General features: G+C 36.6%; 1 protein-coding gene and 1 long non-coding RNA gene across 4 annotated transcripts; one reads left to right on the forward strand and one right to left on the reverse strand.

Moving 5' to 3' along the window:
- Positions 1 to 4,184: 4,184 nt before the first annotated feature.
- On the reverse strand, positions 4,185 to 50,677 carry SMC2 (structural maintenance of chromosomes 2). Of its 3 annotated transcripts, none has more exons than XM_001110295.5 (25): positions 50,240 to 50,677; positions 49,204 to 49,432; positions 48,458 to 48,607; positions 46,226 to 46,348; positions 45,101 to 45,139; positions 44,586 to 44,696; positions 44,355 to 44,399; positions 42,554 to 42,787; positions 42,182 to 42,331; positions 32,503 to 32,736; positions 29,912 to 30,071; positions 29,308 to 29,425; positions 28,568 to 28,706; positions 27,093 to 27,212; positions 25,041 to 25,245; positions 23,272 to 23,407; positions 20,247 to 20,371; positions 18,475 to 18,668; positions 16,847 to 16,990; positions 16,181 to 16,375; positions 13,791 to 13,991; positions 11,521 to 11,637; positions 9,259 to 9,419; positions 5,743 to 5,890; positions 4,185 to 5,045 (listed from the first exon to the last, which is right to left on the reverse strand). In XM_001110295.5, the coding sequence occupies exons 2-25, from the start codon at positions 49,369 to 49,371 to the stop codon at positions 4,869 to 4,871; spliced, it is 3,594 nt and encodes a 1,197-aa protein (XP_001110295.2). In that variant the 5' UTR covers positions 49,372 to 49,432; positions 50,240 to 50,677; the 3' UTR covers positions 4,185 to 4,868. The 3 variants fall into 3 exon arrangements, with proteins under 3 accessions (XP_001110295.2, XP_014972648.2, XP_014972647.2); XM_015117162.3 differs by having other exon boundaries at positions 50,268 to 50,645; XM_015117161.3 differs by having other exon boundaries at positions 50,231 to 50,417.
- Positions 50,678 to 52,252: 1,575 nt separating this feature from the next.
- LOC144334857 (uncharacterized) lies at positions 52,253 to 64,536 on the forward strand. Its single transcript, XR_013405111.1, has 3 exons — positions 52,253 to 52,637; positions 57,512 to 57,627; positions 58,123 to 64,536. It is a non-coding gene; the product is annotated as an uncharacterized LOC144334857 (long non-coding RNA).
- Positions 64,537 to 144,179: the final 79,643 nt, after the last annotated feature.

Raw genomic sequence — 144,179 nt, forward strand, 5'->3', positions numbered from 1 at the left:
CTGCAGGCCCCATTGTCCTTGTTACTTCTCCCAGACCTTTTGGCCTCAGCGGTCTAGCCCAGGAAGGGAGGTCAGGTCCTAAACAAACTTGACATATCTGATAACATCGCCCATCACAATGAAAGGATCAGATGTCTGTGACCTGTACACAAATGTTTATAGTATTCATATGAGCAAAAAAACTAGTCAACATAGATATAAACATACACACAGAGGAATATTATTTAGCGTTAAAAAGGACATGTTATTTGTGACATGTATTAACATAGAAGGCATAATGCTAAGTGAAATCAAAGAGGCACAAAAAGACAAATACTCTAATGATCTCACTCATATGTAAAACCTGAAAAAGTCAAACTCATAGAACCAAGGAGTAGAATGTGGTTGCCAAGGGCTGGGGAGCAGGGGAAGTGGGGAGATGTTTATCAAAGAATACAAAGTAATAGTTATGCTTGATGAATAAGTTCTGGAGATCTGCTGTACAGCATGGCAACTACAGCTAATACTTTGTTATATATTTAAAATTTGCCAGAAGAATAGATCTTAAATGTCCTCACCATACACACAAAAAAGGTAATTATGTGAGATATGTTAATTAGCTTGATTGTGGTAATCAATAACATATATGAATATCAAAACATCACACTGTATACTATAAACATTACCATATCCTGTGGTACTATCCTTGAAATGCCTCAGATATTTCAGCCTCAGTCATCCAGTCCAGGAAGGGAAGTCACTTCTTGAATGATGACACGTCTGACATTGCCCAGCTAAATGGAAGGATCAGATGTCCCTGGCACTATTAGAGGGACTTTAGCACCCTGGTATTTCTTGGTCCTGTTTCCCACCCCTGAGGGATCTCACAGGGAGTGCACCTGAGGGAAACATTGACTCCAGATTAGAGTTAGGGGGGCCTTTTGGGGTACTGTGGCAGCCAGAACTGCATACCACTCACAGGATGTACACTGTAAAAAAAGAAAATGGCTGGGAACACTGGAATTTGGATTTCACAGGCAGAGGCCATTATCTGGTCCACCTGTACCTCCTCCAGGCTTGGTGTTTCTCAACACGCTGCAATCATGTGGTTCCTTTGCCCTGGAGTGCAGTGTTCAGTGTCCCCATACTGCCCTATTCAGATGGGCTGCTATCACCCCACTAGTAGGTTATCCTGATGTCCTTCCTTCACTCGTTGTGAGCTGGCTTTCCATTGTTCAACAGCTCTATTGGACTGAGGATGACAGGGTGCATGGAAAGCCCATTGTATTCCATAAGTGTGCCTGCTGTCATGTTCCTTGGACAGTAGAAGAGGTTCCTTGTTGGAGCAAAGTTTTACAGGGTATCCAAAAACGTAATTTAAGTTCCCCTAAAAGGTGGCTATGGTATTCCCAGCATCCACAGGTGACATGTATTTGTCCTTTCCAGTTAGCAACCTTTTGCCATACTCCTTGTAACCACACAGATCTTTTTCCACTTGGTTGTCATTCACCTGACCAGTTAGCAAGGCTGTTCTTTTTGACAACCAGTGAGAAGTGGGGAGAAGTGGGTTAGTCCAAGGTCACCTGGAGAATGGTCTTGCAGGTGGCGGTTCAAATCACAATTCATTTATTAGGGTAAACTGCAAACTTCTTGTCTGTTTCACAGATTATCTTTGATGAAATTCTAGCCAGGCTCCTCTGAGCCCTTTCTACTTCTAAATAAACCTTTGCCTGTAAAGATCTGAAAAACACATTAGCAGTTTTCTAACAGCTCAAAGCCACATCCATAGGTTGGCTATCCTCCTCCTGAAAGTGCTTACCTGAGAAAACTCAAGGTTGCTAAGAGTTTACTGTTTCTTCCAACCAACACTTTAAGGTAGAGTCCCAGTCTCTGTGGGAGGGTAAGAGCCTACCTTGGCATTACAGCCAGTTAACAAATCCAAATGGGTTTTACATTAACCAACTCTTCCTGTTTATATCCCTGATTCTACTAAGCCCCCACTTATCCTCCTCTCTATTCCCTCATTCTCTAAGACACCCAGTCACCTCAATACAAATTCAAGTTCACTAGTTCATACTGGATTCTTCTTATTGCAATGTTACTGATTTCAATCTATCCTTACTGTTTTAACTAGTATCTGGCTTTGATATGTTCTGTATCTGCAGAGTTCAGGGGTTAATTACTTTGGCTAACTTCATCTACTAAGTCTGGGACCTCTTTCTCCAGGTCCTCGTTTATCCCTTCTGAGATTTCTCCTTCACTTTCTGGAAGCTGTGGTTAGCCCAGATCCCATCTCTTAGTTCTCCAGACCAGAAAGACCCCAGGCTTTCCACTGCAGCCTTAGCTGTCCTACAGCTGCATCGTGACTATAGCTGGTACTTAGGTCAAAAACATTAACCTTAGCTTGTGCCTATCTCTTCCTCCATATCTTATCTCCCATCCAAAATCTTTCTAGTTTTTCTTCAGTTTCCTGAACTCTCAGGTAGTTGTTTCTAGTATTTTGCCCAGGATCTATATTTATTATCTGAGGGAATGTTGGCCTTTAGATTACGCCACCATACTGGAAGAGAAAATTTCATGTCTTTGCTTTGCATTTGCCATGAGCTTACATGAAATGCCAAAACTGCCACCATCACAATGAATCTTCTCTTCACATGGTTGAGGTTCTTCTTTAAGATAACATTCACATTGTACATACTGCTCATACAGGTACTTTTCTTAAATTTATTCTGTACAATAAATACAAATGTTCAAGCTGTCAGTGACATAGTATATCTTAGGTTCTGGAGACTGACAAGATTTGTACATGGGCCCTGAAACTCCTAATTGTATTATCACCCTGAGCAAGTTTCCTAACTTTTCTGCTCAACTCAATTCCTCAGTTACACCATGCTGACAACAGTATTTACCTCACCAGGTTCCTTTGAGGATTAAATATGACAATATATACAGTGTGAAAAATGTAAAGAAAGAGCTTGGTAAATATCAGTTAACTCATATTACTGCAGATGTGTGAAACAAATGTCCCTAATCCCCTTAATGACTTCCCTCTAATGAAAAAAAATTACAAAAATTTAATACATGTTTGAGGATTGTCAAAGATCAAGATTATACAAGACAAAAATCAAGAAAGCATACAAGCAGAAAATTTTTAGCAGAGAAAAGGAAATGAGTACATAAGCCAAGATAGTCAACCTCCCAAATTATTTTTTAAACACTGGCTAAAACAGCAATGAAGTTCAACCTCCCAAATTATTTTTTAAACACTGGCTAAAACAGCAATGAAGTACCACTTAATAACTATTAAATCAGAAATATTAACAGCAAGTACTGACTAATTTATATACTATGGTATACTTTAATGTTGACTGTGTGAATTGGTAACTGTTTTGGCACAGTTTGTGATACATCTGAAAGGAAAACAAAAAAACTATTTGACATTAGACTTTTTGTAACTCAACATTTACAGCATTATTTCCTCTCCCCTCCACAGTGGACAGAACTAATTCCAGATTCAATCCTTTCCAATGTGTCCCATAATATCAATTACTGCATGTTTTCCGACATCTCATATGTATGTAGAATGAAGGGTGAGAAATGTCAAGCCCAGGGCCAGGAAGTTCAGCCATATATCAGGGAAAATATGATAATAATACTAAGGAAATAAGACTAAAAAAATCAAGAAGAGATGTGGGGCCAAAATAACACATGGAAGATCAGATTACATCACGTCAGAGCTTTTATGATTCAGTTTGGAGTCACTGTTCTACTGACGATGTACCTAAAGATACTAAAAACTGTAGATAGTATTCTCATGGTGTTTGCTAGTGTCATCTTTCAAGTTCTAAAGGAATTTCATCCCTTTGAACTGGAAAGCAGAAGACACAAATAATTATCCAACTTTTGAGTTATTTTGGTGGAACAGATGGATCGATTTATATTTATATATATATCAGATATAAATATATTTTATATATCAGATATATATATCAGATGTAAATATATTTTATATATATCTCAAATAGATATATCAAATATATGTATCAGACTCAGGGAAAAATAAATTTGGTTTAGTCTACAGGCTCCTACATTCTTGTTTACCAATAGGCTGTTGATGACTGGATTATGAAAAGGCTGACAAAAATCTTGGAAAATATTAACAGACTTCAGATAAACTTGCAGCAGATAGTACCACGCAACACACCTCCTCCTAAACTTTTATTTAAAAATACTTATAAAGCTTAAAAAAACAAAAACATTAAAGTCATAGAGACCAATTATTAAGCATATAGGAACATGATATTCATGTATCATTAAAATAAGAAATCTTTCAAGATCTGTTTTCTATCTCAGTCTAAATCAGGGGTGTGGAGTTGTGTCGTTAAAAAACTAGCCTCAAACGGCTCTGTGCATGCATAATAGCTTTATATGTGTTCCCATTGTTGGTCCAGTTACCTGACTGATAATTCTTCCTTACCTGAATGACTTTATTAGAATAGAAAACACATTAATATTGCCTTAGGAATTAAATCAATTAAACACTGATGATCAGCTACATTTATCATGTAATTTAATCTGCTTTTTTGTATATTAGCTTTTACATATGGAATTGGGTATCTCAGGATTCCTAATATATAAAAGACCTGCATAAGAAAAAAACATTTGATGATATGCATAAAATCACAATCACAATAATTGGACCATAATTAGACTGGTTAAGAGATGAGGAATATATGCTCATTTGTAAGTGATAAGTGATTATATAAAGAGAAAACATGGGTTAAGTAACATAGTAACATTAATTTTTTATATCAACAAATTACTTATCCCAAGTCCTTAAAAGTTTATATTTAAAAAAACAGGTCAAGATGAAGAAATAAACTTGTAGTTTAAACTTCCACATGTGCTCCTTTGGGTGGTTTTGCCTTGGATTTTGCTTCCTTTGAAATCTTTCCATTTTGACATTGAGTAAATCTGGCTACTGTAGAAACACCATCCACAAACTTGGTTTTGAAAAGAACGTTTGCATTGTTGAACATACCTTCTTTTAGTGACACCACGATGAACTTAAGGAAAAAAGAAAAAAGTATAAAAAAACTTTTTGTGATACACTTGAAGTTTACTCCTTTATACTGGGGATAAGAATTGTTTGTAGATAATTTTGATTTTATATCTTTAGTTATATGAGGCACCTAAGTAAATACTAGCTGTCCAAATTGTTTTAGAAGTCGCTTAACTATGAGTGGAGTCCCCAGAGTTGTACAATGCATAATTTATGCAAGCATATTTGGCAGCCCCAGGTCCTACAGCAACACTGTAATAAAAACAAACTGTTCTTAGCTTCAGGGGCTTTGTTCAACTTTTTAGCCATGAGAAATTAAATTCCCCCATCAAGTGTCACATGATTTTCTGATACCTGAGTAATATCCCTGAGACAGTTTTGATTGTACATCTTGTACATCTTTATGGCAGCTAACTAGAGAAAACAACTGTATTAACCCTAAGTTAATTCTGTATTATGACTACATTGGAATCTCCCTCATGCTACAACCAACATTTTTAATGCCTAGGTCTTTCTTTAAAAGGAGAGTGAACCTTTTTTCCTTCTATACCTATTTAAACATAAGTTTATTTAAATAAATATACAATACTTTAGTATTTATCAACCCTAAATATCTTACTAACATTGGCTACTACTAAAGAATGGTTTTGGAAAAATAGTCTAATTAAACTATTACTGAGACTTTTTTTTCTGGTTCTTACCTGAGAATGTGTGAAATGAGTACGTAGCATCTGTCCAATGTTTTGGGTATGAGAAAGATCCAAAGCTGCATCTACCTCATCAAGGATATAAATTGGAGCAGGTTTGAAGAGGAGCATCGACAGTATTAATGACAAGGCCACTAAAGACCTAAGAAAAGGTCAGTAGAAGAAAAACCATAACAATTTGATTTTACCACTTATCAAAACACTGAAGCAAATATGTGATCCTATTATTGTGAATAGAGCAGATTTATCTGAAAGGCAGTCATATAAAAAAAGAATCTTGAGTTTCAAACTTTAACACTTTTGTTGTATTAAAATATTTCTTTTTATTTTAGCTTTCCATTTTTCCTCTTTTCAGAAGCATGCTATTTTCAGACAATTTTAATATTGCCATATTACGTTTGGCACCTACTCTTAAGATCATGTTAGTTTTAAAAGTTTTTTTTTTTCCTTCCCCAGTTGGCTCGTAAGAGTAAGGGCTATGGTCATTATTTAAGACAATAGCTATTGTCTTGGTAACAGTAACTGGGTGAGATGTCATTTTTCAAACTTTCATAATGTACACACTTACATAAGTATGCATATACACACACAAACAGACACACAATCTCTATATATTTTTGGTACCATTTGTGAATAAGTTGTATGGATGATGGCCCATTACTCTAAGTACATCACTGTCAAAAGTTCAAACAATTTTATGTAAAATTCATAGTTACACCTAATTTCAGGTTCCACAGCACTATTTTCAGTTCTCTTCTCGCTTACTGCAGCTCATTCTAATCCAGTATGAAGAATCATATAATTATTATATTTTTTCCTTAAAAATAATTCATAAAAAGTCTTATTTTAATATAAAATATTTATAATTTCTTAACATTAGACTAAACATTAGAGTAGCATTTGTAATATACTTATTCTGTAACTTCAAGTACATGTTGGCATACAGTACTAGGATAGCCAACTTAATGCTTGCTGCATTCTTTTTTGAGAGTCTTGCTCTGTTATCCAGGATGAAGTGCAGTGGCACGATCTCGGTTCACTGCAAACTCTGCCTCCCAGGTTCAAGCAATTCTACTAGTGTCCCTAGTAGCTGAGATTACAGGTGCATGCCACCACACCCAGATAATTTTTGTAGTTTTAGTAGAGACAGGATTTCACCATGCTGGCCAGGCTGGTCTCGAACTCCTGACCTCAAGTGATCCACCCGCCTTGGCCTCCCAAAGTGCTGGGATTATAGGCATGAGCCACCGTGCCCGGCCCAAGGCCTGCTGCATTCTAATAAGGCTATTTATTAGGAAATACATAAGTAAGTAGGGAAAAATGTGTGCACAAGTGGAGAAAAATTGCTAGCAAAAAAAAAAAAAAAAGAATAAAACAGTATCATCAAAATGAAATCACAGTGAGACTGTTAATCACCTCTATAAAAGGGAGCTAAAGTCATTCAGCCAACCTAAAATTATGTTTGTCTTTCTCTGTGATGAGTGCCTCAAGTATTGAGTTTTAAACTTAATCTTTAACCCTTCAGCATAGCAGAATTTTTTTTTTAACTGCCACGCTGGATAGTGGTATATCTAAAAATAACTTTATAGCATTTTAATTACAGAAATAATTTATAGGTCCCAGTAAGAAGAGAAGCACACATTTTCTATTTTCCTCAAAACATTTTCTAGGGCTTTGGCAAATATAGCTAAAGATACTGGGAACTAAACTGTGGAATTCAATTTTTATGAACAGGCAGAGCAGGTGCTGTATTTTTGATTCTTATTTACAAATTTTATAAAAAATATAAATAAAATATATTTCTACTCATAAAAATGATACAAGGGGTCATAAGGAACATTAACAGGTGTCTATATTTTCTATGTACATAAAAAAAGGGTTACATGATGGTATTACAGGACACAGAAGAACAATTCAAGGCCTATGGATTATATAACGTCGGAGAAAAAAAAATTACTAAATTAATCACTAATTTCAATTATGTGAATATTCATTCACAACCTTCTTTTAGGAGGTTTTAATTAATTGGCTATCTGCAGGTAAGACGTGAGGACATATGACCTTTTAGATTTCTATCACTATGCTGACTTTCTGAATCACTGTGTAAGGTTGGAAGAAACTTTCCTGAACTTCAAATCCATGTTATTTTCCAACACTCTTCCTTCCTTTATGTAGATCCAAGGTTCCATCTGGTATCATTTTCCTTTTGCCTGAGAACTTCCTTTAACCTGTAGTATGGTTCAGATGTTTCTGTCTGAAAAGTATTCATATTGCCTTCAATTTGAAGAATATTTCTGTTAGATAAACAATTCTAGTTGACATGTTTTACTTTGAGCACTTTGTGGATGTTCCAGACTTCTGGCTTACATATGTAGCATTTAAAAAAAAATCTAAAGACACTTTTATTTTTGTTCACTAGCATATAATATGTCTCTTTTCCTCTAGCTGATTTTAGGATTTTTCTCCTAATCACTGGTTTTCAGCAGTTTTATATATCTCTTGCTTTGTTATTTTATATGTGTTTCTGTTTATCCTGCATGAGCTTGACAGAACTCAAATCTGTGGGTTTACAGAATTCATCAAATCTGGAAACTATAGGGCCATAATTTCTTCAGGTATTTTTCCATCCTCCCTATTCCCTCTCCTTTTGGATCTCCAATTACTTGCACATTAGACAGCTTCCCTTAGGACATTGAAGCCGGTTTTTTTCCCCCTCCAGTTTTTTCTTTCTCAGTGTAGCCTGAATAGATTCTGTTCTATTGCTATGTCTTCAAATTTACTCATCTTTCTTTTACAGTATCTTATCTGCTGTTAACCTCATGCAGAAAACTTTTTTTAATCTCTTGAAGATCCACTTAATTCTTTTTAGTAGCTATTTCTCTCATTATGTTCATAAAATGATTAATGTAACTCTAACTTGTTTCCTACTTTCATCAACTGTCATTTCAGAGTCTGTGGTTATGTTGTTTAGTATCTCAATTTTTTTTAACCTTCTTTAAAGAACACTGGCCTTTGTTCTGATAAACAAGTAACAGTTTGATCCCTTCAAGAAATCTGTTCAGTTTCTTAGGATATGTCTCCATTAGGCTTCACTTCAGGGACAGTAGAGACCTAATACCAAGGTGTAGCACTCTAGGGCTTTACAAAATTCTGTGTTTTTTAACTTAGTGAGACTACTGACCTCTGTTTGGGCACCTGAAGTCCAAAAACTGCCACTAGAGAGAAAGCCAGGGTGAACACAGGGCTCAGCATTTCTGTTTCATCTTGTCCTGGACTATTCATTTTTTAATATTTGAAAATACATTTTTTAAAAATATATTTTGTCAACTTTGCTGCCTATTTTAATCAAATGTTTTAACCAAAATGTTTAGTCTTATATATTAGGCTCCTTAAACTCTACATGCAAAGGTAGTTAAGCAAATTAAAACACAAATACAATTGTTAAGGTAATGAGATGATGAATTAAAGTAAGAGGAATGAAAATTAAAATACAGCAAAGTGATTCCTCACCTCTGACCACCACTGAGTTCAGTTAGGTTTTCTTTCCAAGTATTTCCTAAGGCAACCTTGAACTCCAGACCATCCAAAACAGTTTGACCCTCTGGTGGTGCAAGCATAGCATTAGCACCAGGCAAAAGAGTAGAAAAAATAGAGCCAAAGTCCGTGTTCACCTGGATTTAAAAAATAAAAGAGTTAAAACATCAGGATGCTTTCCGAGAAGAATCAATTGTTGATATATGTATATGCAACACAGCAGGTCTACTTTGTCTATTACTGTAACTCGGAGACTGACAAACTATGGTCCATGTGAAAAATCTGGAGATGCTCATTCATTTACAAAGTGTCTATCAATCATTGCTAGTGATACAACAAAATCAGGTAGTTGCAACAGAGACTGGATGGGCTCCCAAGCAAAAAATATTTATTATCTGGCCTTTTACAAAAATGAATTACTGAATCCTGCTCTAATTTCCAGGGGAACTAGAAGGCACACCTCTAACTCTACTCTCCAAAGTTTTGACACTTTTGTAGAACACATTGCAGGAATCCTCAGGATACACACATTTGTATCACATGAGGAAAAAAAAAACACAAAATAGAAGCAAACACAAAAACAAAACTCTTTTTGGAATAAAATGTTCTCTTATAAAACTTTTCTTTTTCCTGTTGACTGATACAATAAGATGGGTCTAAAGCCCTAAGCAGATCAGTGTGAGGCCCAGGAGAAAAAGGGGCATGAAATCAAAGGACCAGATCTGTTAAAGGGTTCTTTTCTATATGCCTCATCTCCTAGCCGAAGAGGATAAGCTGTTGAGAGCCAGAAAATAGGATTAGATCCCAAGAAAAAAGAAGGCTGTTTGGTCTGCTCCTGTCTTGCCACAGAAGGAGACAGAGATTTAGGGCCAAAATCCTAGTTTGTAATAGGGTAATTTTTGTTCATACGCACTTGATTGATGATTTGGGAATCTGGCCATCTGTCTTAAAAGACATGACTAATATTCTTAGTTCAGGAGTCAAACTTGAAAGTCTAACACACACACACATACACAAGGACTTGACAGCCAAGTTCTCTAGAGAAATCTCCAAATTCAAATGCAGATATACAATATTAAAATGTAAATATACTTTTTAATGAACATAGTAACAAGAAAATCTCATAGACACAAGCAGTGCTCCTAAATATAGATTTACTAAGTAACACACATTTTAAGAACAAGTACACAGCTGCTGAATAATAGTCTACAGAATGGAAGCAGGTTCTAAACCAAGTGGGGGAGAGGCAGCTCAGGACCAAGAGAGAGGAATGCTACTACACCTGAACATAACCAGGGCTGAAGCCAGAAGGAAGAATATAATGCTGATAACAGTACCTATTTCATTAGGTTATTGTGAAGATTAGATAAGAAAATTAATTTGAGAATAGTGACTGGCATATAATAAGTGACTGAATAAATGCTACTGGCTTTGGAAGAACCTTGGAAATTAGGGAAGAGCAGGATATGTTTAGACAATAGATTCTGATTTGTACTAAGTCTAGGAACCCTGGTGGGAAAAAAGAAAACAAAAACTTCTCAGATCCAGTGTTAAGTCGACATGCTGTACAACAATAATAGGGTCAGTCTTTTGCTTCCCTTTTTAAGAGAAAAATTGTACAGGGAATAGAGCACTGAAAATAAGTCTTAGAAAAGAAAAAAACAAGGTGACTAAAAGGGATAACTGTGGTGCATTACTGAAGATAGAATTCCTACAGAATTACAAAGAGAAAATAGTGTCCCATTAAAACCCAGAAGGCACAGGTTTGCTAAACTACCAAACAGCACAGTAACTCTATGTTTGGAATCTTTGAAGTAAGAGTCTTCTGCGACAGTAAAAATGGAAAAACTTCCACATGAGAGGCTAAGGGATTATCCTACAGCAGACAGATACATGAAGTCAGGGAAGTAGAAGTAACAGTAAAGAAGCCTGACATCTGCCAAAGCTGTCATAAAACAAAATGGAATTGGGATTTTGTTGAGTAAGCGTCCTATAAAAGAAGCTTGTTTACTGTCCAATTCTTAAGGAGGACAAGAATGCCAGGATCTGGTAATAGTCAAGTCTGAAAAGAAAAAATGCATTTAAAAGTCTGAGGTTTTAATTGAAGTGTGAATATGTGCCCCAATCAAACACAGATCAGCCATTTCAAATTTCTCAGAGTATAAATCCACTGATAATATTTTTTTCATCCTCGCCACCTCATATAAAACAAAACATAATATTCTGGGGTTAAAATACCTTTTGCCATGCAATATTTAGGGCTTGGTTTTTCTTCTGGTCTAGGTCTTCTATAGTTGTAAGAATTTTGGATTTGTCATTTTCTACAATTCTCTTCTTCTTCATCAAGTCATTATACTGTGAGATAAAAAACATGGTTAACTGGGAAAATATAAAATCTCTTCTATATTCCGGAATTCAGTCAGAAATAAACAGGTTTCATTATTTTGATATATAACGCATACATTCCTATTTACCAAAAAGATACAATGCACTAAGAATTATATATACTCTTATAAGTATATACTATACTATACATATACTATATGATGTGTGTGTGTATATATACTCTTAACAAAACTAGGAATAAAATCATCCATATGTATATAACAAAATTAAATTGCTAGAAGAATTTATAAGACAAGTCCTTAAAATATTTTGACTCCACTAATATTCCCTTATCTCCTTAGCAGCCAAGGCAAAAAAAAAAAAGTGTTATATATAAACTTAAATAAAAGTAGCCCTGAAAGCTCTCCTCCTAAGGTCAGCCTTAGCAGAGACATGAATAAAATTTTGATCCTTCACGATGATGTATAGGTCCCACATAAATTGGACCTTATTATTTAATTTTTTAAAATTTTACTTTAAGTTCTGGGATACATGTGCAGAATGTACAGTTTTGTTACATAGGTATACATGTGCCATGGTGGTTTGCTGCACCCATCAACCAGATTTTAAGCCTGTATGCATCAGGATAAAGGGAATTGGACCTTATTTATCCCTTGACTTTATGGCATTAAACTCCTCCCCAGGTTCTGGCCATATGGTCTTTTACAGCTCCTTTGAACATAATAAACTCACTATTGTCTTATGGCCCCTGCACTGTTCTCCCTTCCTGGAATATTCTTTTTTCTGACGTAACGGTTGCCTGAAATTTCAGCTTAAATATCATCACTTTAAGAGTAGCATTCCTTTGAGCAAGGCTGTAGAGGGATAATCATACCATCAACAGCAGTGGGACTTCCTAAAACTCTTCCTAACTCATTTCTCCTCAAAGCCCTGCATTTCACATTCACCTTTAACAACTCTAGCCAGTCCTTATGTCTTCCCAGCTGTCCCTCTTTACAGTCACGCTCCCCAAACCTCCTATGTTTTTATCTTATTTTTTCATGAAAATCCATATAATTGCTTATGTAGATGGATACAAAACACAAGGAGAAAAAAAAGGCCATCTGCTGATCAACAATACAGGCTTCTCCTCTGGTAACAGGATGGGAGTTGATAAATTCTTTTGAAAAAAATATTAGACTCAGGTCTCCTCTAACAGAAGTAAACGAGTACAAGTGAACAAGTTTCATCATGTTATGCCGATCAAATTCAGACCAAAGTTTTCCTTCTATAAATATGCCACATATATGCAAAGCTTTAATGTAGAAATGAAAACCAGCAGGAGCATTTTGTAGAGAGATCACAACACCTGCATGATTCATCTGTTTGGTATCTAACATAATCTAGACTCTCGGTGCATATTCATGCCAATAACAGTTAAAAAAAAAGTTACGGTAAAATTTCTTAAGTAATTGTGCTATTATCAGTGTTGCAGATTTCTCATGAATTTTACTCTATGATTTGCAAATTCAAACAGAATTTTGCAGAATTAAGAAGGAAGGTATGGGGCATTAATATAAAATTTAAGATAGCCATTTCTTATGGCTATCTTAAGAGTAGGGAATGCTTCCCCCACTGGGTTTTTCTAGTGATAGGTCCTCCCAAGTTCATCACTAAATGACAGTAAACTCCCTTCCCAGACTCAAAGTTTTGTCAGGTTAGGGGAGATGGGTAACATTATTGAGTAATTAAGAGCATTAAAACTGAGAAGAGGTTGCAGGATTTACAGATTAGTGAAACAGTATTTATGTATGTAATGGCTTTAGTCATTACTTATATAATAGTTTCAGTATACAGTAGAGTCAAGAGAACGACAGCGCAGCATACCCTATTCAAGGCTTTTCAATGCAACTGAAAGAAATGACAGAAATGTGAGGAATTATGTTTGACAAAGAACAAAAGCCAGTGGAAAGTCATTCCAGGTGTAACAGAATGTAAAAACCACTAATGACGCACAAGAGTAATAAGAAAAAAACGACGAAAAGATAAAAAGGAAAGCAGAAAGAAAAGCATCAAAGACATCTGCAAAAGGTTAACTCTAATAACTCCATCAGGGGTCATATAGAGCTATCAATGCTGGTCATGTTCTAATGTGGCCAGATATTCATAGGAAATTGACTTACCCGCTCTTCAGCTTCTGTCAATACATTCATAGCTCTCATATTGACATTTCTTCCTAGTTTCTCCTTCATTTCTTGCAACTTCTGAAGTCTCTGACCAGCTTCTTTAGGGTTGTTAGTTTTGAAATCATAGGCACTATTGGGTTTGCCAAAGAGGTGTCTCTCTGCATTAATCCAGTCATAATCTTTCAACATTTTGGATACCTAGCCACATATAAAAATAGATGGAGATCTACAAATGTTTACAAACCAATATGTATAAGCCAGTTTCTTAAATATTTAATACTTTTTAATCAGATACTGAAGAAAAAACCTTCAATGACTGATTTTTTTGTTTGTTTGTTTGAGATGGAGTTTCGCTCTTGTTGCCCAGACTGGAATGCAATGGGCAATCTCAGCTCACCACAACTTCGCAACCTCTGCCTCCCAAGTTCAAGTGATTCTCCTGCCTCAGCCTTCTGAGTGGCTGAGATTACAGGTATGCGCCACCATGCCCAGCTAATTTTGTATTTTTAGTAGAGATGGGGTTTCTCCATTTTGGTCAGGCTGGTCTTGAACTCCCGACCTCAGGTGATCCACCCACCTCGGCCTCCCAAAGTGCTGGGATTACAGGCATGAGCCACCATGTTTTTAAAATGAGTTTTTAAAAATGAGTTTCATTACTGACAAGAATAAAGATGAATATTGTTATGTGGAGTGCAGACTACAAAAACAAGACAGTGCATAGCAAAAGATCTTCCTATTACTTTGGCATTAGAAGAGCCAACTCAGAGAAATTTTTACAAAGTGTACGCAAAGCACCTCCATTAGAATGAAATGGAAGTCAGATAGAACTCCTTTAGAATTTACCAAATTCTATCTATTGCTTCAAAAAACAACTTGTAGTAAGTTAAAATTCCTTTAATACTTAAGTCATAGATTTGGTAAAATCATGGAAGCCTAATGCTGACTGAGACCTAATGATTTTTCTCTCAGAACTATATTCTAAGAAACTGCCCTAAACATTGACTCTATCCCTGCTCCCACCCCTCTGAAAAAGGCACAATATAATACTTCATGTAATACAACTGATTATACAGTTCAAATTACAGTGCTTAAAGAAGATTTTCTTCTACTAGAATTGATTCATTCTCACTGGCAGAATCCAATCCTTGTTAATTTGTTGACTTGTATTAATTCCATGGATATGGTCTCAAATGTAGGCCCCGTAGTAGAATTATCATTTCAAGTCTATCTTCCTCTTGACCTGTAAACTCTTTGAAAGCATTCTATATCATTCATTCTGTATATGTGTTGCTCATCCTTATATTGTCAGTGCCTGGCACAGGATCTGATACTAGTAGGTATGTATAAATCTTTGATAAACTATGTTTTTCAAAGAAGCATTGACTTCTTAGCAGACCCACTTGCAAGTCCCTCCTTTTACTCTTTCAATTGTAAATAAAATCTCCTAGCAATCACCAGTACTAGCATTTTCAGTTACCAAAATACTATTAGCAGTAACATTGCCATTGGTAATATTTCAGTCAGTTCACTATCACTAAGCTAATGGGAAATCAATAGTAATAAAGTGGGAGATTATAATGTAGCCATAAAAAATGTTTTTTAAATCAAGTTCCACAGTTCTTTCAGAAGAGGGGAAGATTGTTTTGTATGTTCTTGATCTTTCTGAAGTTAAAGTTCATGTATTTTTAGGATGCTTAAAAAAAAATATCCTGGACATTAAAAAGGTGCCAAATTGTTACACACTCATAAGAAAACATGCTGGATGAATTATTAACACCATGTGAATGCAGCTTCTCAACCAAGCAATGAATTTCTGCAAAAGCATGTGTTCTCTTTAAACCACTGAAGTTAAAGGCGCTGTGACACATGAAAGAAGGAAACTGTGGGGTAACCTCAAAAACATAGCTGCTTGGCAAAACATCAGATTTTTATAAAGTGGCAAATACAGCAGTGACACTCATAAAGACATGTGGAAGCCAATTCAGTCCTTTTTTTAGGTTAGCTCTATATATAGTTCTGTGAGTTCTTTAAATTCAATTTGAAATAAGGTACAGAATACACATCATTATTACTAGCACAGCAGTAATTAGTTCTATCAACATTTGGAGGTAAAAAGTTATTTCCATGGGAGACCACTAAACATTTGGTAACTACATCTTGTAGATGGGAACAAATATCTAAAATTAAATCTAAAAATAAAACATTTGTGCAATTTGTTGAAAATTAGCATTGTTGAAAAGCAGTTAATAGCTGCAAGCTCAAATTTATGTCAGGCTGTAATTTTGCCATTTATATTTACAGATTTCTCCATCAAGCAGTTTTCTAAAATTTTTCAAGAGCACAGTAATAAAAATTTGATTAAGTATAAAAAATGAACACAAACATACCTTTGCAGCACCATCTTCAGCCTCCCGTTTATGTTTGCTGATGTTGTGGTCTAATTCCTTAATTTTAAGCTGAGAATCATTGTTTTGCTCCTTGTGTTTTGCCACTTCTGCATATTTAGCTTTAATTACAGTGTCTTGGGCTGTTATTACCTCTTTTTGCTTGGTCACTTCTTCTTGAGCTTTATTTACTGACTCCTAAAACAAAAAATAAAAGAAAATATGTGGTGAGGTAACATGTAAATAATTTTAATTTACTAAACAATTATCTGACAGATCCCTGGGCAAGATGTCAGTGTGATTACAGGCAGAGAGAAGATCACCTAACCCTCTATTTTATATCACCATTAAAAGGACTAATGAATTTATACACAGAAGAAAACTTGGATTACCCCTGGAAAAAGGGTTGGGGTACAATGCTCATGCTGCAAATGAAAGCGTTTCTGCTGGATGTAATGTAGATGGAATCAACTGGGTGAGGAAGAAGAGAGACTGCTAGAAGCTGACTGAACTATGAGATCCCCAAACTGGCAATTCTGGATGAGTAAAAGCTATCTGTGCCTCATTCTGAGTGAAAAGACTGAGAACACCAAAGTCAAACATCTTAAGCTAATGTTTCATAAAAAGATTATCATTTTCAGCTTCTCCAATTTGATAAATAAATCCTACCTTATTTTTAGCCACCTCAGCTGCCATTACTTCAATCTGACTTTCATAGGATTTGATAGCTTCATTTACAGCTTCAAGCTGTTGTTTGTAAGATGTATGCTCTCTCTTGAGCTCTTCCAGTTCCAGAGTGATAGCTTCAACTTCCTGTAAAAAACACAGTATTCGGGTATTCACATAGGTGATTACTCAAAAACAAGTATGTACAGGAAAATTAAATAAACAATAATCTCATGCAAGTAAGACCCACAGCTACCAAAAGTACAGGTTAAGCTGCTTCCCCAGAAAAAGGAAGTTTATTTTCCCATATTAAAAAAAAAGTGTAATTTGTATAGGCTGAAAGAACTCTGCATAAATTATATCCTTTATCATTTATTCCTACAGGGAAAACAATATTCTACATAACAGATGAATTAGTGGAAGTAAAGTTTAAAAACAAAACTGTTCAATGTGTAAAAAGTTTCTCAATATTATTCTTTCCCACTGTAGCTACACTTCATTTCATTAGAAGAGCAGTCCTCAACCTTTTTGGCACCAAGGACCAGATTTGTGGAAGATGATTTTTCCATGTGGTAGGGGCAGGGAGAGAGCATGGTTTCGGGATAAAACCACCCCATCTCAGATCATCAGGCATTAGATTCTCATAAGGAATATGAAACCTAGATCCCTTGAATGCACAGTTCACAAACGGGTCTGCAATCCTATGAAAATGTAATACCACTGCTGATCTGACAGGAGGTGGAGCTCAGGCAGTAATCCTCATTTGCCTGCCATACACCTCCTGTGTTACTGGTCTGTGGTCTGGGGGTTGGGGACCCCTGCATTAGAAAATACTTTGCACAGCTATTTAATAAGAGTCTTAGAGTGGGCTAAAAAAAAATGTGAGGGAAATATATTTAGGTGCAATCACATAAAAGTGATTAAAAACCTAGGTTCAAATTCTAGCTTGATATTAGCTAAAAGATATAATAAACTATTATCAGTTTACAACTGAATGACACCTTGTAAATATAACATGCTTTGTCTTCCATCATGTTCTCACAGTGCACATTCATTTAGGTGCTTACCAAATAAAAATGTCAACTTGCTGAATCTCTGATAAGACATCCACAGTATCAAATAATCCACTCCTGAAGAAAGGCCATCCGCTCTTGAAGGAAGCATTTGCCAATGGTCAACTTCGGCCTTTCCTTAAAATTAGCATCCCCTACTCACAACTATGAAATACTAGACTGCACTGTTTTCAGAGAAAAATACAGATTAAATATCCCTTATCCAAAATGTGTAGGACCAGAAGTGTTTCAGACTTCAGATTTTTTTTTTTTTTAGATTTTGGAATATTTGCATTATACTGACTGAGTATCCCAAATCAAATCTGCTCCAATGAACATTTCCTTTGAGCCTCAGATCAACACTCAAAAAGTTTCTAACTCTGCTGTATTTCGGATTTGAGATGCTCATCCTGTATATTCCTTTGAGTTGTGAGAAGCATAATTTGCTTCCAAAGAACACTGCTCCCTTTTAGATTCTGAGATCAATTCTGATGACTAAGGTCAACCAATGATGCTCTACCACCTTCAGCTCTATGTTGACTTTAAAAGGTTGGTTCAGTTTCAAAAAGAAGTTATTACCTGTTGTTTTTCTTTCATCTTCTTGCTAGATGCATCTGACTTTGTTTTGGCACAATCCAGTTTTTTCTGAGCATCCTTCAGTTCTCGCTCTCTCTCAGCTTCTGCATTTTTCATTTTATTTTCCAATACTTCATATTTTTCTTCGGCTTTTCTTTGGATTTCTTCAGTGTTTTTCAAAATCTCCTCACTTTCCTCTGCATCACAAAGTAGGCAAATGTTGCTAAATTAACAGTTACAGGTAAAGGTTTACAAATTCAACTTTTAATGGAAGAAATGGTTTGGAAAATTACCGGCTAAAATTTAAGAAAATTAACTATCCCAATGATATTCTAGAAATGGTATAATGAAACACAGATCCTACCTAAAAGTCATATTTGAATTATCTAAAAATTTGTAATGAAATCATTTCTTCTGCTATGAAATTGAACTTCACCTACAACTATTCTTTTACAAAGGTATTGAAGCAATCTATTAAAAAAAAAAAAAACAAAACACAGATCATATTTTTTATGCAACTGTATGCTTCCTAAAACCAGAACACTGTAACTATGGTATTTTTCCTGTAGTTGCTAGAAAGCGTATAATTTCATAAACAAGCTTACTTTATGTTCTTTGCCTATTTTATACATATTCAGGGAACTTCTCATTAAAGTTGACAAACAAATTGACAGTAGGATACAGCAAAGGAAAAACATCCCCAAATTTGTGAAAGAAAAAAATAAGGCCAGGTGTGGTAGTTCAGGCCTGTGTAATCCCAGCACTTTGGGAGGCCAAGGAGGGCGGATCATGAGGTCAAGAGATCAAGACCATCCTGACCAACATGGTGAAACCTTCTCTCTACTAAAAATACAAAAATTAACTGGGTGTGGTGCTGCACGCCTGTAGTCCCTGCAACTCAGGAGGCTGAGGAAGGTGCTTGAACCCGGGAGGCGGAGGTTGCAGTGAGCTGAGATTGCGCCACTGCACTCCAGTCTGGGGACACAGAGAGACTCCATCTCAAAAAAAAAAAAAAAAAAAATAAATGAATAAATAAGAGAGCAATACTGAATGAACACGTGTTGCTGTAACAACCGAAGCATACTGTTAGTGTTGGGACCCAGGTGCAAATAACCTTGGAAGTCGTTACCGCACAATTTCTTATGCTACTTTTCATTGTGGAAAATACTATTAAAATATTAGTGGAGATAAAAACTTTTGTATAACAAAAATATTATGAACACAAAATTAAAAGACCAGTACATAGCCAAAAAAGACAGTAAAAGGATATTTGCAATGCACATAACCTATAAGAAATTAGGACTCTTAAGAATGAGAACAGTGGGGAAAAAACCATGAGCAACCCATGGGCAAAAGAAATAAATAGAAAATTTACAGAAGTATAAACCCAAAGGTACAATGAACATACAAAAAAGATCCCAAATTCCAACAGAAATTAGGGAAATGCAAAATAAATGCCAATGCATGCTATCTTTTCACAACCAACAGATTTGGAAAATTTTAAAAGTCTGGAGAAAAAAAAGAACTTGGAGAAATGAAAACTTTCATATGCCACTGGTGGAAATGAACATTGGTAGAAATGAACAGACCTTTGACAATATATAATAAAAATGAAAATAACCATACCCTAAGACCTAGAAATCCCATACTTGGATTTTCCCTAAATAAACTTTATCATATGTATCTTAAACATAGCACAGGTAGAGAAGATACCTAAGGTAAGGTAACAGATATGAATAAAACCAGAGATTAAGCATGGGCTGTTTTCATCTTACCAATGGTTTTTTTAAGGGCATCTAATTCTTCTTGTTGCTTGTGATATGAGCTTTGCTGGAGCTTGGTTTGTAATAAATCTGCCTCTTCAGTTTTCATCTCCCACTGCTGTTTTAGTTGGCGATACCTTACAAAAACAGAAACACGTAAGAAATGACTGTAATTTCTCTGGTATTTGAGAAATACATTCAAACTTCAGATTCTTACCTAAAATAAACTCATATACATTATAAACCATATAAGATGCTACTGGTTACAGGAATAATTTTGATGACTTTCAAGTTTCTGAGGTACCAATTAATTCAAATTTAGATATGGTCATTGAAGGTAAATAACTCTAAATGACTAAAATCCACAATAACTATTTACACTAGAAATATTTAACAGCTAGGTTTCCTTAAAAATAATCCCTCTTGCTAACTAAAAAGAAAAAAAAAAAAAAAACTACTCACCACAAAAAATGATTAATTATAACAATTACATAAAATTTCAAAAATTTAATTATTAACCTCATTTTCAAATGTTAATAATAATGTTCCCTACTTTTAGTGTAAGAAAAATAGTTTTGAACTTAGTTGTTTTAAAACGCACCTTCTTGAAAACTTTGTAATTCAATCCCAATTCTGGCTGCTTACTCATTTCTTTCAAAGGTATTTAGCTAATTCAGTTGCAGTGAAATTTCAAGTTAATATAAATTCACAAAGTACCTTGTCACTAGAAATTCATGAGGTTTGAGGAAAAAAAAAAAAAACTTATAAAATATAAATACTACCTTGAGTATTCCTGCCTGAAGCTATACTTGACAGTACTTAATAATTTTAACTTCAAGTTAATTTAAAAACGTGGAGTATAGAAATATTTGTTTAAAAGATGTTACTTTCCTGATATGGTGTGAAACAATGGCTTTAGCTGATCCTTCCACCATTCTCATTTTTTTCAAAATCTATTTTCCTTCCTTGACCTCAGTGACACAATTAGGAAAGAATTCAATTCTGCAGAACAAATGATCCAATACTACTGAACAAAATTAACAGTTCTAAGCCAAATGTAACTAACTACAAACTCATCACCTTGTTAGTGCTTCCACATATCACAGAAAAGTTTTGTTTTACTCTTCTCACAGAAAATAATTCATTTACTCTCTGGTTAATTTATATTCATGAAGGTAAAATGCAGGCCTTTACATGTATGTGATGTTTGAAAGTAAACAGGATAGAACACTTGAGGCCAGGAGTTCAAGACCAACCTGACCAACATGGTGAAACTCCGTCTCTACTAAAAATACAAAAATTAGCCGGTGTGGTGGCACGCGCCTGTAATCGCAGCTACTTGGGAGGCTGAGGCAGAGGTTGCAGTGAGTCGAGATCGGGCCATTGCACTCCAGCCTGGGTGACAGAGTGAGACTCCATCTCAAAAAAAAAAAGAAAAAGAAAACAGAAAAACTTTGATTCAATTTGTATCTCTGAATGGTCATCCTGACTATGAAAATCTTGTCCATATTTAGCATCCTCAAAAGTCTTGGTGCCATTCTAAGCTTTCATAACTACAGAATTTGAATGCTAAAAACGTACCCCAAAATAATCATTTCAACATTTATTTAGATTTTTTAAATTGTATTCATATTGCGAATTCTGAATAAAATCTTTTTAAATCAGTCCCTATTTGTCATCTTCAGAAATACTGGAAAAAATTACAATTAAACTTTAAAAAAAAATTTTTTTTTTGAGACAGGGTCTCACTCTGTCCCCAAGGATAGAGTGCAGTGGCACAATCTCAGCTCACAGCAACCTTGAACTGCAGGGCTCCAGCAATCCACCTACCTCAGCCTCCTGAGTAGCTGAGACCACAGGCACATGCCACCACGCCTGGCTAACTTTTTTGTATTTTTAATAGAGACAGGGTTTCTCCATGTTGCTCAAGCTGGTCTTGAACTCCTGAGCTCAAGCGATCCACCTGCTTCAGCCTCCCAAAGTGCTGGGATTACAGGTGTGCACCACTAGGCCTGGCCAAACTTTCAAACGATGCACTTTGTTAAGTTTGTAGCTCTTTTAACTCATGAAGCTTTCAATTCAAGTGGGGACTTATTCTCCCAGATAACCACAGAGCCAGTTCACTCACTCTTGTTCACTCACTCACTCGTGTGTTTACTCAACAATCATGTCCTCAGTGAGGCTTTTCTTGGTCACCCAATATAAAATTTTAACATGTCTTTGCCCTAGACAGTTCCTATCTCCTTTCCTGATTTACTTTTTTCTTCTTAGAACTAGTAACATGTTTTACCAATTTATCTTTCTTTATTGTCTGCTTCTCCAACAAGAAAAACTAGATGAAGGCAGGGATACTTATCTGATCCCCAGCCGCTAGAAGAATATGTGGCACACAGGGAGCACTCAGTAAATGTTTACTGAGTGACACAAAAAGGTTACATTAGCATGATCCCAATATTGAAAAAATTAAAATACACATATAACTCTATTATACTAAATAGAAACGATGTTGGAAAGTATTTATGTATCTTATCCGTACCTATACAGAAGAAATACTGTAAGGAAACACAGTACTGATATTCGACATGAACTTGTTTACCTGCTCATAGGCAACCCAGCAGATCCTTGATATAGGAAGGACAGTCACAATGCTATTAAATTTACTGTGGGCACCTGATCAATGCTATACTCTATCATTTTAACGTCAAATCAGGAAATCAAGTAACCTCTGGTATCAGACACCAGAGTATCTAAGGGTTTCCCCACCAACCCTAGCCAAGTGCTAGTGTATTTCTCAGCAGCGAGAATGGAATATTTGAATGATTGTTTTGCTTAAATAGATTTTGCTAATTTCTTAACAAAGACATCTCTTTTATGAGAAAAAAATGGATAAATGGTTATCAACTCACAATTTAAATATTTTAAATAAACCAAAAATATAAGAAAAGTCAGAAGCTGTATTTCTGCAAATAAAAGTAAATTTTCTATCATTTTCTACTATGCAAATCTTTAATTTAGAAAATGTATATACAGTTCTTACTTTTCAGCAGTGTTTTTAAGACCTGCTAATTCCTCCTCTAGAGCCCGCAGCTCATTCTCTTTGATTCTCAGTTCATCCTGAACATCTTTGAGTTCTTGAAACTTGGTTAAAATAGAAGCTGCCTGGGATCGAGCACCTGATAGAGGCAAATTCAAACAGATCTTCCACATTGAGTTACCAGGTATACACTACACAATAAAAAGTCTTCTAAGACAATTGCACTCAAATCGATATTCAATAGTAAATATTTTAGTGAGCTTATGAAGCCATGGAATTCATTCCATCACCTGAACCTTAGAACACAGAGAACTCATAACAGATCCAAGAGGTTGTAGTAGGTATTATTTATTCAAAATAACCACTGCCTTGTCTACTGGGCCCATCTTCCGGCCTCTGACATTGGACTTGCCTACGTGATTTGCTCTGGCCAATGAAATGGAGAAATGTGTCCCTTCTGAAAGTACACTTTAGGAGGCAGTACCTAATTTACCATTTGCTTTCCGTTTGCCATGAGTCTCTGTTCAAGACAGAGACTGCTTCTCCTTCACAATGAGTCCCAGAATGAGAACAGCACTGAGCAGAAAGGCAACTGATCTGCAGCAGATATAGCATTCACATGAAATAAACTGGTTGTAAGCTAAGACTGGGGGGCTGACCTAAGTTCTGACACAGGGCAGCAAGTAGAATAAACCGATTTCACATTATAGAACTATAATTATCTGGCAGTGACAGGCTGAGGTATTATGTTGACAAAGAAACTCTGCAGATTTGATGGAAGAATGCTAAGGTCAATTAAAAATGCTGTTTAAACACTTGGTAATTAAGATATGGGGTTATTTCCTATCCTGTAAGTAAAAACTTCAAAAGCATCGGAATCAATAAAATCTAAAAAGTTTCTTCCCTTGTAGACATGTAAAAACACATAGTCTCTTTTTATCTTCCATTTGCAGATACTACTCATTTGACTGTGTACTGGAGAACCTAATACCTGGTCATGGAAATCATTGAACTGGCTATTATTTTCATGGCTTAGAAAGACATTAAGTCACTTGATACCTCAAATGGCTTTATGCCGTTTACTGGGTTAAAAACACAAACCCTGAAATCAGACTGCTGGGATTCAAATTCTGAGCTCTGCCACCCTGTAGTGAGTTATTTAACCACTCTGTATCTTCATTTCTGCAACTGTATATTAGAGATGATACTACCATGCCTACCTCATCATTGTTATTAAGAATTAATTCTTATTTAAAGCCCATAGAATATGGTTTTATAGAATGATAGACATGTTCTATATCTGCATTGTCTAATTATCCATTAATCATTTGTGGTTATGGGCTCTTGAAATGTGACTAATGCAACCAAGGAAATTACTTTTATTTAACTTAATTAAATGTAAAGAGTCACATATGGCTAGTGGCTACTGTATTGGACAGCATAGTTGCAGAACATTGGTATATAGTAAACATATTCAGTGTTTGTTATTCTATTGTCTTGACAAAGATCTGCAAACTCAGTGTGGCAAATACTACACCAAGAAGAACACGATCACTGTCTAAGAATTCCTTTAAGACATTAAGGTACCATTTCAAGAGCAGGTTTAATTTTTGTTTTACTTTTGACAGGAGGTAGGCGGCACTGGCAAACACACAAATGAGAAGTTAACATGTTTCCTGAAGAAGTGGGTAGTTGGGCTAAAAATGTACTTAAAAAAGGCCTCTTCCTATTTACCACAAAGAATTGTGAGGACAAAAGGATATAAAACTTACCTCCACTCAATGTCCCATGCGGATCAAACACATCGCCTCCGAGAGTTACAGTTCTAGTCATTATCCTCTTATCAAAGGCCACTTTTTTGGCATTATCCATATTGTCACAAACAAATGTTGTTCCAAAGACAAACTCCATTGCTTTCTGAAGTTCTGGTTTATATTCAACCAGGGAAAGAGCCACACGAACGCTGTCAGGGCCAACCTGTGGGACAACAATAGATACACCACAGTACATACTAGTTCTTTTCCTTTCAGGTATTATTTTATAAACTAGTAAGAACTGCTGTAATGGAAACTTAAGTAATACTTACCTAGCATTAAAATTCTTTCTGAACTTTCTAAAAAGCTATGTAAAACCCAAAGTTTCAGGAAAAAAAATTGCAGGTTTAAATACTGAAAGATCTATTGCTAAGTAAAATATTTATTAATAGCTAGTACTGGGCATTATGAAAGTTTCTATCAATAAGGAGCCATCACCATGTTTCTAAGCGTCCATTATCAAAGTTGACTGGACACAACTTTCTTAATGATGGTACAGATTGAGGATCCTTTATCCTAAATGCTTAGAACAGAAGTGTTTCAGTTTTCAGATTTTGGTATATTTGTACTACAGTGGTTGAACTTTCTAAATCCAAAATGCTCCAATGAGCATTTTTTGGGTGTCAGAGTTTTGATTTTTGGAAAATTTCAGTTTTTGGACTTGGAGTGCTTAACCTGTAATTCCCAGATCAACACAACTATAAGAAAATTTTGTTTCAATAATCAGGAATTTGGCTTCACAACAAATATTTTTTTCATACAAATGAAACATGCTAGAGCAGTCATCTGCAGTTACAGAAATAAAAACACAAGTAATAACTGAGAGAGTAAAAGTAATTTTAAAAATCCCTCAGTCCTCTATTTTGATCACAATGCTTCTTCTCAGCCTTTGTTTATAGACGCTACCTCTGCCATCATTTTAAGAAAAAATAAGCATCTCTTTTAGAGCTTAGTATCAGCAGTGGCAATCACAACGAAGGAAGCTCTATGTAACACATGTTCAGTATTGTTCTTTGATGTGGCAGCTACCATCAAATAGGTCTGGCTAAGGGATCTGAGGCAAAGTATTTTTGCTGTTACTTGAAATCCCAATTTCCTTCTAATGCTGGGACTTGATGTATGGCTGAATTAACTTCCTGAGCCTTCTGGACTTAATGGTGATTCTTCAAGTAAAGAAAGTACCAACCAAAAACACCACCTTTTAGTTACTCAGCACTCATCCTCCCTCTCCTGATAGTATACATATCAACACAACTATATTTTGAAATCATTTTCATTGAAATCTTCTGAATTTAACTAAGGATACAACATCCAATTAGTTACAAGTATATTTGTAAGTTTCATAGAAATGTCTTTTCAACTCATGTACTTGGAATGTCTGCTCAATAAAAAAACATTACAGCTGAATGTTATGACTGACTTCATGTTTTCACAGTATTACACAACTACAATAACTTTTAAATGTATTTCCTTGTACTGATCTATTTTCTTACTAGCAAGCATGTCACTTTAGATCAACGTCAGCAGTTGAATGGGATCCTGGTCACCTGCTATGTACCTGCACAGGCTGAATAACAATCTAGAAGAACTCTAATAAAGAAGCATCACTGCAATACTAATGAAGGCCTCCCATAATGGATGTCACCGTGGGCAGTTTAAGTATGCCTGACATAGAAACAAAAACAAAAACTTGAAGAATTTGGGGTATTTATCTAGAAGCTCAGGAATCAGGAGTGTAATTTTCACCATCACCTGATAGTCATGCGACTTAAGGTTAAAAAGGACATTCTAATACCACAAAGTGAAGTATATGAAAGGGAGTTCAAGTCTTTCAACATTTCTATTCTCTTGTCATCTAATTGCACAAGCCAACCCAATTTTCTTGTATTTTAATTTTGTGGTTCTGTATATGATTATATCCCTCAAAATTAATATCTTCTAACTTAAAAAAAACACACACACCCACACAGATGAAGATTAAACATATAAATAAGACAAAATGAGACTTACAAGATTCTGAGCCACTCTCAGAGTTTCTGGTGCAATACATCTGGCTGAAATTTTATTGAGTGGAATTATGGTGTATCGACGTTTCAGTTCCCCCCTTTCGAGTAGCTTTTTACCAGTAACCTACAACACACATTAGAATTTAAAAAACGCACGTTAAAGACAGAAAATTGAGAGAATGCAAGTTTAGTAGTCTATAACAAATGTTTAGTGCCATTTATCCCAAACAATCAAGCTATAATTATATATGCAATGGAACATCATTTGACCTTGAAAAAGGAGATGCTGACATTTGTGACAACATGAATAAACCCAGAAGACATAATGCTAAGTGACATAATCAGACAAAGAAAAAAAAAATACTGTATGACCTCACTTGTACATGGAATCTTTAAAAAAAAAGTTGAACAAATAAAAAGAGTAGGATAGTGTTTATCAGGGATGAGGAGGGAAAGAAAATGGGTGGAAGTAGGTCACAGGTCAAAGGGCACATATTTGCAGTTGGGTAGGATAAATAAATCTACCTATTCAGAGATGTAATGTATAGCATGAGGACTATAATTAATAATGGTGTATATTGAAAATTTGCTAAGAGTAAATTTTAGGTGCTATCACACACAAAAAAGGTAACTATGAAAGATGAATGGCTATGTTAATATGTTTGACTACAATAACCATTTCACCATGTATATGTATCAAAACATCTTGTTGTACATTTGTTTTTTTCTTTTTTTAGAGATACAGTCTTGCTCTGTTGCCCAGGCAGGAGTGCAGTGGTGTGATCTCAGCTTACTGCAACCTCCACCTCCCAAGTTCAAGCAATTCTTGTGCCTCAGCCTCCAGAGTTGCTGGGACTCCAGGTGCACGCCACCGTGTCTGGCTAACTTTTGTATTTTCAGTAGAGATGGGGTTTTGCCATGTTGCCGAGGCTGGTCTTGAACTCCTGGGCTCAAATGATCTGCCCACCTCGGCCTCCCAAAGTGCTGGGATTACAGGTGTGAGCCACCATATCCAGGCTTCTTGTACATTTTAAATATATATGATACAAATTTAAAAAAACAAGGAAGTAAATTTGACAATGACTATGTAGCATTTACAGGAAAGAGTATGAGCATTTTACAGAAGGATAACAAGGACAACTGAAGAAATGTAGTTAAATTCAATGTTACCTTGATGGGAAGACTGACATTAAAAACAGGTCATTTGTTCTCAGATTATTTTACAAATTAAATTCAACTTATACAGCAAAGAGATCCCAAAAGTTTCAGATTGGTAATATGCATTCTGAGTTTCTGAGTAAGCATGAGCCTTCCTTTGGAACAGTTACCAAACAGTTATGAACCAAACAGTTTTACCCTGTAAATATGTCACCTTAGGGGAGAGCCTTAAAACATCAAGAAAGTATTCAATTCTCTTAGCAGCACATGACTTTTCAAGCTAACCAAATTAAAAATTTTTTTAAATTAAAATCGACTTACTTCTGTGTCTACTACAACATTGTAGAGTCGTTCTCCAGCCACTAATTCTAAAGCTGTGGTTGCAGAAGTATCTTTCACACTAATCAGAGAAGCCACAAGTCCTTTCACACAATTTCTATTCCAGTTCTTCTCTGGATCCCTGAAATACAAAAGTTGACAAAAATTTATCTTAGATAATAAAGTAGAAAAAGTTATACTTTACTCATCAAGAGCTCTTTTGGACAACACATTAAAGTGAAATGAAAGCAGAATCAGCACATGGTTTTAACAAACCAAAAATTTTAAAATGTCCCAAATGACTAGCCAGCTGTTGTTTTTACATCAATCAATAGATGTTTCAGTATGTTTCAATGTAATAAGAACTCTGATGTTCTAATCCCTATCATACATATGATTACTGTAAATATTCCATTAAAAAACCCACATAGCAAAACAAATTATAAGATGTAAACGTGGATATTTAATGACAGAATAACTTTAAAGACATTTTGAACTGTGATTAAATTTCCCTGATTTTAAGATTAGTGGCATCATTAGCCATTAAATTTCACAAGAATTTCCCTGCCAACATTTAAAACATTTCAACAAATGCTTAAAGGAAAAATACCAATGAAAGAAAAGCAGTTACAACAAGTTTCATACAAAAATCTTGGTGTCGACAAAACTTTCAGACTGCTTCCAGCTTAAATAAAAATGTCTTGATTATTTCTATCTTAAAATTCAAGGCTTAAGTCTCTTACTTGTATGCAAATCGAAGATTGGGAAATCTGGCTAATAGAGCTTCATATGTTTCTTTCAATCTACCAATATCACGAGACAGCTGCCTGCGCTTTTCCAAAAGGCTTTCCTCTTTATTTTCTGAAAGATAAATCATAATAAAACCGAGTTTTAAAAGTTCAGTCTACTGTTTTAAGGAAACTATTAGTAACCACTATTTCCAAAACACACAAAAAATACAAATTTCAATAAGTATTACAAAAGCACGCTGAACCTTCCAATTTCTATCCATTATCAAACATTATTTCCAATAGCAAATAACATAATTTTCATTCCAAAAAATAATATACAAACTGAATGCCTACTAATGTAGAAATACACAAATACCATTTTTGAGCTTTCAAATGATTGAAGCAGGAAATTCTCAATACTGAGTTTTCAAAAATTCAAGAGTTGTTTTATAATTAGGTATTTTTTTTTTACTATACTTACAAACACTTCTTATACTAACGCTCGTTAATAGGCTAAGAAATGTTTCCTACTTGCTTGCATTCTTTATTTAAATTAGCTTTTTATCAAAAATCACTACCTCCTCATGACCTGATTATCATGTTTTTAAAGGCAAACCTTCATAATTTAGCTTTTTCATTTCAGCTTCAAGTTTCTCTTTAAGTCTTTTTACAGCTTCTAAAGCTTCTTGATCCTTCCTGTAGCCACTATCCATCTTCTTAACTTCAGCTTGTTTATTCTTTAATTCCTGTTGAGCATGCTTCAGCTTCATCTGAGCCTGTGGCAGAAAAATGCAACAGACTATAGGATGTATGAGGCAGACAGTGCTAGTAATTAAATGGCCAAAGATTCAGATTGGTTTTACTAAGAGACCTTAGCCTTAAAAATTTAATTGTTTGGTCTCTTGGATTAGTATTTCAACAAATTAGTCATTTCCCAGTATTTTCTCCTCAAAAACTACTCAAAATATAAACTAATATATGATTAACATGTTGTTAAAGAAATTGAAATTAAAGTCCATATTTTTAATAAGATATGTGTGGGGAAAAGAGAGATCAGCCTGTTACTGTGTCTATATAGAAAGAAGTAGACATAAGAGACTCCATTTTGTTCTGTATTTGAGATGCTGTTAATCTGTGACCCTACCCCCAACCTTGTCCTTGCAAGAGACATGTGCTGTGGTGACTCAAGGTTTAATGGATTTTGGGCTGTGCAGGATGTGTCTTTGTTAAACAAGTGCCTGAAGGCAGCTTGCTGGCATCGCCATTCTCTTACTTTCAACTACCCAGGGACACCTACACAGCCAAAGGTCGCAGGGACCTCTGCCTAGGAAAGCTAGGTATTGTCCAAGGTTTCTCGCCATGTGATAGGCTGAAACAATGCTGCTAAAAGGTTTATGGAGATGTTTGCATACGCATCTCAAGGCACAGCATTTTCCTTTAAACTTATTCATGTCACAGAGATTTTTGTTCACATGTCTTACTGCTGATTTCCTCCCTACAATGATCCTATTGTCCTGCCACTCCCTTATCTTTAAGATGGTAAAGATAATTATCAATAAACACTAAGGGAACTCAGAGACGTGGGTCCTCTGAGGGAACTCAGCCGGCGTGGGTCCTCTGTAAGCTGAGCGCCGGTCCCCTGGGCCCACTCTTTCTTTCTCTATACTTTGTCTCTGTGTCTCATTTCTTTTCTCAAGTCTCTCATTCCACCTAACGAGAAACACCCACAGGTGTGGAGGAGCAGGCCACCCCTTCAATATGACATATTAAAATTGAAGAATTATATCGAATAACTGTCAGTAGCTGGTAATTACAGCCAGCTAGAAATCACAACTCTCCTTCCTTTCCTTTCCGCTTGTTTATATTTGTATTTGTATATATTTGTGAGTGCTGTCTAAAAACAGTTAAGAAACTGAATTGAGCAATAAGATCTAAAATTATACAGGAAAAGAAGCTAAACTGACAAAGAAACTTAAATGCTGAGAGTCTAATAATTAAATGCCAGAACTATTTAAATTAAATGTGTCAGGCATTCAAGAGTTTATACAATTGACCACTGCTTCTTAAAACTATGAACTAGTATTCTAAAACCCAGATGGGGGTACTTTAAAGAGTACTTTAAAGATTTTCTACTGTTGAGAGTTCTTATAAATTTGTGACTGTCATCTCTGTCATGCCTGAATGAAAAAGTTGCAAATATATAAAGAGGAAAACCTGAGGATTAATGCATAATCACACACATTTGTGTACCTGTTTTAAAATCTGCATCTTCCATTAAAAAAGAAACAATGGGGAGGCCGAGACGGGCGGATCACGAGGTCAGGAGATCGAGACCATCCTGGCGAACACGGTGAAACCCCGTCTCTACTAAAAAAATACAAAAAAACTAGCCGGGTGAGGCGGCGGGCGCCTGTAGTCCCAGCTACTCGGGAGGCTGAGGCAGGAGAATGGCGTAAACCCGGGGGGCGGAGCTTGCAGTGAGCTGAGATGCGGCCACTGCACTCCAGCCCGGGCGACAGAGCCAGACTCCGTCTCAGAAAAAAAAAAAAAAAAAAAAAAAAGAAACAATGATATGCCTGTGTACATGTATTTTTTCTGCTAGCAAAATTCTTGTGTTCATAGGACTTGAAGTTGCACTACTATGTAAAATGTGAGAAACACTGTAATAGACTGACAAGACTTTTAAGATTATGAAATCAGAGTAGGGAGAACAAAGACTAGAATGTGGCTAAATGTGAGGTAGAGATACTTCCTAGAAAAATGTAAAGCTTCAGAAACAAGGTTTTAAGAACTAGGTATGATAGGCAAAGCAATGGGGAGGACAATCCTGTTTTCCTGTTAAAGCTTAAGAAAGACTTCAACACTATGATATTAATAAAAAATAAAAATAGCCAAAAAAAGAATAAATGGATTAATCTCTAAAATTCCACACAATGCTGCAGACAGAACAAAGCATTTATTACACTTACATACTGAATTAACGTAATTTATGTTGTACAGCATCTTAACAAATTAAGTTCATCAATATTTAGCAATAATATATGTGACTTTTCCTGCATTAGGCATTAGAGTTGCAGAATAACATAAATAAACAAGTTCCTTGACACTGATTATTTTCAACACTATGTAACAATTGCCAAAGCATAATGTGAAAAGAAACTTCTTGAAAAAAAAAGCAATCACATAGTGCTTAATGTCTATATTTACCTGTTTGGCTTCTGTCTGAGCTTTACTTATATCATTTTTACAGGCCATCATTTGACCAGCAAGAGTTGCTTCTGCTCCATCTTCATTACTGGACAGGCCAGCGGAAACAGCATTGAAGTGCTGCTGTGCAGCCGCCAGAGCTTCAGCATCTTTATTACTTGCTTCTTGAAGGGCATGCAGTCCATCTGTTATCTTTTTAACTTCTTTTTCCTTTGCTGCTAAAGTTTTAGAGTCCTTTAGGAAGAGTTTCAAATGGAAAAATAATGTATTTCAGGAAAAACATCCAGTTTCTTATACGCATATACCCTTATGTAATCAAATTCCATAGCAATTTGGAGTGAGCATAATAAAATAATTTAACCATCATAACTGTATATAAATACTGAATTATCATTTTGAAATTACAGTTTTTAGAATAAATATAACTCTTATACTACTTGAAATATTTTCATTCCATGTTATAAATTAAATCCATGAGACACTGGGCTAAATAATAATTGCAGATTTAAACAAATCTCTTGAAGGGACTAAAAATGAATTTCTAAAACTGTAAAACTGAAATAACAGACATCCTACACTAAGCTTAAAAGTAGAGATTTTAGAATTAAGAGTATGTATATGAAAGTATTTTATAAACTGTCAAGAGCCATAAAATTTGAGCACTAAATAGTTATAGAAAAAGTATTACTATTATGTAATACCTTTTAGGTAATATTAACCAGATATCTGACACTACACAAGATACCAGCCCTGAAAAAAGAAAATCTAACTATCTTATTTACAATTAAAGTGACAACAAATTTTGGCCCACTTGATTAGTTCATGATTCATCATTTATGAAGTGCTTACTGTACAGCAGGCCCTGTTCTAAGACATTAAAGACACAGACTAAGTCGCTGTTCTAAGGGAGCCTATATTCAAGGTTAGAAGACATGGTAAACAAACAAAACAAGGTTGGGGAATACAGTGATAGGAACTCTTACTTCAAGAAGAATAAGAGAAGGCCTTTGAGATGCCATTTGAAGGGAAGACTGGATGAAATAGGAGGAGTGACCGTGCAAATACTTGTGGGGCAGTATACTTGAAAGCCCTGAGGAACATGTTTGAATATTTGAGGAAATGGACTAGGAGCAGAGTGAGTAAATGGTTAAGGAGCCAAGAGTCATATCATGAAGCACCTTGCAGGCCATGGTAAAGACTTAGATTTAATTATACAGCTGATCCTTAAACAAGATGGGAGTTCGAGTACAGACCCACCATACAGTCAAAAATCACATATGCTTTTGAACCCCCCAAAAACTTAACTACTAATAGCCTACTGTTAACCAAAGCCTTACCAATAACACAATTAACTTATATTTTGTATGCTACATTATATATTGTATTCTTGCAATAAAGCTAGAAAAAAGAAAATGTTAAAAGCATAAGAGAAAATACATTTACAGTATTGTAGTATATTTACTGACACGATAAGTTTACATCATCTGTTTACAAGATAAATCATCTGTCTGGAAAGGAAGGCAACCACAGCTGCACACCTCAATCTATGGTACATTATCAAGCAACTCAACTGTTTCTTGTAGCATCCTGACTTCTCTCTGCTTTTTGGGAGCATTTTCAGTATCACTAGTGCCACTTCATACAGATCCCATGTTATTCGGGTTTATGGTATTGCACTAAACATGAAAAATACACGAGAACCACAAGACATCACTTTCTACCGAGCTCTGCAACTTACTGGAAACGTGAACTACTCAGAAGTAAACGATTAATGCCACACTGAGTTTACTTGAGCTCACCACCATAGCAACAGGAGGTGGCTACAAAAGTATTACAATAGTGTAGTATGTTCTATAGTTTTATGTAGTTATTTAATATTGCATCTTTACATTTGTTTACATTTCTCTGAACTACAAATAGTGCCAAGTACGGTGTTTTAAGTTTTGAAAAACTTTAACTTTTTATAATAGATTTTTGTATATTTTATGGTAGTAAATGATAAAATAGACTAGTATCTACATATATGTTGTGCATTTATGACATACTTAACTTTTTCTTAATTTTTTTGATATTTCTAGGCCATATGGTATTTGTTTGCAAGTTTTTTCAAACTGTTGCAAACCTTCAAATAATTTTCCAATATATTTATCGAGAAAAATCTGCTAATAAGTCGATCCACGCAGTTCAAACCCATGTTGTTCCAGTGTCATACAGCGTACATGTAATTTAGAAACCACTGAAGGATTTTAAGCACAGGAGTGATGTGACTCAATTTACATTTTAGCTTCTGTAAAGAACAGACTATAGAGTGGCAACAGGAAAAAAGTAGGGCAACTAATAAGCACATTATTGCAGTAGCCCTCATGAGAGGTGATGGTTTGAATGAAGTTGGCAGTAATGGAGGTAACAAAAAGTGGCTGTATTCTGAATACACTTTTAAAGTTAACAGAATTTATTGATAGACTGGATCTAGATATTTAAAGAATGGCGAGAATCCAGAGGACTCTTAAGATTTCTGGCCTCAACAATTAGGTAAATAGTGGTACCATTTACTGACATAAGGAAAATTCAGTAACTCAGGTGGGTCTGGGTAGATGAGGAAAATTCCTAAATTCTATTCTGGAAATGTTAAGTTTTACACTTTTTAAAAGTCATCCAAGTAAAAATGTTAATTAAGTAGCTGGACGAAGAAATCTACAGTTTGTTGGACAGTCATCTGGATGTCATTAGACTAATCTTGTTCTCCCTTTCTCAGTTGTGGTTCTCAAAAATAGCTGTAGAATGTGCTAGAAAATGCAACATTCTGATTGAGGGAATGGCCTGAATAATCCACACTCTATTTCAGTTCCCTCCTAGAAATATGCATGTCTTTTCATGCTTTAGCTCAGCAACTCATGTAAACCAGTGCTGACCACCCCCATTTCTCTATTTCTGTGGTATAAACCCAGGGCAGGCTGGGTTTATAGCCTGGGGTATAAACCCAGCACAAGCTGCTTTCTGGGGTCCCTCAGCTGTATGGGGAACACACAGATGAAACTCCATCCAACACTTGTGGGAATGGCCCACCATGAAACCTAGGCTTTTACTATTACTGCCTATCTGTAGGAAATAAATTTGCTTCATATAACTTATGCTGTATGAGTGAGTTCCATTAACACTGACAAGTTGGTAACTAGTACATAGTGAACTTGTTTCATACCATCAGTGCTGTTAGTAGGGTCTGCTCTGACAGAACCATGGCTTACTGATAAAGCTTGAATGGCTTCACCCCTTCGCCTCCCTGCCCCCAATACCCAGCCTAGGGCAGAGATATCACCCTAAAGGGTTGAGGGGCTTGGATATGCAGCTGGATGTTTTATGGAGGAGCCATAATAAATGGAATATAGATGACCCCCTCAATGAATGAGCTGGCTGCATGAATTGAGGCAGAGCAAGAAACAGAAATGGGGGAGCTCAGCACATGATCCCCTGGTTGTTTGACACATGTAATTGCTCATTCCCAGGGCCAGACAGCTCAGGAAGCGGGTAGTCAGATGGCTCCTGAGAGGAAACAGGAAAGAGGTACTCAGACAGTCCCTGAGGCATCTGAGAGAACCAACACACACAACGCAGGCCTCATAGAAAATGAAGCTCACTATCTAGAGGATGAGTATACAGAAAGGCCAGGAAAGGCTTATGCAGCCTGGTTGAAGTGTTTGTTTGATAAAGGGACACTGTGGATCCAAATGGCTAAATGGAATAGTTTAGAGCAGGACCAAGGTCTCCAGGTCCCCACCAGAGATGGCCCTATACTCCTGTTAAGATGAGAAAAAGAAATGAAAGTAGGCTTTTCTGGAGTTCTTGGATGCTGGAGCCCACAGGACTTATTTCCAGTTTTCCTAGGGGAAAGTTAAACTGATGACCATGGGAGGGTTTCAGGCAAATGTAATGACTCACTATGCTTACGTGCTGTGAGTAGATACTTTGTGTCACTTTGGGTGCTGGTGACCACAGTTCCCTCCACTGAGTATGGATATTGATAGTTTGGTTGCTTGTGGTGCAGAACATCACCACCACCTGAGGAGGTATGTCCCTCGCTGCTAAGAATTGGAGCTATACCCGTGGCACATATCCACCCCGGATAACTAAGACTTCATAAGTTATTCAAGACTTACCCAAGACCTCATAAGTTACTCAATGAAAGCAGTACTGCATACCAAATGGAGAATAAGACACTACTTTCTGAATTCAAAACCCACTATAGATAAAAATGTCACAATGCATTGGCCTAGTCTGGCTGGTCAGACAGGCCTTTGGGGCATGAAGACTAATGGATGGTCATAAGCTGAATGTCAAGGTCACTTGGACAGAAAGCCAAGGAAGTATCCCAGATATAGTCAAACAAAAATGGTTGGTGCTGGTGACACTTACTAACAAAAAAGAAGCCCCACAGCTGGTAGGTCTCTTGGGTACTAAACACAGCATATAACCCATGTGGGTGTTTTTTTGGCCCCCTTTAATCCTGGTGACCAACAAAGCTGCCAACTTTAAACAATGGACTTTGCAGTAGCAGGCCTTAGAAAACAATGTAAAGTGGTGGCCTTGCTGCTGCTTTTAAAACATTTACAGTCTGTTAGTCTGACGCAATGACAGGTGTCCACAACCACCAAGAACGCTGACTGGAGTCTATGGCAACAGAAACTTGTCACTGGGGAGACCTAGCCTCTTCGAAGTTGAACTTTAAGTTGCTTGAGGCAGCCACCCGATACAACTCTTGGAATGTAACTTTTTGCTTGCTGTTGTGCACTGGTGGAGACTGTGTGTCTTAAGGCTAGAGCACTACATGTGACTCTGTGACTTAAACTGCCCACACTTGGGTGCTAACAACAACAAAAAAAACCCTATCAATGAATTGGAGCAGACTCAAAAGAGCTTGATTATCATACAGAAATGGTACATTTGAAATCAAGCCCAGTTGCAACCCCAAGGGACCAGGGGGCTTCATGAAAAAAATGGCTTGCTTATTAGAAGGGTCCAAACAACCCACAGGGGATGCTTTGGCTTCTCCTCTGGCTCCCTGGGTCCTAAGATTCTGAGATGTGCCTACCAATGGTATGGCGTGATTTACTGAAAGTTGCATCAAACAAAACAGGAGGGATCCTCTTGACTGTAGCCACCATCAGGCCAATAAGTGGTCATCTTTTGACTGAGGCTGAACATGGACATTATGATCAATGGGTCAAACTACATGCAGTGATGATGTCCATTTGGGCCACCCCATCGCCATATCTTGCTACATTTCACCAAGTCATAGGCTGTTGCCAACAGCCTAGCCATCTGGTCAGCAGAAGGGCAACTTAGTGACTGGACTGTTAAAAAAAAAAAATCCCCTGTGTGGGCCGGGCATGGTGGATCACACCTATAATCCCAGCACTTTGGGAGGCTGAGGCAGGCAGATCACCTGAGGTCGGAGTTTGAGACCAGCCTGACTAACATGGAGGAACCCTCTCTCTACTAAAAATACAAAATTAGCCAGTCGTGGTGGTGCATTCCTGTAATCCCAGCTACTTGGGAGGCTGAGGCAGGAGAATTGCTTGAGCCCAGGAGGCAGAATGCAAGGTGTAGTGAGCCGAGATCGCGCCATTGCACTCCAGCCTGGGCAACAAGATCGAAACCCCATCTCAAATAAATAAATAAATAAAATAAAATTTTAAAAAATCCCCTCTGTGGAAACAAGGACATGCTTTCTGAAAGCGACAAATATATGTCACTCATATGGACCCTGATGCTACCCTTGAAAGAAACGTCATTTTTTTTATACTTCATCATATTTCACTCTGACCAAGGAACATCTTTCACTGCCCAACCTGCATGATAATGGGCATTCTCTTGTGGAATACAATGGACTTTCCATGCACCCTGTTATTCACAAGCCAATGGAGCTAAAATGAAGCAACGAAAATGAAACAATGAAATAGCCTACTCATAAAGTAACTGAAGGATATCAAGGTGGCCTGTTAGTGAGGTGGTACCAACATCTGACTAGGGCATTATGGACTTAAACACTGTACTTTAGCACAAAGGAAACACAGCACTGCAATGTATAGCCCAATCCCTATGATAGCTCGGGAACATCTGAGATCGCAGGAGAGTGTTAGGTGGGAACATCTGAGATCCCAGGAGAGTGTTAGGTGGGAGCACTAACCTGTCAATACACTTTTTCCACAAGGATGTGGCAGCAAAGACCTGGAAGCAAAACACCTCCCAAGCTGTGGCCATGGCGGGTAACATAAGATGTTAGACATGATATCCAGGAACTTTCTGTCATAGCCCACAGTGACAATCTGGTCCTGCTAGCAGTGAACTACCCTAGCATTCCTAATGTCACAGTGTACGTCAATAGACCCCAAACCCTGGCTTACATGAGAGGACATAGCATCTGTCACATAAAAGGGTGCTAAAAATGGCATTTTGACTTAACTGTGGCAAAATGTCATGATGAAACATAACATAACCTCAATGGGTGTGTCCCACTGGTGACGAAGGAAACACAATGAACTAGTGCAAGCCCTCTGTGTAGGAGCTTCATGAACAATTTTGTATGGGGGAAATTGAACTTATGCAACTATACCACTAATGAGATTTAGCTGGCAAACGCTAATGCCTCCCTACCCATGAATGGGGTCACTGAACAGTAAAACGGGGGAAACGGTGCTATGTAAGTTTATATAAAAAGGCTGAAGCCCTGGGATACTTTCAACATTTGAATGTTAGGATAGTTCAACATTCAAGAGATTGAGTACTGTGAGGAAAATTAGGCCAGTAAGTTGTCCTGGAGTCCAGGTAAAAAAGACGTTTGCCAAGGACTACATCATTTTCCATGGGCAGTGTAGGAGTGACCCAAACAGAAGATGGGCGATGTCAGGCCTGGAAAGCTGGCAGATGGTGGGATCCTGTACGTTGGGCATGCTGGGGGATGCCCCTACGTATCACTCCTAGAAATGAGATGCATTCTAGGGCCAGCAGCCTAAAGCTGTACAACAGATTTACTCAGGACCTACCAAGAGGTTTTACTGACTCTCGGTTTAAGTGCTTTATAAAATCTTCGGTACCATACATAACATTGCTTTTCAGCCCAGCAGATATCCCTTGGGAAGGTTGTTTTAGACAACTGCTCTAAATCTGTTAGCACAAGTGGAAAGAGCGTATGTGGTTGCCAACGCTTCCTGCTGTACCTAGATAAACACCTTAGGTACTGCAGAGCCACAAATACAGATCTGGAAGCAGGTCTGAAGGATCCTTCTTTGACCTCTTTAACAACTTCATATCTGGATTACTGGGATCCTGGGCTGAGTCAGTGCTCCAGGCAGGCCTGATCATCCTGTTTGTAGTCCTCCTGGGCACAGTGAAATGTATTCTGGCTATGGCTCAACAATACTGCAATGAGATTACGTCAGTCAGAGTGTTATATCCATCTAAGACAAACCTCCTTCTCCTTCAGATTCAGAGAAGTCTGTGGGCATAATAAAAGGACTAGCTTTGCTAGTGTGGGAACCTAGATTGGAGGATAAACTACAAGACAACTCCTTAGGTGGCACTAGACTAAGCCAGTTCTTCCCTCTCTGGCTTATAGTTCTCAAGAATAACTGTAGAATGTGCTGATAATGCAATATCCCGAGAAAGGGAGGCAATGGCTGGAACAGTCAGGACTGTTCCTGTCTGTTCCTCCAGCTGCCCTAAAACAGAATCTCAATGCTTCAGCCCAGTGTCTCATGTTACTCCAGGGTATAAACCCAGAGCAGGCTGTTTTCTGGGGTCCCTCAGCTGCCGTGCAAGTTGGGCACATGCAAATGAAATTCTAACCACCTTAGGCAGCTTTTCTGAGCCTTGGGGGATCGGCTTGCAATGAATCCTAGACTTCTGTTTTCCCTTGTTGCCTATCAATAAGTAATAAATCCATTTCACATAAAATGTTGTGTATGAATGTGTTCTGTCTACTGTCCTCAGACAAGCTGGTAACCTGCATACAATAAACGTGCTTCAAAGAGTTCAGGGAGTTAAGACTGCTTAGAGATTTGGAAGGTATCAACATATAGATGATATTTAGAGTTACAGACCTGGATGAGACCACCTATGTCATGAACATTTATAAAAGATATCAGAGTGCTAGCCTTAGGGCATACTAACATTAAGAGATCTAAAAGAATAAGGGATACAGAAAAGAAGGATGAAAAAGGAGCAATCAGTGTGTGAAGCTTAAGGACATGACAAGACTAAAGAAAAATGAACCCAAAACAAGGCAGGCCCACACATTTAGAGCTCTACAAAACCTCAAAAAAAAAAAAAGTAATTGGTGATTTGATTTCAGTTGTTGGATGTCACAACACAGACTGCTACATCACATTCATATTGCTTCAAAATTTTGTCTAAATTTTCCTCCTCTGTTTCTTAATTCAACCACTGTATTTCTCTGCAAAAATATCTAACAGGGCAATATAAAGAAATTATTTTCAAAAAGTTAATTTTTCTTCAGTGAAAAGGCAAATGTATATCTTCACTGGGACAACAGAATCACCCTCAAAAGAAATGCCATAAGCTCCAAAAACACACCTACTCATCTACCTACATATGAGACTATATACTTGACTCTTCTGTTACCATGGATGACCTATTCCTAGTTCTCATGAAGGTGACCTCTATACGTTAGTTCCTATCCTACTTTCAGCTACTAAAGGGCCCTATTTTAACAACTCTTCCATCTCTCTCTCCTGAATTACAAATGACGCCTTTTCTACTGGATCTTTTCTGTCAATATAGAATTGATTTATCCCATGTAAAATCAAGCCAAAAAACCTCTTTCTTCTGTATTACCCTCCAGTTAGCTCCCTATTTCTCCTTCTTTCAGAAAACTTCTCAAAAAGTTATCTATAGTCACTTTTCTTTTTTCTGCTTTCATTCTGTCAGAGTATGAATACAATCTAATCAGGTACTCACGGACACTCCTCCTTGAAATATCTTTTTTACCTGAACTCCAGGACAACTTACTCGCCTAATTTTCCTCACGCTACTCAATCTGTTTTGAATGCTGAACTATCCCAACATTCAAATATTGAAAGTATCCCAGGGCTCCAACCTTCTTATATAAACTTACAGCCTTGATCATTTTATCTAGTCTCACGGATTTAAATAACACCTATACATTGATGATCCCTCCAAATTTGTATTTTTGCCTGGATTCACTATTCATATATTTAAGTACCTAATCAACATCACTACTCAAGATGTCTTAACAGGCTCCTCACGCATATTACATTCACACTGTATTTCTTAAGCTTATCAAACCTGTTCTCCCTACTCTCCACCTTACTTCAATGGCTACCGAACTTAAAATCCCAAACTGTACCCTTTTTCCTCTACACCCCTAATCCCCTTCCCTGCTTTACCTTTTTTCCACATCAGTTATCACTATATAACATGTTACACGTTTTATTTATTTTTTTTATTATCATTTCCCCCAATGGAATGAACGCCCACAAGGCAAGGACTTCTGACTATTTGGTCCAGTTGTAACGCCAGCCCAAACAACTGTACTTAGCGTATAGCAGACACTCACTAAATATTCATGGAATAGATAAATGTACACTAGTGAGACTATACACTTGTCTACAAGTGGCACTAGTGGCACATTAAGCTCACTTACCTCAATCATATTTTTTTCCAGCTCTTTGCGTTTGCTTTCTTCACATGCCAGATTTTTCTTTTTGAGATCAAATGCACTTTGAGATTTAGTATTAACTCGCTGAGCCTCTGCAAGAGCATCTTCTAAAGATCGAAGTATACCTCCAATTTCCTGTAATAAAATGCAGCCAAGTCAGTCATTTATATAAAATTTGTTCATGTTGTCATTTTATTGTATGAGTTCTGTATCAAATACTTTTTTATAAGTTATTTCATTATCTTACTATAAGATTAAGAAATCAATACAACAGACAATGCCCACTGAATCCTAGTTACCAAAATGTAGTACGTTTTCCACACAGTATATTATCGATTCTAATACATATGTTCAGACCTTATCTTTTCTTTTTTCCAGTTCTTCTATTTCATGATTAAGTGCTTTTATTTTTTTATCGTTCTCAGACAATTCTTCCTGAAGCTTTATAATTTTATCTTGCATTTCTTTTAACTCCTCAGCTGAGCGTGCTTTGGTATCTTCAGCCAGCAAAAACTGGTAAGCAATATATAAACGACTCAAATGTTCTATTTCTCTCATCACTTTTTGGTACTCCAAGTAGGAAGATCTTTCCTGAAAGGGAAGTTGCAAAAAAATAGTAACTCAAAATTGTATTTAAAAAAATTTAATTATGCAAGATGTATCAAACTTCTCATTACATGATGCAATAGATTTTGTCCTGTATTAAACAATTATAACATCTTAAATTGTAGGATACTTTACACAACATTAGAAGTCAGGACTTTCAGATAGCATTATAACTTCTCTAGTGAATCTTATTTGGCTACTTCTTCTAACAAATAATTGGGTAGCTGAGCTTAACAAAGAAATATGGACATAAAGTTCGTAAGCTAGTGTTAATAAGTCTGTTAAAGACCACTTACACACCCACCAATGATACACTATTACACAGATTCTGTAGTAGTATTACCAAGATGCCTACTCTAATATTCTTTGAAGCACTACTATAAGCACTTGCTCACATCATTACTAAACATGATTCCCATAAGGACCTAATGGGACCAGACAAAGTAATAACTAAAATCCTTAATTTACACATAAAAATCAAATTCAGAATGATGAAATGATCTGTCCATGTTGTTAGATTTAGGAAGAAATTGTGGCAAAATCAAGTCGAGGACCTAAGTTTAAATTCCTGATCTAGTGTTTTCTACTAAATCATGCATACAAAAAGGGTACCTTCAAGACCACAATTTTTCCAGTAAAATCTACACTACTATATGGATTCACAAGACAGCTCTGAGTAGTACCAAATTTCAATGAGCATTTAATAAATTCCTAAATGGATATCTTTTAAAACGTCGTTTGGCTGGGCACAGTGGCTCACTCCTGTCATCCCAGCACTTCACGAGGCCGAGGTGGGTGGATCACTTGAGCCCAGGATTTCAAGACCAGCCTAAGAAACGACGAGAAACCCCATCTCTACAAAAAAAAAAATAAACTAGCAGGGTGTGGTGGCATGAATCTATAGTCCCCAGCTACTCAGAAGGCTAAGGTGGGAGGATTCCTTGAGACTGGAAGGTGGAGGCTGCAGTGAGCTGTGATCACACTACTGCACTCCACCCTGGGCGACAGAGTGAGACTTGTCTCAAGAAAACGAAAATGTAGCTCATAAATGTATTCTTTCATGAAATACTGCCATGTCTTTTGATATCAGGAGCAGCAAAGATTATAGAGAAAACCCAATCCTCTGTTTCAACACCTTCTGCTTACAAAATACCTTGACAGCAATAATTATAGTGATAGCCCCTCTTATCCTGGAAATTGTTCACTCTACCAATGAGGGTGTCTAAGGGTGCCATTATCTTTAAGAAATGTTGTTCCAGTCAATCCTATTTATCTAAAAAAATCCAGACTTGCTTAGCTTCAATAAAGTATTAAAATTCAGCATAACATTTTCTGAAACTATAAATATTACTCTCCAATATCCTATGACTCAGTAGATAAGTATATATCCTCTGCAAGCAGAAGGCTCAATTATGGACTGCCAACTCTAATTCCTTATCTCATCGCAGGAAAAAAACCCCGAAGAAATAGTATCACCATGTGTATGATTTTGGATACATCGCTGACTTTGAAAGACATTCTAATAGATTATCCTCAAATATACAGAATATACCTCTTTTAATTTTTGAATGGTTGGAGTAATCTCTTCTTCAAGTATCTGGAAAACAAAGAAAAATCAGTATTTTTAGCATGTAAAGTACTATTAAAATGTATTTGAAAGAGAAGTAGCATGGATGGCTATGGAAAACTGAACGAAGAAAAAAAATTTTTCCCTCTTTACAGCAAAAACTCTACATGCAAAATTACATTCTTCTCCAAAAATGTTTTATATGAATTAAATTACCGTCTTAATTTCTTTCAGCTTAGCCTCCTTTTTTTCTATAGTTTTCTGTGCAGCTATTTTTTTGTATTCATACATCCTGGTTCCAGCTGCTTCTTCTATCATGGATAAAATCTGGAATGACAATTTTATTAACGTTTAGTATCCAAGACAATGTGTCCAACTGGAATTTACATTAAATATAACATTTTTGCCTTGACCTCACTAAACATCTTATCAAAATTTGGCCCAAATGAACCATTAAAGTTAAATACAGTAATTTCACACAAATCTTTTCCTGTAGGCTTGTTCTGTAGGAATGAATTCTGACATGAAACACCAGTTGAGTAAGACTCCTTTACACGATCAAAATCAATTTTAATATCTGGGCATAGTGCCAAACATTACACAGATATACAACTGTCTTTACTAATCATTCCTAAACAATGTTTCAAAAAATTTTAATAATATTTAAAAATTGTCTGAAAGATTAAATATCTATACCAACTATTTTTAATGTCCATAAATAGTACTCTTACCTCTGGAGGTTTCATATTCAATACTTTTGTAATTCGGCCCTGAAAATAAAATGGAAACTTACTAAGATAACAAATTACAGAAAACGTTTATCTGTACTACCATTCATGTTTATCTAGACTGAAGCTGCTTTATCTCATTTTACCAATCTTTGGGGATCTTTCCTTTATAATTCTTCCATGATTCTAGAATTTTGGGACTTTACTATTAACTTTCCCACTTACCAGTGATACAAATTATGGAAGTTAGGAAATGATACAAATGAAATAATTCATTAAATGATACAAAGTTAAAAAGGACCATGTTTCTGAGACAGTTAACATTCCTAAGTAGAAATATTCAATTTTAAAACAGGTAAATATAAAAAGAAATTGTGGCATAATTAATACACTTTTAAAATTTATTTGAATGATAACCCTCCAGGATAATTCACAAAACAGATGACATACTTCTAGGCTTCAAATAAAATAAAATATTTTATATCAATGCCAGTAAACCATTAAATTCATTCATTATCAAAAACAAGTAAAACAAAACACCTGCATGCCTAGGTCTCAGAGAATCGTATTACTAGAATGTAGATTCACTTAAAAGTAAGTTTTCAACTCTGAAGGTGTGTAGTGGAAATATTTTTATTTTGGTCCCACTGAGATGCTCCCATTGACTTTACTGTAATTCTCTCAAACGATAGCTGGATGGGTCAAATGACATAATGTAAATGTAAGATAAAATCAGCCTTTACTCCTCATTTGTGTCTCTAAATAAGCAAATTATTCAAACTTTTATACTTGAAATATTAAGATGCATTAATCCAATAATTTAAAAGGACATATTATGGCTTGCTTTCTTTTTTTTTTTACAGTTAACATGTATTGTTCTTTTAGTGACAACATAAAAAGTCAAGAAAAATTACTCCTAAACATTCTAGAGGAGTCAAAGGTCTATAATACAGTAGAATATATCACTGCAAGTAACTAAACCACATTTCTTAACAGATGGCCAGACACAGCACAATAGTAAATAAAAAGTATAAAATCCATAACATATGGTACTTTTATTTTAACTGCTTAAATGTAAAACATGTCAACACTATTACGAAAGTGACATAAAGACCTCAAACAAAATACCTGCATGATGAGAAAGTGAGGGTTGTTAACATTAAGGCCAACAGAACAGAAGAGATCCTGTACTCTTGTGTTGTTAGCATTGACTCCATTGATTAAATATTTATTTCTACCACCAATAACCACCTATAAAAGAAAGCAATTTTAAAAATATTCATGTACATGCACACCTTGAGCTAGGATAAATTACTAAGCATATTAGCTTACGTTTATTTGTTCTGTCCAACTAGCAGTAAACAAAACCAATTCTGCATAAATAGTGGAACAAGTATGACATGGCTAAAAACACTAACTTGAGTCAGGACAACCGGCGTTTAATGCAAGTACTTTTGCTAACTAATTATGTAATTACACACAAGCCTCTTACCCTGGCCTGCACCAGACTAGGTCTCCAAGGTTACCTTCTAGCTTTATGTTTCCAAGTATATGTAAAACATACTTTCCTTTCCTAGTTACCTTCTTTCTGTAACTTTTCTACAGAGGCTTTCTCTACTTTTCAACAGGAACAGAAGTCAGACAAAGTAGCCTGACATCAATTCTTGACAAGATTCAAAAAGCTATTAATAAAGACATGATTTGTGACCATTTAAAAGAAAGGGTAATCACAGAGCTTCAGTATGGTTTCATTAAGTCATCTCAGACACCATACTCTACTATCACACTTAAATTGTCATTTATTGGGTATGACTGTCTCACCTACCAGATTGAGGTCCTTAAAGACAAGTTCTGTTTCTCATTCTTCTAACTACATCCCAGTACATTCAAGAACACCCAATATACATCAAGTATTTAATAAACATTGAATAAATATTGGTTCATTTATTTTCCTGATAGGACTACTAGGTTGGTAGTTCATATATTAAATGTATTTGAAGAGACCTCTCTGACAAAAACTTTATAATTTTGGTGAAGATACAAGTTTATAGCCTGAATGAGGACAGGAACAATTAGGTAGATTATTAGTAAGAGACTTAGTGACAGTTCCTAAAGGATAAATATTTGATGGATGCCTAATGACACAGAACAGGATTCTGTCCTAACCTAGCCTATATTTCTTTTTTTTTTTTTTTAAATCAGAGGCTTCCATTAAAATAGAGGAGAAAATCTGTAAGTGATAAGTGATAAGATGGACAGTAAACGGGAGTTGACTACATTTTTAAAAACAAAACCTTGGGCTGGGCACGGTGGCTCACGAGGCCGAGGCGGGCAGATTACAAGGTCAGGAGACTGAGACCACCCTAGCCAACACAGTGAAATCCCATCTCTACTAAAAATACAAAAAAAAATTAGCCAGGTGTGGTGGTAGGTGCCTGTAGTATCAGCTACTCAGGAGGCTGAGGCAGAAGACTCTCTTGAACCTGGGAGACGAATATTGCAGTGAGCTGAGATGGTGCCACTACACTCCAGCCTGGGTAACAGAGCAAGACTCCGTCTTCAAAAAAAAACAAAAAACAAAAAACAAAACAAAACAAAAAACATTGACAAGCTGAAAACACTGCCTGACTATATTAATAACACACATAAAAAAAAAGCTCTACTGAGAAAAATAGAAGTAGAATGTCTAAAATGAAACAATAACTCTAACTAGACCGATTTCAGTACACTCAATCTAAGGTGTCATTAAAAGATAGATAGATGAATGCAGGGGCAGGGAGGGAAACTGGAGCATACCTGGTATAATCAGGCAAGTGAAGGAACTAGGAACAAACATCAATGAAAGACCTGGTAAGATTTCACTTAGAACTAAAACACATATGCTTGCAGATCACTTGAACACTGAAGTAGGGAATAAGTCAGATTTGCTCTTAGTGCTCTCAAGAGCACTAGGATTAATGAATAAAATTTGAAGACAGCAGACTCTGACAAAATTTATAGGGGTAACTTTCTAGTAAGACCTGTCCAAAAACAGAATGGGTTACCTCAGACGACTGCAAGATCTCAAGTACACAGGTGTTCAAGAACAGCCAGAGAAGATTCAAGTATGGTTTAAGATTTCAGCATAGCTGAGTGCTTATACGGGATGAATAACTTTTCAGTTCTCTTTCAGTTCTCTTAGTGATAGAGTGTACATGATCAAAATTTTAATGTAAGGAAGATATTAAGGAATCTAGTCAGAATTTAAGGCACAAATTTTGCTCATCAACTTTCTCTAGCACGTTTTGCAAAGGCATAGGGCCAAAAACCACATCAGACATAAAAGGTCTTAAGATATCGAAATGTTTAATAGCCACTCACCTGCCTTGTTACTGTGATTTCATCATGAACCTCAAATCCTAAAGGACTTTGCTTTTTGTCAGAATTATCAAATGTGATTGACACAGAGGCTTTGGTAATACCAGCCTGCCCATTTTTGTAAACTAAATCTTGTAAATTAGAAGCTCGAACCTAAAATAAAAGAAGAAAAGTGTATCAATTACAAAACTCCCTACAAAGCAGCACTAAAAATGAATTCCTTGCTGTTGGAAAACCCACCAACATAGTGTCCACTAAGCAGACAAGGATAGGCAGCTGCATACTCTGGCAAGGAAAATAGGTAACAACCTGAAATGGACACTTTTCTCTATAGAACCTTTTCAACTCTGAATTGAATTGTTTCCTATTCATTTTTTAACAAAAAGTTACTTGGCAAGATATAAGGAAAGACAGTCCCAATGATTTTCACTAGTCATTCAATCTATTAGCAGGATTTGAAAAGGCATCATTACACAGGGTTGAAAATACTCTGGAATGAGACTACTTTACAGTCAGAAAGCCTGAGTTTTGAGGCATTGTTACTTATAAACATCTCCAACATAAACATCTCTATGTTTCTATTTTCTCATCTAAAGGAGTAATAATAGTTTCCTTAAAAGGTGACAGTGAGGTGTAATTTACAAAAAGTATAAAAACACAAATGAAGAGAATATTGTTAAGTCTCCAAAGTTCAGGGAGGATTCTCCTGCCCACTTAAATTCAAATAAATCAGAAAGTTTACACTTTACCTGAGACAGGTTGGAGATGCCCAGCAAAAAGCAGATGGAGTCCAATATGTTTGATTTTCCACTACCATTTAAGCCAGTGATAGCATTGAAGAGGGGGTCAAAACCATTGACTTCGGTTCTCTGAGCATAGGACTTGAATCCCTCTAGAATAATTGACTTAATATGCATTTTCGATACTGTCTTGGGTCAGCAAACCTCTGACAGGAATCAAACAGGCCACAAACCAGTTCTGTACGAAACAGAAATACCACCACCTAAGTGGAATGTAAACCTGGAATCATAATGAACACTAGGCAAAAACGGTAATGATAGGGTAATAGAAATAAAACAGCCACTTGACAAACTATCTTGTCTGATGTAAAGACATCGTTCATCTACTCAAAAATATAACAGAGTTAGCCACTATCTGGAAATTAAACCATTCAACTGGGAAGTCTTAACTATTTCTTACACCTGTTTTTCCAGGCTTGCCTTCTACTTTCATCATACTCTAGCTAATAAAGACTACGGATTATTTCATACCCCATTATCTTTGCCCACAATGTGCTTTTTTCTGATACTGACGTAGCTTACTCTCTACTGCACTCACGTCTTTGCTCAAATGTGTCACCCTACTGGAGTCCTCCCTGACCTCCCTGTGTCACCTCTCCACACTTCTTCACTCGGCTTTTTCCTTCATGGTACTTAAAACTGGTATTAGACGGTCATTACTTGTCTGTAAGTTCCTGTAGTATCTTCACCTACGTTCATCATTGCATCCCCGAATTGTGCTTGACTCCGGGAGGAGGGGAAGTCATCTAAGTATTTACTAGGGATGAGATGTATCTCATACTCTCCACCGTCTTGCTTTTACTCAGGCTGTTACTTCGCTTCTTGAGGCCTGTCTACACCTCTTCGCCCTACTCCAAGGCCGAATAGGAACTAGCCTTTATTTCTAAGGATCACCTAAGGTCCTCCTCCCCATAGCCCCCGCGTCCCGCCTCCCGCCAGGATGTCTAGCCGGGCTCAACCGGCCGTGCTCACGCACACGCCTCACCGCTGCCTCAGGCCAGGGCTTGACGCACCCCAAAAGCTCCTCCGGGTCACAAAGGCGGGGAGCAGGCCAACTCTCTAGCCGCGGCTGCTACGAAGAGAACTTCACCATAGCGGATACAACACCTGCCGCACCGCTCTCAACACCCGCGCCGGAACTATTTATTCCTTTGAATTTCGGCGCGAGCAAAGGACCCCACCTCCATTGCTTATTTCCTGTGCTGGTGCCTAGGAGCTGCCTGTCTTTAGGATTCCATTTTTCCCCTACACGCGAAGGATTAACGCTTCAGGGCAATAGGACGCAGAGTCTCGATAATGGCAGCTCCGGGGACTCCCAGGCGCGGGCCTGGGCACTACAAGAGCAGGTAGTATATGTTCACACCGGCGTCCGGCACGCTATGGTCAGCCCCACACCTCGTCCCCAGGTCCTCGCGCTTCGTCAGCCCCGCCCCTCCTCGGGTCCTCTAGTCAGCGTTCGGCGCCCTGCAGACTCCGCCTTCTCGAGTTCTGGGCGGTGCTCACCGCGGCTTACTACTCTTCACGCAAAGCGACAGAATCAGGAGGTGTAGAGGCATTCTTTGAGTGTTCTTGTCGGTTCTGTTTTGGAAGCCTCAGAATCTTCTTGGGTTGGCTCAGATTGCTGCAAAGTAAAAGCTGTATTTCGGTGGGGCCGGAGAGGCACAGTCCTTCGGAGGACTCTGGCCCGCGTCCTGGCTCGGTCCCGTGCTGCCTTCGGACTTCGCCGAGCCTTTTTATCTGAAATTTTCACGTCGGGAAGGGATCGTAGTCTACTGAGAGCTGTTCTGAGCCCAGAGGAGTTGTGTGGTGCTAAATAGCTGTTCACCTCCCTTACACTGGAAAGCGTTGTAATGATAAGCCTACCTAACCTGTCAGGGAATTTTTCTGGAAACCTTTTAAGACAGTTCATATTTATTGAGTTCTGAGTGTTAGGCTATGTTCCAAGGGGCTTTTTAAAATCCTCGTAGCAACCCTGTGAAATCAGAAATTGCCCTCGTTTTACAAATGAGTTGAATGAGTCCAAGTAAAAGGTTAAGCAGTTTGTCTAGTAAGCTGGGATTTGTTTCCAGTCTAGTTCCAGATTGCATGCTTTTAAATACATACTAGGCTCCCTGCATAGAATCTAGTACTATTCACCGATCCTGTTAATTGGTATGTATTGTTCTTTAGAAAGAAAAAAGGTGTCAGCATTACTTACGTTTCCAAGCACGTTGATACTAAAGAGTTAGGAAGGATTTAACTCCGAATGGGTATGGTGTTTTTCTAGGTGAGGTACAAAAACATGGTGTGGACAATGCCATTTTGGGATGGCTTGATCCTTTTGGGCTTCCATAACAAAATACCATAGACTGGGTAGCTTATGAACCACAGAGGTTTATTCTTCACATTTCTGAAGGCTGGAATGTCACAGAACAAGGTGTGTCTAGGAAGGAGTGCTTTCTGTTCAGTGGATAGCACCTTCTGACCCTGTCCTCACATGGTGGAGAGGCAGAGGCCCTCCCTTGGGCCTATCTTATAAGGGCCTTTCCTTTCTTCCCATTCCTCACTTCCCAAGAGGCCACTTGCCAAAACCATCAGTTTGGGGGTTAGAATTTCAAAATGTGAAGTTTGAGGGACATATTTAGACCATAGCATAGGGCGTGTTTTTAAAGTTGCTTTCTTGGCCCTGGAATGGCAATGCAGTCGTCTGAACTGGTCTTAATCTACCAGGAATGGGCCTAAATTTTGAAAATATTTCTCGTTAAGGGAGTAAAATAAGTTTTATGGGTTTTTTGTTTAAGAAAGGATTCATTTATTTACTCTGATATGCTTACCCACTTCTGTGATGTCAACCATGGGTAGTGACCTAACATTAATTTACTTCAGCAGATATCTTTGTCTGCCTTGAATCCTGCATCCCCTAGGCTCCACAGCTATTCAATTGTATTGATTCTGTTAACTCTTACACATTTACTTTCACCTGTGTCTCCTTCCTTTTATCATTTTGTGAGTAAATAATTTTTAATTTGCCAACAAATCCTAATGTGGACGTAGTCAAGTTGTGAAATAAAGTGATTCTTGGTATGGAAATATGTGTGAAGACAGACTGTTAGTCTTTGCACTTTAACAACTAGCTGATGCACTTACGTCAAATGGATGAAAACATACAAATGCACTGTTGTTGGTTAAGGACTTCTGGGTGGTTAGAAGAATGTGCAGATCTAACTACTCCCATTAAGACCATTGATCAAAATGAAAAATGCTTATAAAGGTGGAGATCTCTATCAGTTTTAGTCTTATTGCATGCCAGAACCACTAAGGAATTGCTGCTAAATATAGGACAAATGGACTTGAGGAAATCACTGATGACTAACTTCAAACTCTGCCTCCTGAGATCACCACAGGTGAGTGGAAACAAGGCGCAAAGCCAGTAAAGCCCCCTCATTTGGAGATGTGAGGGGTAGAAACAGAGATAGAGTATAGGGTAGATGCAGTTAAAGAAAACACTGTTCTTGCTTCATGGCCATGGATTAAAATCTTCAACACTAGCAGGCAGTGTTTCAAGCAGAAATCTGGCAGCTAGTGGAGTCTGAGTCCTTATATTGGAAGGCATCAGTACTAGCAAGGACACACATACAGCCCTAAAGCAAGACCTAGGAGAAAAATTTGGTGCTCTACTCTCCTAGGGAACTAGAAGGAACCGGCTCTGTCCAGGGTATACTTTTCTAATTTTAGAGTGCTAAAGAAGCTCTTCTCACAAGGACCTGAGTGAATCCTTTCTCCTTGGAACAAAGGACAGGAAAAAAAGGACTTTCCCGCAGAAGTAAGGAAGACTCATTTTGTTGAGACACTATTTTTAGGTTCAAGGGAATGAATTGATAATGACAGTTTATATTTTTACATTGTATTGACTAGCAGCACTTTTATTTTTTTAGAGAGGGAGCCTCACTCTGTCTCAGGCTGGAGGGCAGGGGCCTAGCAACACTTTTTGAATACAGTCATGCACCACATAATATTTCAATGTCCGACTACATTGTATGACTATGGTCCCTTAAGATTATAATGGAGCTGAAAAATTCCTATTGCTTAGTGATGTTGTAACATGATAGTGCAGCATACTACCCTTTCTGTTTAGAAACACAAACACAACATTGAGTTACAGTTACCTACATTATTCAGTACAGTAATATGCTAGAAAAGTTTATAGTCTAGGATCATAAGGCTATACTATCTAGGTTTGTATACTTTATGATGTTTGCACAACAATGAAATTGCCTAATGAGGCATTTCTCAGAACGTATCTCGTCGTTAGGCAACGCATGACTCTATTTTATTTCTAACGCCATATTATTTGAACTGTGGGTTCACCAAATATAAACTGTTTGACAAACTTGCAAAGAAACCCAGCTAAGTATAATTTAAAATGAGGAATAGGAAAGAAAGTTATTATATTCATTCACCAGTGGGATCTGGTTAGACCCATTCATTTTCGTTTCAATGACAATATTGTTTTCCAAAATACATGTTTGTTTTTTTGTGAATTCTGCCTATTCTTTCACTATGATTTCTATTATTTTGCCCTTTTAGTCAAGTTATATGTCTTTATTTTATTTTATTTTCTGTTAGTTCTGTTATTTTTAGCTTTTCAGTTCCTAACTCTCGTTGACAACCTCCACTGACTCTTACTCAGTGATTTATTTCCTCATGTGGTGCTCTTCTTCGGTGGGTGGTTTTGTTTATGGGACTCTCTTATGCCCTTAGTTGCAAAAGAGTCCCTTTAGAGCAATTATGCATTTCCTTCTGCCAGCATACTGTAGCTCTTAAAGATCCGAAGCATTTTCAAATGATAATTTCTCAGTCTGTGGCTCCTGACTTATGCAAATATTATAAATTTATATCTCTTGCAGGGCTGCGGTTTTGATTTCTCATAGGTACCTTATGTTTTTTCTTTTTTTCTCCCTATCCAAAGCCCCAAAGAACAAACTTCTTCATCGCTTCCCCAGACTAGTAGATTACCTTTTTCCAGTTCTAGTGGCTGGCTATTCCTAAGGCTCTAGGTTTTACATAAGGGCTTAGTTCCAGCTCACCTGCCTCATTAAAGCTCAGCCTTGTGCTTGGACATTAAAACCCAACTACTGGTTCCTGAGGCATATGGCCAAGTATAAAATTTTGGAGGGCTACCAAAGTATCAGTTCTGCTTTCTGCTATTCAATTTTTAAAATTTATTTTGGGCACTGAGAATTTCCTTTTTGTTGTTTTTTGTTTTTAAGGTTGTATATGATTTATGTAACAATACTTATATTTTATCCATTATTTCTATGAGTTTATAAAGGAAAGCTCAGTCAACCATGTTGGAGGAGGCCTTCTCATTTACTTTTAGTGAAGAACATCAGTGATCTTTGTTTTGCTCCTCCTGAGTCTTCCTTCCAGAGCTCACATTCCATATTCAAAGTCACTTTTCCTAAAAACCAGTCATTACTTCTCTAATGAAGTCTGGTACTAGGTCTTAAGAAAGTATTTTCGACAAGGCGCAGTGGCTCATGCCTGTAATCCCAGCACTTTGGGAGGCCAAGGTGGGCAGATCAGGAGGTCAGGAGATCAAGAGTATCCTGGCCCCAACATGGAAACCCCATCTCTACTAAAATACAAAAATTAGCTGGGTGTGGTGATGCGTGCCTGTAATCCCAGCTACTTGGGAGGCTGAGGCCCTAGAATCGCTTGAACCCAGGAGGTGGAAGTTGCAGTGATCCAAGATCGTGCCACTGCACTCCAGCCTGGTGACAGAGGTTTTTTTTTTAAAAAAAATTTTCATGTACTACTCATAAAGTAAGTTCTATTCTTACTTGTTTCATATTTGTTTCTTTCTGTTTTTCCAGCTATCCTTGGCTTTTATCACTTGCATGCTGGTTAATAGCCAGAGCTACCTATCTCACCTCTCTTCTGCTTTGTCATACCCATTCTTTTATGGGGATAATTATTGGCTTCTGTTCCTCAAATGTTATTCTCATTTCATAGTTCTCCTTGTCATGGTGGTCCATTGTTACTTTTTATTTGAAATCCACACACATCTGCCTGATCCTCCTCCAACTGGTTCCTTTTTATTACCAAACTCAATTCTTACTAGATTCAAAGAGAGTCTTCACTCTCAGAATTTTTGGTTTACAGAACAAAAACTGCTTCTGCAGTTAACATCTCCACTACCTCTTATACCACTCTGCAGTCCTCTAGTCAACAAATATATCTTAACTTAATCTTCTACTTCAACAAGACTCTGCCCTCTCTAAAGTTTATATATATATATGTGTGTGTGTGTGTGTATGTGTGTGTATATATATATATATATATATGTTTCTATATAAAAATGGTACCTCTTCCCTCTGTATAAACCTTTGGTGAAAATTACACACAAAGTTAATTCTAACCTCTCTTCTTTGGATTACCATGTCCTTTTTTTTTTAACTGTTGTGAACTTATGCACCAACCAATGACAAAAGAAGGTGCTCACTAACTTTGTTGGTGGATAGATGAATCAATGGATTCAACAGGCATTTATAGAATGCCTGCATTGTGCCAAGAATTGTGTTATGTGCTGGGAATCAAAGATGAATAAGATGTGTGCCTGTCTCCAAGGAATCCATAGTTGAGTGGAGAAGGCTTATATAAAGACATTACCCAGGAGAAATGAAGAGTGAAAGGCAATCATCTAAATAGAGTAGATTGCACAGGCAATGGCACAGAAGATAAACATAACATATGATGCAAGAAGTATCAAGATTTAGTGTAAGAGATCCACAGAAGGCAGGTTATGGAGCATTTTATGCACCATCTTAACTTTTCATCATTCCTGAAGCATCGGTGTTCACTTCTCCATCTCTTTCTTTGCACATGCTGAACTTGAAATATCCTTTGACTCTTCACTTCTCCCCCTTGTGTATTTCTACATGTATTTAAACCCCAAATCTGATCCATTTCTTACGTTACTTACAACCTCTTCCATAATCCCTTAACCCTTTATCCACACTTTTCTTCTGACCTCCATTCCCATTGTGACGTACCTTTGTGATACATATTGGTGCTTGTCACATAGTAGATACTTAACAAATATTGAATATGAATAAGTTCAGGGGTTTCATTTTCTGCTTGCTCATTAAGGTACAAGAAAAGAATAGTTTAAAAAAGAAAAAATACTTGAAAATATACAATATATTTCACAAAATAGTATTTTAAGGTTCAGTGAGTTCATTGTAGTGATCATTTCTCAATAATCTAATATTGAAAACTTAAGAAAAAACCTGTTATCAACATATTCTATTTGTATAAGATTATCAGTGACCACTGTGATAGTAGGCTAAGGAATGTACCACAAAATATTTATGCCAGCTGTATGCTTCAGAGGGCTCTCAGCACCATATTATTTTCCTCTGGTTGCAATTTTTTTTTGCCAGTAAAGTAAAAACAATCTTCCATGCTTTATGAACAGCTGCAGTTTTGGGTTGAAAGAATCTAATTCAGCTACCACTTTCTTAGTTGCTGTCGAGGTATAATTACTAACCCTCCTTTGTATTATCTTATTAATTACACAGACTCCTGTTACATGCATTTATTTATATGTTTGTCTCCCACTGTGAGCACCTTGATGTCAGTGGTCTTGCCTTGTAAGTGCCTATAAACCCAGCATCCAGTCCAATTCTGGATACAGAGTTGTGCTCCATAAGTGCTAGTTGAAGGGATGAGCAACTACATGAACATACAAAGATTATAAAAATGGTCATTCTCTCCAAATCAGAAACTATTGTTTTCCAGATTTTTTCAGATGAAAGTTTGTTGTTTTGTTGTTATTTTTACCCATATTTAAGTTCCTAGGTAATTACCTGCATACTCCATCAAACATTAATGGGCATAGAAACTCAGGCATTACCTTGATCACTCTCTCTTCCCTTTCCCATGCTGGCCTTATCTCCACACACTGACTTCCAGTCCCACTTCTATCCCATTATAAGTAGGTGGGAAATGGGGAATTCATAGACTTCTGTGCATTCGATTTTGGTCTCCCCACTCCCCATAGTCCATTCTCCCCAAACTCCACCCCACCGTAAGAGTGTGGTTTTGTGCTTTGGTTCCTGAGGGTCTTCAGACCATGATAATGTGTGGCATCAATACATTTCTGAGAATTAGATGATGTGTTTTTAAATAACAGCAATTGTAGGAAATCCACAGTGGAGTTCAGGTGAGGCTTCAGCAGTCCAAATCATGTTCTCTTTATGTCCTTTGTCAATAGATGATGAAGATCATGTCTCCAAGTCTTTTCTACCGTTGCCAGTATCCTCTCCCAGTCTCCTGTGGGCAACTTCTTTGGGAAAACACTCATGCAATTTCATAAGGACAAGCAATAATGTAAGGCATGGAATAGTCTAGGTACATACGTAATAAAAACATCTTTCTGTCCTTATGCTAAGAAAAGAAAGATATTTTAAAAATAAACCTGTTTACATTAATGTCACTATGTTAAAATATAAAGCAAAGCAGTTCATTTATTTGCTGCTACATGTCTAAAATATGTATATTGCAACTGGGAACCATCGTTCTACATTTGTGTAAATAAATATCCATTCAGATGACTTTACAAAAACAAAAGCTTTTTGTGCCTGAAAATTTAATCCTTCACATTTTAAGAGAAAGAAAATGCTTGCAATTTTTAGACAACAGTTTTCCCCATTGTTGCCTTTCAAGGATTTAAATAATCTTTTATTTTAGACTTAGTTTGAATTATTTATGATTATTAGAAAGTAATTTTATTGCTTAAAATATTGATTTATACTTGTGCTATACTTAGTTCCATACACATTTCCTAAGTTACTTCATGTAATACATGTAATTTCCTTTTCATAGGTGAAGAAGGTAGATCTTGGAACTAGGCTTTGATCACAGAGCAGAGGTGAGATGAAAGTCCATCCACTCATTCAACAAATAATTGAGTGCTTACAAAAATTTCTGCTGTATGGAGCTTATATTGTAGTAAATATCAATTCTAATTTTATTGATTATAAAGCAGAACTTTATACAACAATTTTACACTACCCTGGGAGTACCTATCAGTCTTCATGCCTCAAGTAATTGTCCTTTCCATGTGACTATGGAAGCCCTCAAATCTTTGAAACCCCAGATGACCCATTTCACCAGATGCTTGGACATTCTCCGTCAAGTCTGGATTTATAATGGGTACCCAGATTTAGGTCAAGAACATAAAATCTGAACTGCTTAGGCACTACTCATAAGGAGTAAATTCCTAGTGAAAAAGCAATGTCCCTCAGGAAGGATTGCTATAGCAGGCTAAAAGGTAGATTTATAAATGTTTATAAAAAGCAGATTGGATTTAGCAGAGGTAGCAGTGATGACCAGGAGCAGTAGGAGGAAATGTTCTTAATAGTGCTGTTTGGTGGCATCTTCTTTTTATACAAAGAAGTCTTGCAAGCATTTCTACTTGAATGACTAATTTGGAGTAATTTTTAGTTTGTGTATTTTTATTAATAGGATCCAGGAATATAATAACCTGGTGAGAATTTCTCTGTGAATGGCAATCAAATTTTTCTTATTCATGAAACTCATAAATAAGCTATAATCCAGCATTTTATAACTAGGGAAAATAAAACGGGGGTCCTGCTGTTTGAGAGGCTCAGGGAATTTAACAGAACACTGGGGGATTTACAGTAGATTTATGATGAAGATACATTCTAACTGGAAGCTTAATTGTGATTTAAATTATAGGTCAAGCTGTGCAATGTGTTTTCTTTTTAGGGGGAAATCTTTAGCGAGATAGAGTGTGCTTGTTGAAAGAGGAAACCGAACAAATGAGAAAACAGATTGCATTTTCTGTTTTTCTTTTAAAATTTCAAGCTGCTTTAAGTCAAATTGCCCCTGAGTTCCTGATGATAGGTGTGGTGAAACTGCCTTGTTTTACTTTCTTGCCTTCTTTTCCAGAGCAATTATGTTACCTGAAAATAACAAAAAGATATAGGCAGCATATCAGCCAGCAAACTAATATGGAAACCAGAGATTAAGGACACTCGACCTGTCTAGAATTGTGACATCCTATAATTTTAGGCTGAGTTGTATAAAATTAGCAAGTAATATGGATAAAAGGGCCCTTGAAAAGTTATTGCCACTCATTTTGCAAATAGGAAAATTAAGGCTTCTACTGATTTTCCTAAATTTTTTATCTCAAGTACTTTTAAGGTCTCATGAGGAAATAAAATGTATGTACAAATAATTTTAATTGAAAGTATAAAAACATTGCTTCCCTGAAAAATAAAATTTAAAACAGATAACAAAAGATTGATTCTGTAGGGAGGATTTCTACTGGGAAAAGGACAGTTAAACCTGACAGCCCAGACACTTACTCTCTAACATTTCCCTACCCCTTGGCAGAATCCTTCAATAATTAACACCAGGACAACCACTTCAGCCACGGATGTGTCAGAGGCATTTGAACCAGAGCAACTCCATCTTGAATACAGGCTGGGCAAAGTGAGGGTGAGACCCGCTGGGCTGCATTCCCAGGAGGTTAGGCATTCTTAGTTACAGGATAAGATAGGAGGTTGGCACAACATACAGGCCACGAAGACCTTACTGATAAAATAATGTGGTACAGAAGCTGGCTAAAACCCACCAAAACCAAGATAGGGACAAAAGTAACCTCTGGTAGTCCTCACTGCTCATTATGTGCTAATTATAATGCATTAGCATGCCAAAAGACACTCCTACAAGTGCCATGACAGTTCACAAATGCCATAGCAATGTCAGGAAGTTACACTTTATGGTCTAAAAAGGGGAGGAACTCTCAGTTCTGGGAATTGCCCACCTCTTTCCTGGAAAACTAGGGAATAATACACGCCTTGTTTAGCATATAATCAAGAAATAACTATAAGTATAATTAGTCAAGCAGCCTATGCCACTGCTCTCTGTCTATGGAGTAGCAATTCTTTTATTCCTTGACTTTCCTAATAAACTTGCTTTCACTTTACTCTATGGACTCACCCCAAATTCTTTCCTGCATGAGGTCCAAGAACCTCGCTTAAAGTCTTGATCAGGACCCTTTTCTGGTAACATCTTCCTGGTGACCACAAAGTGATTAAACTAAGGAGACTCCCTATCCAAAGGAAATAGATTAGAGCACCAATTGGATGACTTTGGGTAAGTGGTAGGAACCATTTTACCTGGTTAAAGGATGGAATTGGGTTAGACGCCCAACTTAGGAGAGTTAGAGTCTCTCCTAAGACAGCTTAAAGGCCTCTCTTAATAAAAGGCAAGGACACTTGATGGAACTTAGATTCAAGGCCCAAATTAGGAAGGTTAGAGTCCTTCCTAGGACTAAGGGGATTAGAAGTCCCTCTTGATTAAAAATGGATTTGACATTATAGGATATTAACTGTTACGCTCTTTGGATTAATCTGCCTTGCACTCTTTGGTGATGGCTGTGGGTGACAGGATTAGGTGTATATAAGATCACTGGATATGGGGAAAATTTGAAAGCTGATGAGACAATTGGCCACCCGAACTTTAGATTCTGCAATGGATGGGTCTTTCTCTGACCTCCCTGAGCTCCTCATTTTGCCCACCCTGCTGCAGGCAATGCTGTTCTCCTTTTCTATCTTTTCTGTTACTCAGGGCAACTGTCTGTGGTTTCAGTTTGCTCAGAGACCACATGTTGCAACTCCTGGTCGGAAGATCATTCCACACCACTTTGAGTGGATCAAAGATGACAAGGCCCAACCAGGGTCATGTTTGAGCCTTGCCAGTTTGATACTGGGTGCTAAGCAGAGTGGCTAATATCTATGTTTTGTCACATGTATTTTGCTCTGGCTGTTTTGGAAAATGTTAATTTGGTTACCCCATGCAATCTCTTGGGTGACATCTTACAAAATTGAGAGGCTTTTGCCAATGGTTTCATGAAATGGAAAAAGGTGATTTTCCTTTGTGTTGTGGTTTGACCCCTTGGGCTATGATGCCACAAGACAGGTCACTAGGGCTGCTCAGGGAAAGGGAACTCAGAAGCCTGGCATGCCAGCAAAACGGTAAGGTTCTTACCATTCAGACTGCTGGCCTGTCTGTGCAAACAAGTTATAGGAATGGTAAATATCACCGTTTATTTCTTGTGAAGTTTTAATTAATAGGAAAAAGAATTTTTTCATTAAGTTCGTCTTAAGCTGTAGTGACTTTGGGGTACTTTGTCCTATAAATTTGTCTTTCCATATTGTTCTGTCAGAAGAAGGTGTACCTTAGGATAGAATACAGGCTTAAGCCCCCATGTGGTGGTTAATACTGAGTGTTAAATTGATTGTATTGAAGGATGCAAAGTATTGTTCTTGGGTGTGTCTGTGAGGGTGCTGCCAAAGGAGATTAACATTTGAGTTGGTGAACTGGGAGAGGCAGACTCACCCTCATTCTGGATGGGTACCATCTATTCAGCTGCCAGCTTGGCCAGGATAAAAGCAGGCAGAGGAATGTGGAAAGACAACTGGCTGAGTCTTCTGGCCTCCATGTTTCTCCCATGCTGGATGCTTCCTGGCCTTGAACATCAGACTCCAAGTTCTTTAGCTTTTGGACTCTTGGACTTATACCAGTGATTCATCAGCAGCTCTTGGGTCTTCAGCTACAGACTGAAGGCTGCACTATTAGCTTCCCTACTTTTCAGGTTTTGGGACTGGGACTGGCTTCCTGGCCCCTCAGCTTGCTGATGGCCTGTTGTGGGACTTCACCTTGTAATCATGTGAGACAATTCTTCTAAAAATTCTCCATTCATCTATTCATCTATCCTGTTAGTACTATAGCTTCAGAGAACCCTGACTAATACACCCTATAAGACTGCTGTTCAAGACAGCCCATCAAACTGGTCACTTACAAACTTTGCTTCAGGTCCCTGAAACAAAACAAAACAAAACAATACAAAACAAAACAAAAGCAAAACTGAAGTTTCCCTCTTGTCTTGTTTTATGTTCTTGGGAGTTTGACCTTATAACCATGTGGCAGTACTTCCTCTTTGTCTCTGTCATCCAGAGGACAGGAACTTTGGGGTTCATATCATACCCCTAAAAATTATATTGAGCAGTTAAAAGGCTTTGCAAGCTCAAAATTGGCTGCTCTAGACTCCTTCTGGGAAAAGCAATGGAGACTGCCCAGTGCTGTAGAACAACTTCTGACTTCCTTTCTTGAATTTTCCTTTTTCTGAGTACCTGGGAGGTTACCTTTGGTAAAGTTCAAAAGCTAGAAGTATTTGCTGTTTGCCTGGCTAGAGTCTGATAATGAGATTTTTTTTTATTTTAAGAATGCTATGGTTAAAAGTCAGCTTCATTAAAAGTGTATATTCAAGCTCTAACAGCCTGGGACTCCTTGGGAAAAACAGGAAGCACCACAGACGCTGTTTGGGGAAAAACCTCTGCTTTCTTCATGAAAACCCAGAACCTGAAATCAGATAGATCCCTCTCAAAATCTAAGGCTCTCCTCTGTTTTGCATTGTGATGTCGGACATTATTGACTTTTGGGGTATCAGAAATTACTTTGCATTATGAGAGAGTTTTGGTATGTAATAACTAGGTAGGAAATATACTTTTGGGGAGGCTAATGGCAGTTATGGGGGGATACTTGGCACTTTGCATGTTTGGATTAGAGAATCATGTTCTTGGCCACCTAGAAAGTTTGAAACTGTCCCCATTCCCCACTGAGAGATAAGACTCCCATGGGAGATGGGTTGATTCCCTCTTTTTAAAAATTTAACTTTAAGCTCTGGGATACATGTGCAGGATGTGCAGGTTTGTTACATTGGTAAGCATATGCCATGGTGGTTTGCTGCACCTATCAACCCATCACCTAGGTATTAAGCCCCACATGCATTAGCTATTTATCCTGGTGCTCTCTCCAACAGGCCCCAGTGTGTGTTGTTCCTCTCCCTGTATTCATGTGTTCTCATTGTTCAGCTCCCACTTATAAGTGAGAACATGTGGAGTTTGGTATTCTGTTCCTATGTTAGTTTGCTGAGAATGATGGCTTCCAGCTTCATCCATGTCCCTGCAAATGACATGATCTCATGCCTAATTCCCTCTTTTCTTCAGAGATCCAGGATCTAATATAAAAATGAGACCCTTAATTTTGGGGCTCTGTTTTGCCTTCCAGCTGTGCCTGCTTATTAGGCCCTGGAAACTGTATGCTTTCCCAGTCCTATTCCTCCAAGGGCTCCACCCTAAAGCCAGCAATCCAATTAAGAAACTTGCAAATGGCAAATCTTAAAAGTACTGAATTTTCTCTCTGTCTGCATATTTACATGTGTTGTGTGTGTGATGTTTATACATAAGAGCTCTGATTAATTGGTTTAAAGATAATAGGTAATTAAAGCAAATATTGTCAGAAAAATAAAAACAAATGCCTTTTAATTCATGTAACTTTAGTAATATTTAGGAATTACAGACAGTTTTAAAGATTATTGGTAAAATAAAGACATTTGGTCTAAATTAGCCCAGTCAGATTTAGGTTTGCCAAATGCTTTAATATCATAAACTGCTTCTTTAACTTGATAACTTACCTGCTTTGGAGCCATTAGATTCCAGGTAAGGCATGTGAACATGTGGAGTTAGCCATGCCCCCCTGGCTATGCTGAAAAAAGACCTTTTCTGGACTTCTCTCTAGTGTCTTAGGCTCCACACTTGATAGATAATTAAAATCCTTACTTACCAGATTTTTCACCAAGAATAAAAGCTGCTCAGTTAGCATTGTAACATTTAATTGAGTCTACTGAATAAACAGTTTTACGTGCAATGTGTGTAAGAACAGTGATGTGTTTTTGGTAAAAAAATTATAAGAAGGCATGGGAATATGGATTTTTTTTTGGCCTAGTTTAGAGGCTTAAATTTTTTTTTCAAGCTATATAGAAAAAAGATAAAGGTTTAAACAAGTTGTGGAAGTTTTGTGAACAATTAATCTTATAAAAGAAATTCTGTGTGTGAACATATTAGCTACAATTAAAGGGGGTATTCAGGTTTTTTCATAAATTGAACATTGGAATAAAAGCACAACAGGGTTTTCTTACAACACTGATCTGCTCTTTAACAAAAAATTGTAAAGGGTTATAAAAGGTTTATGAGAATCTTACCTGATGATCTAACTGATTAAGATTGGATAGATTTGTCTATAAGGTTTTATTAAGAATTAGGTTTGGCATCAATACTGTGTTAATGTAAAGGTGAAATTTGGCTTTCTCTGTTGAACAAGATTTTCATGTTATATTAAAAAATATTAAAATAGTTTTGTTTTCCTGGGGAAGGAGAGAGTCAGATTGTTTGGAAAGCTAAGTCTTCCCTCTATTAAGGAGCAAAAGATTTATTTGTGTAAATAAGTTTTAGGTATGTGTTCCAAAATTATGGGAAACTCCTATAATTCTCATATGATTTAGTGCATGTATTGTCATAATTATTATGTAAAATTTTTGTATGCCACAGAAGTACCCAAAATTTTCTTGTCAATTGTGGCTTTAATAGTGGCTGTCCTAAGACATTTTGTCATTCATGGACAATTGTTGTCTTATTTTGATCCTCTTCAAAAGGTGGTTTATAATCAGCTATAAGACTTTGACAGGTGCTCTTGAATGCAGGTTTCTGGTAACTCTGGAGATTGTGACATTATAATAGAGGAAAAACTTTCAGAACTCTCATGGAGGGCTGAACTGTTCATGAATATCAAGCAGAACAGGAGTTAATTGCATGGACTGAACTAATAGAAGCCTGAAGTAATCTTTTTTTGGTTTTTAGCTTAAAACATTGCTGATCTTTTGTTTCTCAGAGCCAAGAAAACTTTTCTTTTGGGCTATTTACAGCTTTTAACAATTGAGTAAATTATTGATATGGTTTGGCTGTGTCCCCACCCAAATCTCATCTTGAAATGTAGCTCCCACAATCCCCATGTGTCATGGCAGGGACCCATTGGGAGGCAATTGAATCATGGGGTGGGTTTTTCCCATGCTGTTCTCGTGATAGTGAGTCTCAGGAGACCTGATGGTTTCATAAAGGGCAGTTCCCCTGCACATGCTCTCTTGCCTGCCACCATGTAATACATGCCTTTGCTCCTCCTTCACCTTCTACCATGATTGTGAGGCCTCCCCAGGGAAGGGGACTGTAAGTCCACTCAACCTCTTTTTCTTTATAAATTACTCAATCTTAGGTATTTCTTCATAGCAGTATGAAAATGAACTAATACAAGTATACTCCTGTGAACAAAGTTGGGAGCATATTTGTTTCTTGCTGCCTGATTTCTCCAGAATTTGGAAACCATCTGTGAGTATTCTTAACTTATGATAATATAGTTATTTGCATAAGTGCAATAAGAATCTGTTTTCTTTTGTAACAGGACACAATTGGAGAAACTGATTATTTTACTAAGACTTTGACTGGAATGGCATGTTTAACTTGTAGAGCCAGTAAAAGCCCTTTGGGAAAACTGGCCTCATAGCTTGTCTACGCAGTCCCTGTACAGACCTCTCTTGGGGTCTGGATCAGGACCCCTTTCTGGTAACAGATGGGGATGGAGTCGTGAGTGGGGAAGGGGCACAAAAACCCTAAGAAGGAATCGAAATGATCTCTCCTTTTAAGGTTCTGAAGCAAGGGCAAGTCAAGAAAGGAACTTTAGAAAAATCCTTTACTAAACCTTTGGGAATATTAATGGGGAAGCAATTCATACAGTATGGTGAAAAGAGAAGAATCTGGCTTACAAAACATAGCCCCGGACTACAGGACACTTTGGGCCTCAGCACTAGTGTTATCTGTGTGGGACCCTAGAGGAACAAATGAGACCTAAAGAATCCCCTACTGAATATGTCAAGTTATTTCTCCCACCTCTATCAACCTCCATCTTGGTTTCTTTATACCTCAGGTTTGAGCATCAGCTCCATAGTCATCCACTTAGAGGGCTTTTTTCTTACATGAAGCAAACTTATGAAACAGTTTTGGCATAGAATGCCAAGAAAGTCCACAAGAAGAAAAAAAAAATCATGGTTGGTAACATCATCAGGAGAGATTTTTTTTGGAGGATTTTACTAGATGATGTTTGAGCTGAATTCTTCAGGTTAGGTATGCATTTGATGCTTGGAGACAGGGAAACAGCAATTCAGTGGACAGATCATGGTGGACAGAAACTGTAGTAATGGTTTTAACAGGAGATAACCTGGTGGCAGGTTGCCAAAGATTTCATTAGAAACTTATATTGCTTTTACAGTGGTTACTGTGTTGCAACCTGCAGAATTCTCTTCAGGACAGAGGCATAAATTCCTTCATTTGGCAAGAGTGTTGGCTGGTGACAGCTCATCATTGAGTTCCTTCCCAGGCTTTGCCTAGCTGAAAGTTACATTTCCTCCCCTGTGGTCACCTGTATCCAATGACTGGTTGATGCAGAGACACAAGAGTCCGTACCTTTTGTTTCAACCAGGACAACTATAAAGGGCCATCTAAACGCTCCCCATGCCATCAGCTAAGGTCTTTGTTCTGATTGCACTGCAGTTCAGCATCTTCCTCTGGACAAGTATGTTTTCTTCACTCGGTCATGTGTGTTCCGGATAGCACTCCCAGCCAAACTTTCCGAATACAAATCTTTGTCTCAGAGTCGTTTCTGGGGAACTCATCTAAGACAACTCCAGGAATAATTTGAGATACAATAGGCTATTTTAACAGAAATAACATAGACTTTGGGAAGCATAAAAGTGCATATGACTCAGTCATTAGAAGTACTGACTTGTGGTCTCTATGGTAACAATGTGGAATTTCAAGATTAGTGCTGATTTACTAAACCAATTTAGATGCCACTGACAAATAACTGGAAAGGAGAGAAATTGTACCAGGGCTGTGATTCTTCTGCTGTCAGGCTTTGCCAAACCCATCAATCAGTTTCAGTCACCAAGTGTATAGTCTATCTATACTTAAGACTATATCAGGAAATTATGCTGTGAAAAAAAAAAAACAAAAACAAAAACAGAAAACAAATGAACAACAGTAACAGAAAACAAACCTCAAGGGCTTAAAAAGTAACAATGACTTATTTTTTGTTGATGCTCCATGTTCATATCAAGTCAGAAGAGAAGGTATTTCTGCTCATAGTCACTATGGAAGCTAGTCAGTGGGGCAGCTACCACCTAGAATCTTGCAAATCATTGCCAGAGGAAATAAAAAGTTTGGGAGGGTTTAGATCTATGACTTAAATGTTACACCCAAAGTGATATACATCACTTATACTCAGAATTTGCTACAACTATTCATCACAAGGGGCTCAGAAAATGCAATCTCAAAATGTGCCTGGTAGAGCGGGAGTTAGGAGAATTGGAATATTTGGCAGGTTACACTAGTAAAGACTTGGCGGAAATCTTGGAACCTATAAAATGAAATAAAAAAAGAAAAATCCATTTAAACTGGTAGTTGAATTCCTAAGTTTCAATTAAGTAAAAAGTAGATTAGTAATAAGTAATCGTTGATCCTTTAGTATCTTTAAAATTGTATTTGCAATCTTTGGAGTTTATTTTGTAAACATGTGTTAGGTGCCTTCGGTTTACAAAGTACTCTGACAGTTATTCCTAGGGCACAACTATGAAGAATCCCTGGACTATTTCTTTAAAGGTGTTTACATCTACTTAGAGATAAAGGCATTCAAAATATGTAGGGCAGAGAACAAATAGAGGAGGGCAGTAGGAGCAACATTTAGTGAATGTAAAAGAGAGAATTGTTAAGTGCCAAATTTCCATGCTTGAAGCTTGCAGAGAGGACAAAGTTTTGTCTTCTGCAAATATACCTAAAAATACTCTTTTGATCTGAGCTGTACAGAAGGGGTAGATAAGGAAAAATAAATATTACATTATTGCTTTTAAATCCATTTTTGATTTCCATTTTCCCTTTGCCATTCCAGACCCTTCTGTTTACTTTTTTTTGTGGTTAGAATAAATGATTATAAACTGAGAGCCAATATTGCTACTCCTTGAGATAAGGAATCATTATTTTTTGGTATTCTGTATATTCCATTCCACATTAATGAGGATTTATCATGATAATTATAATAAACTGTACCTCTAATTAATGTGTCTTACAGCTTATAAAGCAAGTTTCCATATGCTGTAACTGTTATTTCCAAAACTTGCTAGTGCAATAGGTTCAGAAGGTCTTAATAAAATTATTCCCATATCACAGAGAAATTGAGGCTGAGAGAATTAAAATAATTTAATTATTGTTATAACTATTTATAGGTGTGAACAAACCATCCTAAAACAATGACTTAAAACAATAACTATTTTTTTTTTTTTTCCTCACCTGAGGGTTCCCTGGGCTTAGCTAGTCAATCCTTGTTTGGAGTCTCTCATGCAGTTGTGGTCATTGATGGCTGGGGCTGAGGGCACATTACTGAATACAAGCCCTTCGTGCTTTTCTTTTGTCACAACCCTTTTTGCTAGTCTGATGAAGCTTTCCTAGCTGCTGGACTCCAAACCTACTTAAAGGTTTTGGCTTTACAATGGCACCATTTCCAGTAGCCTAAGATGGCATGAACCAGCAATACTGTTGCCAAGATACAAGCATGCCTGCACTTGTAAAGGATATGTTAAGGCTTTATTCACATGTTTGGTGCCTGGTCTGAAACAACGCAAACATCTGGGATCTAGAATAGTTGGGGATCCTCAGACATAACACCCTCTGTTTTCTCTCCATGGTCTCTCTGCAGAGCAACTTCAGGGTGGCTGGACTTTGTGCCTGTGAACCAAAGGTTCCCAGAATGAATGTCCCAAGAGGGACCAGCAGAAATCTCACGTCCTTTGCTCCCTAGCTTCATAAGTTACACATCACGCAGCCCCCTTTCCCACCATATTCCTCTGTTTGTTGAAGCAGTAGCAAAGATCCACGTAGTTTCACAAGTAGGGAATGGAGATTTCAACTTTTCTGGGAAGAGTGTCAAAAATGTTGCCAACCTGTCAAACAACCACAAGTATATTTACATGGTAAATAATAAAATAGAAATAGTCTCTGTGCTGCAAGCTGGGTTCCCCAGAGAGCAGGTGCCAGGATAGTGTGTAGTGAGCGGGAATTTATGAAAGAGTGCCCTTGGCACCAACACTTGTGAATGGGAGGCTAGCAGCAGGACGGAGCAGAAGCTGAGTTGTGATAAAGGCCTAATGACTGCCAGCCCCACTAGGCTAGACTGCAGTTTCCTGCAGAGTGGTCCCAAGTTGGGCTTAGATGCCACAGCATAAATCTTCCCACATAGACCAATAGATCAGTAATTGAATGTGGGCCACCCTGGAAAGGAGCATGACCTTGAGAAAAGTGGCTCTCTGTGGCTGAAGCAATCTCTGAAGGTGCTGACAGCTGAAGATTGTCTGCCAATAGGACTTCCAGCAGTTGAAGCAACAAGTTATTCATTGAAGGAGAATTATCACACTTTGGCTTCACACCTAGTAACCTCTTGTTATACCACACTGTCTCCCCAAAGAAAACATCACTTATCTGTAGACATTGACTAAATATTAATTGTGAAATAAATTGTACAGTGAAAATAACATGGGGACACGTTATTGGGATGCATCACTTATATGCCAATATTAGACACGTCTGTGGGAGTACACAAGAGATGGGTTATATGAACTATGAATCAGTCCAGGCAGCCACTGGATGCCGGCTTTATTTTTACTCCAGGCTGCACTACCAATGCTCCTACCTCTAATTCAGTGCTTGTTGCAGTGCAGACACATGACTGTCCATCAAGCTCCTGAATGCCACTGCCCAGTCAACATTTCCACTAATATCTTGTCAGCATCTCAAAATCTACTTGTCCCAAACTGAACACTTGATTTTGGAACTCTTATGAAACTCTTATGCTTTTACATTAAATGGCATAACCATTCACCAAACCCTAGAAGTCATCCTTGATTCCTTTCTTTCACATCCTGGAGGTGAATATCTAAAACTACTTTATTTCCTCATGTACTTATATTTTCTCTCCTCCTCCTAAATTTTAGCTCCATGAGAGTAGAAAATTTATTTGCTTACCCAGTGTTGTCCAACACCTAGAAAAATTTAGGACCATGATTTGCAAAGAATAGGTATTTAGTAGACATATAGTGAATGAATCTTTGTGGAAATTAACTAATTGTTATTAACCAATTCAGGATTCTACAGGCACTAACCTCAACTGTTCTATACAGATTCTGCTCCAAGAAGCTACATCTCCGTGCCTTTGGCATTGGTTCGATTTCTACCGGCACTATTTACTGAATACAAGCTCTTCGTGATTTTCTTTTGTCACAACCCTTTTTGCTAGTCTGATGAAGCTTTCCTAGCTGCTGGACTCCAAACCTACTTAAAGGTTTTGGCTTTACAATGGCACCATTTCCAGTAGCCTAAGATGGCATGAACCAGCAATACTGTTGCCAAGATACAAGCATGCCTGCACTTGTAAAGGATATGTTAAGTTGTAAAAATACTTACTTTACAGCAGTCTTATTTGAGTCTCAAAACATGACTTATCTAGTGAAACAGACCTTGGAATTGACACAAAGCCCCTTTATCCTCCCTGGTCTTATACACAATTATAGCTGGGGGCTAGGATGGATACACATAAAAGCTTAATGTTGAAAGAGGTCAGTTTCTGTTCATACCAATTCCTTCATCCCTGAATAAAATTCTCTCGAAGAAATCCTATTGTCCCTTTCTATAATCTGTCTCCAGTTTATGAGATTATGTTTATATGTCTTAACTCTAAATAAAAATATAAATAGAGTTGGACTAAGCAGGTACAGATAGAACTAAACTGCATGCAGTTATCTGGTTCAGAATAGACTGCTTCAGGACCAACTTATTTCTGAATAAGAAATTATTCAATTATAAGAATACTTTTATTTTAATGTACATGAGTTTTAAGAATTCTGAAATTTTAAGAGCATGTTATTTCTATGTTTGTACCAAAAAAGTACTTGAATTCTCACTTAGGAGTATTAGATACTAGGTAAAAATATTGCCAAATAGTTTTCAGTTCTCTTCACTTCCAGTCACATGCTAACATTGTATTTCTTGGCCCTGTTGTGGTTGGGTCAGTCCATGTGACTAATAAGTTTGTTAGTAAAAGTGGCATGTGTCACTTCGAAGTGGAACATTTAATTGCTGATGTGAAATGGTCAGTTCTCCATCCCTCTGAGGCAATAACTAGTAATGTTTGAGATGGTGCATTCTGCATCAGCCTGGGTCGCCGAGAGTTTACAATATGTGGTTGCTCCCTGCTGATACATGGTGGAAAAACACAAATGAGAAATAAACCTTGTTTGTGTTAAGCCCCCTAAGACTTTGGATAAGTGTTACTAAAATATCAACTGCCATTTTTTAGCTGCGTAAACTGGGACAGATCATGTTATCTTTTGGAACCTCAGTTTCCTAATTTTAAACTGGCAATAAATATTTAGGTCATTGGGTTTCTTTGAGATTTTAAGAAGACTATATTTGAAAGGTGTTATAAAAATTCTAAAATTCTTTACAGAGGCTAGCATGTATATCAATATGTACAATTCGTTTTTTAATTTTTAGATTCACCTAGTTTTCTCTCATGACATTAATTTTAATTTTTTTCAGCCTTTTGGACAAGTATGTCTATGCATGGAAAAAATATGAATAGTAGACTCACCTCAAATGAATTCCCAGGGATGCTTCAAATCTCCATGAGAGGTATCTATTCTTTGCACATCACTAAATATTTATCTGATTGTTTCCTACCTCCCTCTTTTTGTCATTTCCTCCCTCCCTTATTTCTTTTATTCCTTCCATCCTCCTCTCTCCCTCCAACCCTATCTTCAACAAATATTCACTTATTCTGCCAAGTACTGGGAAAACAAAGACAATTGGACAGAGCCTCTGATCTCAGGATACAGACATATACTTGGAAAAGTACAAACTAATTGTTTCAGGTTTATGACAAATGTATGTTCAAACTACAGTGGGTCAAAAAGATAGAAGTGCTCAATTTTCAGTAGATAATTTTAAAAGTCTTAGTTCAGAAACAGAAACTAATTGTGTCTGTACGGATGGTTAAATTTTTTTCTTGGGGTGATAATGGAGTAGTGGAGATAAAAAGAGAAAACTGGATACCAGGTCACTGGAGCAGTATAGGCAAAAATAGATTTGTGGCCTAATTCATGGCACAATGTAATTTGTTAAATCAGTCTAAGTTGGACACCCAAAGATTCATCTTTGTATCCAAATATAAAGGGTATTTAGTTTCAGATATACTAAATAATTCATAAAGGGGAGAACACATCCCTTGATTGACTTCTCTTTTAGCAACTTTCTAATTATAAAGAGTTTTACAATTCATATTGGGAATTAATAAAATATAGAAAAGTATATTTTAAAAAAACTTCCAGAGAGAGGCAGTGGTAACAATCCAGCATATTTACTCCTAATTCAAATATACTCTTGCATATAATATATATTCCTAATATTTATACACAATTTAAAATATATACTTAATGTTATATTTCTATACTTTGTCATTTTTTTCTAATTTATAATGCATATGTGAATGTAATTGCTGAAGACCAAGGTGTGGTTGAGTTTGTGATATAAATGCTTCCACTAAGCTGATTCTCTGTTCCAGAACATGACAGTTTTTGCATGTTTATGCCCAGTAGGATGCCAATTCCTGGCATAAAATTATGGTTAACATAACTTAAGTTTCTGATTGACCTGATAGATCCACTTTCTTTAAAAGGGGAGAGAAACACAAAATTATTCCTATACAATTCACATTTTAAAATATAAATTAGAGTGTATATACGTGTGTGCATATATGTATGTATATGGTACAACAGAATGACTATAAAATGTAAAAATACATGTTTCCTGTTATAATGAAGCACAAACTATGTTTTCACTTATTTGAACCAAATAATTTAGCTATGCTTCACTAAATATTGATTACTGGAAGACAATGTTATCATGTATTATGACATCTAATCTTAAAAACAGCGCTACTATTTTCTCCTATTTATGGGGAAAATGATGCCCAGGTAAATTAATTAACCTGCCCAAGGGCACACATCTAATAAATACTCAAATTGAATTTAAACCCAAAAGAACTGTAGTAATTATTATGGTATCAAATAAATACTGCAATTAATTTATTTATTGATTCTCCTCTTAATGGACACAATTGGAAAAATAGGCAATTATATTTTAATAGTAGCTATCTCTGTGTGGTAGGAATTTACAGTGGATTTTTATTTTATTTTATTTTATTTTATTTTTTTTTTTGAGACGGAGTCTCGCTCTGTCACCCAGGCTGGAGTGCAGTGGCCGGATCTCAGCTCACCGCAAGCTCCGCCTCCCGGGTTTATGCCATTCTTCTGCCTCAGCCTCCCGAGTAGCTGGGACTACAGGCGCCCGCCACCTCGCCTGGCTAGTTTTTTTGTATTTTTTAGTAGAGACGGGGTTTCACCGTATTAGCCAGGATAGTCTGGATCTCCTGACCTCGTGATCTGGCTGTCTCAGCCTCCCAAAGTGCTGGGATTACAGGCTTGAGCCACCGTGCCCGGCCTATTTTATCTTTACTGTTATAATCAGAAAAAAATATGATAGTGGTTCTGCCACTTATTAGAAGCATGGCTCTGGGCAAGTAACTTAACCTCTTTATATTTTATTTTTCACTTTTGTTTCATTTGGAAATTGACAATATTGAGCAACTTTTTGAGAGTCCATTCCTACTTTGAATTTCTGTGGCTGTAAGTCTCGACAGGCGAAACATAGTATTTCCCTGGAGAGAATATTGCATGCAGAAGACCTACATAATGTTGAGACTAAAGTTCATGTTTATATAACCTTGTTTCTAGGAATACATTACAAAGTCCAATTTTGTCTAGCAAATACTGAAAAAGTCTCAGAGGAAAAACTAGAGAAACTAAAGGGAGTCATTTTGGATAAATTGTATAGTACAAAGAACATTTTGCTAAGAAGCAAGAGCAGGTTGCATTCTGTTTTGCTGCTTTCTGGCTGTGTTGAGAAAATACATTTCCTCCCTGATTCCCAGTTACCTCTCTTGTAAATAAATGAAGCATCTGAGAATTGGAGAGGTTATTGTCTTGCTAACATATCATGAGAACTTGAGGCTATATGGAAGATCGGAATCAGGGCAGTAGGCACCAATAAGCTTATCGTTTTTGGTAGGATTGGGAAAGGGGGACAAAAACTGCTAGATCCTGAGCTGTAACACATCGAAAACCAAAGATGTCTTGTTCCAAAGACAAGATGAGCTTCTCGATGTATAGGCTTTCCAGGAGAATTCAGGGGTGGAGGGGTAAAAATGTTTTAACTGTTGATTCCCAGGCTACAAAATATTGAGAGCCTTGCCCTGTGAGATCTGTATGCCTATTTACAGAGGACTTACTTGGATACAGTCAGTCTTTACCTAATCAAACATTCCCCTGATACAGCAACAGAGAGAGGTACCCAGTCTAACATTCCTGATTTCTACTTTCCACAAAACAAATGCCTTCTTTCCTGCAAACCACGCAGAAAGAAATGATGTGATTTCTTCACTATTGTATAATCATGACCCATAGTGTTGATGAGGAGAGAGTCTAGCAGTTACCATGGATGAGTACTATACTGAGGTCTGAATCCAGAGGAAAAAAGAATCACAGTGGGTTATAGGTGTCATTATATTATCACAAGAAAATACATAACCTCTTTTAGAAAGAAAAATATGTAACCTTCATACATAGTGAACATTGGTAATATCTGTTCAACTTGAAGATAAATATTCCCTACAACTCAGCAGTTCCTTTTCTAGTAGAGAAACTCTTCTATGTGCACAAAAGGATACTATTTTCAAGGCTGTTTATGGCAGAATTATTTGAAAAAGAGAATAATTGAAAATATTTGAAGTGCCCATCAACAGAAGAATAAATAAATTGTGTTGATATAGTCATAAAATGCTGTAAAAATCATACAGTAAAAATAAACTAGAGCAACACATATCTTAGTAGGAATGAAGTGCAGATTTATAATGTTGAATAAAACAAAGCAATTTGAAAATAATACCTGTATTAAGATAGCATTTAAATCGTTAAAAATTCTGCAAAATCATAATATAGATTTTTTTACACGTGAATAAAAACATAGAAATATTAGAAAACTTAACTGTAAATGATAAATTTGGAATTAGTGAGAATAGATTACCACTGAGTGGGAGCAAAGATAATGGAAATAAAGGATTTTATAGAGTATTGTAACTATAACTATGGCAAGTGTGGAATAATATGACAATATGATAAACATAGAGGCTAGGTACATAATTTTCATTATAGTACTCTATATTGTTATCTGAGTTTTTTGAACTACTTGATAATTTTAAAACATTGATTTAAAAAAGTTTAATGTTGTATATAGCATATTCAAGCTTGAGTGTTTTTTAAAAATATATATAAAAATTGCCATGAGTAAAAGATAAATACCAATCAAATGTTGAAAACACTAAAGCACAACCTCGGGGTTCTACAGAAACATGAATTTGTACTAGGTTAGTTAGAAAAGTTCTGTATTACATTATCATAGGCGATTATATTCCTTCATTGAGTGAACTGAATGAGAGAAATTGTATCCATTTTTATATGACTCAAATCCAAACTCTGAGTTTTACTGCATATAAAACACAGGTATATTCAATTTGCTCTAATTTATCCATTTCTAAAATGGACATTTGGTTTAGGCAGATTATTATTTAAAGGCTCTTTGAAAAGAAAAGGTGGCTTCTAAAACTGTAAATAAAATCAGCACATTTGTTTGGCTACTAATGCTGAGTTTTACTTCAGCATTACTTGCTGAATGCATTCTCACCATGTCTGTCTAAGACACACCGAGGCTGTGAAGTTCAAAGGTGTTATGTTCCTATAGATTTCTATTACAGTAAAAATCCTTGAAGCATGAGAACTGTGTAGCTATACTGATTTTTTTCCAGCACGTGATGCAGAATTTATGTACTTCATTTTACTCCCATAAAATAAAATCCATTGCCAAAAATAATAGGCCCTGCACGAATTATATATTCGGTATGATCAGATACTTCCTTTTAAAATTTCCACTTTTCATATGACACAAAAATATAAATTGAGGAACTGAGGACTTTGAAGAAAAATGGTTAAATTTGTCTTGGCTTTTAGCATTGGTATTTATTTTCTATATATTTTCTAGTACTTGAATTAATTAATTATAATTTTCAGGAAGTAATGTACCTGTTTGATTGCATATTTGTATTAAAATGTTTTTCAAAATCTGTTTTCCAAGAGTATTCCAAAAGATATATTTCTATAATCCATTATTTTGGCATTGCTTATAGACCTACTATATGTAAGACATGAGGGACAAAGATATATAAGGGATATAAAATTTAGCATATATTGAGTATAGATTATATTCAAAACATTTGCTAAGGATTTTGTAATAAAATTTCCTATTGATTTTATAACCCTGAAATGTAGATACTCCATTATGCTGATTTTGAAAGCTTCTCCCATCAAGAGGTGGAGTCTATTCTCCTACCACTTGAATTTGAGCTGCCCTCGTGATTAGAGAATGTGAAGGAAGAAGTGAGTCAGTCTCTGTCTCTCTCTCTCTCTTTGCTTAGGCCCTAAGAGGTCTTCCACTTATTTTCTCTTGAAACTCTCACTTCCATGTGGAAGAAACTAAGGCCATCTTGTTGGAAACTGATAAATTACATGGAAATGAGCCCAGCTGTCCTTGCTGAGACCATCCTAGATTGGACCATCTTATTGCCAGCCAACCACCTAGCTTACTCATAGATTTAAGAGCAATAAGGAATGCTTATTGTTTTAAGTCACTAAGTTTTGGGGTGATTTGTTACACAGAAATAGCTGACACATTGATCTTTAAGAAAATGACAATTTAGAGCGGAATATTGAGTCACCTAGACACCTTTAAAGCCCATGTTCTTTCCATTTACTGCACAGAATAGAAATAATGATGTAGAAGAATATAGAACAAAGTCATATGGCTGTTCTAGAGAGAGAAGAGTTACTTTGAAGTGACTAAGAAAGCTATCATAAAGAAGATGCCCTTTGGATTGGCCCCTGAATGACTGGAGAAGGAGATTTGCAGTTGAAAAATGAGCTTAGGTGCAGAAGGAAGAAGGTAAAAATTATGTTCAAAGAATGGCAAATGAGCCTATTGTCCAGAAAAGCACAGTTGGTATAACACAGCATTGGGTCCAGAAAGTGGATTTCATTTACCTCGGGATTTCTTTCATCCAGGTGAAAATTTATATAAAGAGAAAGCTTTCTTAGTTTGAGATCAGAAACATTTATTGGTTGAGCATTTTAATTACTTATAGTTTATTAATGTTCTGGGTTAAATTATATTCCTATCAACGTAAATTTACAATAGAAAATTGAGAATTTAGAGAAGAAAATATACTTAACCTTTGAATTAAATAATTAAACAAGTGAAAGATCACAGATGTTAGAGAGAGAAAACATTAAACGTGAAATTCAGCCTAGGAGTGTACTGAATGGACCTGGGCAAGATACTTAACCTCTGAGTCTCAATTTCCCTACCTGTAAAATGGAGATGATGCATATTTATTTTATAGGATTGCTGGGATAATTAGCTATACCATGTGTAGAAGTGTCTGGCATGTAGCAGGAACTAAACACATAGTAGCAATTTTTACAAAACACATTTAAAAAGTCCCCTGAGAATCAATATGTTAATCCTGGCCTTAAAGATGGACACAATTATGAATAAATTCAGTGGTACTCTTAAGTGCAATATTTTTCATATTTTACTTATATGATTTCTTAGATTATTTGTCAAATAGAAATAACGATGTAAGTATACAATTATGGAGACTACAGCTACCCCTTCCCTATCTGAATTGGTATCCATACTTTCTCTATAAGGTGAGATGCAAAATGACACACATCATGTTCCAACATCAGAAAATATTGAATAAGTGATTTTGTGGTAGGAATAAAGCATAATATAACTCCCTTTCAGACATAGTTGAAGAATGAAACAGCAATTGCAAAGTGGCTAAAAGAGGGTAGGATCATTTCTCCCCCAGAGGTTTACTAGTTTCTTTTGTGACCTCATCATTGTGTTAAGAGTCCTTATATCAGGGCGACAACGAATTCACGTACAAACAGCCACTTAGGGCACAAAATTTAATGTGATTATTTATTTATTTATTTGTTTTAGATGGAGTTTCACTCTTGTTGCCCAGGCTGGAGTGCCATGGTACGATCTCGCCATACGGCAACCTCCGCCTCCCGGGTTCAAGCGATTCTTCTGCCTCAGCCTCCTGAGTAGCTGGAATTACAGGCATGTGCCACCATGCCCAACTAATTTTGTATTTTTAGTAGGGACAGGGTTTCTCCATATTGGTTAGGCTGGTCTCAAACTCCCGACCTCAGGTGATCTGCCTGCCTCAGCCTCCCAAAGTGCTGGGATTACAGGCGTGAGCCACCACGCCCGGCCGATGTGATTATTTATTAAAGATGTAAAATCAAATGGTGTATTTTTTTACAATTATTAAATTAGCACATATGTACAAGTGAGCTTGTGTTGAAATTAGTGCTTTCAAATAAGCTACTGAGAGTGTAAGTTGTAGTCATCTTTTAAAAACAAAATAGCAAAAACTTGAAATTGTTCCTTTTTTGATATGTTGTTGCTATTGTTCAGACTTAATATTATTTTTAGGGAAAAAGGAAAAACACATGTAAAAATACTCATTACTAACTCATTTATAATAGTAAAAAAATGGAAAGCAGCTTCATGTTTGAAAACTAAGAAATGGTTCAGTAAACCACTGAATATAAATTTGTAGACTATAAACCATTAATTTAAAAAACTTATTTTGAAAAATGACAATGTAAAAAAGTTTATAACGTAACGTCAAGTGAAAAAAAATTAAAATGAACAGTATACTTTCAAACACATAAAACATGTTTCCTTATGACCCAAAGAACATAAAAAATGAAAACAAAGGATTTGTTAGTGAGTTGGGATTGTGAGATATTTTTCTTTTTTATTTATTTCTTTCATTGTTGGTATAATGTTTCTTGTGCTACAAATAGAAAACAAAATGGTAAATTCATAAAATGGAACTATTACTCTGATGTCAGACTCGAGGGGCACCTATGCAGGTTGATTTTTTATGGTTTACTAATATCAGTGTTATTACCTATTTATAAAAATGCTTTGTCTGTCTTATTCAAAATATTCAATTAAATGTTCTTGAAACAGTAAACCAACATCAATCTGAAATTAATTTTTTTTTTTTTTGAGATGGAGTCTTGCTCTGTCGTCCAGGCTGGAGGGCAATGGCACAATCTCGGCTCACTGAAACCTCTGCTTCCCAGGTTCCAGTGATTCTCCTGCCTCAGCCTCCTGAGTAGCTGGGATTACAGGCATGTGTCACCACGCCCAGTTAATTTTTGTATTTTTTAGTAGAGACAGGATTTTGCCATATTGGCCAGGCTGGTCTTGAACTCCTGACCTCATGATCTGCCTGCTTCAGTCTCCCAAAGTGCTGGGATTATAGGCGTAAGCCACTGCGCCCAGCCTGAAATTAATTTCATGAGGATACTTGGCTTGAATGTATGCAGTCTGCACTGGATAGAGTTTAGAATGAATGATAAAACAATTACCCACCAGTTTCTCAACACTTCAATACATTTGGACAGAGAAAGAAGAAAAAACCAATTCTGGAAATGATGTTTTCAGTCTGTGAGTTGTTTTTATGAAAAATGAAAACACTTGTTTTTTAAATAATATCAGCTTTATGGATTTTACCTAATGAGGGCATCTGCATTTCACATTAAGTTGTATTATTCTTTATAATAATTATAGAGCTATTTTTTCTATCCATGCCACATAAGGAACTATAGTTTTGAGCCTTTGAAACAATCATCTTTATATACTGAATGTTGATTTTTTAAAAAGAGATTTGGATCTGAATGGTGGCACTACCTTGTGAAAGAGATATTACCTGCTTTGAGCTTCAGTGAGCTTATCTATAAACTGATAGTAATTTCCCTCTTTTCTCTGCTTCTCAGGAAAAGTTATGACAACTATAAATTAGTGAACATAACTGAATTCACTGGAAGTGTATAAAACAATAAATGGCATTTACTCCTCTTTAGAGAGATATTAATAAATGTTAAAAACATTCAATTCCAAAAGGAAAAGAACTATATCTTTTTATCCTACATTCAGTTCCTTCTGTCATTCAATAAATATTTATTTGGGGGTCTACAATCATTGTGCTAAATGCATGAAATACATCATAAAAATGCCAAAGATCTTGATCCTCACTTTAGTGTGAGAGACGGAATAATGAACGACAATAACAGCCCAGTCTGATAAGTTTTTATAATAGGGTACTATGGCAGAGTGCTAGACAAACAGTAGAACAATCCAGGCTAGACTTTGAATGGGGTTAATCATAGATGGTTTTTAAAAATTAGATTAGAAATTAGAAAAAAATCCTAAAATAATTAGTAGACTAGGAGTTAGCTAGTGAAGCTAGGGGTTTGAGGTATGTACTCAAGAGAAGACAGAAGAGATGGGCATTCACAGAAGTTAGCAAAGAATGATCTTTTCTGGATTTGTGCACACACACACACACACACACACCCAAATTCTATTGTTTTGTTTTCATACTACAATTTAGACTTTGTATTGTTTTTTATAGTGTTAGATTTTGTCACATATCTAAATTTATTTGTTCACTATTCATTTTTGCATTTTAGACCTTCTTTCTATAATTACTTTCCTTCCTTTCAGAAGTACAATTCTCAGAATTTCCTTTTGTGAAGATTTGTGAGTGGTAAAATCCTTCACTTTTATTTATCTGAAAATGGTTTGTTTTGCCTTGTCCTTGAAAGATAAGAATGTCTAGGTACACAATACTGAATTGTAATACACTATATTATTTTTTCTAATTATTTGCTCCCCTCCCTATAAGAATATTTTATATCCCTGCTCATTGCCATATAGTTTGCTGTCTTTCTCTGTGGGAGGAGTATACTTCCCTACCACGTAGATACCCATCTTGTCTTCAAAACTTACGTTGGCGCATAGAAATATGAGCAGAAGTGATGTGTGCCAGGTCTCACAGAAGCTTTAAGGGTCATTACATTATTCTGCCCTTGTTCCTTTTCTTTTGTCATGAGAAATGCGTGTTCCAAATAGGGATTACTCCTATAGTCTAGATGCCATAAAGACAAAACATGATCCAGAGCTAGTGCACTGATAGCTTACTAAGCTCCTGTGTAATACAGGCAAAAAAAATAAAGCTTTGCTGTATAATATGCACTTTCGGAAGAATTGTTTGTTGCTGCATCATGGAACAAAATGACTGGCAGCCAGTTATGTCAACCAGATAGTTTGTGAGACATTTTTTTTTTCTTTCTTTCTTTTTTTTTTTTTTTTTTTTGAGATGGAGTCTTGCTTTGTCGCCAGGCTGGTATGCAGTGGTGCAGTCTCAGCTCACTGCAACTTCTGCCTCCCAGGTTCAAGCAATTCTCCTGCCTCAGCCTCCCAAGTAGCTGGGATTACAAGCATGCACAACCAAGCCTAGCTAATTTTAGTATTTTTAGCAGAGATGAGGATTCACCATGTTTTCCAGGATGGTCTTGATCTCCTGAACTCATGATCTGCCTTCCTCGACCTCCCAGGACAGCCATTTTTTGATTAACACTCCACTTCGAATAAATTGTTCTACTTTTTTTTTTTTTTTTGCTTCCATTGTCACAGTCAAGAGGTTTTATGTTACACAAATTGTTCTTTGTGTAACCTTTTATCCCCAGCTGCTTTTTTATCTTATCCTTCTTTTTTTTAAAAAATTATACTTTAAGTTCTGGGATACATTTGCAGAACGTGCAGGTTCCTTACATAGGTATACACGTGTCATGGTGATTTGCTGCACCCATCAACCCATCATCTACATTAGGTATTTTTCCCAATGCTATCCCTCCCCCAGCCCCCAACCCCGCAAGAGGCTCCAGTGTGTGATGCTCCCTGCCCTCCACTGTGTCCATGTGTTCTCATTGTTCAACTCCCACTTATGAGTGAGAACATGCAGTGTTTGGTTTTCTGTTCCTGTGTTACTATGCTGAGAATGATAGTTTGCAGCTTCATCCATGTCCCTGCAAAGGGTATGAACTCATCCTTTTTTATGACTGCATAGTATTCCACGGTATGTATGTCCCACATTTTCTTTATCCAGTCTATCATTGATGGACACTTGAGTTGGTTCCAAGTCTTTGCTATCATGAACAGTGCCACAATAAACATACGTGTGCATGTGTCTTTATAGTAGAATGATTTATAATCCTTTGTGTATATACCCAGTAATGGGATGGCTGGGTAAATAGTATTTCTGGTTCTAGATCCTTGAGGAATCGCCACACTGTCTTCCACAAAGGTTTAACTAATTTACACTCCCACCAACAGCGTAAAAGCATTCCTATTTCTCCACATCCTCTCTAACATCTGTTGTTTCCTGACTTTTTAATGATTGCCATTCTAATTGGCATGAGATGGTATCTCATTGTTGTTTTGATTTGCATTTCTCTAATGAACAGTGATGATGAGCTTTCTTTCATATGTTTGTTGGCCACATAAATGTCTTCTTTTGAGAACTGTCTGTTCATATCCTTCACCCACTTTTTGATAGGGTTGTCTTTATCTTATATATTTGGTTAAGTTCTTTGTAGATTCTGGATATTAGCCCTTTGTCAGATGGACAGATTGCAAAAATTTTCTCCCATTCTGTAGGTTGCCTGTTCACTCTGACGGTAGTTTCTTTTGCTGTGCAGAAGCTCTTTAGTTTAATTAGAGCCCATTTGTCAATTTTGGCTTTTGTTGCCATTGCTTTTGGTGTTTTAGTCATGAATCCTTGCCCATGCCTATGTCCTGAATGGTATTGTCTAGATTTTCTTCTAGGGTTTTTATGGTTTTAGGTCTTATATTTAAGTCTTTAATCCATCTTGAGTTAATTTTTGTAAAGGTGTAAGGAAGGGATCTAGTTTCAGTTTTCTGCGTATGGCTAGCCAATTTTCCCAACACCATTTATTAAATAGGAAATCCTTTTCCCAATGCTTGTTTTTGTCAGATTTGTTAAAGATCAGATGGTTGTACATGTGTGACATTATTTCTGAGGCCTTCGTTCTGTTCCATTGGTCTAAATATCCATTCTGTTATCAGTACCATGCTGTTTTGGTTACTTTAGCCTTGTAGTATAGTTTGAAGTCAGGTAGCATGATGCCTCCAGCTTTGTTCTTCTTGGTTAGGATTGTCTTGGCTACACATGCTCTTTTTTGGTTCCATATGAAATTTAGTTTTTTTCTAATTCTGTGAAGAAAGTCAATGGTAGCTTGATGGGGATAGCACTGAATCTATAAGTTATTTTTGGCAGTTTGGGCATTTTCACAATACTGATTCTTCCTATCCATGAGCATGGAATGTTTTTCCATTTGTTTGTGTCCTCTCTTATTTCCTTGAGAAGTGCTTTGTAGTTCTTTTTGAAGAGGTCCTTCACATCCCTTGTAAGTTGTATTCTTAGGTATTTTATTCTCTTTGTAGCAATTGTGAATGGGAGTTCACTCATGATTTGGCCCTCTGTTTGTCTATTATTGGTTAATAGGAATGCTTGTAATTTTTGCACATTGATTTTGTATCCTGAGACTTTGCTGAAATTGCTTATCAGCTTAAGGAGATTTTGGGATGAGACAAAGGGGTTTTCTAAATATACAATCATGTCGTCTACAAACAGAGACAATTTGACTTCCTATCTTCTTATATGAATACGCTTTATTTCCTTCTCTTGCCTGATTGCCCTGGCCAGAACTTCCAATACTATGTGCAGTAGGAGTGGTGAGAGAGGGCATCCTTGTCTTGTACCGGTTTTCAAAGGGAATACTTCCAGCTTTCACACATTCAGTATGATATTGGCTGTGGGGTTATCATAAATAGGTCTTATTATTTTGAGATACGTTCCAACAACACTTAGTTTATCGAGAGTTTTTAGCATGAAGCAGTGCTGAATTTTATCAAAGGCCTTTTCTGCATCTATTGAGATAATCATGTGGTTTTTGTCACTGGTTCTATTTATGTGATGGATTACATTTATTAATTTGTGTATATTAAACCAGCCTTGCATACCAGGGATGAATCCAACTTGATCATGGTGGATAAAGTTTTTGATGTTCTGTTGGATTCAGTTTGCCAGAATTTTATTGAAGATTTTCACATCGATGCTCATCAGGGACATTGGCCTGAAATTTTCTTTTTTTGTTGTGTCTCTGCCAGGTTTTGGTATCAGGATGATGCTGGCCTCATAAAATGAGTTAGGGAGGAGTCCCTCTTTTTCTACTGTTTGGAATAGTTTCAGAAGGAATGGTACCCCCTCCTCTTTGTACCTCTGGTACAATTTGGATGTGAATCTGCCTGGTCCTGGACATTTTTGATTGGTAGGCTATTTATTACTGCCTCAGTTTCAGAACTTGTTATTGGTCTATTCAGGGATTCGACTTCTTCCTTGTTTAGTCTTGGGAGGGTGTATGTGTCCAGGAATTTATCCATTTCTTCTAGATTTTCTAGTATATTTGCATAGAGGTGTTTATAGTATTCTCTGATGGTAGTTTGTATTTCTGTGGGATCAGTGGTGATATCCCCTTTATCATTTTTTATTGTGTCTATTTGATTCTTCTCTCTTTTCTTCCTTATTTGTCTGGCTAGCAGTCTATCTATTTTGGTAATCTTTTCAAAACTCAGCTCCTGGATTCACTGAAGAGAGACGGGGCCAATATTCAACATTCTTAAATAATTTTCAACCCAGAATTTCATATCCAGCCAAACTAAGCTTCAAAAGTGAAGGAGAAATAAAATCCTTTACAGGCAAGCAAATGCTGAGAGATTCTGTCACCACCAGGCTTACCTTACAAGAGCTCCTGAAGGAAGCACTAAACATGGAAAGGAACAACTGGTACCAGCAACTACAAAAACATACCAAATTGTTACAACCATCAACACTATGAAGAAACTGCATCAACTAATGGGCAAAATAATCAGCCAACATCCAAATAACAGGATATAATTCAAACATAACAATATTAACCTTAAATGTAAATGGGCTAAATGCCCCAATTAAAAGACACAGACTGGCAAATTGGATAAAGAGTTAAGACCCATCGGTGTGCTGTATTCAGGAGACCCATCTCACATGCAAAGGTGCACATGGCTCAAAATAAAGGGATGGAGGAATATTTACCAAGCAAATGGAAAGCAAAAAAAAAAAAAAAAAAAAAAAAAACAAACAAACAGGGGTTACAATCCTAGTCTCTGATAAAACAGACTTTAAACCAACAAAGATAAAAAAGACCCTTTGCCATCATGGCAAAGGGATCAATGTAACAAGAAGAGCTAACTCTCATAAATATATATGCACCCAAAACAGGAGCACCCAGATTCACATAGCAAGTTCTTAGAGACCTCCAAAAAGACTTATACATATTTTTGGATGTTAAAATTTGCGGGGGGGGGGATTAGTTTTTTAAAATTTTGTTTGGGACTGTATTGAATCAAGAGATAAAATTGAGATGAAGTGACATGCTAACTATATTGAGTCTTCCAATTCATAAATATGTTATGTCCACCATTTATATCTGTATTACTTATTCCAACAGGATTTTATATTTTTCAATATATAAATTCGGGACATACCTTCTTAGATTTTTATTTCATGTTTTTTTTCCCTTCAATACTGTTTTAAGTGATTTTTTTAGTCTCAAATTCTGAGCTTTCATTGCTAGTATTTGGAAAGATGATTGACTTTATCCAATGATACATATATAATGAAAATGTAACATTTTCATTTATCAGTGTTGTATTGTGCAAACTTGCTAAACTCACTCATGTTTTTGGAGGTATTTTTATAGATTGTCTGAAACTTTCTACATAGGTAAGCATGTCTTCTGTGAATACAGACAGTTTTCCTATCTAATCTGTAAGGCTTTTAAGTTCTTGTTTTATTGCACTAGCCAATATTCACAGTACTGTATTGATCATGGGTGATAAGAGTACATCTTTGCCTCCTGCTCAATCCTAGGGGAAAATGTTCAGCCTCTTACCATTAAGTATGGTGTTAGCTATAGGTGTCTTTTTTAAAAAGAGACGTCCTCTATCCTGTTAAGAAAACGTCTTCCTATTTCTAATTTGTTGTGTTTGAATCATAAATAAATGCTGAATTTTGGCAAATGCTTTGTCTATGTCTGTGGAGATAATCATAAGAATTTTCTCACTCAGTCTGTTAATATGGCCACCCATTTGTACATGATGTATTATCCTTTATATATATATATATATATGTATATATAATATATTTTTGAATTTAATTTGCTAATGTTTTGTTAAGGATTTTTTAGTCAATGTTCAGGGATATCAGTTTCTAATTTTCTTTTCTTGCAATGTCTTTTTCTGGTTTTATTATAAATATAATACTGGCCTCAAAATGAGTTTGAAATTGTTTTCTTTACTAATCAACCCCCATGAGGCTTTCTTTTCCTATTGCTCTTATAATTGCAGAAGCAGCTTTCTATTTTATCTTTGTGTGTGAGCTCATAATTATTTTATCTTTGTTTATAGAAATCAGAAAGACCTATATCTGATGTACCTTCCTTCATAAAGGAGCTACACTTGCTCTTGCCAGAAGCCTCATGCCACTACCCGATGTGTGGCTATTTCAGCCTTCTTGGAAAATTCTTAACCTAATACAAGATTCATAGTTTCAGCCTTCCCACTTCATAGCTGATCTAAAGTGTCGTCTTGTGATAGCAACACTTTTACTGGAATTTGTCCAGGGCCAACCAAACTTTTTTATTTTAGCACTATTAAAAAAAACTTAGGAGTGGTTACTAATTTTTTATTTCATTATTATAAGTCCAGCAATGCCTTAGAAAGTGTATAAATACATACAGGATCTAGTTGTTTAGAGGGTCCTTCAGAATATCTTGACTTCACAGGACTCTGAAGTCACCTCATCATTTGAATTGGAAGTGCACCCCCCAACACATTTTAATAATGAGACAACTGAGAATAAAGATGATACGTAGTCTGGCCACAATTGTATGGCTAGGAAGTGCCAGATATAGGATAGGTCCAGAGTTGTCTTCACCAAAGTCCATGCTGTTTCCCTAAAACCACATTCCTGTAATCTACAGGGTACATGTACCAGGAAATATAATATAAGGCATTATAAAGTCCCTCACTCTTATATATGCTTTCACATTAGCTTATTTGCAGGAAATCAGTTGTTGATTTCATTAAGAAACTAGATGCTTTATTGTTACAGCACCTACCCTTTAACTTTTATCTCTGCTTCCACTCTTTTCTTTTGCACTAACCACACTGAGATTTGCAAGAGTAAGAATTTCTGCTTATTGGCTAGAATTCCAGGACTCCTGTATTCTGGCTATAGTCATTTATGTGATCTGTCACTTTTCAGCAATTAGAGAATCCAGTTTTGGTTTTATCAAACCAATGCTGAAATCACAGTTAGTGTTTCCTGTAATTGGAGTACATTAATCTTCAATATATGAATTTGGAGGCTTGAATGAAAGATATTTATACAAACTTTGTCATCATAACCATTTTGTGATTCAAGCCTTTTTTAAGTATGTTGCATTATTGTGTCCTTTTTTTTTTTAAGCGATAAAAATCCACACCTAATTTGACATGATTTCTTTGGCAATTAATAAGTATGCATTATACAGTTTAATGAATCTGCAAACTAAATAATGGTTGTAGTGGGTGTGAAAATAGGGATATTTAAATGCATAAGGAAATTTAGCACACATCCCAGTAGCCATGTAAATAGACTTCTGATTCTTTTATAAATTGCAAATACTTTCTTGTGCAGAAACACAGTGAAAACTACAGGGCTGCATCCATACATAGATCTCATTATCACACCTCAGAATGCTCACTGCATACCTATTATCCACTTAAAAGCTCCATGAAAACACCCAGTCTGTTTCAGCAGCAGCTAAACAAGTCAAAAACTCAGCCTCATTTGTCACTATTCATCTCCAGACATTAAAGACAGCTGTATTGATGAGATGTATTTAAAATTACATCTCCCGTTATTTTGATAAAAAGCTTTTAAATATGACCCTGTGTCATATAAAATCAGGATTCAAAAGCCCATTATCGGCATAAATTCTAGAATAGACAAACCTGAGAGAAATGTTTATGAAGAAAAATGATCATGGGCAATACACATTTGGTGGATTGTACTGTTAACTTGCAATAAAAAACTTAACCTTTGGTATAATAGTTGTTTATTATTTACAATTGACATATAAAATGTCAACATATTCAATGTTTTATATAAAAGTAAAATAATTAACAAGATAGCATATTGCTGAGAAAGATAAATTGAGTTCCAGCTTAGAACCAAGTAAAGAAACCATTATATATAGAGGCTAATAACATTCAGAATGTGCCATAGTGGTGATACATTTGAAACCTGAGTTTTTAAAAGCCATGAAATTTTCTCCCATTTTCACTGTGCTCCATCTATCCTTTATTTGGATACCACTGGTCATTGTTTTATAATTGCTGTGTTGCCATTAAATGGGCAGATGGTAGCAGTGTACATAAACACAAATCAGGATGTGCTAGGTTATGTTTCTAAAACAAATACAAAATGCACGACTAGTCATATGGAGATCAAGTAATTATTTGTATGCACTATGCCTATCCTTTGGATGTATGCCATGAGAAGAATGGTGGTGTCTATATTTAGGTGAGCTTAGATTCAAACCGTGTGTGTATGTGTGTGTGTGCACGTGCATGTGTCCTTTCTCATGTTTAAACATAAAAAAGAGTATTACTATCTTGATTCATTCCTCTGTTTTTATGCAAGTATAATTGTTAGGAACTCAGTAAACATATTTTTCAGCAATATAAAAATGTCTTTCAGAGTGAGTATTGAAAAAACATTCTTAAAAATAGATGCATGTCACTGTTTAACTATTGTATTTAAGGATTTCTCTCTCCCTCTCTCCTTCCCTCTCTCTCTGAAGTCTGGACTAATGCTACCATCTTGCTATTTCATGATTTCTAGATACAGCAGATTTTGGTTGCCTAATAACTATTTTCTTATCCATTGTCCCCTTTCTCCTTTCATTTCAAGAAGCAAGATTTTGTTTAGTAGGCGGCATGCTAAGTTAACAAGATTAATTATTACTAGTCTAAACACTTCTCCATTTCAGTGGTTGGTGAAGGAGTAAGTAGGTGACTTGTTTCTGGCCAAGAAGGTCTTCGGAGGTGTAGGGCTTCTGTGAAGGCATCTGCTCTCCGATTAGAGACAAGAAGACCAGATGGCCCTTTCCTACCTCAGAAATCTTCTGTGGAGACATGATGCTCAACACCATGTTGGGGCCATGATATCATCAAGTACTTTACCTGCAAGTGCAGCAAATCGATTGGAAAGAAAAAATGTTCATTAAGGGGTAAGAGGAAGTTATATGGATCTGAACCAAAGAAATGGCAGTGGAGATAGAGTAGATGGGTTACATTTCAGAGATATTTGAGAAGTAAAACTGACAGGAAATCATGATGAATTTGATAATAGAATGAGAGCAGGAGTTGAAGATGACATTGACTTTTCTGACACTGAAGTGGTGGTGTGCTGTTAACCAGGACAGGTAAGAGATAAGATTTCATATACTTCTAAATGTCAGAGCAGTGTTTTCCAGAAAATAGTTGAGTAGGGATCTCAGCTCAGGTAAATTATAAGGACTAGAGCTTTGTATCTGGAATCTTAAGTTTATTAATATTAGTTAAATTCATAGGTATAAATGAGGTTAAAATATATGTGGGACATTTCTATAAATTAATCTTTCTCTTTCTTCTTTGTCATTTTATATCTTTGGTTTTTGTAAAGCCTAATTCATTTCCCACACATCCAACTCTATTGAATATCTTTCTAACTGGAAGCCTTTATAGGCACCTCAGAAACAGAATATATAAAAGTGAACTCCTACTTCTAACAAATCCAATCCTTTTATTCTGTTCTTTACTTTCAAGAAAAATAAAAAGTATCCTTTCAATGGCAGAATTTTAGTCATTTAGAATCCTTCATTTTTTCAGGATTCCATATCTACTCAGTTATTTTACTTCCTTAGTGTACCTTTATAACCTTTTCTCCATGTGAACATAGCATTTATTTTTTTCCTTTTATTTTTATTTGACATAAAATAATTGTACATATTTATGGGATACAGAGTGATATTTTGATGTGTGTATACAATGAGCAATGATCAAATCAGGGTAATAAGCACATTCATTACCTTGGACATTAATTATTTTTTGTGTTGGAAACATTAAAAAATCTCTTCTAGCTTTTTGAAAATATACACTAAATTGTTAACAATGTTTACTATACTGTCTTACAGAACACTAAAACTTATTCCTTCCATCTAGCTGTAGCTTTGTATCTGTTAACCAACCTCTCCCTATCCTCCCCTCCCCTCCCCCTTCCCTGCCTCTAATAACCACAATTCTGTTCTCTACTTCTAAGACCTCAAGTTTTTGTTTTGTTTTGTTTTGTTTTTACCTCCCACATATGAGTGAGAACATGTGGTATTTATTTTTCTGTGTCTGGCATTTCATTTAAGATAATGCCCTCCAGGCTCATTCATGTTGCCACAAATGACAAGATTTCATTCTTTTTAATGGTTGGATAGTATTTAATTGTGTATACATACCACATTGCCATCTGTTTAGATAGACATTTAGGTTGACTCCAAATCTTGGCTACTGTGAATAGTGCTGCAATAAACATGAGGATGTAGGTGCCTCTTTGATATACTGATCTCCTTTCCTTTGGATGAATACCTAGTGGAATTGCTGGGTCATATGGTAGTTCTATTTTTAGTTTTATGAGAAACCTTCATACTGTTTTCCATAATGGATGTACTAGTTTACATTTCCACCAACAATGTATAAGAGTTCCCTTTTCTCTGGAGCTTCTCTGGCATTTTTTGTTTTGTTTTGTCTTTTGGATAATAAAAATTTTAGCTGGGGTGAGATTATATCTCATTGTCATTTTGATTTGCATTTCCCTGATGATCAGTGATGCTGAGCATTTTTTCATACACTCGTTAGCCATTTATATGTCTTCTTTTGAGAAATGTCTATTCAGATACTTTGCCCATTTTGTAATAAAAAATTGTGCAGGTTTTTTTTTTCTGTTAAGTTGTTCAAGTTTCCTGTATATTCTAGATATTAGTCCCTTGTCATATGAATAGTTTGCAAATATTTTCTTCCATTTACCAGTTGTCTCTTCACTCTGTTGGTTGTTTCCTTTGCTGTAAAGAAGCTTTTACATTTAGTATAGTCCCATTTGTCTTTTTATTTTTATTGTTTTTTCTTTTTAAGTCTTAGCGATAAAATTTTTTCCTAGATCAATATCCAGAAGGATTTCCTCTATGGTTTCTTTTATTAATTTTATAATTTTGGGTATTATGCTTAAATCTTTAATCCAGTTTGAGTTCATTTTTAATTATGGTGAGACATAAGGGTCTAGAAACATTCTTCTCCATATGGATATTCAGTTTTCCCAGCACCATTTATTAAAGAGGGTATCTTTTCCCCAATGTTTGCACTTGGCACCTTTGTCTAAAATGAGTTAGATTTAAACACATAAATTTATTTCTGGGTTCTCTATTCTGTTGCATTGGCCTATGAGTTTTTTTAAAGTTATGATAACATTATGTAATAAAGTTATATATTATTATATATAATAATTTTGGAATCAGATACTGTGATGCCTCCACCTTTGTATTTTTTGCTCATAATTTCTTTGACTCTTCATGGTCTTTGTGGTTACATGCAAATTTTAGGATTTTTGTTTCTACTTCTGTGAAGAATGTCACTGGTATTTTCACAGTGATTGCACTGAATATTTAGATTGCTTTGGGTAGTATGGTCATTTAAAAAATATTAATTCACATCCAGGTGCGGTGGCTCACGCCTGTAATCCCAGCACTTTGGGATGCCAAGGCGGGCAGATCACGAGGTCAGGAGATTGAGACCATCCTGTCCAACACGGTGAAACCCCCTCTATACTAAAATACAAAAAATTAGCTGGGAGTGGTGACAGGCACCTGTAGTCCCAGCTACTCGGGAGGCTGAGGCAGGGGAATCACTTGAACCCGGGAGTCAGAGGTTTCAATGAGCCGAGATTGCGCTGCTGCACTCCAGCCTGGCAACAGAGCAAGACTCCATTTCAAAAAAAAAAAAAAAAAAAATTAATTCACTCCATGAACATGAGATATCTTTTCATTTTTTTGTGTTCTCTTCAATTTTTAAATCAGTGTTTTATAGTTCTCTTTGTAGAGATTTTTTTACCTCCTTGATTAGGTATTTTTTGTAGCTATGGTAAATGAGATTGCTTTTTAAATTTCTTTTTCAGTTAGTTAATTATTGGTGCACAGGACTACTATTGGTTTTTGTATGTTAATTTTGTATCCTGAAATTTTACTAAATTTCTTCATCAGTTCTAAGAGTTTTCTGGTGAAATCTTTAGGTTTTTCTATATATAAATTGTGTCATCTGTGAAGAGGGACGGTTTGACTTCCTCTTTTCCAGTTTGGATACCCTTCATTGCTTTCTCCTGCCTAATCGCTCTGGCTAGAACTTATAGTATATGTTGAGTAAGAGTAGTGAAAGTGAGCATACTTGTCTTGTTCCAGTTTTTAGAGGAAAGGCTTTTATAATTAAAAGCCTTTTAATTAGGCTTTAATTAGGAAATTATCTTTTCCCCATTTAGCAGGATGTTTGCTATGGGTCTGTCATATATGACCTTTATTGTGTGGAGGTATGTTCCTTCTATATTTAATTGCTGGGAGTTTTTAATCATGAAGATATGTTAAGTTTTATCAAATGCTTTTACTGTATCTATTGAGTGATCTTATGTTTTTTTTTTTTTCCATTCTGTGAGATGTGGTATATCACATTTATTGATTTGAATATGTTGAACCATTTTTTCATTCCTGGGATAAGTCCTACTTTATCATGTTATGTAATCTTTTCGGTGTGTTGTTGGATTCGGTTTCCTAGTATTTTATTGAAGAGTTTTGCAACTATGTTCATCAGACATATTGACCTGTAATTGTTGTTGTTATTGCTGTTGTGTCATTCTCTGGTTTTGGTATCAGAGTAATGCTGGCCTTGTAAAATGAATTGTGAAAAATTCCATTCTCTTTAATTGCTTGGAATATGTTGAGAAGAACTGATGTTAGTTCTTCTTTAAAAGTTTGGTAGAATTCATCAGTAAAGCCATGGATCCTAGATTTTGTTGGCAGACTTTTTATTACGGATTCAATATCATTACTTGTTATCATGCTGTTCGGGTCTTCTGTATCTTCCTGTGAACATAGCATTTCTTGACTAGATTATAGATAGTCTCCCAACTGATTTACCAACTTCTGGTTTTGGCCCTTCCAATTTATCTGCCATCCAAATTATTGTGAGAGTGGTTGTTATAAAGTAAAAATGAACAAATGAAAAAAACAACTAACTGTAAAATCCTTCTGCTTAAAATCTTGAAATGGTCATTACTGTCACTCAGGATAAAATTTACATTCCTTAACTTGGCATACCAGACCCTTCACTGTCTTTCACTTCATTATTTATTCACCCTTTCCCCCTATATTCTCTCTATATAGTACCTTAATTTCCTATTATTTCTGTGAAGAATTACCACAAACTTAGGAGCTCAAAACAACAAATACTTATTCTCGTACAGTTCTGGTGGTCAGAAGTTATTAATGGTTTGTCAGGGTTGCATTGCTTCTGGAAGCTGTAGAGGAGAATTCAGTTCCTTGACTTTTCCAGTTTCTAGAAGCCCCCTGTATTCCTTGACTTGTGGGCCATTCCTTCATCTTTAAAGCCAGCAGTGTGGCAAGGAGTCTTGCTCCTCTCTGCCCTCTGCCTCTGGTCCTTTCTTTCTCTAATACCCCTCCTGCCTCCCTTTTCCCATTAAAATGACCCTTGAGATTACATTGTGCCTACCTGGCTAATGCAGGACAATTTTACTATCTGAAGATCCTCAGTTTGATCATATCTGTAAAGTCCGTTTTGCCATATAAAGTAATATATTTACAGGTTCTGGGGATTAGGAATATTGGTATCTTTGGGTGAGATGTTATTCTGTCTATCGCACATATAATTTTACAAACTATTAAAACCACATTGCTCTTCCTTCCTGGAATGGCATTCTCCTCATTCCTATTTTCATTAACTTCAGCTATTATTAAAAAACAAAGCTCAGCTTCAGGTTTCAATTCCCTTTTCTAGGGAGAATCACACACAAACAAGAAGAACAAGATACATACTCTAAACACATACTCTAGATGTCCACAGCTTTAAACTAAAATATTAGGACATGGAAATGGGTGGCACAATAGTATCTGATTTATCAGAATGAAGAAATTTAAATCTAAGGGCTTGTAGAGAGAGATACTGTAAAATGCAAGCAGCTTTTTTTTTTTTTTTTTTTTTTTTTTTTTTTTTTTCCCTCCATAGCATCTTGGAAAGGCCCGAAGAATTAGAAACATCAGATACCACAAAAGATTGAACAGGATAAAGTCAATGAGGTAAGTGAAAAATAAAGTGGTTTGAAAATCTATATGAAGAGAAGTTATTACTCCAGGTTGTCAACCAAACTCCCATCTTTCAGGTACCCAATCTCCACCCACATCCCTGCAGAAGACAAGAAATGTTTCTGGAGAAACAGAACCAGAAAGTGTCTGGGCTGTTGAAAGGTGGGGGTAACAACACAAAATTGAGTTATGCCAAGCATAAACAGCTGAATTGCCTTGCTCATTGTATAGCACATGCTGATCAGCCCTATGCAAGCCTAACCAATTCCCATGTCTCTAATTCTATCCCAATGTACCAGTCAATAATTGTTTTCACTATGTCTTGCAATTTTCCATCAGTATTGGGTTTGTAAGGAAAGAAAAATTGATATAAATAATTGTTCTTAGTAGCAAGCACATTCACGGAATCTGTGTATCAAAGGGTTGTGTTATATGTAGTTTTAGCCATAAAGTTAACAAAAACTAAGAGCAACACATTGATTACTAGGGAAAACACTAAAGATGTTTTTCAAGTTCTTCCTTCAAACAATATGGAGGACTCCTGGCTGAAGTAGAGGCAGAATCATAATTGGAGAAGGAACAGAGTCACTGAGTATTCAAAACAGGTACATTTTAACATTTATTATTAGGATAAAAAGATGCTAGTGTTTGCAATGTGAAATAAGCAATGTAAACATCAGTGATCAGAAAATGAGACACTTGGAGAAATTCATCAAAAAGTGCCAATTTTTTATATGCTTGGCCCTCTACCACCTAAGGGCATAGGGTCCCTTCAAAGCCTTGCTTTGCCCAAGTCTAGAACGTGGAGATGGCTCCCTCTCAATGCACTGTAGCCCATGAAAGGACCGCAATGCCTGGCTAAAATAATATTCCTTCAGTGCTCACTCTTTTTTTTTTTTTTTTCTTTGAACAACTCTATAAAATCTGGAATTTTTAAATGTTGAGACTTTTAATTGGGCTTTTGACTTTGTGATCTGATGACGTCGCTTCATGACTGATGAACACACTGCTGGCAAACCTCATTCATTGGGTGGAAGCAAAATTAGTGACAAATCTACCAGGTTTAATACCTGGATAGCAAAATAATCTATACCACAAACTCCCATGACACAAGTTTACCTATGTAACAAGCCTGCACATGTACCACTCAACTTAAAAGTTAAAAAGCCCCTCCTTGTTTTACTTTCAAGGAAACTAGATAATATGAAAATGTGGTTTAAGAGAATGCTTTTGGGAAATAGGTTCAGTGAATATATAAAAACAATTGTAATTAACCTATCATCCTGTGTATTTATATGCAAATGATGCTTTTTAAATTACTTGAGATTGCCTGAAAGTAATTTCTTCTTTGAATTAGTTACAAACTTTAAGCATACTGTTCACAATGGTTTTGCTCTATTAATTTGCCTAACAAACCATTTCTTTATCATTAGTACAAAGGTAAACATCAACATAATCAAGAAAATTTCCAAATTATTGTAATCTATATGAGCGAATTTCATCTCATTGGGTAGAAGCAGATGTAAACCTAAATATCAGAAACAGTCATTGGCTATCACATGAGCGTTTCTAATGTATGTCTGATCTTCCAAGAACTAGCATAAGTTCCAGTACTAGCTACAGGATAATATTGCTTTTAAGACTGCCTATGACACAAAGTCAAAGCACAAAGTCCACTTTTGAAGACTTTGTATCTCATAGTTCCACCCAGCATATATGATCAGAGGAGAATCATGTGGCAGTTTAGCTCAGAAAAATAAGACACAAAGAAAGCAGATTTCTGAGTCTGGTAGTGATGTTAAGGGCACTATTGAGTGAGTGGGAGCTGCCAAGCAGAATCAGCTCCTATGACAGATGCTCTCAGTTTAAAGAAGTAAATGCAAAACCATAAGAAAAATAACTTTTCAGCACAAAAGCTTAGAGGCCCTTGAGGATAGATGATGCCAGAAAAATGTGAGATTATTATGTCCACCAGGGTATATTAATACTATAAATATAGATGATTTACTGAGAAAAAAGATCCTCGAAAATGTACCAAATGCATGATGCTGAATATAAAGTTAAACAGCAAAAACAAAGTGCCAACAAAACATAGATTCCTTGCCCTTCTTTCTTTTCCAGTGTGCAGAAACATGACTGATGTCTCAATAGGGATCCAGTGGATTCAACTGGGCACCAAACTGCATTCATTCATTTTCTTTCTCATGCTTCCTTCTCTTTTTAGATTCATCATCTTCATTATACTTATAGACAGCCATCTACTAACTGAAGAGCTTAATGCTCAAGTTCATTATTTTGTTCAACAAATGTTTATCAAACAACTTTGAAGTGTCTGACACTCTTCTAGGTACTTAGGATATATCAGTGAACAAAATTTGCTACGGAAAACAAGTAGATGATGTAAGTAGGGGGATCAAATTGTGGTGAGGGGTTGGGCGTGGTGGCTCATGCCTGTAATCCCAGCACTTTGGGAGGCTGAGGCAGGCAGATCACTTGAGGTCAGGAGTTTGAGACCAGCCTGGCCAACGTGGAAAAACCCCGTCTCTACTAAAAGTACAAAAATTATCTGGGCATGATGGTGTGTGCCTGCAGTCCTAGCTACTCCAGAGGCTGAGGTACGAGAATCGCTAGAACCCGGGAGATGGAGGTTTCAGTGAGCCAAAATTGCACCACTGCACTCCAGCCCGAGCGACAGAGCGAGCCTCTGTCTCCAAAAAAAAAAAAAAAAAAAGAATTGTGGTGAGGGATGGTGGGAAGAAAGTGTTGCCATTTTAAATTGGGTGGTCAGGGTGGGCTGAAATTGAGTAAAACTCAATTCCACGTCCTGCCTCTTATTCCTTACCTGTTGCCAAACCTTGTTGAGTTCACTTCTACCCACCCAAATGTTATCTCCTCTGTGATTCCTGCCCTGATTGCCTCAACGCTCCTTAAACTCCCTTACATTCCCATGCATAGCTGACTGTGTTGTTGCTCATCCTGTTTCCCTTCTGAGCCGTGGACAGGTGTCATGCATGTGCATGTGTGGTCGGACAATTTTTCAGCGCAAGGGCTTTTGTCTCTGCTCCTCTGCCTGAGGACTTTCCCCAGTGCAGTGCTTGTAGTGCAGGGAAGCCCTGATGTGCTGAGGATATAACAGACCCCAGAGATAACCCTCAAACAATGAAAGATGTAAGTGAATAGATAAATATCTCAGCTTCTCAATCCCCAGGTGGAGCAATTTTAAAGTGCATTCCACATAACTCCTCAGAGGCTCCTAGCAGAATTAAGCAGCAGTTGCCCCTGGACGTTTCTATTTATTAATGCACTATTTATTGGTATCTTGCCTTTCCCTGTCTCCCTCTCTGCACTCTCGTGCTTGTGCTTTCTGCACTCACTTTGTACATAACCTATACATAGCCCAAATCTAAATTCAGACATTGTAGTATTTCATTTCTGAACTCTTTATGGTTTTACTGAATTTTTCTTTATATTTTATTATTCACAAGCATTTGCCTCATCTACTAAGTTGTGAATTCCTTAATTTACATCCTGAAAATTCTCTATTACTAAACATAGCTTTTGACCTTTAAGCAAAAATATTAAGATATTTGCATATATGGTGAAGGTGACCTGGGTTTAGTTAATCGATTATGTGGGTTCACATCTTGGCTCTGTCGTTTGCTAACTATATTGGTGGACACTATTCCGTGCATCTGATTTCTTGTTAGTAAATTGGAGATAAAAATATCTACATTGGGGGATTATACTAAGGATAAAATAAGATGACATATGTAAAGTTCTTAGTATAGTGCCTGGACATATATTAACCACTCCATCAATATAAGTCCTTTCCTGACTCTCCCTGCCTTTGTCTCTCTTGGTAAATTCAGTTATTTAAAATAAAGGAACTGGAACAGGAACAGACTTTCAAGTCTGATTGAAATATTAACATGCTAGTGCAGAGGCATTTCATCTGAGTAAGAAGTATAACCATAAACTGATCATATTTCTGTCTTTCCCCTCTATTCTTTTTAATTCAGTAAAGAATGAAGTTTTGAATTTGGCATCCTATATGGCAAGCTTCCATTTATCTCTTCAAAGTGTTCAATATATATTGTAGAAATGCACTGACAATAAAATTACTTTGGCAAACTAGTTACCTAGGGCAGATGCATGTAAAAGATGTATTATTTGTAGCATCTGTTTGCCAACCAAAAATATGTTAATTATTAGATACTTATTTTTTTCCCTCTTCTATGTTTTAAAATACTAAGTTGAGGACAAGGACATACTTTTCTTAGTGTGGCACCTTGCAAATTATAGCAAACAGTATTACTACTTAACTCACTAATAACTATACATTGTGAAATGTTTTCAAAATATCAATTTTAATAGCTATTTACTCAATAAGCAAAATTCTGTGTCAGATATTTAAAGCATACTGAGAAGAGTATAAATAGGTAGAAGATTTAGCATTGTGCATAAAACTGTAGGATGTGGTTAAATCAGTGTAATGAGAGAAATGTGAATTTATTGCAATATAGGTTTAAAAGACACAAGGATAAGATTCATTTCAAGAATCAGTAAACTTTCATGAGGAGATAATATCTGAGATGGGTAGGTCTGGAGGGTTTTAGCTTTCAGAAAATGAACAGAAAGTATTTCTGAAATGAGGGGCAACCTGTAATAAACACACTATAAAATTAAAGTATATTAAAAATAGATTCTGGTTTTCCTCTAAAAAGTAGAGTGTACTGAAACAGGTTTTAGATAAGAAGGAAGAAGAAGCTGTAGGTAAAGAATACTGAAAGCCAGAAAGAGAGAGAGCGAGAGTAAGAAAGAGGCAGACATATGTTTAGCTTGCATCAAATGGAATGCTTTCAGCAGCAAGTAATGAAAACTCCACTTTAATTCATTTAAACAATAAGGGAAAATATATTATCTCACACTAGCAGAAGAGTATCCTGCATTTAGAGGCAAGTTACCCACAGTTTTGGTTAATTCAGTATTTCAATAATATAATTAAAGAACCAAGTTATCTTCATTTTTCTCTCAGATAGGCTAGGATGTCAGCTTTGTCTTCCGCTAGTTCACCTCATGATCATGAACTGGTTACTGAAGCTTCAGGGATTACATGCAGACAAGATGTCAACCAGAATAAGGATAAGAAATGTATCCATAATCTTTTTTCAGGAATCTCTTTTCCTGAAACAAACTACCTCTCACTTTTCAGAGGCTAGAATTAGATTATGTGCTCCTTCCTAAATCAGTTGCTGACAAAGGAATGCAATGTCCACGTTGGCTAAGAAAATTCAATTTATATCACTAAATCATTTTTAGGAGGAGTAAATCCTCCTCCTTTTTTTCAGAAAGAAGGGAGGAATGATTGTTGAGTAAGCAATCAACAGTCCTTGTGGAAGTTAAAATGACCATGCTTTTTGGTTTGCTTGGACAATTCCAGTTCATATGTGTCGTCCCAATGTAATGAATAATAGTGTCCTTTTAACTCTGAAAAATGTACTCATTTGGATAATAAATTATATGCTCCCTGCAGCTCAACTGGCTAATGGATAGACAATTAAGGATTTGAGTATGAGAGTTATGATTTAGAGTGATTAATTAGTTAATAACATGATCAAAAACATGCAGAAGTGAAGACCAGGAGAAGAATTGGAAATGATTAAGACAGATTCAAGCCAAAAAGTCTAAACTACCGTGTGGCAGTGGGAATGGAAACAAAGAGGCAAAGTGTCCTTACAGAAGTAATAATTAAAAATTTGGCATCTGTTGATGCAAATACAGCAATAAAGGAGAAGCATAAAAGGTAAAAAGAGGCTTAAATATCTAAATTTGTATGACTGAGAGGATCACACTGCATTAATGGAAATAGTAATGTCAGGAAGACATAGTCTGATGGGCAGAATAACGAGTTTAGTTTTAACATATTGAATTTAGTTCTGTTAAGAAAATTGAGTGGAAGTACCAAGTAAGTATATTGAGAATTTTCAGTAGCCTCTGTGATAATTTAATTAGCTATATAGTTTTTTGATAGGCTGTCATGGGGTTTATAACCCAGTAAAAGTATGCAAGTAAACAAAACATTCAATTTACCATTTACTTAATAAATAATTACTAAGTATCAGACTGTTCCAAGAGCTGAGGAATCAGCAGTAAAAAAATAGACCAAGTCTCCACTCTCCTGGAGCTTATATGCTGGTATAGGGAATGACAATAAACAATGCATGTATATCATGGCATATTTTTATAAAAGCTGTGAAAGAAAAATATTTTGGGGTAAGGAGAAAAGTCTTTTGTGATAAGGTGATATTTGAACAAAGAACTGAAGGAAATAAGCCTACCGATATCCAGGCAAAGAATGTTCTAGTCTGAGAAACAGGAGATATAAATGCCCTTATGGGAAGGTTCCTGGAACCTGCAGGAACAGCAACGAGACTAGTTAAGTCTGGAGCCCAAGGAATGGGGAAGATGGTAAAAGGTAACAATGTCAGACAGGTAACCAGAGGCCAGGTTGGATATAGCCTTATGGGTCCTGGTAATCACTCTGGATTTTTAATTGAGTAAGGCAGAGAGCTATGAGGATCTTTAATGCTGATGAGTAGGGAAAAGGCTATTAACAGGTAAGGATAATGAGTAGAGTAGTAATACTAGTTAGAAGCCAATTGCAAAAATTTTGAAAAGAAATGATTATGCTTTGAAGTAGGGAAGCAGCAGTGGGGATGGTAATAAGTGCTTATATTCAGAATTTATTTTAAAGGAGTATGCAGATAGGAGGAAGGTTAAAATAAAGTGGTATTGTAGATGGCAAGAAAGAAGAGTATTTCATGAAGGAATGGTGAACTGTTGAGGGTTCAGTGAGAGCAGAAAACATGGGGGTCATTGGAGACTTTAACTAGAACAGTTACTTAGAGATGGTGAGGGTGGAAGAGAAACTGCAATGAATTTGAAGGGTGAACAGCTAGGAGGAGTGTAAACAGCATGATGTGGCAACTCTTGTAAGAAGTTTGGTCCAGAAAGGGAACAGAGAAAGAGGAAGGCAGGAAACATTGCTCCCAGATGGACTATGGTAAACAGCAGTTGCATGCTAGTGGGAATAATTTAGTATAGATGGAGAGATTGGTGATGCACAAGAGACGTAGAATAATCAGGCAGCAAAGCCCTTCAAAAGGTGAATGGCAAAAGGACATGGATGTGGAAAGGAATCACCTTTGCTGAATGTTGGGAGGGAGATGCCTTCTCCATTGAATTTAAAGGGCAGAAGGAGATGAGTGCAGAGTCAGATAGGTTTGTTGATTTGGTGATGGGAAGAACTCCAAAACAATGGCTTCTGCTTTATCTGTGAACTGTGAGGCAACATCGTCTCAATACAGTGGTGGTGGTGGTGTCGGGGGGCAGTGTACAAAATGCAGTAAAAAGCAGCTAAGTAGAAAACAGAAAAATAAGCTACTTGGAGAAATACAGTAGGATTACAAGGTGCTAGTGAATACCTACTACAGGCCGGTGATCATGGTGTTTATGAATTTATAGTGACACTAATTACATCAATTTCTCCAGCTGTGTGATTTCCTCAGTAATTTTTATTTTGTTGTGATAAGAAATCAAAATGAGGTCCTAAATGTATATATTGAAAAAGTAAAATGTATAATGTTTAAATGAATGGAAGTTATCAATTTCCCTTCAACAGGCACTTATTGAGCACCTGCTCTGTGTCAGGCGCTACAAATTCACAAATAGAAGTTATGGTCCCTGCTGTGAAACCCACATTAACACAGTGACACAAGCAATTTCAGAGTAACTATAATCCACTCAGGATAGAAGAGCATGCTGGTCTAGGTTATGTAAACATAGTTTTATCTTACATATGTGAGGTATTCCAGCTTGAAGAATTCAGAACAACTTTATGATAAAAAACCAAAAAGTATCAATACCTGATACTCCATCAATCATAGGATTATAAAACTTCAGACACTTCTGATGTTCTGTTCCCTTTCCTACAGATAAATGCTGAAATATTCATCTACAATAATTGTCAAAGCAGCCTGATATTCTGTATCCTACAGAATATCAGACTCTCCAAAAGTAAATTGTATGTGTTTTTGCAAATTTAAATACTAATTCTGTTTACATGTGTACATTCTGCCTCTCAGTAATATGTGCTAAGCACGTAACCCTCATTACCTCATTCAAACATCAGACACACATGAAAAGCAGATATTATTACTACTACTTCTTTTTAGATGAAGAAATTGAGTCTAAGAGAAGTAGGTAAATTGCTGGGGATCACAGTTTGCAGCTGATTAAACTAAAGCAGGCTTTAAATCTAATCTCCCTCAGTATGTACTTTTAAAAGACACCTCTCTAATTTTATTTTGACAAATCTTTTTATAAATTGTTTTTAAAAAAACATTTTTTAAATTACAATCTTTCCTGTGATACTACCACCATCATCCCACGTCAACCCAGACAGAGCATTCTTGTACATCTGACGATATTGACTTTTTGGACATTTCCAATAAGAAAAATAATTTTTACATGTTATCTCTGAATAACTTTCTATTTTGCTCTTAATCCTCATCAAAGTGAGCTTATGATGTGTTTCTCCTTAGAATTTCTGAGGGAAGACATTGTTTTAATCTTCCATTTATTCCTGCTTTTTGGGTTCAGGTTTTAGCAGAGTTAGAGGTCAAAAATGCCTGTTTATCTGAACTAAAGATTGGACATGATATCCTGTGTGGTTTCTCAGAAGGCACTGCCATAGGAGTTTGACCAGCCTTGGCTCTAGACTTAGATCATGATGCTATCTGGAAGTGCTGACCAAATGCCTCAGCAATGCCTCATGATTTGTGAACAGCATCACCTCCAGGATGTTTGAAAGACCATGTATGTGAGAGGAATAGTGATCTCAGTGAGTATGGGGTTTTCTTTGACTAATATTCAAGGTCAGGTCTTTCTGAGTGGCAGAGACCAAGAAAAGTGAGGCAGTGACTCTCTCCTGCTTTTATAGCATGGTTGTCTGGCCACTGCTAACTATATAGCTCTTATGCTAAGGTAGTGAAAGAAAGGTGAGGAGTAGGAGTGAAGGGGGGATGTCAGCAGGGGAGGGAGAGGGAGGCCGGGGGGTGGGTAGAGAGACAGAGAAAGAGAGAGAGAGAGGTTCAATTCCTCAGTCTACTACTTAGTAGCTCTATAACCTTTAGTAAGTAACTTCTGTGAATTTCACTGTTCTTACTATGCATTTTTCTTCCAAAGTTGATAGGATTTATATTTCTTGTGAAAAAAGCCTGGAAGTCGTCATAATGCAAAAAATGGTGAAAAAGTGGTAGCTGTTGAAAGGGTGACATTTTTAGACCATGACTTCTTTGAAGCCAGGAATTATATCTTGTCAACCTTTATATTACTGATGACAAGTCTAGCCCAACTTAGAGTAGTGAATCAAGAAAGAATTAATAATAGTGATAGCATTGTTCTATTTTTTTGTCTTTTGTCTCCCAAAGACCAGCGACCTTTAGGAATCTGAGGTTATGCATCAGTAGACTTTTCTAATTACTTATTAAAATCATAGAGAAAACTCCACAAGAAGTATGGTTAAATAATTATGAGGTACACATTTATATTTTTAGTTATTAATCACAAACATTAAGTTAAATTGATTCTTTTTTCATTCAACCACTTGTCTAAGTGACAATAAACATAATCATTCTCATTATAAACTAATTTGAAAAGGTAATTTTCCAATTAATAAATATACACCAATGTAAAATGTGTCCTTATGATAAAATAATTAAAATAGCTGTTGACAACTTTGGAAAGAAAACAAAGAATTTTGTTAATGGCAAGATCTAATAAAAAATCCGATGGGCTAAACTAGAGAAACTGACAAGCACAACTCCCCCCACAAGAATAATTTGTTACCGATGATGAAATTGAGAAATTAACCAGAATGAAAGTTGTGAGATTTATAGTGAAAGCCCTCCGGGTAAAATTAATTTCTTTATAACACAGTTTAAAGGCAAACAAAAGGAAATTGCTTGTGCCAGATGGGGTACGGAAAGCATTGTGAATGAAAATGAGCATCTCTTTTCTGCTTACAAATATTTGAATTAAGATGATACCAGCGTGTCTAGTTAATGGAAAAACAGTATTGATGGTTGTACAACTTTTAAAGATTTCCTCATTCTTTTTAAATGGACTTTGTCAACACAACAAAGTACTTTAAGCAATATATTAAGCCTGGCACTTACTATCACAGCACATGTATTCTCCTTGAATTATTGTTTCAGGCAAAACAGGAAGAATACAATGGCTAGAATGCTGGGCTTAGAGTCAGAGAACCACTATTTAGCTCTTCTTCAGGTTCTATTGCTGAGCAGAAGAAGTCTAAGAAAGTAAGTCTCTAAGGGACAGTTTCTTCATTGTAAAATTAAAATAGAAACACCTACCCTTCTATCAACTGAGTCTCATGAAAATTAAATTATATAATGAAGGTGAACATTTCTTGTAAACCATAACGTGTATGCATAAAACCTTTCATTTTGTGGTTTATCTTTCTGGAATTAGTCTAGAAATTATCTCCAATTTTGTCTCGTATTTTATCTGAACTGTTGGTTCACAGCTGCTGGCTTTCTTTTTCTTGTAACCTCACGTATTTTCATGCATAACATTTCAAGTCTAATCATTGATGTTGCAGCTAATGGTGATCTCTCTCTGCTCTAAGCACCTATAATAGTTATTTAGCACTTATGCTATGCCACCATTTATCTTCATTGCCTATATCCTCTCTCCTTGGCTGTAACATCGACTCTTGAATATTAACACTTGTACTAAAATGACTGCTACTAATAGCTAACATTTATGGTTTACTGTATGCCAGGCACTGTACTAAGCATTTTAAATGGACTATTAAATTTAATAAGAAGCAGGGAACACGTCGTGTTTTACAGTGGGATCACATAATACGTCTATTATATAATATGTATTAACATTTCACACTTGGCCAGGCACGGTGGCTCACGCCTGTAATACCAGCACTTTGGGAGGCCGAGGCGGGCGGATCACCTGAGGTCAGGAGTTTGAGACCAGCATGGCCAACGTGGTGAAACCCTGTCACTACTAAAAATACAAAAATTAGCTGGGCGTGGTGGCACACACCTGTAATCCTAGCTACTAGGGGGACTGAGGCAGGAGAATCACTAGAACCCGGGAGGCAGAGGTTGCAGTGAGCCAGCGAGCTGAGATTGCACTACTGCACTCCAGCCTGGGTGATAGAGTGAGACTCTGTCGTAAAAAACAAATAAATAAATTAAAAAATAAAGAATAATTTCACACTCAGCAGCTCAGACTGTCACATCAGAAAACTAAGAGACTGGGCCGGGTACGGTGGCTTACGCCTGTAATCCCAGAACTTTGGGAGGCCGAGGCGGGCGGATCATGGGGTCAGGAGATCGAGACCACGGTGAAACCCTGTCTCTACTAAAAACACAAAAAATTAGCCGGGTGCGGTGGCGGGCGCCTGTAGTCCCAGCTACTCGGGAGGCTGAGGCAGGACAATGTCGTGAACCCGGGAGGCGGAGCTTGCAGTGAGCCAAGATTGCGCCACTGCACTCCAGCCTGGGCGACAGAGCGAGACCCTGTCTCAAAAAAAAAAAAAAAAAAAAAAACAACAACAACAAAAAAACAAACTAAGAGACTAAAAATATATAGAAATATAAATTTATATAGGGTAAATATTTATCCTACCATTTTATTCAATGAGTTTATGCCCTAGAGTGAGAGTGAGATGGGAAAGGTGAATCTACTCTTTCCCCGGGCGAAGTCACTTCCCATATACCGCTTGCTGTGGAACATATAATGTTTAAAGACAGATATTTTTGGTACAACATGGACTGTGAATGCAGGCTGTATCTGTAACTAAAGAAACAGTTTCAATGCTAGAAGAAAGCCTAGTTGTATTAAATGTAAGAGATGGTATGTCAGTCTCCAATGTGTTAACTTTCAATAAATTTTCAAGACTAATTTGACTCTATAGTTTGCTCTACACATGTTGAGTTGCCAATGAAGGAAAAAGTAATGACATAAGCTTAAATTGAGAAGGGGAAGGAGGCTTTTAATGATTGAGCAGAGAGGGGAATGTGTGAAATGGTTTGTAGTATGGTAGAGTTGGGGGTAAATGAATTAGGGAAGTGTAGCTTTATCTGGCAATTGTAAAAATATGCTATGCATTTGCTACTGTGAATTTAAAGTATGACAAATTAGCAAGATTGTGGGTTTTTTTCCTCCCAGTAGGTTTAGCTACTTAAGTAAAAGAGGAAGTAGGGAGAGGGTTGTAATTAATAGGTTTTACCATGTAAGTTCTTTCAGAACAGAGGAGGGTAAAAAGAAATGAACGTATTTGCATGGGGGTTATTTTAATGCAGGGCCATAGAATGAAATCTAAGCTGAGTAAGAAGAAAGGTAGACACAGATTGAGGGAGTAGACACTGAAGAAATGGTAAGGTCAGTGTGTTGAATATAATCTGTGAATGGGAGTATAAGAAGGAATTTGCTAAAAAGAAGTATTTTTCCTAGAATGGGATGCTAGACATAAAAAATAATTGGAGCTGATGCTGTAATTGGTAATGACAAGCTTTAAGGTGTGAGGATGGGTAGATAAGCAATGTTTATTTCTCTTGACTATGAGGACCATTATTAGGCATAGTTACTATTACAACTATGACTTTATTGACCTAGCCCTTTGATATGGTTTGGATCTGTGTCCCTGCCTGAATCTCACGTTGAGTTGTAATCCCCAGTGTTAGAGGTGGGGCCTGGTGGGAGGTAACTGGATCATGGGGGTGGATTCCCCTCTGGCGCTGTTCTCGGGATAGTGAGTGAATTCTCTTGAGATCTGGTCATTTAAAAGTGTGTGGCACCTTCCCCGCTTCCTCCTGCTCCGACCATGTGAAGCTCCTCATTCCCCTTTTGCTTTCTGCCATGGTTGGAAGCTTCCTGATGCCTCCCCACAAGCAGAAGCTGCAATGCTTCCTATACATCCTGCAGAACTATGAACCAATTAAATGTCTTTTCTTTATAAATTACCCAGTCTCAGACATTTCTTTAGAGCAGTGCGAGAATGGACTAATACATCCTTCCATCCAGAGATAAACTTTGATGAGTCATAAAACAACTTCTTCACTGTCCTTTGGGAATCTCGAGAAAAGATTTCAAATTAATCACTGTACTGCAAACTAACATTTATTTTCTAGGCTCACCCTGTCCACCACTGTGTCCAGTATCTCTTTGCCCAGTGGCATAGAAAACAACTAATAACCAAAATCTGCAGGCCTGATCTCCTTTGTTATCCTTGGCCCACATTAACAGCTGATATTCCGTCAGTATATACAGGTATGACCATATCAATTATTAAAGTAATGAAGGAATTCCATGCAATTTGACAAATTGTCATTTGCTATCTTAAGGCTTCCTTATGCCAACGGCTTAGGTAACCAAGCCTTTCCCTTGCGGCTACTCTGGTTCTCCCCAAGCTATAAGCAAGTGTTGAAATCTAGCCCAGAGAGAGCTTCCAAGATTTAATGCTTGTGTGTCATCCATTCTGATTGACAGAATCAACTCTACCAACACCAAAAATAGAAGATCCTCATTCTATCTACCCTCTCATTGCTCATACCTCCTCCCCCTCCCCACTGTGCTGTGCTTCTTTTCTACAGACCCATTTCTCCCATTCTTGCTTAACTTACTGACAAATCCTTTCTGTTGTGCCTTCAATTTTATTGATGATATTGAGATTATCAGGCAGGTATTTCCTCTGTTACTGCCTACAAATTTATGATATTTATGATATTAGGAGTCACATTTAACAACTTTGCTTCAATTTTATAGTCTTCTATTTGAAATACGTAGCTCTTCCTGAAATTTGGATCCCATCTCTTCCTAATTCTTTAGGAATCTTGTGAAATCAATAATTTTCTTTCTACCAGTTTATATTCCCCCCAAAAATACATTCTATGTTCTTCCACATTAAAATAAAAGACCCTTCCTTTGCCACACACTCCTCACTAGCCTAGATTTCAGTGTCTCTATAGTCAAGCTTTTTGAAAAAGAATCTCTTCTCACTGAAGAACTGGTTTCCTCACCTGCCAGTTCCACTTCAACTTACTGAAATCCACCTTCTTCCTCTGCTACCTAACTGAAACTGACCTCATGATGGTCACCAGTAATATCCTAGCTGCCACATTCAACGTTTTTCTTTCAGTCCTTACATTATTTGAACGTTCAGCATCAGCACCTGATGCTGTTGATTATTTCCTCTTTCACATTCTGTCCTCCCTTCGTTTTGGGGTCATTACCCTCACTAGTTTATTGTCATGTATCTGGGCCAATTCTTCTCAGTCTCCTCTAGTTCTGTTCAAGCCCTGTTAGTTTTCTCCATGATTCCCTCCTCATCTTTCTGTTCTCATACTATGTATTGATCCTGTGTGACTTAATTTAAATTTTTGTCACAAAATATCTCTGATGTGCTGTTGACTTTCAATGATGTATCTTTTCCCTTTTTGTCCCATTTGATATCAATCCTTTTTTGTGCCTTCTATTTATACGTTCTCTATTTTATTTTTAAATTTCAACTGTCTGATGAATATCTATGATTGCATCTTTCACTAACACCTTAACTTATACGTACTTGAGCTGAATGATTTATTTTCTCCCACAAATTTGTATAATCTACAGTTCTTTTTTTCTTCCTTGGTAAATGGCACCATCTTCTTCCTAACCTCTGAATAAGAATTCTAGGACTCACATTATATTTCTGTGTCTTACTCATTCTTCTTCACCTCACAGTATTCACTAAATAAAGAACTGTAGCTTCTATGTTCTGATATCTTGTATCTGTATTGTCTATAACACTCATAGCTCATCTCCTTGTCTTCTGTAAGCCATTTTCACCCTGCCCTATCCCATTCTAGGGTATTATTTCATCAAATGAAGAGTATGAATTAATTCATTCATAAAATATTACTTCATACAATGAACTAGACATCTACAGATGTCTACTAGACAATCTGCATTATTTCCATATGACTTACCAACAGGAAAATTATGCCATAGCTTCCAATAGACTTCAGGATGATGAGAACATAAGGGCCTTCACGATCTTGCTTTTGCTTGCTTATTCATTATTGTCATCACATTCCCTCTCCTAACTGCATTACCACACACTAAGTAGTTGCCCCAATCATGCCTGCAGTTTCCATAGTAAGTGTGTGACTTATCCTGCTTTTGCATGTCTTTTTCCATGAAACTGTATCTAACCACTTCGGTTTTCAATGAATGCCTAATAGATGAATTCCCTGCACAATGCTTTTGGAACTTAATCATCTGTTGTCATCTTTCATTTCAAAAAATGACATATAATTCTATGGTCACTTAAAACTGATTATAAAGATCCTGAGTACATGAATTTCATTTTATTCTCTATAGCACCTAATGTCATTTTAGGAGGTACTGAAATGTATTTGTTAAAAATGCATAAATAATTGAGTAAACGAATAAATGAAAACACTTTCTTTGAAACACGTCACCACGTTTATGATTTGTTTGTGATTATCTTGCTCCATCTGGTGACTGAATTTAAAAATCTGAATTCTAGTTCAGCAGGAAGGCATTTTAAAAAGTCTTGTGAGATTCCGTGACCTTTTACCACAAACAGCCCTGAAATAAGGTCCTTTCAAACCTTTTGAAGAGCTAGAGATTTGGAGGTTCAGACTCACATCAATGGTTTGGCACTTTTAGGGTATTTGATAAAATAATTGGAGAGCATGACTTAATTCATAAAATATTACTTAATACCTACAACAAACTAGACATACAAGAGTGAGCAAAAGAAGACTCAGCCCCTGCTCCAGTAAAGTTACGATCTTGTGGAAAAGACAAGTTTAATGTTTAAGTCACACAATGTAAATTATAAATATTTTAAGCACTGCAATGAAAAGACACATGGTGTTATAAATACTCATGAAAGAGAGATTTAACCTAGTTATGATGGTCTTAAAGGAAATGGTATTTGAACAAGGACCCACTTAGCCTTTTTGAATCTCAGGTTTTTCATCTCTGGAGTGTAAAGAAAACCTTCTTTTAATCCTTAGAGGACTGCTGTGGAGTTTGGATAAAATAATACAGTCACGTGCTGCATAAGAATGTTTTGGTCTATGACAGACTACCTATAGGATGGTGGTTCCATACAATTATAATACTATATTTTTATTGTAATTTTCTATGTTTAGATACACAAATACCATTGTGCCATAGTTGCCAACAGTACTCAATACAGTAACATGCTGTATAAATTTAAAGCCTGGGAGCAATAGGCTACACCTTATAGTGTAGGTTGGTATTAGGCTATACCATCCAGGTTTGCATGAGTACACTCTATGATGTTCACACAATGACAAAGTTGCCTAATGACTCATTTCCCAGAATGTATCACCATTATTAAGTAACACATGACGGTATACATGAAAGGGTTTTGAAACTATATTATTTCCACTGGATTTCTGCCTCCTCTAGATATCACATTTCCTTCTCCTTCAGATGAGAGTAGGACTTTGTTGTAAGTACAAGTCACAAAGCCACAAAGTATTGATCATTGAATGAAATACTTCTCTTTTTTTATTTTTAATGTCTTTTAAATTCAGATGGAGTCTCACTATGTTGACCAGGCTGGTCTCGAACTCCTGGCCTTAAGCCATCCTCCCATCTCAGCCTCCCAAAGTGCTGGGATTACAGGTGTGAGCCACCGCGCCCAGCCCATTGAATGAAATACTTTTATTTTTAAAGAAAAATAAATATACTGCCTGTGCCATTCAGGTCTTTAGTTTTTCACCTCACATTTCAAATTTCCCAGGGATGGATTACAGATCATTATTGAATAGATGTTAATCAAGTGAATTAGCAGAAATAGGTAGTGAATCAACGAATTCAATAAACTTTGGCACATACTATCTCATCCTAGACAATGTGGTTTTCTGGAAAAGTAGATGGTTATGTCAAGCCCCCATAGAACTGCTGTACTCCACAACTAGGGCTTCTTGAATGTCTCACTCTGTATGTAGTTTTCGCTCATCATCTCTCCAGCATGATGGCATTGCTAGCTAGACTTCTTACATGGCAGCTCAGGGCTCCGAAGGTTCATGCCTGGGAGAGAGGGAAAGCCTACTAGACAATATTCCCTGTTATGAACTAGCCTTGGAAATCATCCAACATTCTATTCATTAGAATTTGATCATGCATTTCAATATTGGTAAATATTACATAAGTTTAATTCTAAGTTACACTATTTTTTTCATTGATACAATTTTTAGAAGTTATTCCCAACACAGAGAAATAGCCTTATTTTCTCAATTCTACATAGGGGCATATAGAATAAAAATGAGACTTTTCTTTTTTTTTTAAATATGCAGTGTCCTACAAAGGAATGACAACTTAATTACATTAAACAATTTGTCTTTACTGAAAGATTACATGAAATTTGGATGCTTTAGCTAATCACACCAATAGATTACAGCTGTAAATTTGAATTGTGGAAGACAATACTAAGAATATGAGCAGACATAGTTAATTGACTGAAATCCTATTGTACTCTCAAAGTAAATTTTAAGATCTCCAGAAATTCTTTTCTGTATCTAAGGAAAACTTTCAAACTTCCATGGGAAAATTAAATTTGACTATTAAAACATTATCTAATGATTAAACATACAAATAGAAAAATTCTGACTGTTTAGAGGAATTGGGAGATATTACTTCGTTATAACTATAACAAATAACTAATTTTTATGTTTCCAGAAAAAAGGAATAAATGATGGGTTTCAGTGACAAGGAGAACAAATCATATATAGAAATGTCTGTGTTTTAATTTTTACTTAGTAACAGAAACTCCAAATTTTAACTTGACATAATGTTAACATTTATTGGCATCTTTTACATCTAGGTTCGGACATGTGACTAAGTGCGCAACTTCAGGGAAATTTGACTATTGGAACCAGGCATGCTTTTCTTTATCTTTTACTCCCAAAGATTGGTTAGAACATGGACTTGATTGATGAGCAAATGAGCAGCCATTTTTGATAATTCAGCATCGTATTACCTTGGGCTGGGCAACAGGACAGAATGAGCCAGCTTTGCCATTTGTTGTTGGGCCATGATACTGGCAGTGTCCTCGTTGCTTGAAATTTTATATAGAGGATAAAGATTTATTTTGTTTAAGCCACTGTTATTTTGGCTTTTTCTGTTATCTTCAGAAAAACCTACGCCTAACTGTTTGTGTGTGTGTGTGTGTGTGTGTGTGTGTGTGTGTGTGTGTGTGTGTTTGAGACAGAGTCTCACACTGTCTTCCGAGCTGGAGTGCAGTGGTGCGATCTCACTCACTGCAACCTCCGCCTCCTAGGTTCAAGCGATTCTCCTGTCTCAGCCTCCTGAGTAGCTAGGATTACAGGTGCCTGCCACCATGCCCTGCTACTTTTTTTTTTCTGTATTTTTCGTAAAGACAGGGTTTCATTATGTTGACCAGGCTGGTCTTGAACTCCTGACCTCGTGATACGCCTGCCTCAGCCTCCCAAAGTGCTTGGATTACAGGTGTGAGCCACCATGCCCGACCGTGTTTTGTGTTTTTAAGCATGTGGTTCCTTCTTTCTCTCTTCCCTGCTTCTTGGTTGGTCGTCTCTATCTTTACATTCACCCTCTTATTTTATTTATCTTTCTTATATTACAGCTGTTTCTTTCTCTTATTACCTTTGTTTCTTTCTCTGTCTTCCCATAAATATCAGTAACAGTAATAAACTATTATTTTGGTTGAATCATCCAATAGCAATGAGAGTTAATAGATTTTATGTTTCTTGTTCTTACTTTTTAAAGCCAGAAAATACAATATTTTAGATTTATATTTCTAAAAAACAAATGTAAAATCACCTCATCCTATGAATTTTTTTTTTTTTTTTGACTGATACTCCACTGAAGGATTTTACCCTCCAGTCAGTCAGAATTTCATGACTGGCCAAGGTTTCCTCATCCTGGTTAAGGTCATATGAAGACTATATTTATGCCTTCAAAAATGTCAACAAATCAATGTTTTTTTAGGTTTATGATTAAAATTATCTGCCTCGAGGGTCTGCTCTACAGTAGGGAACTCTTTCACGGGAGTAATGGCTTAGAAGTAGAAAGTCTGTTAAAAACAAACATAAAACTCTCCACAGCTGGGAGCTGCCCTTTCATTTTTAGAAATTCATTCTTACTTCCATAAATGTAATAAAGACTTAGCCTCTGATCTCTAGTCATATCTCATAGGTTTTCACTAAAAAGTAGCTGGCGGAAAATACATTTCTTATAATTTCAGCTACATTAAATTGTCATTTTAAGGTATTCAAAATGCAATAAACAGAATGCAATAAACCAGAGTACTTAACATCCCTCTCCACTGAACACTTAGTCATTATCCTAGAACTAGCCTGGATTCCTGTGTTGCATCTTTATTAAAAGACCACTTTAACCACATAGTCAGGTGATGTACTAAACATAATTGCACAGGGACCCGTTTATAGATCAGATTTTATGATCTCTCTCAATTTTCTAAAAATTCTTCTATTTTTTCCTCAATAATTAATTTCATGTAAATTATTACTTAATATTTTTTGAAGACATGAATGAAACTCTTGATCTCTTGGGAAAAGATTAAAAGCACTTTGTGCTCTATCCTTCTAAGGTTGCTGTAAAATGGTTATGGATTTTAGTTTCTAATGCCTCTGGTTATAATTGAGAAGTCTGTTTAATTGTATAAAATATTTTATTTTGTAAAAAGACTGCAGATTATGCCTCATATATATACATACACATATATAAATACACAAAATGTATTACTAAAACATATATAAGTATATGCACACATATATGAAAAACCACAACATACGCTGTTCTAAAAGTTAAAGCACCATACACCATACAATACAGAGTACAATACAATTACACTTACAATACAAAGTACACTTACAGTACACTACACTATACAGAGTACACTTACAATATGGAGTACACTTAAAATACAGAGTACACTACACAATATAGAGAATACTTGCAATAGAGTATACTACACAATATAGAGTATACTTACAACACAGAGTACACTTATAATATCGAGTATACTTACAATACAGAGTGCACTACACAATATAGAGTACACTTAAAATACAGAGTACACTACACAATACAGACTACACTACACAATACAGAGTATACTACACAATACCGAGTATACATACAATACTGAGTAGACTACAGAATACAGAGTACACTTACAATACAGAGTATACTGCACAATACAGAGTATACTTACAATACAGAGTACACTACACAATACAGAGTACACTTACAATACAGAGTATACTGCACAATACAGAGTATACTTACAATACAGAGTACACTACACAATGCAGAGTACACTTACAATACAGAGTACACTTACAATACAGAGTACACTTATAATACCAAGTACACTGTACAATAGAGAGTACACTACACAATACAGAGTACACTTATAATACAGAGTACACTACACAATACAGAGTACACTTACAATAGAGTACACTACACAATACAGAGTACACTTACAATACAGAGTACATGACACAAGTACACTACACAATACACTTACAATACAGAGTACATTGCACAATACAGAGTACACTTACAATACAGAGTAAGCTCTTTAAAGACTTATCCCTCTTTCCAGTCTATATGACGCCTGGGATATTGAGACATGTTAGCTACCCCTACCCCAATATTTGCTGTAGGAAAAGCTTGGGTGAACAAACATAGTAAATATTAAAATCTGTATATACATCTGTTTTCTATGGATTTCCATTATATTATTTTGACTACTTTCCCCTGACTCCTGACACATGGATTTTGGTGGCCCAAAGACAATGGTGCCAGTGATGGGAAAATTCGAATTATGGGTTCTTGGTATTTTCCCTGCTTAAATGAATAGAAAATGAAATACAAAAACAAAAACATAATATAACCAAAAAAAAAAAACCGCCCGATGATATAAAGTTGTTATAAGGTTACACCCTAGGTATCAAACAAATCTTCCACTGAATCAACAAAATTAGCATAATTGACAGCTGAGTGATGTGGAATTATCATCCACTCGATCATAGCCTCAGGTACTGATAGGGCACAGTTTTCTTTATTATTTTTTTTTTCTTTGGCTTGCTCCTGGGAATGAAGGGATAGAAAGAGAAGACACAGAGAAGTAAGAAAGTCTGTCCTGAATTTTCTTCTTCCCATGACTTAAAAATTACATATATGCCATGGCTCTAGACTGCATACCTTTCCTTCAGATCCAAGCCTCTGACTTATTTATTCTACTATTTGACATCTGTTAGATGTCTTAAAGGAATGTCAAAATTAGTATGCAGCAAATAAAACCTATCACCTTTTCTATCCTATTCCCACAATTGTCTCAATCTGTCTATCAAGTTAACCCAATCCACCCCTATATTAACACTAAAAATCTAAGAATCATTTGTAGATTTTACTTTAACCTATATAAATTCTGCCCTAATTGCATGTCAATTCTATCTTCAGAATGTATCCAGCATCTATACCACATCGTCACCTTTTCAAATACCACCTTAGATCAAGCCATCATCCTCCCTTTCTTGGACTTGCTGCACCAGTCTCCTGTCTCTGCCTTCTCTTGCCCACCTTCGCCATATGAACGACACACACTTTATACATGGAAACCAAAGTATTATTTTAAATATGCAAACTAGATTATACCACTGCCCTATTTAAACCTTCCCTGTGTCCAGGTCTTCAACTTAATCTACTTCTTGTAGTCTTGCTCATTATACTTCTGCCACCCTCTTCTGTTATTCAAATACATCAAGTTCTTCTCTACCTTGAGATCTCTGTTATTACGGTTTTCTCTGTAATGTTCTCATTCCACCTCTTCATCTGAGTGGCTCTTTTTATCCTTTGAATCTCGGTTAACGTATTGTTTCTACAGAAATTCTTTTGCTAACTGTCCTCTTACTTTCTCTCATGGAACACATTACTTTCCTTGAAAGATATATAGTTTCAGAGCCAAGATCATGAGAACTAAGTGCATTAATTAGCTAGCTCACTTCTAAGCTTGCTAATTCCAGGATATCCTTATATCTTTACCCCTCCTTTTCCTTGCTTGGATACAGATAGGTTGTACCCTCAATTGGCTCATCTTATAATTCCTTTTCCAGTGACAACATAAGTGCTAAGATATCTTGGTTAACTGATTATAATTTTGTTCTAGATTGTTCTTTCATCAGATATAAAAATCTCTTTTACTTAATATTTCTTCCCTACTTATCTTTTAAAAACTCTTCTAGTAAAGGCTCTCAGGTATTTGCTCCTTCTAAGAACACATCTGTTTCTCAGGTTCAAGGAAACTCAAACGCTTAAAAGGGAAACTAAAGTGTCATATATTTGAGATCAAATTGGTTGGATGTGGGTGAAACATGATACAATTTATTCAAATCTATTTGTTTATGCTTCACGTCATTCCGTGAAGGGTTTGAGGTAGTTTATGCAAATAATTAATTTGATAAAATTATAATAAAATAAACAATGGCCCAGGTATTTTCTATAGTTGTATTCCAAATTGGGCTCTGAGTTTTCTGGCAGAAAAGATGAAAGCAGAGATTAGATATGTTACACACTTCTTGTGATCAGAGAGAAAAAACAAAATTCTGTGATTCCTTAAAATAATTAAAGCCTTTTCCTGCACTAATTTCATACTGCTTTTCCTTATAATGACCTTATTGCTGAGAGCAACATAAAACAACAAACAACCAAAAACAAAAAACAAAAAACTACAACCACAAAACAATAACAACAGAAATGACAGCAATAAAATCAATGTAGTGGCATTGATTCTGTGAAGGGCTAAGGTTATAAATTTAAAATATATATGTTGCTTAAAATGATTCATTTTTTTCAGGTCACACACAAAGACATTCAATTAATATGTCTTGTGGTAGTAAACTTTTGACCAATTCTCAGCAATATACAATGTGTGCAATTGAAGTGCTTAATAAATGCTGAGCCAAGCTTTCAAAGTACCCATGCTCCACCTGGATTGTAAGTATTGCACTGTTGAAGGCTGCTATCTAATAATCTGCTACTTCATTGTGCTTAGTCTGATTCAGTATTGATTAAGTTCTCAGCTTTTCTGAGCTCACCACTCTTTTCTGTCGGTTGAAGATGATTGCCTCCAATTCTGTGCCATTTCCCGGGAAATGTATCCCTTTCAAAATGCTGCCTGAACCAATTTCTTAGCATGTGAAGGCAGAGCAAAGGTATGCCATAATGAAAAAGGGGTCATCTACAACACAATTTTTTTTTTTTTTTGCTCAAATAAGAACCTGTGAATTTATAGATTTTACATGAAGAAAACCAGCAAATGAAATTTTCTATATAAAATTATATCTGGAGCCCTGAAAAACTCACTTGCTTTTATAATTCATGATCAGAAATTACATAAATCTCTCTACTTGACTTCTTGCTTTCTATGCTGAAATAAGGAAAGGACAAAAAGAACTATATACATTATTTTTATTCTAATTGTAGGATCACTGGGTTTGAAATTGGTAAACTGAGATTTTAGAAGTCAATTTCTCTAAATAGCTATGTGTTCTCAGGCAAATAACTTTTTCACTCTAAGCCTCCATTTCTACAAGAAAATAGCTGAGGAATTGAACTAGATCAGTGGTTCTCAGTTTTATCAAGGACAATATCCCCTTTTATAACAAATATTTCTAATGCCCAAGAAAGTAAAATAGCACATATGTGTGTATTTCAATAGGCACATATTCAGTGTTGTTTCCATAGAAGAACATATTGAAGTGGTCAGATAATTGTACTTTCTTAAAATGGATGTTTTGATTTATTAGACATGAAATGATCAGAAATCATTTTATAGGAGGACAGGAAAATAGAAGAGACATAAAAGTATACATTAAAATAAGAAAAATAGTGATGAGTCAATTAAACATAGGTCAGAATCACTTGTATATGGTAGGGCAAAGAGAAATAACCTTAATGAAAGCATGTCAATATGCCAAGAGATGGGGAAGTAGATACAACAAGGAACTACAAAATAATTGGAAATAAAGTGAGCCCTATTTTTAGATGTAGCATCAAATAATTATTTTCTATTACATGGGAAAGGGTAGTGATAGAAACAATATGCTCTCCTATGGGTCTCTAATACTTATAAGGGTCTTAAAAACCATATTTTTTGACATGCCATGGGAAACAGAGGGTGGATTAAAGAAGTAAACAGTAACAAAGAGAATACAAAGAAGTTGCATGATCAATCTCTGAAAACACCAGAAAAAGATAAAAAACCCACTGGTACATGCAAAATAAATAAATAGTTTTTATACCTGTGCTGTAGTAGGATAATAATAGAATATTATGAAATAACTAACATTAGTAAAATACAGAGAGATCTCTGATTTTCACATCTCTACTAAATTAATAATACTTGGTTCCAAGTTTCTTAAAAGGAGTTGCAATCTCCTTTGTTACATACTTACATGTAAATGCTATAAATGCAGGCAGAAATGTGTGGTATTGGTGCTGGCATGATCACTAGTGATGGCTTTTTATTGGTACTATGATTTTCTGAAATGTTAAATAACTTGCTAAAGTCTGAACCCAACAAAGTTCAAGTCTCTTAAGATATATGGTAGTTGTGGTACCAGGATATTTAGTTATATTAAAATCATGCAAAATATTTCTTTATAAATAAAATGAAACTAGTTTATCTGATTCTATAGATAACTATAAACAGATTGTCGACCTACATATAACTATCTATCTAGGGCTACAATTTTCAAAGTGTGGTCCCCTGGATCTGCAGCATCAGCATCATGTGGGAACAGGTTAGACATGCATATTATCTGGCTCTGTCCTGAGCCCACTGAATCTGAAACTGGGGGTGAGGACCAGAAATCTGTACTGAACAAGACCTCCAGATGATTCTGACATAGGTTAAAGTTTGAGAACCACTGATCTTCCAGGAGTACTTTCAAGTCCCATAGGATGTGACAGATGTCTTCATTTGGGGTAGCTGTCCTACACATTACAGGACATCTAGCATCTCTGATTCCCACTCTCTAAATACTAGTCACATTTTCAGTAACTGCAACAACCAAAAAAGAATGCACCCACAAACTCTTAAAATTCTCTCTAGAAGGTGCTATCCCTCCTACTGAGAAACATTGGATTAGAAAATGGCCAGTAACATTTATGTAGGCAGCAGGAAGTTAAGAGTCAATAGAATTTAGACTTGATAAGTTGAAAACTCCAAACATTTAGTGAGATTCCAATAGGACATTTGTCTGGAGGTTAGACTTGTGTTCAACTACAGACATTGCTGAGTCTCATTCTTCTGAGGTTATTTGAAAGTATAACTTAGCAGGCAGAATGGAAGGGTATAAAATAAAGCTGAAATAAATTGTAGCTTTAAATGTCTCAGGTTATCCCTTCAGATTTCAAGATTCTACCTGAAAGCCCTAGAAGATGGCTGGTTTACACCACTGGTTAGTTAAAATGAAGCAGATCGTTAATTTGCATGATAGATTTGTAGGGCGGAGGATGTCAACCCTTATTGCTTTGTCAATGTTCCTCAGTCTCACCTAATACATGAACTTCAGAGAGTTCTTTAGTCAGACCCATGACAGATACAGAAAGACCCAACCAAGATTTTGCAAACATAGTGGAGTTATATTATTAGCAGAAATTTAAACTAACAACTACCATGAAAAGAGTTTAAAACAGCTAAAATTTCCTCATATTGAAAATCAGAACCAACTCCCAGATTGGCTTTAACATATTAGTCAGGGTATAGCTTACAATTATATTTTTGAGGTAAAATATTAATGAAAGTTGGATTGATATTTGTATATTTGTATTCTTGATCAGTAACAGGATACACAACATTTTAAATTATAATAATTCATTGGTAATCTGTCACATCATTTTTTCTTCCTTTTGGCTAATTTCCTCCCCTCCAGAAAATTAACACAGAAAAAAATATTCACATGAAATGTAGTCTTGTGACTTTTATGCTAATCAAACAACTTGCTGATAAGAACAATCTATTTTTATGACAACTTGCTGGAGTGATAGCTCTTTAATTGATCAATTGACCTCTTGACAGGATCCAAGAAGGAAAGATATCCTCCTTCAAATTTGTGTTCAGAGCTTCTGTGTCATTTTCTGAAGCTTTCATTATATGAATGTTCAGTAAACTTGTGTGTGATTTATAAAATCAATGTTGGTTTTCCTTTTCCTTAGTCTCTTCTTTTTTAGTGTTTATCAATCTTGACAATTCCCAGTTAAGGTGTAAGCTTTTCAATTAACCAAGGAACTTGTTTTGAGTATGTCATCTAAAGTCAGGGCTCTGTCCCTTTTTTATGTATTCCACAAACATGGACTGAGTACTAATGTGTGATCATCTCCATGCTAGTGGTTAGTAACACAAATATAAGACACGGCACAATTAGAAATAAGACAATGCCATACGTGCTAATGAACTTTAAGTGCAGAATATAGATGAAGCATGAAGGGAGATGGTTTGATTCGTTCTGATTGATAATTTCAGGGAAGCCTTCAGAGAACAGATAACTTAGATGCAGATGAAAAACAAATGTACTGGACCCAGATGATCAAGGTATAAATATCCTCAGACTGAACAGTATCTGTTCAGGAGCACATTATTTCTTTCACGTTCAGTAACATATTAATCCATATTAATCACTGCTCTTGCCTCAGTCTCCTGATACGGATGTGAGCCACCACCCTCAGCTAGGAAGCTCATAGACTTTAGATATCAAAAGAAGAGGATTAGATGTCATGCCTATAACTAAATTTAAATGTAGTCTGTATTTTAATCTAATATTTCACCTGATGGTAGATAAACTTAATTTGGACAATTCTAGGTAAAATTAGTAAATATGAGTTTGTTTTTAGTCTCTTTAGTGTTATTTAAGCAAATTGATATTTCCTCCTCTTTCCTTCTTATAATTGTATCTTAATATTGAGGGACTGTCAGAGGAAGGGAGAGGTGGATACACATGGCATTAGGATATCAAGAGACGGTAATAATGAACATATGTCGGCATCCACTGAAAAGTATCCTAACTGACCTTTGGCCATTACCATCCCTTCATATAGCATTTGCTGGTGTCCATCTTTACATCTGCCTGCAGCGGGGTTGTCCACTCTGCATCTGGGGAACCACTTTAGAGCCTATGGCTCTCTATGCCCTGTTAACTTCTTCATCTCTTTTAGAGACCTAGGGAAGGTGTGGGCCTTCCCTGGGGTCATGGGAAATTAGTAGTGTTGCTTCAGTCACTTCAGGCATGTGAAGTCTCAGGCAATCATCTTTACTGTGCCTATAATATGGTGGCATCTGAAACTCCTGTTATGGCTTCTGGGGGCCCCACATGTATCATCCTTATTGCTATTTTTAAGAGGGATTTAATATATCTCTTCTATTATTGGGTCTAGCATCTTGTGAGTCTCCTGCCACCTTCCTTCTTAATGCTAAGTTGGGGCAGGCTCAGGACTCTGTCTTAGAGAATTCTCACCCCACCACTGTATTAGTCTGTTTTCACACTGCTATAAAAATACTACTTGAGGTTGGGTAATTTATAAACAAAAGAGGTCTAATTGACTCCCAATTCCACATGGCTAGAGAGGCCTCAGCAACCACGATTATGGCATAAGGCCAAGGGGAAGCAAGGCATATCTTACATGGTGCCAGGAGAGAGAGAGAGAAACCAGGGGAAACTGCCACTTATCAGATCTCATGAGAACTTACTCGCTATCACGAGAAGAGCAAGGAGAAATTGCCCCCATGATCAAATCATCTCCCACCAGGTTCCTCTCTTGACACATGGGGATTACAATTTGCAATGAGATTTGAGTGGGAACACAGCCAAACCATATCAACCACCTTAGATGCTAACTTGCAGCAGGTTTAAGACTCCGCCTTAGAGACTTCCAGCAGTGCCATCTCCTTGTCTTCCACTCACAACCCAGAAAGATTCCCATTGTTAAAAACTTCTTAGGTAAAAAAACCAATAGCTCAACAACCATCCTCTCATATTTTTCTGTGTTTATAATTTGATCCTTAGTTTAGTTGTTTTTTAAATTAAACTAGGAATATAACACCCTTTCTGGATCTTTTCTCTTGAGGGATCTGGAGGTATTGGTTTCAAAAGCTTAAATGGCCAGAGAATTCCTTCCTGCTCTTTTCCTCTGAGTACAGCTACAAACCTGGAAATTATGCAAGAGGCGACTGAAAGAGAACTCTGAAAGGCACATAGAGGAAGGCAAACTTGTTAGGGAACCCAGGATTGGAGGGACAACATAGCCACAGGGCAACTCCCACCCAACAAAATAAGACAACTCAGGTCTGGTGTTTCCAGCCCTCAACCTAGCAACAGAAGATGGTCTAGCTGGCTCCTTCCTCACCCAGTCTGACTGCATGCTGCAGACAACACCAGTAGAACAGGCAGTGCCTTCAAGGGTAAATCCATTGGAAGCTCTGTTGAAAATAATTGTCCAGGGGAAGTTCTCTTTTTCCCTGCTGGGCCTAAGACCCTCCTGCCACCCAAAGACACCCAGCAGCCTAGTGGCACTGGTCAGGGAGTTTTTCCACAATAAGGAGACAGGAAAGCAGACTTATCTTTTAGTTTCTTCATCCCAGGGCCAAGACTCCCTCCCCCACTGAGAGAGATGGGGGAAGCCATAGGGCACTAGCCATAGAGACTCTGCCACAATAAAGGTTGGCCTCTGGGATACTCCTTATTCCTGTGGCCTAGAGATTCTCTTCCCCAAATCTGGGGCAACACGAGAATCTCCTCCTCACTGGACAGTACCAGAAGGGACCAGTGGAAGCCCAAGAGGCACCAAATCAACTGAGCCAACCACAATCGCACTGCAAATACACTGAAAATTACATTGCCATTGAAGCCACAGCCCTAAAGTGTAGGCCAAGACCTGTGAGCTCAATTTAAATAGTATGACTGCTGATAAAACAAAAGACCTAAAGAGAACCCAGAATCTCCTAACATAATAGAAAAAATATTCAATGTACAATAGGAAGTCACCTGTTACACCAAAAGCCTAAATGTGGAGAGTTAGGGATACAGGAAGCATATGTGTGAATAAACATTGGTTCACAACTGATAGTATCATTTAACCAAATGAAAATTTTTTCTTGGTATATTTTAGTTAAATCTGCCATACTTAAGTAAGTTAAAAAGTTGAATCTGTCTTAATTAGGTCTACATTTTTCTGAATAAACCATAAGTGAAAAGAAGCCAATGACAGATAGATACCTCCTAAAATGTCACTTCAAATTTGTCCCATTTCCCATACTCCAACTTCTGATGCTACAACCTTGGAACAGAAGGGACAGGGAGAAGTAGGCCATGCTATAATTGATGACAGTGATAGACCAGGGTGAGGGAATGCCATAAATGCTCTGAGGCCTGAACTCTGGCACATGGGTTTGTCCAGTGGCATCTTGTCTATTCTGATGTGCAACCCCAACCACATTCATTCCAAGGGAAGATGTCTGAAGGCAGAGGTACAATTTTGCCCTAGCATCCAGGTACTGAGCAATCAGACAGTTGCTGCCTTCTCTCTTCTCACCTCTCCCCTCCCCACTCTTCTCCTCTCTCCTCACTAGTGTCTACTTCGGTTGAACACTATGGCTTATTAGAGACTGCAGAGGCACATGAATTGAAAGGCTCACTGATGATAATTTTCATTAGACAAAATATTAAGAATAACTTTGTTAGGTAAAAAATTAGAAAAAATATTTAAGGGCTTTGATGTATATATATGTTTGTGGTTTTAGGTTGCTGTATTTTCTAAATTTAGGTATCTGCATTTTATACTGTTGTGTTGCTGTTGTTGATTAGGCAACCTAGAAGTTATTTTAATTTTTTCCCCAAACGAGGTCTTGATCTATGGTTTCGTTTTTATTCAGACATTTTAATGACTACTGTTATCTTTTAAAGAACTATATTCTGCTTTTTAAAACAATTTGATTTGTTTTTCTTTTTTACATTTTTAGTTTAGATATTTTATGTTCATGTTTTCTTTTTTAACACTGAAAACATTTAGGACTTCAGGAATACTGAATTTTTGCTTTGTAGTATTCTAATTTTTATTATTCCTCTGATTCCAATTTTATTTTTTCATTAATTCTCATTATTTATTTAAAAATTGATTTAAAAAGCTCATCATCACTGGCCATCAGAGAAATGCAAATCAAAACCACAATGAGATACCATCTCACATCAGTTAGAATGGCGATCATGAAAAAGTCAGGAAACAACAGGTGCTGGAGAGGATGTGGAGAAATAGGAACACTTTTACACTGTTGGTGGGATTGTAAACTAGTTCAACCATTATGGAAAACAGTATGGCGATTCCTCAAGGATCTAGAACTAGATGTACCATATGACCCAGCCATCCCATTACTGGGTATATACCCAAAGGATGATAAATTATGCTGCTATAAAGACACATGCACACGTATGTTTATTGCAGCACTATTCACAATAGCAAAGACTTGGAATCAACCCAAATGTCCATCAGTGACAGATTAGATTAAGAAAATGTGGCACATATACACCATGGAATACTATGCAGCCATCAAAAAGGATGAGTTTGTGTCCTTTGTAGGGACATGGATCCAGCTGGAAACCATCATTCTTAGCAAACTATCACAAGAACAGAAAACCAAACACCGCATGTTCTCACTCATAGGTGGGAACTGAACAATGAGATCACTTGGACTCAGGAAGGGGAACATCACACACAGGGGCCTATCATGGGGAGGGGGGAGGGGGGAGGGATTGCATTGGGAGTTATACCTGATGTAAATGACGAGTTGATGGGTGCAGTACACCAACATGGCACAAGTATACATATGTAACAAACCTGCACATTATGCACATGTACCCTACAACTTAAAGTATAATAATAATAAATAAATTAAAAAAAATAAAAAAAATAAAAAGCTATTACTATTTTTATTTAATTATGATCACAAAGTGTGGTCTATTTAATTTATATTATTTATTAAAATTTTAGTAGAGAATATATACCAATTATTCTAAATTTTCTGTGGAAGTTTGGCAATAAGATATAAGGTATCTAGTGAAGTATATTCTCTTTTCAAGGGTAGCGTGTTCACTATTCTTCCTCTGAGTCAACTTCATCATATTATTTTTCTCTATGCTCTTAGGTAACTCTTAGGCCTTTAACTTCCCTGGTTTTTGGGGACCGTCACTTAAAAAACAGTCTATGATAGTTTGAATCCCCTCCACTTGATGAGCAGAGATTTGCATCTTTTGAGGGGTTCTTATTTTCAGACATTGATGATGGGAGGGAAAGAATGAAGGTATGTCTCCAGGTTTAGATATACCACAGTCCAACCTGTTGTTGCTTGGTCACCTTAGCCAATCCCCTTGTTTCTGACAACTGTTACACTTTTTATGGATCATCATTTCTCACTAGTAGTTGCTATTTTACACAGCCCCTCTTCCAAAGCACAGCTAAAACCAAATTGTAACATATAACAAAACAGACTCGTGGTTGTGTTAATTTTTCTAGGGCTACTGTAACAAATTACTGCAAACTTGGTGACTTAAAACCACAGAAATATATTCTCTATAGTTCTGGAGGCCAAAAGTACGAAATCAAGGTGCCAGCAGGGTCACACTCTCTCCAAAGGATCTAGGGGAGGGAGAACTTTTTCTTGCCTCTACCAGCATTTGGCATTCCTTTGCTTGTAGATGCACTGCTCCAATCTCTGCCTCCAGAGATTTCCTCTGCCTTTTCTTCTCTGTGTATTCCTTTTTGTCTCAAATAAGAATACTCCAGTTAGATATACGGCCCACCTGAATATAGTATGCGCTCATCCAGATCCTCACTTTGATCACACCTGGAAAGACCCTATTTCCAAACAAGGTTATGTTCTGATATTCTGGGTAGACATCAAGTTTTGGAAGACACTATTCAACCCACCATAATTGGTATGAGCGGAAGAAAATTATGATGGATAGAAGAAAGCGGGGAAAAAACTAAACAGCATCCAGAGTCCAAATGCATATTGTTATGTATGATGCTAATACAATATTTTTCTCTCTAAAATATCTACAGGCTCAATTAAGATGTGGATTTGACTTCTTAAATATTGTCAACAACAGTAAAAGAAACAAAAGAGGGGGAATAGAACATAAGTGGAATTACTAGGCATCACATCTATACATACGTTCATAGTAAGTATGTATTCCATTTTAGATAATTTGTATTTAGATATTTATTTTGTTTCATCTCATGCTTGTGTGCTCCTCTAGGGAAAAGACGATGCCTCATTCATCTTCGCCCATTAACAATTTTTGTATTCTTCAAGTGCTCAAAAGCTATGTCTTTGAAATTTTTATTAACAAATGTAGTACAGCAATAGTGCTAACAAGTGCAATACTAGAACAAGTGCAATATAGCCTCAAATCTGTGCTAAAATAGAAAAGATGGTAATCTGAATGTTTTTAACAGTAAGTAGAGGAATTTTATCTCAAATCAAACTAATCATAAGTGCTTTTACTATTATTTTTAAATTTCCATTATGAAAAGCAGAAAGATATAAAAAGTTTTGCAACTGACTGGTAGAAAGACTTAATTATTTCATCAAGGGTTTGTGTTCTTTCTTCTCTCCACTCTGTAATCTATACAGCATCTGCATTTTAAGACTGATTCCCCATGTGGTTGTCAGATAATTGCCAGAAGCAGTTGATAAAGACCTCTTAGAACCTCTCTCAGCCTTCCCTTTTAACAAGTAAAGGAACTAGTCCCCAAAGAAATTAACTATTTAGTTCAGAGACACATTAATTCATTAATTTAAAAATATTTATAAATGCTAATATGTGTAATGTATCGTTCTTAGTGCTGGGGATGGTATGGTGAAATTAAACAGACAAAACTTCTTACCCTTGTAGGGATTACATTTTAGTAGATGCAACCAGTGCTGTTCACTAATCCAATTTGTGGTGTGTAAAAATGGTTTATGATGGCATTTTAATAATCTGGTATAAAATAAGTTCTTTATAAATTGCACAAAAATTATAAGAAAATATTTTAACTGATATCAATATTATTGGGCCTGTTTGAACCAGTTTTAAGTTGCAAAACTTTATATCAACTCACCTAAAATTACAGTTATTACTTTAGCCATATTTAAATTAATGCCTCAATATTTCACACCAGTTGATACAATAAATTTATGAGCCATTATAGCCCAGTGGCAACTTTTCTTTAGAGTAATAATGACACAAGCTCTTCAAGTAACCATTCTACCCAGGATGATTAATTCGACAGTAAAAATAAGCTTAGTTGCCAATGCATCATCCCTGTCTACCTAAGTCCTCCCCCAAACCAAACCAAACCAAACCAAACCAAACCAATACAGAAACAACAAACATGTTTTCAGTGAACAAATATGATAAAGGTGTAATGAGCCTCTTTGTTGTTTGTTTCATTTGATTTCATAGCAACATCTACTCATCTTCACACATGTATAATTATCTGTTGGCACCTCATTTTTCTCTCCGATGAAGAAAGTAGTATAAAGAAGTATTACTAAACTAAGGCTGATTTAATTGTTTATGTTGCTGAAAAGATGGTGTGATAAAATACAATAAGAATTGACTTTGGAGTTAGATTGACTAATTGACTTTGGAATTGACTGTTGTCAAATTTTGACTCCAGTATTTTCTATTTCTTTGATTTTTGGGAAAGGTACTGAAGCTTTTAGAACTTCAATTTCTTGATTTAAAAGTAGAAATTGGTGGGAAATATGATTAGATGCAATTAATATATAGGAAAATAAAACAGCTGAAAGCTTGGGACATTGGAGACATTCAATAAATTTTTATGGGTTTTTAAAATAATCTTTATTTTTAAAAAGTTAATATGTGCAACATAGGAAACTGAAAAACACAAAGCAAAGAACAAAGTCATTCACAATCACAAGCAGTTTATAGTTTGACACGTTCTTCTAGGTCCTGTGGGTGTGTAGGCACAACATCCAATTTTATGGGACTGAGATCGTACAGTATGTATCCTGCTTTTTCACACATCATGAATATTTACCAATTCGAAATCCCAAAGCTATATGAGTATTTTGATAACTAAGAATACACTACACCAACTCAATCTGTTAAAAAAAAATGTAATCCTGCCTTTCTTGGGACAAAAATTTCATAGAAGACAAAAATGGCAACACGCCTCTAGATAAAAGCACTGGCAGAGTTCCGTTTTAAATACTGCATTCCCTTAATGCTCAACTTAAAATGAAACACAGAGCAACAGAATACACCAAGTATAATGTTTCTAAGATAATTCATTAGCAGATCTATACCACTGAAATATTAGTAAGGTATGTTTTCCATTGAATTACTTAATGTATTCCTATAGTACAGCCAAAAGAGATGCACATACATCAATGGCTATCATCAAAATGTAAATATGGACACATCTGCATACATCTCTCCCTATATACTTCCTTCTGCCCCTCAGCTGCAAACCTAATGAACAAGTCCTGACATATACTGCTTAGAAGTGGTTTAATAATTCCATGTCCAAGATGCATCTTTTCTATCAATTATAACAAAGGTATTTACAAATTGGCTAATTCACTAGCTGTAGTTTTTATCATACATTGTCACTCCAGACATCCATAAAGTTTAGATGTTGCAAAATAATTAACTTTGTCCACAATAAACACTTTACTAAAAATGCTCATATAGACTTGTGGTTATCATCTAAAACCATCTTCTAGATATGGAGATACTAGCACAGAGCCCTTCCCTTCACCCTTCCTCTTCTCCCTCTTCCACCATCCCCAGTGGCTAAGTATAGGACGTCTAGCTCCAGAAGGTGGACTAATAAATGTCACTCCCAGAAGACAGACCTTCTTAAAAACTAACAAAAGGACGTTTATAAAGGGATTGTTTTACTAAATCTATTTTTAACATACTTTGAGCATTAGGACTTGTTTATCCTTTAATACACAATATTAATTAAACTACACATATGGAACAATGGTCAGACCATCTGAACTAATCTAACTCATGGGCACAGAACCCTTCTCCCTGCATAACTCCTCCTCCCCAACCCATCGCCGCCCAATGAATAGTCAGCATATGCTCCTACGCATCAAGTTTAACAATTCCATTCCCAAATGCAACCACTCCTAGGCAGTAATGAAAACAAATGCTGAGAGGGGTGTTACTTTTAGCCCCTTAATTTTAACCTGTGTTGTGCACTTTTAAACACCTAAAAAGACTAGATGTTTCAAATTGGACTATAGTTTTCCATTATATACACAGTAGCACTGAATAAATGGTATATATACATAACACAGACTCTAATTTGCATATCTTCTAAATAGGAACATTCTGGGCCAGAACCCTTCCCTTTCCAACCTCTACCAATCCCGTAGACAGCTATAAGCCATCTGTAATGCTTAGGGGGGATTTCAACAATTTCACTTCTGTGTTTCTAAGACGTCTTCCCTATGAATTTTAACACAAAGTGTACTCAATGTATTAGTTTACTAACTCTACTTTTGTCATACACTGGCAACCCTTTAACATCCACTAGATGTAAGTTAGGACTCCTTTGTCCACTTATATACACTATATACACAGCACAGTAAATGAAATGCAGACATAAGGGGCAATGGTCAATGGGCATCATCATAAACACACTGGTAGAAAGCCCTTTGCCCTTTGTGCTCCTCCTTCCCCATGAACCAGCACAAATATAGTAACGTGTACTGCTCAGAGAACTAATCAATTTCCAAAAGACAATATTTCATATAAAAAGGATAGCTACAAAATGTGTTATTTACTACCTCTACTTTTAACATACTTTGTGCACTTCTAAACATCTAGAAAGACTATGTTTCCACCTCTACTATATTTACTACCTCTGCTTTTAACATACTTTGGGCACTTCTAAACATCTAGACTTATGTTTCAAATAAGAACTTAAGTTTGTCCACTATGTACACAGTAGTGTTGAACAAACTACACACCTGTAACAGTGGTTACACCTGAAAGTGTCTTCTAAATAGGAACATTCTGGTCTAGAATCCTTCATTCCTTCTAACTCATCCCCACCACCAACCTGGTGGATATAGGCACATGTATCACTTAGAGCTGATGTTATCATTTTACTTCCAAAAGCCCTTTTCAGAAGACAGCCTTTCTATGAATTTTAACAAAGTGTACAAAATGTGTTAGTTTACTAACGCTACTTCTATCATACATTGGCAACCTCTTCAATATCTAGAGACTAGATATTATAAAATCAGGACTCATTTGTCCAGTATATACACAATATATACAGTATAGCAAAGTTAAATGAAATGCATGTAACATATGGGCAATGGATTAAGTTGAAATTTTCTAATAAACAATCGCAAAACACCTTTTGCAATTTCTTCCCTCTCATCTCCCAGGTAGTTCAACAATTCCACTTCCAAACAGCATTTCCAATCAGTTTTAAAAGCTGTTTACAAAAAGTGTTATTCTACTACTGCTTTTAAATACATCAAGCACTTCTAAATATCTAGAAAAACTAGATATTTCATATAACTTGTTCACCATGTACACAGCACTGTTAAATAAAATTGCACACATGTAACAATGGTTAGCATCTGAGGTATCTTCTAAATGTGAACATTTTGGCCTTGAATCATTCCCTCCTCACTTCCTTCTCTCTCTGACTTTAATACAGTGGACAAGTGCAGGCACTTGTAATGCTTAGAGACGGTTGAACAAATTTCTATGCAGAAGTCGTTCACAGAAGACAAGCTTTCCTATGAATTTCAACACAAAAAAACAAAATATGCCAATTTTACTAAATACTTTGGCATACACTGGCAACCTCTTTAACATCTAGAGACTAGACTAGATGCTGCAAAATTAGGACTCACTTGTCCTTTATATACACTATATACAGAGGAAAACAAAATGCCAAAACATACAGAAAAATGGTGTCTGAAAACGTCCAAGTATGAACATACTAGTATATTACGTTTTGCAATTTCTTCCCTCCTACCTCCTCTAAACCATTGAACAAGTATAGACAGCACTATACTTCTCACAAAGGTGGCTTCACGATTCAATTTTCAAAAGACAGTATTTCCTATTAATTTTAGCAAAAAGATACTTACAAAATGGTATTTTACTACTTCTACATTTAACATACATCGGGCACTTCTAAACATCTAGATAGACTAGATGTTTCAAGTAAGGAGTTTATTTGTCCACTATGTACAAAGCAGTCTTGAACAAACTGCAAACATGTAACAACAGTTATAATTTGAAAGAAGCTTCCAGATATGAACATTCTGGCCTAGAACCCTTTCTATCTCCATCAACCCAGTGGGCAAGAATGCTCAAATCTTCAGAGACAATCTTTCCTACGACTTGTAAAACAAAATGTACAAAATATATGAGTTTACTAACTCCACTTTTGTCATACACTGGCAACCTCTTTAACATCTAGAAAGATTAGATGTCGTAAATTAGGACTCATTTGTACATTATGTATACTATATACACAGATCAAACAAAATGCACAGAAAGAGATGATTCATCTTGCCTCGCTGTAAGCAGCGTGGCATAGAGCCCTCTGCAGTTCCCCCTCTTCCCTCCTCCCCTGTACCAGTGCACAAACACAATGAGTATTACTCAACAGGCGATTTGGCCATTCCCCACCAAAAAAACATTTTCCATGAATTGTAACAAAAAGATATTTACAAAATGTGATTTTATTACCTCTAATTTTAACATATATCAGGCACTTCAGAACATCTCAAAAAAACAGACATTTCAAAAACGCTTAGCATTGTCAACTATATATACAGTAGTGAGGAATAAAATGCATACAAAACAATGGATAGAATATGAAAATGTCTTCTAAATATGACCAGGCTGGCATAGAACCTTCTCTTCCTTCTCGGGTCCTCCGGCTCCATGTCATCTAACCCACTGAACAAACATGGATGTACCATTTCCAGAGACCGCCTAACAACTCCATTTCCAAAAGTCATCACCAGAAGACATTTATTTTCTACGACTTCCTTTAAACAAATGAGAATTTACAAGATGTGTGATTTTCTAACTCTACTTTATCATATGTCAGGAACCTCTTTCCATCTAGAAGGGCTAGATGTGACAAATGTTTTCTATTAAAAGGTTGGAGTGGAGTTGAGAGCAGGTTTTTCATATTATATACACAGGTCTTCCAAAAATGGCCAGTAAATCTTCCCAAATGATGGTGGGCATTTCCAACAGGCCAAACGTGACCTGTCATTCTACCATTCCTCCCTTCCAACTGCAAGATCTGGCAGAGGAAAGACCAGCTACCCCGTGGCCCCCAACCTTCCACCCGTTGTTCCGGACTTCGCTCACCTTCCAGGCCCTTTAAGGCCTTTGTCTATAGTTCAGGCCTTTGTCTAGGTAGGTCTCACCCAATGGGGACAGAGGAGTCGCCCGGGATCCGGATCTACGCGGCTCCGTGGCCTGATGAGGCAGCCGAGCCTGCCTGCGTCCCCAGGCTGCCTTGGCCGCCTTCCGGTTCTTCCACGCACTAACGGCTTCCACCGCCCGGCGTTTGGGCGACCGCCGTGCTTCTGGACCCGCCACTCCCGCCGCCACCCAAAGGCGCTGCGTCCCGGCGGCTTGGCGGGCCCGGCAGGCTTGGACTGGGAGGCCCCGATCAGTCATCTAGGTGGGGTGGGGAAGAGAGGTTCACCGTGGCTTCAAGGCCTGGGTCGGGCCAGTGGGCAGCCACAGCGGAGGCCTCAGGTGTCTGAGTGCCACCCAGCTCACCTGCCAGCCCGCGGCCGAAGGCCCCAGGCCCTGGGGGAGCGGGCCACGCTCCGTATCTCTCCAATAAATCTTAGTATAGCTAAAATTCTAATTACTGTAATGAATATAAACAACCCACTATTAAGATACTGATTTAGCCAACAATCAATTTTGATAAATCACTACTGTATTGTTGTTTTTTAAAGGTCATCATCTGAAAATATGAATTCAAAATAGGAGATTATCTTTGTTCACTCATTTGTAAAAAGACAATGTAGTAACAGAGTGGTAAAACCAGAAGAATAGAAATTAAGAAACTTCTAGTCTCAGCAAGGCCACTTTCTATTTGTGTGACATTGGGCAAGTCGGGTAGTACTTTACATGACCTTATATATATTCCCTGTTTTCCTGCCTAGGTTTGCCTAATGTCACTTTCCCCTCTTCGTCCATTGTTGGAATGGGTCAGCCTCTCTCCCACCTGAAACCTTTCTAAATGATGCCTAGCCTTCTTTCTTTCACTTTTTGCCCAGTTAACTCCCAAATATCCTTGTGATTTCAGCTTCAAAATCCCTTCTTCAGAGAAGGCTTTCCTCACCTTACAATCTAAATTATACCATACTGTTATAATTTATGATTGGACCCTTTTCTTCATAGCATTTGTTATAGTTAGTAGTATAACATATTTAAATCCTGGTTCCTTTACTGGATTTAAGACCTATGAGCACAGAATCCTTGTTGATTTTATCATAGTTATATCTTTCATGCCTTTCTTGTCTAACACCCAAAAAATTCTCAAAAAGGTTTTTAAAATAAACTCTCCAGATCTGGATTTCTCCTCTGTAAATAGTGAATAATAATCACAGTGTTGTTGCAATCAATATGAGTTAATATATATTTTAGAAATAGTAATCCAGTATGTTATTATTTGAATAAACCAATTTTCATTACTAATAAACTAGTGTATCTCAATATAAAAGTTGAAGGAAGACATTTTATAAGCATACTTTTATATAATTATGAAAACACTTTTAAAATACGCTGGACAGTGCACAATTCAAAAGCTTTGGATTCAAAGTGGGCCTGCCAAACGACGGACATTTCCTGTGGGACCATTATCAGTCTTTCAATTGCAGTCCTGATTGAGAATGTTGCAGTTGGAAGAAGTGATTTGCAATGACAAAAGAGTACTGGTTGAACTCTGATGAGTAGACTTATCATGTGTGGCAGGAAGTATGGTTATCTGTGTCCAGGAAACAGATGGAAACCCATAGGCTGCTTATGAAAGAAATGAATTCAGGAGATTAGAAAGTCATACCATTTACTTTTGAGGGGAAATTATTGGCGGAGTTTCGAGTAATTTGGCTTGTCATTCTCAACATCTGTTGCCTTTGCCGTTATACCACTTAGCTCCTGATGACAAACTGAACAAGATCAGAGTGAGTGTATGATAACTAATAAGCATCTTCATGGGTAAAATCAGTTAACATCAAAAACAGGCCAGTGGCAATCGTGTATGCAGCTTCCTGTTAGTAGTCTCTTCATTTTTACTATTCTTAGATAATTCTTTCACTCCTCAAGGATGCCATCTAGAAACGACTTTAATTATAGTAGCTTGCTTATAGAAATGGCCCTAAAAGAAACACATGTGTAATACAATTATAAGAATATCTGATATATGTTTTCTGATGTAGGATTATCAATCACAGTCATATCTGTAATGAAACTGGAAAAAAAAACTACACAGAAAAGAATTCAAAATGATTTGGCACTGCCTTCTGCTTGGCCCATCTGCTGTTATTTTTTTCCCCCTACTGGCAAAATGTTAGACAGTATTTCAACTTAGCATCTCATAGGCAGTTAAACAACAGACAAGATAAACTATATTAATGTTCCATTTTTTTTTTAAACTCTGTATACTGTTTTGTTTTTTCCCCTCAGTTAAGAGCAAGGTTAAATAGATCATTATGCTTTATTTGATTCAGCGTGTTTCATTCCTTAGAAACAATATTTTACATATCTAGCTTTCCTTTATACTATGTGGTGGATAAATTGGAGTTCTGTTCCATGGACAAAGAAACTAATGTACAGTAGTCCACCCTTATTGCAGGGGACTTGTTCCAAGACCCATAGTAGATGCCTACAATCACAGATAGTACCAAACTTTATACAGGCATACCTCATTTTATAACACTTCACAGATTTTGCAATTTATTTTTAACAATAAAAAGATTTGTGGCAATCCTGCATCAACCAAGTCTATCAGGGTTATTTTTCCAACAGCATGTGCTTACTTCATGTCTGTGTCACATTTTGGTAATTCTCACAGCATTTCAAACTTTTTCATTATTATATCTGTTACGGTGATATTTGCTAATTTGTTGATGTTACTGTTGTAATTATTTGGTGTACCACAAACCACACGCATATAACATGGCAAACTTAATCCATAAATGTTGTGCGTGTTCTGACTACTTCACCAACCACATATTGTCCTGTCTTCCTCCCTCTCCTTAGGCATCTCTTTCATGAGATAAAACAATATTGAAATTGGGACAATTAATAACCCTATAATGACTTCTAAGTGTTCAAATGGAAGGAAGAGCTGTATCTCTCTCACTTTAAATCAAAAGCTAGAAATGATTAAGCTTAGTGAGGATGGCGTGTTGAAAGCTGAGACTGGCCAAAAGCAAAGCCTCTTGAACCAAACAGTTAGCCAAGTTGTGAATGCAATGGAAAACTTCTTGAAGGAACTTAAAAGTGCTACTCCAGTTGCACTAAAAGTCACCAGCTGCATTAGCTGCTGAAATGAAAGAGAAACAGACATATTGCTGATACAAAGTTTTAGTGGTCTAGATAGAAGATCAAACCAGCCACAACATTCCCTTAAATCAAAGCCTAATCTAGAGAAATACCCTAACTTTCTTCAATTCTATGAAGACTGGAAGAAGTGAGAAAGCCGCATAAAAAAGTCTGAAGCTAACAGAGGTTGGTTTATGAGGTTTGAAGAAAGAAGCTGTCTCATAACATTAGAGTGCAAGATGAAGAAACAAGTGCTAATGCAGAAGCTGCAGCAAGCTATCCAGAAGCTCTAGCTAATATACTTGATAAAGGTGGCTGTGCTAAACAATAGACTTTCAATGTACATGAAACAGCCTTATATTGGAAGACGATGCCATCTAGACTAGAAAGAAGCCAATGCCTGTCTTCAAACAACAAAGGGCAGACTGATTTTCTTGTTAGGGTTAATGAAGATGGTGATTTTAAGTTGAAGGTAATGTTCACTGACCATTCTGAAAATCAAAGGACTCAAGAATTATGCTAAATCTACTCTGCCTGTGCTCTATGAATGGAACAACAAAGAATGAATGACAGCACATCTGTTTACAGCATGGATATTTTAAACCCACTGTTGAGACCTATTGCTCAAAAAAATTCCTTTCCAAATATTACTGTTCATTGGCAATGCATCTGGTCACCCAAGAGTTCTGATGGAGATGTACATGGAGATTAATGTTGTTTTTATGCCTGCTAACAACATCCATTCTGTAGCCTATGGATCAAGGATTAATTCTCACTTTCAAATCTTACATAAGAAGTACATTTGGTAAGGCAATACCTGCCACAGGTTATGATTCTTCTGATGGATCTGGGCAAAGTAAGCTGAAAACCTTCTGGAAAGAATTATAGCATTCTAGATGTCATTAAGACCATCTGTGATTCATGGAAAGAGGTCAAAATATCAACACTAACAGGAGTTTTGAAGAAGTTAATTCCAACCTTGAACTGCTTTGAGCAGTTCAAGACTTCAGTGGAGGAAGTAACTACAGATATGGTAGAAATAAATAACAAAAGAACTAGAGCTAGAAGTGGAGTCTGAAGATGTGACTGAATTGCTGCAATCTTATAATACAACTTGAATGGATGGGGACTTGTTCCTTATGGATGAGCAAAGAAAGTGGTTCCTTGAGATGGGATCTACTCTTGGTGAAGATGCTGTGAATATTGTTAAAATGACAACAAAGAATTTAGAATATTTTATAAACTTAGTTGATAAAGCAGGAGCAGACATTAAGAGGATCGACTCCAATTTTGAAAGAAGTTCTACTGTTGGGTAAAATATTATCAGAGTATCATTTGTGACAGAGAACTCTTTTGTGAAAGGAAAAGTCAACCAATGTAGCAAACTTCATTGTGGTTATTGTAAGAAATTGCCACAGCCCCAAAACAAAACAAAAAAGAGATACAATTTGTAATGACTTCTGGAAAGGAAGAAAGGAAGGAAGGAAGGATGAAAGGAAGGAAGGAGGGAGGGAAGGAGGGAGGGAGGGAGGGAGGAAGGAAGGAAGGAAGGAAGGAAAGAAAGAGAAAGAAAAAGAAAGAAAGAAAGAAAGAAAGAAAGAAAGAAAGAAAGAAAGAAAGAAAGAAAGAAAGAAAGAAAGAAAGAAAGAAAGAAAGAAAGAAAGAAAGGAAGGAAGGAAGGAAGGAAGGAAGGAAGAAAGATAAATTGCTACAGCCACCCCAATCTTCTGCAATTTCTGACCTGATCAATCAGAAATCATTAATGTTGGGGCAAGACTCTCCACTAGCAGAAGATTAGGATTCACTGAAGACTCAGATGATCATCAGCATTTTCTAGCCATGTAGTATTTTAATATTAAGATATGTACATTGTATTTAGACATAATGCTATTGTACACTTTAAAAAAAGTATTTTTATTTCAATAATTTTGGGGGTACAGGTGATGTTTGGTTACATGGATAAGTTATTTAGTGGTGACTTCTGAGATTTTGGTGCACCTATCACCCAAGCAGTGTACACTGTACCCAATGTGTAGGTGTTTATCCCTCACCCACCCCACACCCTTTTCCCTGAGTCGCTAAAGTCCATTGTGTCATTCTTATGCCTCTGCATCTTCATAGCTTAGCTTCCACTTATAAGTGAGAATATATGATGTTTGATTTTCCATTCCTGAATTATCTCTTTGAATAATGGTCTCCAATTCCGTCCAGGTTGCTGCAAATGTCATTATTTTGTTCCTTTTTGTGGGTGTTATTCCAAAGTGTATGTGTGTGTGTGTGTGTGTGTGTATTTTTTTTTCCTTTATCCACTTGTTGATCGATGGGCATTTGGACTGGTTCCATATTTTTGCAATTGTGAATTGTGCCACTATAAGCAAGCATGTGCAAGTGTCTTTTTCATATAATGACTTATTTTCCTCTGGATAGATACCCAGTAGTGGGATTGCTGGATCAAATGCTAGATCTACTTTTAGTTCTTTAAGGAATCACCATACTGTTCTCCATAGTGGTTGTTCTAGTTTACATGCCCACCTGTGGTGTAAAAGTGTTCCCTTTTCACCACATCCATGCCAACATCTATTATTTTTTCGTTATGGCCATTCTTGCAGGAGTATGGCCATTCTTGCAGGTGGTATCACGTCGTGGTTTTGATTTGCATTTCACTTGATTGACTATAGTATAGTGTAAACATTACTTTTTTATACACTAGGACACCAAAAAATTTGTGTGACTTGCCTTACTGTAATATTCACTTTATTGTGGTAGTCTGGAACAAAACACAGAATATCTCCAAGGTATGTCTAAGTGGACTCTGTTTTTCCTTCTACATGCATACCTATGATGAAGCTTAATTTATAAATTATACATGATAATAAAGTAACAACTAATAATAAAATAGAACTCCATTATAATACTGTAATAAAGGCTATATGAATGTATACTGTCTTTTTCTCTCAAAATATTATACTGTGTGCACCTATTTTTGGATCTTGGCTGACCACAGGAAACTGAAGCAGAGGAGAAAAACTGCAGATCTGAGTAGGGACAACTGTATAGTGTTAAAAAGCCTGCAGTTTATTATAGTTTCAGGATGATAGTCTCAAGAGTGAAACTAGAACATGTGCCAACCACTTAATTAAGCTTTTAAAATAATTAACTCCTATCGGAAACACACCTTCAATAAAATGAATTTACAGTTTCCTACTAAGCACAGACCTGAACACTGAAAATAAAACCTGGATTTTGGTAAAATTTCCCATCTCCATTCCATCATACATATCATTCATTCATTTATTCAATCTTTTATTTAACCTGAATGATCTCAGGCCTCACCAGCTTTGAATAAATATGAGGTTACATGAACTTTAACACTCAGCTTCCCATGACTCTTACTTCTAATTTGCATGATTGCAAAATCTCAGCTTGCTTAATGCTTCTGGAGTTTCCACAATTATTTCTGGGAATCCCCAAGAGAAGGTTTATATGAGTTTGCACAAATTCATTTATGTTTCTCTGCTCCAATATTTTGCTAAAGTGCTAGCAACACTTTGCTAAAGTGTATTTGATGCCCAAAATATGCTTTGGGGAGAAACTCTGCACCTGCTATGACTACCAGACTTTCTGTAAGAAGGAGACTGCTGGGTGCCTTTATCTCCCCTGAACTTGATGAGAACAGAGATTCTCGATGGGTCATCACTCTCAACCCTCTGAGACTATGGTAACATAGGATGGTTACTTTGTACTTACCTCTGTATAATTCTACCATGAGGACCTCTGAATTAGCACTTCTTTTCCTAAGTCTTACAAGATTTTTATGATGATCCCTTTAGCTTCCCCCTGTTGTTGCTCTTTCTGTCTATGTTACTTCTACTTTTTAGACTGGGTCAGGGCAGGAAAATCTTATCTTCCATTTCTCTGTCTTATCTTTCCAGATATCAGTGCAAAAAAAATAAAAAATAAAAAATAAAAAGAAAGAAAGAAAGAAAGAAAAACGGTAAAAGAAACTGTTCTTTCTTTTTTCCATCCAAAGTAAAATTAAAAATGTTTATTAATAAACTGATTCCCCAGGCTGTCACTGATCTACTATTCTGTAAAGAACCAATCTGAGTCTCAGTTTTGCTCAGAACAAAAAGAGTTATTGAATGAACTAGGCTTATATTGAGTGCTGGATCAGAAATTAAAAAAGAAAATGTCTCAGCCCCTGCCTTCAATAAACTCTTGGTTTGAGAAAAGGCATTCAATGATAAAAATAACTAGTAACTTAAAAATGTAAATGTTACAATAAAAAGAATGAGGAATTGTTGTAAACATACATGGGGATTACTAATTTGGCTGGGTACAGCATTTTGAGAAAATATTTTTGGAGGAAGTGGCAGGTAAAATTTTGTTGGTATTTTGGGAGGGGTATGAAAAGGCTGACTTGAATCTCGGGAGGCAGAGAAAGAGATTAAGGGCATCCAGCAATACAATGAGTATTGCTTTACAATGAGTAAAGTCAAGACATTCTCAAATGCTCACAGACCTCTAAAAATAGAAGTTCTATGTGGCTGAGATGTTACATACATGAAAGAGAATTTTAAGGGTAGTTTGAGGGTAAGATTATGAAGGGATTTTGATTGTCAAACTGAGCTATGTGGACTTTATCCTGTTAGATGATGAGCAGCCATTAGAGGCTTTAAACAAGAATCTGACACATAATTGTGTCAAAGCAAATGAGGAGGCCAGGCCATTGGCCTGAGGTTATCTCTGTACTGGGAGCTCTTAAGTAAGCAAGCTGAAACTTAACTTGAAGACATTTCTTGTAATTGACTTAAAAACAAAAGCAAACCAAACAAAAACAACTGAACTTCTGATAATCATAAACAGCCAACTAGCTGACTGATTCTATAACTGATCCTATAACTAGGGACCTTCCATAGAATCATACCAAAATAAAGGAAATGCCTAGCTGGTTCCAATCAGGTAATTTCTTTATGGCTGTGATCAGCCTATAAAGCTTGCTGCTCATGTTACTACTGGAGCAGAGCCTATAACATCCTTTCATGTTGGTGCTTTCTGATTCGTGGATTGTTCAAGTAAACTTTGTTAAATTTCTTTTGTCTAAAGTTCTTCTTTCAACAATTGTGTGTTAAGATATAACTCTGGGAGCATTTTGCAAAATGTGTTGGAAGAGGGAGAAAACGTTGGCATGAGGATGAGTTTGGATGCCTTTGAAATAATCCAGGCAATAGGTAAGAAGGGCCTGAATTAAGAATGTAAATGGGATAGAGAAAATTTGGAGATGTTTTAGAGTTTGAGTGTGGAAAGGATTGAGAGAGGAATCACTGTGGTTTTTAACATTTCCAACATAGGATATTAGGTGAAAGAGCCTATGATAGATCAATACAGAGGGATAGGTTTTACTCAGTTTTTAAAACTTCAAATAAACAATGTACCCGTTTTGTAGGTAGAATAATGTTCCCTCAAATATGTCCATGTCATACGCCCTAGAACCTGTGAATCTATGTTTCTTTACATGGTAGAAAAGTTTTTGCAATTGTTGTTAAATTAAGGAATTTGAGATGGAGAGATCACCCTGAATTACCCAGCTGAGTTCATTGTAATCACAAAGGTCCTTGTAATAGAGAGGCAAGAGAGTCAAAGGCAGAAAGAGATGTAATGACAGAAACAGGGTTAGAGTGATGTGCCTTGAAGATGGAGGCAAGGAATACAGGCAGCCCCTAGAAACTAGAAAAGGTTAAGGAAATAGATTTTTTTTCCCCAGAGCCAGGGATGCAGGGATGCAGCTTGGCAGCTATGTTGATTGTAGCCCATAAGAACCATTTTGAACTTCTGAATTTCCAGAGTTGTAAGGTAATACATTTGGGTTATTTTAAGGTACTGAGTTTCTGGTAATACAACCTGTTATCCTCAGATGATCTCTGTGCGTGTTAACTGGGAGAATATCAGTGTTTTTTCCTGAGTGGAACAAAGATAAAACTCTCCATATGGTAACTATTTTTATTTATATGTCAGATAACTTTAAGAAGAGATGGGAGTGTTCCAGGTGGAGTGAATAGCTTCTGCAGAAGCCCACAATCTAAATGCCCAACAGGGAACATCTGTTTGGAACTCCCTTAGCTTGCTCTTAGCCAGTGCTGCTGACTTTCATCATGCCGGTTCACCAGCTCTATCAGCTTGGAGGAAGTGAAAGCCCTACTCTTGGCAATGGGTCACTTGAGCTTAGAGGGTAAATGTTTCTGGGTCATTTAGCCCACTGGGCTCTGCGTTTGGTTCCTGTGCCTTTCTCTGTAACCCTTGCCGTGATGATTCATTCTGGACTCCCTTCTCTTGCAATGTCCTATCAATACTGATTCTGTCACTTACGAAGCTGTGTTAACTTTGTCATACATACATCTTTTTATCAGAGGCTCCATTTCTCATCCATAAAATGGCAATAACAAAGCCAACCTCCCTGGGTCAGGATTTTTGGCCATTTGGCTTCTTGATGCACAGCAGTAACAAGTTTAAGGCACCCCAACCTGGGGTTATCCGTATTAAGGGCCAACTTCACCTACCCTTCCTGTCAGGGGGACTCAGTCTACTTGTCTTTTTTTTTTTTTTTTTTTTCATTCCTCTTTTCCTTGCCCACAGGGCTTCATGTTTGTCTTGAGGATGAGACCCCTATTTCTTCTGGATTTATGGGTGGGAGGAGAGTGAGGGAGTGAAGTGAGAGTTTCTGCTAGAAGACTCTGGATATAGTTGATGTCTGGAAGACTTCCTAGGGGCACGTCATGTCATAAATGACAACTAAGATGTATTGAAACAAAGGTCATTAGAATTCAAAGCCTACATATTAATATTTTCTGGTGTTTTAATTTACTTGTTGGTGGGTTCAACTTTTTTTTTGATACACTCTTTTTACTTTCCTTTTTACTACTTCTTCCTATTCCAGCGCCAACCACTGACTTGAAGATGTAAGCAGATGACTAATGTGGTTTACACAGAGTAGAAGAATTTCTTCTCCCCATTTCAAATTAATGACATGCTGACAATATATATCCTAAAGAATCTGAGTATTTTGATGTTGACATAGAGAAAAACCAGCCCAACTAACATCTGTTGAGTGCTTGGAATGTGCCAGACACTATGCTATGTGTTTTATATCTATTCTAATTTAAAACTCATATCAAATTTAAGATGTTGGTGTTAATGTCTCAGTTTTACAGATGATTAACCTGTCTTCTGATGCTTAATGAGACTTGTGTGTTACCAATGTGCATATGGCTAGCAATGGAAAGTATTGATATTAGAATTAAAGTCTATTTAATTCCAGAGTCAATGCATATTTCTCTGCCCCCTAATCTCCACTCTAGGAACTAATCCATTCTGGGAATTCTTTCACAAGCTGTCATTTGGAGGATAGTGCAGAAATT

Source organism: Macaca mulatta, chromosome 15, assembly GCF_049350105.2.
Source record: "Macaca mulatta isolate MMU2019108-1 chromosome 15, T2T-MMU8v2.0, whole genome shotgun sequence".
NCBI classification, from domain to species: Eukaryota; Metazoa; Chordata; class Mammalia; order Primates; family Cercopithecidae; genus Macaca; species Macaca mulatta.

Excerpts from the sequence above, each read along its gene's own strand:
- SMC2 (XM_001110295.5), bottom strand. The coding sequence starts at position 49,371 with ATGCATATTAAGTCAATTATTCTAGAGGGATTCAAGTCCTATGCTCAG. Across the intron at positions 42,332-42,553 it reads TGGAAAAAAGAAAAGATAAG|GAAATTGGAGGTATACTTCG; the intron begins GTCTGAACATAT and ends ATTTTATTACAG. Across the intron at positions 30,072-32,502 it reads CTCAGACAGAAGCCAAACAG|GCTCAGATGAAGCTGAAGCA; the intron begins GTAAATATAGAC and ends TTTCTGCCACAG.